Source organism: Urocitellus parryii, chromosome 4 (genome assembly GCF_045843805.1).
Source record: "Urocitellus parryii isolate mUroPar1 chromosome 4, mUroPar1.hap1, whole genome shotgun sequence".
Classification (NCBI taxonomy): Eukaryota; Metazoa; Chordata; class Mammalia; order Rodentia; family Sciuridae; genus Urocitellus; species Urocitellus parryii.
The window spans coordinates 18,460,525-18,604,703 of NC_135534.1; the positions used below are offsets into that span (position 1 = coordinate 18,460,525).

The 144,179-nt window shown below is 35.9% G+C and overlaps 8 protein-coding genes and 3 pseudogenes across 9 annotated transcripts in view; 10 read left to right on the forward strand and 1 right to left on the reverse strand.

Annotated features, from left to right (window-relative positions):
• LOC113177507 (olfactory receptor 4C15-like) overlaps positions 1–360 on the forward strand; it is a 939-nt gene extending 579 nt beyond the window's left edge. The window contains exon 1 of the mRNA XM_026382043.2: positions 1–360. This exon is cut by the window's left edge and continues 579 nt beyond it. Within this exon, the coding sequence (XP_026237828.2) occupies positions 1–360 (360 nt within the window).
• Positions 361–22,121: 21,761 nt separating this feature from the next.
• LOC113177512 (olfactory receptor 4C15-like) lies at positions 22,122–25,117 on the forward strand. 2 transcript variants are annotated; one of them, XM_077797449.1, is made up of 2 exons: positions 22,122–23,033; positions 25,094–25,117. In XM_077797449.1, the coding sequence occupies exons 1-2, from the start codon at positions 22,122–22,124 to the stop codon at positions 25,115–25,117; spliced, it is 936 nt and encodes a 311-aa protein (XP_077653575.1). The 2 variants fall into 2 exon arrangements, with proteins under 2 accessions (XP_077653575.1, XP_026237835.1); XM_026382050.2 differs by lacking the exon at positions 25,094–25,117 and having other exon boundaries at positions 22,122–23,057.
• A 10,495-nt stretch (positions 25,118–35,612) lies between these two features.
• Positions 35,613–36,551, forward strand: LOC113177513 (olfactory receptor 4C15-like). Its single transcript, XM_026382051.1, has one exon. It carries the CDS (start codon positions 35,616–35,618, stop codon positions 36,549–36,551), a length of 936 nt encoding a protein of 311 aa, XP_026237836.1. The 5' UTR covers positions 35,613–35,615.
• Positions 36,552–50,471: 13,920 nt separating this feature from the next.
• On the forward strand, positions 50,472–51,406 carry LOC113177510 (olfactory receptor 4C15-like; annotated as a pseudogene).
• Positions 51,407–71,900: 20,494 nt separating this feature from the next.
• On the forward strand, positions 71,901–72,836 carry LOC144254366 (olfactory receptor 4C15-like). Its single transcript, XM_077797450.1, has one exon. The coding sequence runs from the start codon at positions 71,901–71,903 to the stop codon at positions 72,834–72,836; it is 936 nt and encodes a 311-aa protein (XP_077653576.1).
• A 10,430-nt stretch (positions 72,837–83,266) lies between these two features.
• Positions 83,267–84,217, forward strand: LOC113177107 (olfactory receptor 4C15-like). The gene has a single exon (XM_026381638.2). It carries the CDS (start codon positions 83,267–83,269, stop codon positions 84,215–84,217), a length of 951 nt encoding a protein of 316 aa, XP_026237423.2.
• Positions 84,218–93,321: 9,104 nt separating this feature from the next.
• Positions 93,322–94,262, forward strand: LOC113177115 (olfactory receptor 4C15-like; annotated as a pseudogene).
• A 13,861-nt stretch (positions 94,263–108,123) lies between these two features.
• Positions 108,124–109,071, forward strand: LOC113177108 (olfactory receptor 4C15-like). The gene has a single exon (XM_026381639.2). It carries the CDS (start codon positions 108,136–108,138, stop codon positions 109,069–109,071), a length of 936 nt encoding a protein of 311 aa, XP_026237424.2. The 5' UTR covers positions 108,124–108,135.
• A 7,945-nt stretch (positions 109,072–117,016) lies between these two features.
• On the forward strand, positions 117,017–117,931 carry LOC113177109 (olfactory receptor 4C11-like). Its single transcript, XM_026381640.2, has one exon. It carries the CDS (start codon positions 117,017–117,019, stop codon positions 117,929–117,931), a length of 915 nt encoding a protein of 304 aa, XP_026237425.2.
• Positions 117,932–129,780: 11,849 nt separating this feature from the next.
• On the forward strand, positions 129,781–130,692 carry LOC113177122 (olfactory receptor 4C11-like). Its single transcript, XM_026381650.2, has one exon. The coding sequence runs from the start codon at positions 129,781–129,783 to the stop codon at positions 130,690–130,692; it is 912 nt and encodes a 303-aa protein (XP_026237435.2).
• Positions 130,693–132,012: 1,320 nt separating this feature from the next.
• Positions 132,013–132,903, reverse strand: LOC113177123 (large ribosomal subunit protein uL18 pseudogene; annotated as a pseudogene).
• Positions 132,904–144,179: the final 11,276 nt, after the last annotated feature.

The window sequence follows — 144,179 nt, forward strand, 5'->3', positions numbered from 1 at the left end:
ATCTTTGGACTTTTGGTAATTGCCAACAGTGGATCTATCCGCATGATAATTTTCTGTTTGTTGCTGGTCTCCTATGGCGTCATCTTATTCTCCCTGAGAACACACAGTGCTGAAGGGCGGAGGAAAGCTCTGTTCACCTGTGGATCTCACATTACAGTTGTGGTTTTATTCTTTGTCCCATGCATATTTATATATGCAAGACCTCCTTCTGCTTTCCCATTTGACAAAATGGTAGCCATATTTTACACCATCCTAACTCCCTTGCTCAATCCTTTGATTTATACTTTGAGGAATAAGGAAGTGAAAAATGCCATGAGGAAAGTGTGGAAGAGAGTGGTGGTGGTTTCCAATGAAAAATAAAATATTAGACTTTAGAAAAAAAAGTGTAAACTTAAAGAAATAAAAATGGTATTAGACCACAATATTATGGGCTGCTGATTATCTGTGAAGTAAATACCAATTCTATAGAAAGTACAATATTTTGGGGGTCAGAGATGATACTTTCACTTTCACATCAGTCGTCTACTCTGAGTTAGCAACTGAATATCCTGATATGTGAATTAAAGAGAAATACATTTTATTCTTATATAAACCTATTGATCCATAAAAAATAGATAGAAAAATGCCCATCAGACGCTTAGCCATTGATCCCATGCTTTAAAAACATATGTGGAAAGTCAACAAAATTTCTTAAACCTTCAGGATTCAAATGTACTCTATTTAAAGTGGACAACTTGTAAAATACTTATTATTATCATTACTTTCTGCAGAGCTGGTGATTAAATCAACAGCCTAGTAAACCCTCGTCAAGCACTCTACTATTGAACTATGGGCCCAGCTGGCAAAAGGACGTTTATTTCCCATTATCTTTTTCTTTTCTTTTTGTTTTTCATTTTTTCTTTTTAGAAGTAAGATTCATTTTGATATAAATCAAAGAGCATGGAATATAATTTACTCTAAGTCATTCCCCAGTATTTCCCCTTTCCCTTCCTTCCTCCCTCTTCCTGTTTCCTTCTCTTTCTCCTATTTACTTTTAGTTATTTTTTTCAAGTTAGTGTTTTGTGGATATTTTATGATGATGGTGCTCAACTGTGTGATATTCATCCATGTACATACGAAAGTTAGGTCAGATTCATTCCTCTGTTCTTCCCTTTTCCCAGCCATTCTCCCTCCCTTTCAGTACTTTGATGGAATTCTTTGCAACCTTTTCCCTCTCCCTCCTCTCTGTTTTTGCTTGTATTTTGGACTAGTGTCCACGTATCAGAGAAAATCCAACCTTTGCCTTGATGAGTCTGATTTATTTCACTTAGCATGATAGTCTCCAAGTTCTATTCATTTACCATCAAATGCCATAATATAATTCTGTCTTTCTTTATGGCTGAGGAATATTCAATCCTTGTGTAAATATACACATTTTCTTTATCTATTCATCTGTTGAACAGCACCTAGAATGATTCTGTAGCTTGGCTATTTTGCTGTCACATTGATGTGACTCTATCACTATAGTGTACTGATTTTAGATCTTTTGGATATATACCAAGGAATGAGATAGCTGGATCATGTAGTGCTTCCATTCCTAGATTTTGAGGAATCTAAATGCTGTTTTCCAGAGTGGTTGAACTAATTTGCAGTCCCACCCACAATGAATGTTTTTTTGCCACATTCTTAACAACATTTATTATTATTTGTATCTTTGATAATTGCCATTCTGACTGGAGTCAGATGATATCTTAATGTAGTTTTGCTTTGCATTTCCCTCATTGGTAGATATGTTGAACATTTTCATTACACATTTCTTGGCCAACTGTGTTTCTTCTTTTGAGAAATGTCTGTTTAGTTTCTTGGCACATTTATTAATTGAGTAGCTTTTTGGTGTCCAGTTTTATGGGATCTTGATATAGTCTGGATATGAATATCCTATCTGAGGAGCAGGCAGCAAAGATCTTCTCCCATTCTGTAGGCCCTCTCTTTATGCTTTTGTTTCTTTCATTGCTCAGAGATTTTAAATTTCATGCCATTGATCTAATGATTTTTTACTTTTATGTTTTGCACTTTAGGAAATCTTGTTAAGGAAGTCGGTTCTTTTTTCAACATGTTGAAATTATCTTCTAGTTGCTGCACAGTTTCGAGTCTAATTCCTAGGTCTTTGATCCACCAGATGAAAAAGTATTTGAGTTAGAGTGGTGAACTCTTTGACACTGGGGGAAAACATTTCAGGAAGGGTATAGAGAAGAGCAATAATAGGCCCTTCACTGTAGGAGTTCCTACATCACATGAATCTATCATTTAGCATGGGTCCATTACATTTACTGCAGAATTTGAGTCACTCCTTGAATTTCTTGACAGATAAAACCTGATTAATCCAGTGCTACCTATGAGCTCCTCTTGGGTTAGGTGACTTTCTTCTATCCATTGGCTTTGGAAGAGAAGGGGCAGAAGATTCCATGAGGAAGTTAGCAATGAGTATCTCTTGTTCAAGAAAAATCAAAGGAAATTTTTGAGTTACCACAATACCAAAAAAATAAAAAATAAAAAAATCAGGACCAGTTGTGCATATAGAGAGCTTACTCCTCCCATCACCAAAAAAGAGTAAGTCCAGATGCACCAGAGAGTAACAGGCTGTTTCAAAAGATTATGTTTAAATTTACTCAATGATTTTAGTTTTTGTAAGTAAGTGCACCCAAGTGAAAATAATTCTGTTTGATCAGTTGTTAATAAAGAGATCATTCAACTATAGACACATCTTATATGTCACTCACACAGTGAAGTTTATCTAATCTCAGATTGTCATGTGACTTCTGGAATACATAAGATTAGTGAGCAAAATGTTTCAGTTTCCCCTAGCCCGTTAACAGTAATAAATGTCTGTTGTGTAATGTCAACAAAAAATCTAAATCTTTCATTTCTTTCCTTAATCTCCATGTAAAATCCAAGGAGAAGAATGCAGATGTTATTTTTCTTTGTCAGAACAGACATGTCAAAAAATAGGTAAGATTAATTGGTTTCTCTTTGAAAAGCCCACAAGGGATTTCCATTAGCATTTAAACATCATCTGGACAAAGTGAATACACTGTAACCCACCAGCAATTGTACTACACACATTGTCATGAGAGTGGAATTGTCCTATGCTTTCCCTTTCTTCTCCACCATGTTTATTCTCATGGCAGGGGTGACTTCTTCATGTCTTTTCATTTCACCTAGGAATTCTCATCCACAAACAGTTCTAAGAAATAGTTTGAGAAATGAACATCTATTATCACTGGCTCAATTGCTTTATAATTCATAAATCTATGAATCCAAGATTTGAAATACTATAAATGAAATATTATTCTGTACATATTATGGTGACCACTACAGATTAATTACAGATTTATGTCTGATCCAACATTAACTTGAATTCAAACACATTTTGTCATTTTATCTCCTGACTTTTCATTTTATATTCCCATAAGGAGATCTTTCTTGACCCCCTCTTTCTTTCTCTCTCTTTCCACTTGCCCCACTAACACTTGTAAAGAAAACATAATATTCAGCAGAGAATTGAGAAAACACTGAGCCTGGCTTGGTGCCTCATGCCTGTAATCACAGCAGCTTGGATGGCTGAGGCAGGAGGATTACAAGTTCAAAGCCACCCTCAACAATTTAGAGAGAACTTGTCTCAAAATTTAAAAAAAAATGAAAACAAAAAAAAGAGAGAATTAAAGATGTGGCTCAGTGGTTAAGTGCCCCTGGATTCGGTTTCTAATACAACACACACACACACACACACACACACACACACACAGAGGAAAAAAAAATACTGAAAGATATCCATCACCAAATTTTCATCCTTAAAACTATAATGAATGGAATTCGTCAGAATTCTCTCAACAGTTGTCTTAGCTTTGCTTTCTGTTTTCTATGTTGATCTTGCTTAGACATGGTGAAATTTAGCCTAAATTTATCCCTATAATTTAGGTATTGTAACTGTTGTGCTAATTATATGTGGACTTACTGTATTTACTTCAGTTATTCTAAGACATGGTAGATAAACAATACCAATATAAAAATTGGAAATTGAAAAAACATATCTGTATATCTGAAAGAAAACAATGGAAAGTTCATTTAGAAATGAAATAAATAAATGATTCAGGGCAGGGATCCCAGCAGCCTGCAGCAGGGCCCGGAGAGCCAGGCCAACTGATTCGCGTGGCCTGCCCTGCGGCTACAGAAGGCGTGGCGCCTCAGTGAAGCCATTAATTGGCAAGCAGGGAGGTTAGGGAAGGCCATTAGGTGGAATCCCACCAGCCAAGCCCACACGGACCCTTGGGCCGAGCACGGGTTCTCAGAAGGGGAAGGAAGCGGTACAGTCCCATCCCCCACAGCGGACACCCCGCCGAGGCAGTCAGCGGCCAGCATCCGGGAAAGCTGAAGGATACACCGCCACTCTCCTTCAGAGTGCGACATCAAAACAGGTCGGTGTCATTCAGCTCACCCCACAGACAGCGGGAATTCGCATAAAATCTCTCCTAGGCTTGCCGGGAGAGGGAGTATCAAGCTGAGCCTCCATACAGGCCAGGGGGAAACCAGAGACACCTGACCTCCAACCCCTCCTCCCAGTAGCAGCCAAAAGGAAACCTGGCTAGCCAGCGCTGGGGGAGGGGCAAGCAGAAAAAATCAAAGTGATAGAGTGCCAGGGATCCCAGCAGCCTGCAGCAGGGCCCGGAGAGCCAGGCCAACTGATTCGCGTGGCCTGCCCTGTGGCTACAGAAGGCGTGGCGCCTTAGTGAAGCCATTAATTGGCAAGCAGGGAGGTTAGGGAAGGCCATTAGGTGGAATCCCACCAGCCAAGCCCACACGGACCCTTGGGCCGAGCACGGGTTCTCAGAAGGGGAAGGAAGCGGTACAGTCCCATCCCCCACAGCGGACACCCCGCCGAGGCAGTCAGCGGCCAGCATCCGGGAAAGCTGAAGGATACACCGCCACTCTCCTTCAGAGTGCGACATCAAAACAGGTCGGTGTCATTCAGCTCACCCCACAGACAGCGGGAATTCGCATAAAATCTCTCCTAGGCTTGCCGGGAGAGGGAGTATCAAGCTGAGCCTCCATACAGGCCAGGGGGAAACCAGAGACACCTGACCTCCAACCCCTCCTCCCAGTAGCAGCCAAAAGGAAACCTGGCTAGCCAGCGCTGGGGGAGGGGCAAGCAGAAAAAATCAAAGTGATAGAGTGCCAGGGATCCCAGCAGCCTGCAGCAGGGCCCGGAGAGCCAGGCCAACTGATTCGCGTGGCCTGCCCTGCGGCTACAGAAGGCGTGGCGCCTCAGTGAAGCCATTAATTGGCAAGCAGGGAGGTTAGGGAAGGCCATTAGGTGGAATCCCACCAGCCAAGCCCACACGGACCCTTGGGCCGAGCTCGGGTTCTCAGAAGGGGAAGGAAGCGGTACAGTCCCATCCCCCACAGCGGACACCCCGCCGAGGCAGTCAGCGGCCAGCATCCGGGAAAGCTGAAGGATACACCGCCACTCTCCTTCAGAGTGCGACATCAAAACAGGTCGGTGTCATTCAGCTCACCCCACAGACAGCGGGAATTCGCATAAAATCTCTCCTAGGCTTGCCGGGAGAGGGAGTATCAAGCTGAGACTCCATACAGGCCAGGGGGAATCCAGAGACACCTGACCTCCAACCCCTCCTCCCAGTAGCAGCCAAAAGGAAACCTGGCTAGCCAGCGCTGGGGGAGGGGCAAGCAGAAAAAATCAAAGTGATAGAGTGCCAGGGATCCCAGCAGCCTGCAGCAGGGCCCGGAGAGCCAGGCCAACTGATTCGCGTGGCCTGCCCTGCGGCTACAGAAGGCGTGGCGCCTCAGTGAAGCCATTAATTGGCAAGCAGGGAGGTTAGGGAAGGCCATTAGGTGGAATCCCACCAGCCAAGCCCACACGGACCCTTGGGCCGAGCACGGGTTCTCAGAAGGGGAAGGAAGCGGTACAGTCCCATCCCCCACAGCGGACACCCCGCCGAGGCAGTCAGCGGCCAGCATCCGGGAAAGCTGAAGGATACACCGCCACTCTCCTTCAGAGTGCGACATCAAAACAGGTCGGTGTCATTCAGCTCACCCCACAGACAGCGGGAATTCGCATAAAATCTCTCCTAGGCTTGCCGGGAGAGGGAGTATCAAGCTGAGCCTCCATACAGGCCAGGGGGAAACCAGAGACACCTGACCTCCAACCCCTCCTCCCAGTAGCAGCCAAAAGGAAACCTGGCTAGCCAGCGCTGGGGGAGGGGCAAGCAGAAAAAATCAAAGTGATAGAGTGCCAGGGATCCCAGCAGCCTGCAGCAGGGCCCGGAGAGCCAGGCCAACTGATTCGCGTGGCCTGCCCTGTGGCTACAGAAGGCGTGGCGCCTTAGTGAAGCCATTAATTGGCAAGCAGGGAGGTTAGGGAAGGCCATTAGGTGGAATCCCACCAGCCAAGCCCACACGGACCCTTGGGCCGAGCACGGGTTCTCAGAAGGGGAAGGAAGCGGTACAGTCCCATCCCCCACAGCGGACACCCCGCCGAGGCAGTCAGCGGCCAGCATCCGGGAAAGCTGAAGGATACACCGCCACTCTCCTTCAGAGTGCGACATCAAAACAGGTCGGTGTCATTCAGCTCACCCCACAGACAGCGGGAATTCGCATAAAATCTCTCCTAGGCTTGCCGGGAGAGGGAGTATCAAGCTGAGACTCCATACAGGCCAGGGGGAATCCAGAGACACCTGACCTCCAACCCCTCCTCCCAGTAGCAGCCAAAAGGAAACCTGGCTAGCCAGCGCTGGGGGAGGGGCAAGCAGAAAAAATCAAAGTGATAGAGTGCCAGGGATCCCAGCAGCCTGCAGCAGGGCCCGGAGAGCCAGGCCAACTGATTCGCGTGGCCTGCCCTGCGGCTACAGAAGGCGTGGCGCCTCAGTGAAGCCATTAATTGGCAAGCAGGGAGGTTAGGGAAGGCCATTAGGTGGAATCCCACCAGCCAAGCCCACACGGACCCTTGGGCCGAGCACGGGTTCTCAGAAGGGGAAGGAAGCGGTACAGTCCCATCCCCCACAGCGGACACCCCGCCGAGGCAGTCAGCGGCCAGCATCCGGGAAAGCTGAAGGATACACCGCCACTCTCCTTCAGAGTGCGACATCAAAACAGGTCGGTGTCATTCAGCTCACCCCACAGACAGCGGGAATTCGCATAAAATCTCTCCTAGGCTTGCCGGGAGAGGGAGTATCAAGCTGAGCCTCCATACAGGCCAGGGGGAAACCAGAGACACCTGACCTCCAACCCCTCCTCCCAGTAGCAGCCAAAAGGAAACCTGGCTAGCCAGCGCTGGGGGAGGGGCAAGCAGAAAAAATCAAAGTGATAGAGTGCCAGGGATCCCAGCAGCCTGCAGCAGGGCCCGGAGAGCCAGGCCAACTGATTCGCGTGGCCTGCCCTGTGGCTACAGAAGGCGTGGCGCCTTAGTGAAGCCATTAATTGGCAAGCAGGGAGGTTAGGGAAGGCCATTAGGTGGAATCCCACCAGCCAAGCCCACACGGACCCTTGGGCCGAGCACGGGTTCTCAGAAGGGGAAGGAAGCGGTACAGTCCCATCCCCCACAGCGGACACCCCGCCGAGGCAGTCAGCGGCCAGCATCCGGGAAAGCTGAAGGATACACCGCCACTCTCCTTCAGAGTGCGACATCAAAACAGGTCGGTGTCATTCAGCTCACCCCACAGACAGCGGGAATTCGCATAAAATCTCTCCTAGGCTTGCCGGGAGAGGGAGTATCAAGCTGAGCCTCCATACAGGCCAGGGGGAAACCAGAGACACCTGACCTCCAACCCCTCCTCCCAGTAGCAGCCAAAAGGAAACCTGGCTAGCCAGCGCTGGGGGAGGGGCAAGCAGAAAAAATCAAAGTGATAGAGTGCCAGGGATCCCAGCAGCCTGCAGCAGGGCCCGGAGAGCCAGGCCAACTGATTCGCGTGGCCTGCCCTGCGGCTACAGAAGGCGTGGCGCCTCAGTGAAGCCATTAATTGGCAAGCAGGGAGGTTAGGGAAGGCCATTAGGTGGAATCCCACCAGCCAAGCCCACACGGACCCTTGGGCCGAGCACGGGTTCTCAGAAGGGGAAGGAAGCGGTACAGTCCCATCCCCCACAGCGGACACTCCACCGAGGCAGTCAGCGGCCAGCATCCGGGAAAGCTGAAGGATACACCGCCACTCTCCTTCAGAGTGCAACATCAAAACAGCGGACACTCCATCCAGGCAGTCAGTGGACACCATCCGGGAAAGCTGAAGAATACACCACCACTCTCCAACAGCTTGCAACATCAAAACAGCCAGCAGCAGGACCCCGGAGATCCAGGCCAACTGATTCGCGCGGCCTGCCCTGCAGCTACAGAAGGCGTGGCGCCTCAGAGAAGCCATTAATTAGCAAGCAGGGAGGTTAGGGACTGCCATTAGGTGGAATCCCGCCAGCCAAGCCCACCGCCCACGCCCGGAACAGGCCCAGCGATCTGCCAGCATTGTAGTCACGATACCCCAATTGGAATAGGGACAGAGCAGAGCCGCTTTCCACTCCCGGAACAGGCCCAGAGAGCCGCCAGCGTGGTAGACACGTCACCCCAATTGGAGTAGGGGCACAGCCGCTGCCCGCACCTGCAAGGGAGACTTTTCAAGTATACAAGAGCAACATAAATAAATAGGGGGTAAATTTCAAAACACAACAGTTGCACCAAGCAGAAAGAAACGCGAGCAGTATGAAAAGACAAGGAAAGAAAGGTCCACAAGCAATGCAGGTCAACTCAACTTTAGAAGAGGTAATAGCTGCAACAGATGGAATATCAGATAAAGAGTTCAGGATATATATGCTTCAGATGATCTGGAGTCTCAAGGAAGACATGAGACAGCAAAATCAGACAATGAAAGATCACATTGACAAACAAATCCAGGAAGTAAAAGATCAATTTCACAGGGAGATAGAGGTAATAAAAAACAAACAAATTGAAATTCTAGAAATGCAGGAAACAATAAACCAACTTAAAAACTCAATTGAGAATACTACCAGCAGAGTAGATCACTTAGAAGAGAGAACATCAGACAATGAAGACAAAGTATTTCAACTGGAAAAGAACATAGACAGCTCAGCAAGTCTGCTAAGAAACCATGAGCAGAACATCCAAGAATTATGGGACAATATCAAAAGACCAAATTTAAGAGTCATTGGGATACAGGAAGGCACAGAGCTCCATTCCAAAGGAATAAACAGTCTATTCAGTGAAATAATACGAGAAAACTTCCCAGAATTGAAGATTGAGACAGAATCCCAAATCCTAGAAGCCTACAGGACGCCGAATGTGCAAAATCATAAGAGATCCACACCTAGACACATTATAATGAAGATGTCCAACATACAGAATAAGGAGAGAATTTTAAAAGCTGCAAGAGAAAGAAAGCAGATTACATTTAGGGGTAAACCAATCAGGATAACAGCTGATCTCTCAACACAGACTCTGAAAGCTAGAAGATCCTGGAATAACATATTTCAAACACTGAAAGACAATGGGCTCCAACCAAGAATCGTGTATCCAGCGAAATTAAGCTTCAGGTTAGAAGATGAAATTAAAACCTTCCACAATAAACAAAAGTTAAAAGAATTCGCAGCTAGAAAACCATCTCTTCAAAAAATCCTTGGCAAAACATTACAGGAAGAGGAAATGGAAAACAACATTGAAAACCAACAATGGGAGGTAGGACAGTAAAGGGGGGAAAGTAGTCAAAGAGGATAACAAATCAGGTTTAGTAACATCAATAAACAAATATGGATAGAAGAACAAACCATATCTCAATAATAACCCTAAATGTTAATGGCTTAAACTCACCAATCAAGAGACATAGGCTAGTAGAATGGATCAAAAAACAAGACCCAACAATATGCTGTCTACAGGAGACGCATCTGATAGGAAAAGATATTCATAGACTGAAGGTGAAAGGTTGGGAAAAATCATATCACTCATATGGACCGCGGAAACAAGCAGGAGTGTCCATACTCATATCTAATAAAATAGATTTCAAGCCAAAGCTAATCAAAAGGGATATAGAAGGACACTTCATACTGCTCAAGGGAACCATACACCAACAAGACATAACAATCATAAATATATATGCCCCAAATAATGGTGCAGCTGTATTCATCAAGCAAACTCTTCTCAAGTTCAAGAGTCTAATAGACCAACATACAATAATCATGGGAGACTTCAACACACCTCTCTCACCACTGGACAGATCTTCCAAACAAAAGTTAAATAAGGAAACTATAGAACTCAATAACACAATTAACAACCTAGACTTAATTGACATATACAGACTATACCACCCAACATCAAGTAGCTACACTTTTTTCTCAGCAGCACATGGAACCTTCTCAAAAATAGACCATATACTATGTCACAGGGCAACTCTTAGACAATACAAAGGGGTAGAGATAATACCATGCATCTTATCTGATCATAATGGAATGAAACTGAAAATCAATGATAAAAGAAGAAAGGAAAAAGCAAGCATCACCTGGAGAATGAACAATAGGTTGCTGAGTGATCAATGGGTTTTAGAAGACATCAAGGAGGAAATTAAAAAATTCCTAGAGTTAAATGAAAACACAGACACAACATATCGGAATCTATGGGACACATTGAAAGCAGTTCTAAGAGGAAAATTCATTGCTTGGAGTTCATTCCTCAAAAAAAGAAAAAACCAACAAATAAATGATCTCATACTTCATCTCAAAATCCTAGAAAAAGAAGAGCAAAACAACAGCAAAAGAAGTAGAAGGCAAGAAATAATTAAAATCAGAGCTGAAATTAATGAAATTGAAACAAAAGAAACAATTGAAAAAATTGACAAAACTAAAAGCTGGTTCTTTGAAAAAATAAATAAAATTGACAGACCCTTAGCCATGCTAACGAAGAGAAGAAGAGAGAGAACCCAAATTACTAGCATACGGGATGAAAAAGACAATATCACAACAGACACTTCAGAAATACAGAAGATAATCAGAAATTACTTTGAATCCTTATACTCCAATAAAATAGAAGATAGTGAAGGCATAGATAAATTCCTTGAGTCCTATGATCTGCCCAGATTGAGCCAGGAGGATATAGACAACCTAAACAGACCAATAACAATAGAGGAAATAGAAGAAACCATCAAAAGACTACCAACTAAGAAAAGCCCAGGACCGGATGGGTATACAGCAGAGTTTTACAAAACCTTTAAAGAGGAACTAACACCAATACTTTTCAAGCTATTTCAGGAAATAGAAAAAGAGGGAGAACTTCCAAATTCATTCTACGAGGCCAACATCACCTTGATTCCGAAACCAGACAAAGACACATCAAAGAAGGAAAACTACAGACCAATATCTCTAATGAACCTTGACGCAAAAATCCTCAATAAGATTCTGGCGAATCGGATTCAAATACATATCAAAAAAATTATACATCATGATCAAGTAGGATTCATCCCTGGGATGCAAGGCTGGTTTAATATACGGAAATCAATAAATGTTATTCACCACATCAATAGACTTAAAAATAAGAACCATATGATCATCTCAATAGATGCAGAAAAAGCATTTGACAAAGTTCAGCATCCCTTTATGTTCAAAACGCTAGAAAAATTAGGGATAACAGGATCATACCTCAACATTGTAAAAGCAATATATGATAAGCCACAGGCCAGCATCATTCTGAATGGAGAAAAATTGAAGGCATTCCCTCTAAGATCTGGTACAAGACAGGGATGCCCTCTCTCACCACTTCTGTTCAACATAGTCCTCGAAACACTGGCCAGAGCAATTAGACAGTCAAAAGAAATTAAAGGCATAAAAATAGGAAAAGAAGAACTTAAATTATCACTATTTGCAGATGATATGATTCTATACCTAGCAGACCCAAAAGGGTCTACAAAGAAGCTATTAGAGCTAATAAATGAATTCAGCAAAGTGGCAGGATATAAGATCAACACGCATAAATCAAAGGCGTTCCTGTATATGAGCAACAAATCCTCTGAAACGGAAATGAGGACAACTACTCCATTCACAATATCCCCCCAAAAAATAAAATACTTGGGAATCAACCTAACAAAAGAGGTGAAAGATTTATACAATGAAAATTACAGAACCCTAAAGAAAGACATAGAAGAAGACCTTAGAAGATGGAAAAACATACCCTGCTCATGGATAGGCAGAACTAACATCATCAAAATGGCGATATTACCAAAAGTTCTCTATAAGTTCAATGCAATGCCAATCAAAATCCCAACAGCATATCTTGTAGAAATAGATAAAAGAATCATGAAATTCATATGGAATAATAAAAGACCCAGAATAGCAAAAACAATACTAAGCAGGAAGTGTGAATCAGGCGGTATAGCTATACCAGACTTCAAACTATACTACAGAGCAATAGTAACAAAAACAGCATGGTACTGGTACCAAAACAGGCGGGTGGACCAATGGTACAGAATAGAGGACACAGCAACCAATCCACAAAACTACAACTATCTTATTTTTGATAAAGGGGCTAAAAGCATGCAATGGAGGAAGGATAGCATCTTCAACAAATGGTGCTGGGAAAATTGGAAATCCATTTGCCTCAAAATGAAGCTGAATCCCTATCTCTCGCCTTGCACAAAAGTTAACTCAAAATGGATCAAGGAGCTTGATATTAAATCTGAGACACGGCATCTGATAGAAGAAAAAGTTGGTTATGATCTACACGCTGTGGGATCGGGCTCCAAATTCCTCAATAGGACACCCATAGCGCTAGAGTTAACAAATAGAATCAACAAATGGGACTTACTCAAACTAAAAAGTTTTTTCTCAGCAAAAGAAACAATAAGAGAGATAAATAGGGAGCCTACATCCTGGGAACAAATCTTTACTCCACACACTTCAGATAGAGCCCTAATAACCAGAATATACAAAGAACTCAAAAATTAGACAATAAGATAACAAATAACCCAATCAATAAATGGGCCAAGGACCTGAACAGACACTTCTCAGAGGAGGACATACAATCAATCAACAAGTACATGAAAAAATGCTCACCATCGCTAGCAGTCAGAGAAATGCAAATCAAAACTACCCTAAGATACCATCTCACTCCAGTAAGACTGGCAGCCTTTAGGAAGTCAAACAACAATAAGTGCTGGAGAGGATGCGGGGAAAAGGGCACTCTTGTTCATTGCTGGTGGGACTGCAAATTGGTGCAGCCAATTTGGAAAGCAGTATGGAGATTTCTCGGAAAGCTGGGAATGGAACCACCATTTGACCCAGCTATTCCCCTTCTCGGTCTATTCCCTAAAGCCCTAACAAGAGCATGCTACAGGGACACTGCTACATCGATGTTCATAGCAGCTCAATTCACGATAGCAAGACTGTGGAACCAGCCTAGATGCCCTTCAATAGATGAATGGATAAAAAAAATGTGGCATTTATACACTATGGAGTATTACTCTGCATTAAAAAATGACAAAATTATAGAATTTGGAGGGAAATGGATGGCATTAGAGCAGATTATGCTAAGTGAAGCTAGTCAATCTTTAAAAAACAAATACCAAATGACTCCTTTGATATAAGTGGTGTAAACAAGGACAGGGTAGGGACGAAGAGCTTGAGAAGAATATTTACAGTAAACAGGGATGAGAGGTGGGAGGGAAAGGGAGTGAGAAGGGAAATTGCATGGAAATGGAAGGCGATCCTCAGGGTTATACAAAATGTCATATAAGAGGTAAGGAGGGGTAAGTCAAGAGAATACAAATGGAAGACATGATTTACAGTAGAAGGGGTAGAGAGAGAAAAGGGGAGGGGAGGGGAGGGGAGGGGAGGGGGGATAGTAGACAATAGGACAGACAGCAGAATACATCAGACACTAGAAAGGCAATATGTCAATCAATGGAAGGGTAACTGATGTGATACAGCAATTTGTATACGGGGTAAAAGCGGGAGTTCATAATCCACTTGAATCAAACCGTGTAATATGATGTATTAAGAACTATGTAATGTTATGAACGACCAATAAAAAAAAAAAAAAAAAAAATAAATGATTCAGGAACTAGATCATATCACATCATAATTTAGATAAAATTATGATTTTTCCCAAAGTCATACAATGATTCTCTCACAGAATCTTCTCATGCACTTTTGCCCTTCCTTGCACAATGGGCTTTTCCTTATCTCATCCCCTGGTCATCCTTTCTTTTCTTGTTTTTACTCAAAATTACCATTTTTCTTTGGCTGTGGATTCTCCCATCATTCTTTAACATTTCTATTTCTTCCTCCTATTATTTTCAAATTTACACATAAAATTATGATCTATTTGAATGATCCTGAAGAGTGCATCCATTGGGATGTCAGGACATATTCTTGGCATATGAGTTGTTTCCTTTGTCACCTATATTTCTTGGGTTTATGTTGGCTCCACCTATCAGTCAAAGACTGATGCAAAACTTAGTGTGTGCTGGGTGGAGTGTTAGAGATTTCCATGGAGTATGCATTCTGGGGTTCTGTTCTCGCTGAAATTTTGTTCCGTTTTTTGTTTTGTTTTGTTTTGTTTTTTATAGCTCTCTGCTAAATATATCCCCCATTTTAGCTTGAAGGACACAAGTAAAACAACATCAACTTGCCTGAGAAGATATCATAAAATCAAATGAATGAAAAATTTTGATGCAATAATGAAGAGGAATATAATTAGAACATTACATGATTCTATCTGTACACACACATGCACACACATTTAACTGTGGAAATTTTTCAGCAAGATCATTTTTTGACTGGGGTAATTAGGAACATTTTCTGAAGCAATGCTACTTTTTTACTTATAGCTATACTTTCTGCTTATTGCTACTTTACTTATTTTCTATATTCAAAAATGACAAGTGGAGATTTTAGCAGAAGATCACAACAAAAGAAAAGTTATTAGACACTGTGAGATAAGGAACATTGGAGAATGAGACTTTCCAGGTGTGTTGATGAGGAACAGAATGTGTTGGATATGACTGGAACATGGGAGGGCAGGTGGAAAGCAAGATGGTAACATGAGATTAGAGGCTTTGAAGGCCTTGGTGAATATCTCAACAACCAAAGAAATCATTACGTTATATTTATAAATCATAATATTTTTAAAGTGCCCACTTTATATATACATACATATCAGGGATTGAACCCAGGGCATTCAGCCACTGAGCCAAATCCCCCTTCCTATTTGGTATTTTATTTAGAGACAGGGTCTCACTGAGTTGCTTAACTCCTCACTTTTTTTTTTTTTTCTGAGTCTGGTTTTAAACTGGTGATCATCCTGCCTCAGCCTCCCAAGCCACAGGGATCACTGGCATGTGCCACCCTGTCCACGCCCACTTTCCTTTTAATGTGATAGGAGGAAAGAAGAAAGAGAGAATGAAAAGTGAAGAGTGAACTTTACTAATAAAAATATATTTCAAGTTTATGATTTTTGTATGACCTCTGGCTAGGAGGAAAATTTACTTTTCCAAGCTTTTCTGCTTTGATTCTGAAATTTGACTAACCAGTTATTTATATTGCTCTTCAGTTTGTCTCAGAAAATATTTTCTTTCTCATTTCCATTAATCTTTGATTTAATTTCTCAAATGTCCTAACTCCTCCGACTTTTATATTTGAGGACCACAAGTTTGTTTAAAACCATTGGGCCATATGTATTAAAGATGGTATGTATTTTTATTAATTTAATTTTTACATTTATTAAAGTTCTTGGGAGTGGTCATATCTAGATTCTTATTCACTACAAAACACCAGTGTGATCCATAGTGCTTATATAATTACAGTTACTCAGCAAAGGAATTTCATGTTTTAAAACATTTATAAAGACGTACAATAAATAAATAAAACAATGGAATTAGTATTTTTGAAAAATGAAAAGAGCCTCATGGAAAGCCAATACTAAATAATTTAATGAAAGCAATGACTTCATTTGCTCATACACATAACTAAATCATTTGTATGTTTTGCTGGTACTGAATTCTGTAACACTAAAAGGGTAGAATTTTTATTATTTCAGTTTCATGTGTGAATATCAAGGGACTTGTTAAGTGTCTGGGCAGTGGGTTGGGTTTGAGTCACAGCAATGTGCCTCACATTATGCATTGGTCTCTCACAAGGGTCTAACTCTGGATTCATTTACATTTCTAAGAACCATGATTGGAATCTGAATCTCTTTTATTACACTTCATTGTTGTACATCATTTATATTCTTCATTGGACAATCTATCCTCCCTGATGTTAGCAGTGTTTGGAGAGCAGGTCTTAGAGTGCATCTTTTTTGATGGTAGAGATATGGTGAAATGATAACATCAAGTCTAAGGAAATAAGACCCATTCTCAACTTTTTATCTTCAAGGTAAATCCAAACACTTAGAAACACATCAAATTGGCATATTTGTATGTGTGTGTAAGGAAAGGGGAGAATTTATAATACATGGGGTACTCTGAACAATGAACAAGGAATATAATTCCAAATTTGTGGATCATTATTCATACTCTTAATTTTTTCATTATCAATTTTTAATGAATACATGTACATATTTGTGGTAACAGTTTAATCAGAACAAGGTAATTGGCATTATCTGTCACCTCACACATTTATCTTTTCTTTAACTTGGAAAATTAAAAATCAACTCTACCAGATTTTTAGAAATATACAAAGAATTTATTTCAACCCTAATCACCCCACTGTGCTGTTCTTCCTATGCAGCACCACTCCACCAGTTAACTTTGCCCCATCCACCTTCCCACTCCACTTTTCCAGCCTCTACGAACCATGATTCTACCCTCTCCTTCTTTGAGACCTGCACTTTTAACTTCCACATATAAGTGACAACATGTGACATATAATGACATTTCTGTGTCTTACTTATTTTAACTGCATATTATTGTGCTAGCTCTTGGACAGTTTGTTTTGCTAAGAATATTCTCATTTATAATTTGCTTGTTAATGTTTGCCGCCACTCTGTGTTTTAGATTCAAGTGGTCTTTTCAGATGCTATAGAAAGAACACTGACATATTAACATGGTAGACACAAGTCTTGTGGGACAAGTCACAGATTCATGGAAATAGAATGTAACATTCACTATTCCCACAACAATACACTACTCAAAAGCACAGGGAAAAACATTAGGCCTAAAAAAGTGAGACTAAGCCACAGAATGGTGTCTTTAGTTGTAATTGTTTAATTGTTCCTATGTGCATTTGATGTCATAAGTAGCATTGGGTTCTTGCCTCAGAATTGTTCAGAAAAATCTAAGTGGCTAAGCTGTGAACTGCTCTAGTGCTTGCTGTTGTGGCTTTGTCTTACCTTGAAATTAGCTAAACCATTGAGAAAACAGAAAAGTAGGCCCAGGTATTCATCTGGAAGTACACCAGTAGAAACAAAGAATTTTTTTTTTCTAAAATTCTAGATACATATTATATGTGTGTATTTATAAATGTGTATATATGTATATATGTACATATATGTAGATATTTTTAAGAAATATAAGACTTACATGTATAACATCAGACATTTAAGAAAAGCATCATAGCAGTATTGACATTCAAAAAATTATCTGAAATTTGAGCTTATTTCTGATGATAAAAGTCCTGAATCAAAAATATGGCTGATTTAAAGAAATTATAGGGGAGTTAATACAAATAGAATCTTATTGTTTTAATTTGCAATAACAATATTTAGAAACAAATGTGAGTGATGTGCCCATATATGTACACATAAATGCATCTGCAAGTTACTGCTTGAGATATAATTTCAAAATACTATCTTTTTTGACAGGCTCACTTCTAATGTCTCTCTTAGTGTGGAATGTTATGTTGTATATGTTGAATGTTAATGAAGAAATTATATTTATTTCACAATGGTGCTAAAATTATTTGTACTGAAAAAATTAGTATGAAGAAAGCAGTGGAAAGTGTGCATAGTTGTACCAAGGTAAGCAAACTTCTCCAAGTCACCACCCCAGGACATGGGCCAGCCCACAGTTCATGCTCTTTTGGGTCTGAACAATCTCAGGTGCAGCTCTAGCATATTTGAGGATATGGTTACTGAGAAAGGGAAGACCACAGAATGTCCTAGGGTAAATACAGACACATTAAACTTCTACCTATAGGAGAGTGTGAATTTAAAACTGATATCAGTAAATGCATAAAGGGAGGAGATGAAAGCTTATAATAGGTTACAATTTTAATTTATTTTCTATTATAGTAATATGTTGCTTTCACCTTTTCAATTGACTGTTACTCAATTCTCACATCCTGTTTCTTAACTGTTCTCATGATGGAGAGACTTGTTCTGTGTTTGTTAATTATTTTCAATTATAAATGTTCTTACAATAGTAATCAGGTATTTGTTGCAAATTAAAATCTCAATCATTTTAAAATTTTTTCTGGATGGTAAAACTCTATTTCAAATACAATATAAATGGAAGGGATTATTAGTAATTATTTTCTGTTTCTAACACAATGTTACAAAATGTTTCATTATTTGCTTATATCATTAATTATTGTTCTATTCATTATATGATATTAATGCAATGGTCTTTTACATAGTTATCTTTCTTACTGAGTATTTTAACTATGTTTCTGTTTCATGAGATACTGCAGCATTTTCCATTATAAAATGAATCATGTCATTTCAATTTCTAGGGTTTGAGTAATTAGTAGAAAGGATACAGACACTTTTGTGATTCTGAAAATATCTACCAATATGTTTTTAAAAGGACGGTATGAATGAAGTTGTTTTATTACAATTTTAGTAGGGCTAGAACTTTAAAAAAATAGCCTGACTTCAAAAGACATTCTTGTGATGCAAACTTTAATTCCACTTTGTGTCTATTTCTGCTCCTTATAAACAGTGGCCTCGGAATTTCTTATACTCCATTTTACCTCCACTGTGCACAGCATGAAATATTGATTTTTGTTTGACCCTGTGGTCAGGCAGCCTGAGGCATAGTATAGAGTTAGGTTTATTGGTCCATCAGTATCACAGAATGAGACTAGAATTATAGATTTCTGGTAGCAGAAATTAATCACTATTTTTCTTTCTGTTTAAATGTTTATTTGGAGTAAATTTGGATTAACCAAAAAGTGGCATACATACAGAAAATACATGTAGAATAGTCAATTTCCCTTAATATGAGTACCAGACATTATTATGGGTACATTTGTCAATATATAAAATTAACATAGATACTTTAATCTAAGTAAACTCCAGATTTTAATCATATTTCACTACTTTCGCTATGATTTCCCCCTTGATATTATAGGATTCAATCCATGACAACAAATCTTTTTTAAGATAAAATGAGCTAAAGTTTTAAAATTCTAAACATTGTGCTCATAATCCAGGGGCACAACATAGTCTCCTTTGTCAGTTTTAATACTAACATTTGGAATTACTGTCATCAGGAAAAGAAGGGTTTGATATTGTTTATATCCAATGACATTTTAATTATGCAATGATATTGCTTTTAGACCACCCAAAAAAGGAACTGGAGAGATAGATTTGTGTAATTATTAGATTAATTTAGGACCCTTTCTTCAACTTCCCACTCCATTTGGTGTTCTTTCACAAAGAACAATCTGAAGAAGGCACGGAAACATGTGCTTCTGAGTCCACAATAACATATTCAGGGGCTACTAGGGAGACTCAAAAGTGTAGTGCATTTAAAAATATTATTTATTTACTGCTAATGACCACTGGCATTTTTATGTTTATAAACCATCTGATATCCAAAAGAAATTTATTGATAGACTTTCTTACTAAACCATAAGCAAAAGTAAAATCCAAGGCTTACAGAATTTTAAGTAATACAATCTTGGTCATAGAATAAATAGAGGAACAGGATTTGAACCCAGGTCTACACAAATCTTGTGTTGATGTTCTCACTCATTTCCTTTGTTTGTCTTTCTTGCTTTGGTCCTAGGCTATGATGAATGCTGCTGTAATTTATTCTTTATTCTGTAATCAGTGGTTTCCAACTGATTCAATGAGCTTTCAGAGTTTCTTTAATATTACTGTTATGCTGTAAATGGCTATGGACTCAAAGTACAGATGTTCATCAGAATAAACAGTGAATAAATTGGAAATGATTATTTTAAGGTAAGTGAACAAATAAATATTAATTTTCACAAATATATATTAGTTAATTCTAAAAAATAAATTATTTCTTACTCTTAATCAGAATCATGAAACTGTTCATTATTTATTCTTACCTAAAACTCATCATTCATTGAGTGTTCAATGCATCCTCATTTATAGACACACACATACACATACATACACACATACACACAAAAGAATGAATCAGAATCAATTTTCCTGTATTCTTGTATGTATACATCATAATAAACTCCACATTCATGTACATCCATAACAATGGAGTTCTAATTAGTACAAGACATATCCCATGCTTGTATAATTATATCAAAATGAATTTTACTATTATGTATCAGTAGAAAAAACAATAAAATTATATATATATATATATATATATGGGTGTATATGCATATATATGTACATATATACATGTAAAAATTTATATAGACACACATGCTATTTCACTGATATATTTCAGTTATATGTACAGGTGAGGACATATCATTCTATGAAAATCTGTCTGTGAATTCTGATTCAAGAGTTGAAGCAATTATCTGAATGCTTTGTGGAGGAGCTTTCTGCAAACAAGGTAGCTGGCTTCTTCAAGTGAGCACATATTAAGTGAAATTGGTAAGGGCTTGTCATCATAAGCAACATTTCCACATTTTTGAATTTGACCTCATGATTATCCTGGAAGATGAGTAGGTAAGCTATAAATGGACATCTCTGCCTGACAAGAAAGCCTCATCAATTTGAAATCTTTATCTTGAGATATACCTGATCAGAGTGGGTTTTGTTGTAGTAAGCACTGGCAAATGATTAACTAAGCTCTAGACTATGGCTGACAGCTGACATGTTCTTTCTTACCTAGGTGGTTGTTGCTGGTTTGCATGTTTAGGGGATTGACCATCCATTCTCATTTCACATTATTTGTTGGGTTTCCTTCATTAAGATGCCTCATTCAAACATCAAAAAAAGAATCAGACAAGGTTGACAATTGAAGAGAAACTATGAAAGTTAGCCTGTACTGAAATTCTTGCTGGAAAAGAAAAACCCCATTCCTTTTCTGTTGATTCAAGGGAAAGGACTTGTGTGTGGGGACAGAGGTGCTAGGTGACATGCCATATCAAGCATCTTTTGTTTGCTTTAACATACGTTTGTTAATCTTGCATTTCCCATTACTAAAATTGGTATGATAACATCTAACAAAGACTGGCTTCTAGACAGTGAGCCCTCAGCTGTGGATGGTCTTGAATACATCACTTAGGAATCAGGAAGACACTCAGGATTATGCATTATTAACTTGTTATGTGTATTATAGACCTGGACACTTTCCCATGAGTCCTCCTTTTATGAAAACAAAAAGAAGAAGAAGACATTAATTTTCAAAAGCCAATTCACTTTAGATTTTTAAAGAAATATTTTTGGAGAATAAGTCATTATTTCTGAGACCTACTTAAAGTTTATGTTTTTCTCCTTCCTTTTATAGATGAGACTGTTTCCAGATAATGGATGACCTGGTAGTTACCACTGTTGTATGACCAGGACAAGCATAGTTAGTAAATCACAGTCCTCCTTCTCTCATAGCTTGGGTTCAGTTTCAGAATGGCTATCGCCAATTCACCCATAAAGTTACTATTAAATGATTGAGATGGCACTTTTTATATAAACTACTCTTCTTTAACAACTGTGGGTGCTTTTCTTTCCCCTTATTAAACCTCTGGCATTTTGAAGTATTCACTAGTTCATCCCAGTCTTTATGTTTTTAGATCTCTGACTACTACCTTCAAACTTAACTATTTTTGTGATTTAAAAGATAATACCTCAATAAGCAGCACTCAAAATAACAAGCCTTCAACTTCTTGCTGATTATTATGTTATCAATTGGTCTGCAACAAAATTTTTTTTTATCACATATCCAGATTTACAGGAACAATGTTGTAATTTCACCCTTTCCTTGGAAACCATGCAAAACCAAAGCTTCATAACTGAATTTGTCTTCGTGGGGCTTTCACAGAATCCTACTATTGAGAGAATAGTATTTGTTGTGTTTTTGTTGGTCTACATTGCGACTATGGTAGGCAACATGCTGATTGTAGTGACCATCCTCTGTAGCCCTGCACTGCTGGGCTCCCCCATGTACTTCTTCTTGGCATTCCTGTCCTTGCAGGATGCAGGTTTCTCCTCTGCCATCACACCAAAAATGATTGCAGACTCCCTGTATAAGCAGAAAACCATCTCTTTTAAAGGATGCATGATTCAACTCTTTGCTGGACACTTCTTTGGTGGGGCAGAGATGATTACACTCACGGCCATGGCCTATGACCGCTATGTGGCCATTTGCAAGCCCTTGCACTATTCTTCCATCATGAACTGGAAGCTCTGTTGCATTTTAGTGGGGGTGACCTGGACAGGGGGCTTCTTGCATTCCATCATACAGATTCTCTTTACCTTCAATTTGCCCTTTTGTGGGCCTAATGTCATTGATCATTTCATGTGTAACTTGTACCCACTATTGAAGCTGGCCTGCACTGACACTCACTTCTTTAACCTTTTGGTGTTTGCCAACAGTGGATTAATCTGCATCATCAACTTCTCCTTATTGCTTGTCTCTTATGGTGTCATCTTGTTCTTCCTGAGAACACACAGTGCTGAGGGGCGGAGGAAAGCTCTGTCCACCTGTGGATCTCACATTACTGTTGTGGTTTTGTTATTTGTCCCCTGCATCTTTATATATGCACGGCCTTCATCTTCCTTCCCATTTGACAAAGAAGTAGAAATAGTTTACACCATCCTAACTCCCTTGCTCAATCCTTTAGTTTATACTTTAAGAAACAAGGAAGTGAAAAATGCCATGAGAAAAATGTGGAACAGATTGGTGGTGGTTTTTAAGGGAAAATAAATACAGTACTTTGGAGAGCAAATGAGCCTCAGGTCATCTGCTAATCCTGAGGTGTAGGCAAAAGCCAAGCTTGAGAAACATTCTGTGCCAAAGGTAAGGACATGATCAACCTTGACTCTGTGCTCTGGTTCTGAAAGTTATCTGATGTCTCAGGACAATGGGTCTCCTTGGTACCACAGGATAATCGCAGAATGTTCTTAAGACCATGCAACAGTGGGATAACTGCAAAAAAAAAAAAAAAAAAAAAAAAGAAAAAAAATGTTTCTAGCTCTGTATCTTCTTAGTGCACAAAGAAGCCTCTGACAACTCACAAACCTTGAACAATTGATAATCTCCCTATAGTTTAGCTCACTATTATGAGACCCTGTAAAGAATATCTGTGGAGAAAACCTGTGGAGAGGTAAACAAAAGACAGAAACACACACAAGGGGTACAAGCAGGCAGACAAAGGTGGCAGACAAAAGAAGTGTCTGCTCCTCTCTGCTGCTTTATTTATTAACTGCCCAAAGGGGGATGGGGTTGTGGCCAAGCAGTAGAGGGCTCACCTCACAGGTGTGAGACCCTGGGTTCGATTCTCAGCACCACATAAAAATAAATAAGTGAAATAAAGGTATTGTGTCCAACTGCAACTAAAAAAATAAACATAAAAAAACTCAAATGGTTACATATTACCCATTAGCATGACTACATTCTAAGTGGCATTCATTTAACCCTGAGTGCCAGCTAACTGAGATAAGGTCCAGGTTAGTACAAACACAGAGCCCACTTCCCCTGAGGACATTACTGTGTATTATGTGTTTTTGTACAGAAACTTCCTAGTTAGCAAGCATGTCACAATCACGAAGTTTGACCTCAATCCCAAACAAAGAACTCCTACAAGGCCCCATAAAACAAATTTGCAAAGCTAGTTCTTAGGTACTCTTCCTTCCTCAGAGTGCAATTTCCCACCAGGCCCCAGCTTTTAGTGAAAATATCTCTATGTCTTTGCCTCTGTGTTTTTATTCATTGCCCCTTCTTGAGAATTCCATGTTGATGCTGTGCAGGTCAAAGCACTGTACCAAACATATGATGTAAATAATAAAACAATATTTATTTAGACAAACTGTTTATCAGATGTCTTTCTAGAGATTACACAATTCTAAAGAGAAGGTATTCATGTGTCAGGAGTTACAATGGATGTTTTCAATTTGAGATCAACACTTCCTTCCGAGTTGACAACTCAATACTATTATATATAAGTGAAAGATAGTTCAATTTTATACTTTCTGAAATTTATGTCAAAAAAATGGAAAGTGTTTAACTCATCAGAATGATTTCCATTCCTATAAACCTTTGGGGTGAAAAACACCAAGACTGTGAAGAAAATATTAGAAATCAGGAAAAGAAACAGATTTTATGTGGAAAGATACAATTTTCTAATACTAGTATCAGTGATGCTGATGTAAAAATCAAGACTTCAGAAAATCAGAGAGAAGACCTTTGAAGTCACCTGCATCTTTTCATTTCATCTTAAAGGTCAGTCCATTAATGTCAGTTAGAATTTGGGTTATTTCTTCAATTTTGATAGATAGAATCAGATTGATCCTATCCTGCCTTGGGGATGATCTCCTTGGGTCAATGACTACCTTAGATCAATCTGCTCTGGGAGAATAATCGGGGCAATTCCACAGGGGGTTGGAAATGAGAGTCTCTTATTTTAGTAGAAACAAAGGCAACTACTGAGATGACCTACTACCAGCAACCCCAGGTCAAAACTTCAGTTGTAGTGAGCACACATTCCCCATCCCCCACAGAAGGAATAGAACTCAGGGGAACCAGCTATAAAAGCCGATATTCTAAAGTCTAATAATGACAGTTTACTTGGTAATTTTTAGTTTTCTGACTTAGTGTACCTAAATGCAAATAATTCTCTTGAATATTTATCAATAACAAGATCATTCAAATTTAGAAACAATATGTGGTCATTTCTATATGTTGTTCATCTCAGGCTGTCATGTGTCCTGGGGGATAAATTTATTTACAGTAACATGTTAAAGCTTATTGTGACAAATCAACACTGATGACATGCCAGCTGAGTATTGTGGGCAAATCATCTTTTTCTTTGTTTGTTTCCTCTCTTTAATCTTACCACCCCCAAAGTAGAAGGCTATATGCTATTTGTTTTCATTATTATGTAATTTCATGGACTGAAAAAGTCTATGAAAGATTGAATTGTGATCTAAAATGTCACTTTGACTATATGGATGTTCAACAGACCAAGACTGTGACAAGACTTAGACATGTGTTTCCCTTGCTTCACATCAGCCTGTCCTTAAAGCAGGGGTACCTTCTTCATGTCCTCTGCTGTCCAAGGTCCTGTTAGTTAAGGCCATTTATTCCTAAGAACAAGCTTAAGAAGAATGGATCTGCTAGATAGGCTGCATTGCTTTATGAACATTGGTGAACTGCTTTATGTGAAGCCAAGATTTGAAATGAAGCTATAAAGTATAACACTATACTGACCAGGTTGCCGACACCAATTCTTGCCTGATACATCATACACTTAAACTCAAACGTGTTTATAGTACTTTAATACTCAACATTTCATTGTGGACTCTGTAGTTAAATACAAGGTGAAAATCCACTAACATTCAGTAGAGGAATAAGTAACTATGAAAGGCATTTACTCAAATTTTGTCATTCCCACCAGTTTGATGAACAGAATAAATAAAAAAAATTTCTTAAAAATGAGTATTGCTTTAGCTCTCCATTTTGTTTTCTATGTAGATTAATTTAGGCATGATGAAGCACATCCCAGTGTTTTTACCTTTTAGGCAATGTAACTGTTGTAGTAACACTAAGTTAATCTGTTACAATGTCTGTAGCTATTCAAAGAGTTTTCAGCAGCACAGTGTGTTAGTGTAAAAAGTGTGAATCTAGAAAAATGTCTGGATATCTGAATGAAGAAAATACAGAACAAGATCTAATTTTAAAAATTATTCAGAAATGTCATTTTGTGAAATCATAAATCAGATATGCTCTTGACTTCCTTGTTCACTGTCTTACAATCGTTCTCCGTCCCAAACTACTCTGTCTTTACCATGAATCCTGGCTCACTCTTGTATTATAGGTATTACCTTCTCTGATTCCCAGATTATCTTTCTTTTGTGGCTCTAATAAAAAATGTCATTATTTTCCTTTTGGATCTGACTCCTCACCTTATTTGTTAAACATTTAAATGCCGCAGTCCGGCTGCTGTAAAATAACTGGGGAGTGACGAGCAATTTGTGAAGACTGATACAGCAGGAATGGGAGCCGTTTATTGTAGGACAGAAGGCGTATATATACATTACACATAGATTATCTTAATTAACATAAACTAGATACAGCAGTCAACCAATAAGGAATCTCCACAATTAATGGCTCACTGGCATTACTTCACAAACCACTCCCTCTAGCAAAATGCCAGGCACCATCTTGACTTGTTTACAGACCCTAACATTTAAATATTTTGTTCACTATTATTTTTTAAATTTGTGTATTGTCTTTGAGCCATCCTGAAGGTTGCATCTATTTTTATTAGTCAATAAATTTCATGAGCATGTTAGTAGTTTCCTCTCTGAATTGCCTATGGTTTCTTGAATTTATGTTGGCTCTGTCTTGAATTATGGTTGGACTTTGGGGCTTAGTGTGGCATTAGAGGTGGTGTAGTAGAGTCATTTTATGAAGTTTGAAAACTCAGATTCTCATCCTGGACCTCTGACTTCTCCATACAAAACTCTTATCACCTAGTTTAGACTGACTTGACAGAGCAGGTGTATTTTTAAATGTTATAAATAAAAGTTGTTAAAGCAAAAATGATGTAATGATACATTTAGAGATTATATCATTTCTCTCTCTCTCTCTCTCTCTCACACACACACACACACACACACACACACACACACACACTTGAACAGTGGAAGACTTTATCAGGTAAGTTACTTGCATGGGAAGGCATTTCTGAGGAGCTGGTATTTAAACTGGTGCTGTGTCCACAGTAGAAATTGTGAGTGCAGGTGAGAGCAGGGGAAGGGTTGATGGTATGAGACAGGGAGTGATCAGGGAATGTATTCATGAAGGGCAGCAGTTGTTGGCCTGAAACATGGATGAGCTCAAGCTCAGGAAAACAATTGGAAAGGGAGATGGTGGTACAGGCAGCTTTGAAAGTCATGGTGAGCATCTCAAACAGTGCATATGTAATCGGTAATAATTATTTGATTATGTTTAGGAATCATATTTTAACTGCCCTCTTTTACTTTCCAAGTGATAGAAAGGAAGTAAAAACCTGGGAGTTGTTGGAAAAAGCTATGAGAATTTGTATTACCTGACTTTTCTCATTCTCTACAGAAATAAAATAAACATCTCAATAAAAGCCTGTGAGGATCTATTTGAAGGATTGAAGGGTTGGCCATCATCACACTGGAATTTATGACATCTCAGCCTGAATTTTTGTTCTGTAAGTTCCAATCATTTTCACATGAAAACCAAGAGTACCTTACTCAAAGTGAAGGAGAATTTTGTCTGCCATTAAACTGTGTGAAATATTTTATATAATATATGAGAAACAAATACTGTGCAAATCTTCTTTCCTAAGTCTGATAATATGAAATGATCCTCTTGAACCTGAGGAAACATGTTTAGTGTTTCTAAACCCACAGATAACACTAAATATCAAGCTCTTCTGAGTCATGAATGAGAAACAAATGAGCAAGTCCAAAACCACTGAAAGATTGTACTTGAAAAGTCCTCACTCCAGTCTTTATTGTATGGGGACCACCATGAGTCAGCTTGTATATTTTGCCCTGAGTTACTAAAAGCAGGGAACAGAAGGATGGGTGTCTTCAGTGGGTGTCTGGCATCTGAAAAGGGGTAGGATTTTCACTATGGATAATTTCAAAGTCCAATCTTATGTAATCTAGGTAAAAAGAGAGAGAGATTAAAATTCAATTAAATAATTCTGAGTGATGTTTGTTTCTTTGGTGCTGACTTAACCTTCAAAAGCTGCTATCATATTTTTATGCCTCCAAAATTTATAATTGCTTAGTGAAAAGTTTATCCAAATTTCATAACCTTACTTTCATGACCTATCTGGATAACTTGGTTCCAGTTTTTGTTATTTTATTGTTGTTGTTGTTGCTGTTTGACTATGACATTGGAATCTGGCTAACTTAAAATTTCACATTCATCTTATTGTCCACAAAAGCATTTTTCTTATTTCCATTATAGCTTGGTTTCATTTTTCTCATCCCAAATGTCTCCCTCCTCTGATTTTTCATATCTCTAGTTATGAGCCTTTTCACAAACAAAGGCATATTTTATTGTTATTTTTATTTTATTTATATCATTGTTTAAGATGACATGCACTTTTAATTCATTTTGTTTTTCTCATATTTACTAAAGTTTTTTATCTGTCATTCATACCTTCTCATCTATGTGAAAAAAAAACTAGGACAATTTATGGTACCAATAACTTATGTCACTCAGCAAGGAAAATCTGTGTTTTAAAGTAGTTATAAGAGGCATCTGTATTATAGGAATATGAACAGTATACTTTGTGCATATTGAATTATCTAGCCTTTCTAGCATCCCTTAAAGACAAGTTTTTGGATCATTTATGTTCTACAGGGAAGGATCAAGGGACTGGATGAATATCAGATCCCTGGTGGGCAGTGGGGTATGGTTGGACAGGAGGCACTGTGGCTTCAAGCTCTATGCTGGTCAATGAAACAACATACTTCACAGTCTGGTTACATCTGTGTGTTTCAGAATCTAGTTGAGAACTTGCTTATCTGAATTGAAGTTTGTGTGGTTTTAAATTGTCTGACCACTCTCTCCTCCTTCTGATTAGAGCTTGTGACTGCAGGACTATGGACACATTCAACAAATATCACATTATGGAATTTAGAGATTAAGTCCATAGACTCTTGATGTGAGGGCCCTTTGGTGTCTCAATGAATCACATAAATTTGAAACTTTTTGTGGAGTATGAATAGACATAAAATTAGACATGATGCAGAATTTAGATATTGAAAAATTAGAAAATTGTTTATGAGGGTCCTCCTGAGGGAGCTTAAGAAGCTATGTCCAAGTTTTTTCAAAACATTATTTTAAATGCTATGTTCTTTGACATTAAATAGGTCTGCTATAATACCTTTCAAGTAAATAAAAAACAGAAAGTTTCTTCAATCTCTTCTTTAAATTTGTTTTTGTTTTTAAAATTACTGTTTTATAAGATCAGTTTCTGAGAGAAATGTAATATTTCAAATAATGCATCATCTTCATATATTTTATATGAAAATTTTTCTTAAATAAGTATTCCTTGCTATACTATGTTTTCCATAAGGACTGTTGGATGGTTGGTTTATCACAGAACTCTGTTTTTACATTTCCTATATGAACAAGCATTTGGTCTGAATCCTGCAAGAGACAGTATGTTCTGTTCCCAAATACCCAGCCTCTATTCCTGAGTATCATGGGAAATGAAAGCAACTACAAAGAGAAACCCAAGGGCAGGAAAAGAAGAAAACAGAGAGACAAACGAAACCTCTAATTGCTTGGAATAAAAGTTTTGCAAATACTTGATCAATTGAAAAACTACCCAAAATTGTGTCTTGGCACATCATGCTGATGAACAATTTCTCCCTGGGGGGGAACCAAACAGTATATGTACAGGTACATGACCAATGATGGAAGTCTCTAAAGTCTAGATGGAAATCCATGAGGAACTTTTAATCCTCTTTGTTGCTCTGTTCCTGAGATTGCCTAGAGGAGCACTGGGGACATTTGATGGCCAGAGAGGCTCTTCCTCTCTGTCTTAGGTGTTGAGCAAATACTTGCTATAAACATCACAGTCTGGGGAACAGGAGTGAAGATTTCTCCACAGAGAACAGGAGAGGCCATCACTAGAAATTTCAAGGACCTGACACATGGTGAGATTTATAGTTTAACTTTTTGAATTTTCATGGATGATTTCAAATTGTGATGCAGTGCTTAACATGGTGGGTCATGTGGGGGTGCTGAGTTCTGTGCACAGAAAATGTCTGTCAGCAACTGGGCACTTGGTATAACTGAGTGACCTTTACAACCTCAGAATTTTCATGTTCAATGAGGATTATAAGATTAGCAAGCTCAAGGGAGGTGGAAGTCAATAAAATAATACATGTGGAACAAACAGTACATTGTTGACGCAGAATACGTGTCCAATGAATAGCAACTCTTAGAGTGCATCTTTTTTGTTGGGAGAGATTTGGTGCAATAACATTAATTCTAATGAAATAAGATCCATTTTCAGATTTTTATTTTCAAGTCAAATCCAAACACTTAGAAACACATCAAATGCATATATATGTGTGTGTGTGTGTGTGTGTGTGTGTTTGTGTATATATATATATATATATATATATATATATATATATATATATTTGTGTGTGTGTGTGTGTGTGTGTGAGAGAGAGAGAGAGAGAGAAGTAGAGGAGAATTTCTACTTCATTGAATGCATAGTTGTGCAAAGGGAAGCACACTTCTCAAGGTGGCCACCCCAGGAGATGTGCAGAGCCCAATGTATATGAAAGATCTCTCCGAATATGTGATCTTTTCATGATGTTTAATTAATTTTTTGGTATTTACTTTTAATGGATACATGAAGATTGTACATATTTATGGGCAGATTTGATCAGATCAAGGTAATTGTTGTTACCTGTCACTGCAAACATTTATCATTTCTTTGACTTGGGAAAATACAAAATCATCTCCACCAACTTTTTTGAAATATATAATTACTTGGTTTCAACCCTGGTTGTACTAAAGTAGAAGTTATGATTCCCATTCAACAGCCCAACTGCACCAATTAACCATTTTCCTGGGGAGCCACTCTGAATGACCCAAGCCTTCCAGTCCTGAAACAGGAGACTCTGAGTAATCACTACATTTCCCAGTGACTTGGGTGTTGTCCAGCTCTGATAGTAAAGGCACATCTTCAGATGTAGGTGTCGCTCCTGGCGTTGAGTTACACTCACTTCTCCCTTGTAACCCTGCCCCTTCTGGCCTTTTTTGGGTAGAATTTTCTAAAGAACAAGAGTCCCCCCAGTAAAAACCCACTTCTGAATGTGCTTGCTCTCTCTCACCAGCCTCTTGTGACTTTCTCTTGCTCTCCCTTTTGGGAAGCCTGAGACTGAGATCAGAGAGACCATCCTGAAGCTTGTTGTAAAAGTAATTTGTTTCTATGTTTTATTTGGTGTTCCTGCAAATTCACAGGAACGACCGTGGCCCACGCAGGTCAGGGTGAACACATTCTCTCTCCCTTGACCCTACTTTTCCCAGCCTCTCAGAACCATGATTCTACTCCCTACTTCTTTGAGATCTGCTCATTTAACTTCCACATATAAGTGACCACAGGTCATTTATTTGCTAATGTTTGCACCATTTGTTATGCTCCAGTTCGGGACCCCCAAAAGACCACCAGAGACCAAGATCCATGTAAGCAGCAAAGAGGTGTTTATTGCAAGCTAGCTCGGTCCTCCATGTGCACACAGCAACTGGTGATGCTGAGAGGCCCCAAGCCCAGGGTTTGCAGCAGTTTTATACACTCTTTGGGGAAGGCAAGGACTTTACATACAACATAGCATCTCTTAGCAAATCATTCCATACTGAGAAAAATCATAAAACAACTCTGAACATTGATTAGCACATTCACTGGTGGGAACAAGTTGGGTAAGGGTGGTTGGTTAGAATAAGAGGGGGACTAGTTTGAACTGATTGATTTAAGCCACGAGGGGAGTACTTGCTGAACTACATGGATTCCCAACATGTTATTAACCACCATAAACTATTGGAAGAGTCATCTGGCATCCCAGGTATTTTCCCTGTCTCATGTTGATTGGTGGTTGTTAGGGGCTTGCTATGGGTCTTCACCTAGCCTGACTGGGTCAGGGACACCTGACTCACAGATCTCTCCTGTTATTTACAGACAAACAACTCAGCAGGGTGGGCATGTGCCTAGAAAGGCTCCGTGGGTTTTTCCAAGGACAAGGGTCACGCTGCCCGCTTCCTTGGACAGGCTTCGCTCTGAGGTAGAGGCTGGTTTCTCAAAAATGGAGTCACATCAGTTTCTCAAACTTACTTTTCACTAAACAGTAGGCTGTATTTGACTAATTTTTCTAATACTGTGTTTATTTCTGTCCTAGGATTCAATCCATTTAAACTATTGCCTCTAAGACCATTACCTTTCAAAAAAATTAAAATAAAAAGCCTTCCATTCCAAACCATTAACACACTATGTTCTCTAATGTCAATGTTCTGACAATAATTTAGGAAATTCCTTTATTTGATAAAATAAGAAGTTGGGTGTTTTATATTTAATGAGTATGTAAAAAATAAAATTGCATTATTTTAAAAACACCCTTAAAAAAGAAAGTGAAAGGACAACATTTATTTATTTACTAAATTAACATAGGGCCTGTCTTCCTTTTAACCTCCTGCTCCACTTGGTTTCCTTTGCACAATGAGTGTATCTGAAACAGGAATGGATGCATGTGGGGCCGAGGGCCACAGTGATGTATTCAATGTCTATCAAATATAGTAAATGTCTTCTACAGTTCAATAGGCTATTTCTTCTCTGCTACTTGACAAAGAATTTTTTTTTTCATTTTTAAATACACTTGAAGATGAGTAACACACTTATCAATCTTAGTCATCTTCGTGAGGCAGGCATTAGGAAGTAAGCATGCTATCATTTCTGCTCTGGGTCAGGGGCTGTGACAGCTTGTTCTCACCACACACCACCTTCCCCTGTGTACTTGACTGCATTAATGTTTCTACCTGTAGGGTCTAATCATATCCTCACAGGAGTTCTATTGATAGACATTCTAACTAAACTCACATGGAAGTGTGACCTAATGATTACAGAATTTTAAGTAACTTTTTGGAGTAATTGTCTGGATGATTCATGGAAATGCCTTCAGTAGAAAAAGCAATTGGCTTTTCATGTGAAAAACCAGCTTCTTACCTCAGAGCAAAGCCTGTTCAAGGAAGGGGGTGTGACCCTTGTCCTTGGAAAGACCCACAGAGAACTCCTAGGCACATCCTCACCCTGCTGAGTCGTTTATCTACAAATAACAGGAGAGATCTGCTGCACCAGGTATCCCTGGCAAGCTTGCAATAAACACCTCTTTGCTGCTTACATGGATCTTAGTCTCTAGTGGTCTTTTGGGGGTCATCAATTCCAGCATAACACATGGAGTACATAATAGCTATAATTAGTAAGACCTTATTATCATAAGGAACACTTTCAAGTTTCCAAATATGACTGTCAGCATGAACTTGGGAGATGGTGTAAGCAATATATGAATATATTGGAGAGTTTCATTGATTAGATCCATGATTAATAGAGTCTGAAGACACTGGACAATGGTGGTTGCCTATTTGCATATGTAAGTGATTAGCCATCACCTTCTGATTCCTCATTATTTCCTGTTTCTTGCATTAAGATTTCCATTCATTAATGAACAAAGAAACAGAGGCTTTAATGGTTCAGGCGGGTGGGAACTTTAGAAAGGTTAACCCAGCCCTAAAGTTCTTAATAGAAAAGCAAATCCCTACTCCTTTCCAGAGTGATCCAGTGGAAAGGGCTTGGTTGTCCAGATAGAAGTTCTTTGTAACATGCTTGAACTTCATCTCCTGAATCATGCATTTCCTGTCTAGGTGTCATGATTTAGAAGCTCATGTGTGAGACAAGGCAAGGGCAAGTAGGATCAGAGAAGAAATGATTGGGTTGTTAGAGCCTTAACCCAATCAATGACCCAATCCCCTGATAGGGATTAACTGAGTGGCAACTGAAGGGGTAGGGTATGGCTGGAGGAGGTGGGAATTGGGGCATGGCTTTGGTGTATGTATTTGTGTCTGGAAAGTGGACTCTCTATTTTCTGATCATGATGATGTAAGCTGCTCCCCTCCATCACACTCTTCTGCCATGATGTTCAGACTCACCTTGAGCCCTGAGAAATGGAGCCTCCCTTCCAGGTACTAAGACCTAGAAACCAAGGATCCTCAAATAAAATTTTCCTCCTCTATACTTGAGCTGGTCAGATGTCTTAGTCACAGCAGTGAAATAGCTTACTAAAATACAAGGAAATAAGGATACAAAGCCTAGAGTGTTCCCTGGGCAGTGAGTCTTGTGTGATCACTCTCCTGTGCTTATTTCACTTAGTTGCTATTACAACATTTGAAAGTAGTTGTTATTGTTTTTGGTGAAATTCTCTCTGAATGTCTAAATGAGGTAATTAAAAAGGAAAAACCTAAACATTTAGTGCAGTGGTGTGATGTGCTGTCACTTTGTACATTTTCATAGATCCTTCATTTTGATAAAGAAGAAAATGAATCATGAAAAGACCAAATTCAGTTTAGATTGTTAAAAAAAAAAAAAAAAAAACAACAACACATTTTTAAGGGTGGCCATGCTTTAAAACTACCGCTTACATTGCATATTATTTTTTCTTGTAGGCATGAGGCTCTCCAGATTAGGGCTTATTGGTCAACCCTGCCTCCTCCCATGTCAACAGCGGAAAGGAATAATACAGCTACAGTCTTCATCTCCTCATGATGATAACACTGCTGGTAACCTTGAGGAGTCCTGCTTCCCTGAATGCTGAAGTCTTACACCAGAGAAGCACACTGAGGCCAAGTGTGGAGTAGAGAGGGGCTTTATTTAAAGGATAGTAGAATAGACTTCTCCCTGAGGAAGAAGGGGATCTGAAAGGTGGAATCCTTGGGATGAGGAAGTCCCGTCCCTTTTATATCTAATGTTTTCTTTATCCTTCTACATTCCTGCTCTTTATATCTTGCTTATTTTCCTTTATCCTGCTTGTGAAGAGTTATCCAGGTGGGAAGGCCAAAAGGTGGGAAACTGGTGGGCCTATGGAGGCAAGAAGGGGCCTTGGGTTCAGTAATTAGCATTTCCCTATTTGCTGGGAGTTGCTTAATTAACATTTTTTTAGGGTGGGCAAAGGCTTTGGAATATTAACATTTCAATCTCCCTGGATTCATATTGGACACCATTTTCTTTATTAGATTTGAATCTATTATCTCTATTAGACCCCATATCAGACCCCATTTACTTAGCTACACTAACTACTTATCTTTAAATTAGGCTTCAATGGGGGTGAGGTAAAGAATACTTCCCAATGATTCACTGAGAGAAATTACAAGTAAATCATCAAAGCTGTCTTTTGAAATTAAAAACTATTCTTCTTCTCTACCATAAGTGGATGGTTCCATTCATCTTTATAGAACCTCTAACAATTCAAAAGTAGTGATTACTCTATCCTCACCTTAGTTCTCCTAATCTTGAGCTCCTATCATCAATAAATGTTAAAATTTGTGGTTGTAGTGAAAAAAAAAAAAAGAAACACTAAAGACATAGTGTGTTTGTGTGCACTGAAATAATTTGTGACTCTAAAACTATAAACTGGTCTGAAGCAGATTTCTATCATAATTGTAAACTTCAATAGTAACAGTTACATGTTTGTTCTTTTCTTGGAAATTATGCACAACCAAAGTTTTATAACTGAATTTGTCCTCCTGGGACTTTCACAGAATCCTACTGTTCAGAAAACAGTATTTGCTGTGTTTTTGTTGGTCTACCTTGCAACTATTGTAGGAAACATGCTGATAATATTGACCATCCTCTGTAGCCCTGCACTGCTGGGGTCCCCCATGTACTTCTTTTTGGCATTTCTGTCCTTCTTGGAGGCCTGTTTATCCTCTGCTATCACACCAAAAATGATTGCAGACTCCTTGTATGAGAGGAAAACCATCTCTTATAAAGGATGCATGATTCAACTTTTTGCTGAGCACTTCTTCGGTGGGGTAGAGATGATTATCCTCACAGCCATGGCCTATGACCGCTATGTGGCCATTTGCAAGCCTCTGCACTACTCTTCCATCATGAACTGGAGACTCTGTGGCATTCTGGTGGGGGTGTCCTGGACAGGGGGCTTCTTGCATTCCATTATAGTGATTCTCTTTACTTTCCAGCTGCCCTTTTGTGGCCCTAATGTCATTGATCATTTCATGTGCAACTTGTACCCATTACTGAAGCTGGCCTGCACTGACACTCACATGCTGGGCCTTTTGATGATTGGCACTAGTGGATTTATGTGCATTATAATCTTCTGCTTATTGCTGATCTCCTACGGTGTCATCTTGTTCTCCCTGAGAACACATAGTGCTGAAGGGCGGAGGAAAGCTCTGTCCACCTGTGGATCTCACATTGCTGTTATGGTTTTGTTCTTTGTCCCATGCATATTTATAAATGCCCGGCCTCCTTCTGTCTTTCCTTTTGACAAACTGGTGGAAACATTTTATACCATGTTAACCCCCTTGATCAATCCTTTGATTTATACTTTTAGAAATAAAGAAGTAAAAAATGCATTAAGGAAAATGTGGAAGAGATTGGTGTTAGTTTCTCATGAAAAGTAAGATATTAGACTCAAAAACAGTATAGAGAATTAAGCAATCTTTATGGGATTCTCAGTACCTGTTATGAGGTAACACACTTCTGTAGAAAAAGAAATACATTTTGTCTCTCAAAAATTATTTTTTCATTTTTATAGCAGGTGTCTACTCTGAGTTGGCAAGTCAGTGTCCTGATATGCAAATTAAAGTGGATTGATTCTTATTTTTACCTCCAATATAGTAGTAGTAGTAATCATCATCATCATCATCATCATCATAATAATAATAATAAATGGAGCAAAATCACTTTTCAGAATATTCGACATTAACTTTATGCTTTACAAAACTTGGGGAGGCAAAAGAAACACATCCTTGACATAAGTATCTGAAGCTCCCTCAAATTACTTCAAGTGAAAAAAAAGAAAAAAAGATTTAGGAGGGTGACCTCAGTGATTTGGAATAAAAACAAGTTGAATTCAGGAAGGGCACAGAGAAGAGCAATAACAGAACCTCTGCTGCAGGTTCTGCATCACATGACTCCATCACTGAAGGTAGGTTAATTACCATTTCTACAGAATTGGTGTAGCCTCTGGGATTTCTTGACTGATAAAGTCTGAGTGGCCCTATACTGCCTACTGGGAGGTCCTCCTAGGCAACAATCAGGCTCAAGAGGAGAGGAGGCAGATTCCATGGGGAAGTCAGCCATGAGTATCTCCTATTCTAGCACAATCAAAGGGAATTATTGAGATGTCACGTTATCAGCAAAGCCTAGAGCAGGGGCAGATAAGAAGAGTTGATTTCTCCCACTTCCAAAGAAGGTATAAATCTAGAGGCACCAGAAAGTAAAAGGAAGTTTTAAAAAATTATATCTCAATTTACTTGATGATTTGAAATCTTGTGAGTTTGTGCTGCCATTTGAAAATGATTGTATCTAAGCAATTATAAATAAAGATATTATTCAAATAAGACACATCTTATCTGTTATTCCTGATGAGCCCAGCCTAATTTTATTTTAAGATTGGGAGCCATCTCATCACAAAGTCATGAAAAGTTAATTTCTATTCTACTATCAATTACTGAGATTTCTAAACTTATTTGGAATTCCTACCCATGCTCTGAACTCACCCATGCCTGGCTCTCCTTGACCAGACAACAACCCTCTCTGACACCTCACCAGCACCCCATAAATTCTGATGTTGGGATTTGAGTTTACTCCATACCTTAAAATATCATTCCATGTAGATCACTACTCCGCTATCTGCCCTTGGTGTTTTAGACCAAATCTTAATGCCAAGATAGCTTACCCCAAAGAGCAATGAAATCCTTCATATATTTTTCCATTAACTGATATCACTGGGTCAATTAATTTATGGATCTGTAAATTCAGTATTTGAAACTTCTGACTAGGTGTGTCACAAAGGCTTAGGCATGTCAGTGCACCCGTCCTTCACTGTTCGCTTTCTTCTCCATCAGTTGTCTCTTCTCATAGCAGGTGTGTCTTCCTGCCCTTTCCTTTCACACAGTTCTCTTCATTAAGTACTTCATGTATCTCTAGGATCCAGCTTGAAAAACAAGAAACTGATATCATTGGGTCAATTAATTTATGGATCTATAAATTCAATATTTGAAATAGCGCAAAATAAAACCTTATTCAAGACAGATCATAGTGACCACTACAGATTCATATCTGATGCATACTGCACTTTAATACAAATACATTTTATTTTATTTTTTAACTCCTAAACTCCTACTGTATCCTTAGGTAATGATACCCAAGAGTAAAGAAGACACAATATTCAGTCAAAAAATAAGCAAATACTGAAAGACATCTGCCGGGCATTGTTTTATTCTGACCAGTCTGCTTGTAACTGTGGTCCCTTCACCTTCTGAATGTAGCCCTCATTGCTCTAAGGCATAATTTTTTTAAGTTTTTTTTCTCTGTTCTCCCCTCTCCTGCTCCCTAACAAGATTAGGGAGACAGTGCTATCTTTTCTTCCCCTAATTAACTGCCCTTGAACATGCCCACAACAGAAATGAGATGCCTGCTGAGAATCTGGGAAGTGAATATCTCCTAAATTAACAAGTGAATCCTAACCTGCCATCTGGGAGCCCTGGGACCCCCTATCAGAGCCCACCTGGAATGTAACCCTTGAAGGGTTCCTTTAAAACCTCCTCTTTCCTCCTCATCCAGAAAGTCACATCCTTTGGACAGGAGTACCCTGTGTTTCTCCTTTGCTAGCAAAGCAATAAACCTTTTTCCTTTTTCTCAAAACTGTGTCCTCATTATTAAATTGTTATTGATTGGCATTGGGAATAGGGACCTGGCTTTCAGCTATATGCTTTCCAGAATTTTGCAGAATCCTGGCTACAATAGTTGTTTTTACATTGCATTTTCAATATTCATTTTTGCCTAGCCATGGTGACACTGATTCCAATGTATTTCTCTTTGGCTTTATAACTGTTGTGTTAATGACGATTGGCTTATGTCATTAATTTAGTAAGAAATACCAATGTTAATATAGAATGTGGGAATCTGTGCATTTGGATATCTGAAATAAGTTATTGGAGAGCTGGTTTGCAACTTAATTGATTCAAGAATTTTATTTTTTAATCAGATAAAAATGACCACTCTACTTCAAATCTTTTGATGGTTCTTCCTCCCCACTCTTATCTATTTTTTGCTGTGGATCTCTCTGATGTTTGGACTGGATTTTTCCTTACCTCTTCCCCTGCTATTCTTCCTTTTTTGCTGTTGCTCAAAATGACATTTTCCTTTTGAATTTGACTTTTCTCACCTCTCTCTAATCTTTCTGCCTTCCTCAGTATAAAATTTTAAATACATATGTCCTATGCTGTTCTTCTGGGTGGAGGTCAAGATTGTAGTGTAGAACCTCATAGCACTCAGCTCTTCCACGATGCAAACCTGAAACAGCTGCAGAGAAGCAGCTCAGCCAGGTGGGTGACTGAGGGGATGAGTGAGGTTCAGTACTGGACAGGGAGATAGTCAGAGATTTTGGTTACTTGAACAGAGTGAGAAAAGACACACTGGCACCAGTCCTGTCCTAGCAGATCTGAAACAATAAAGAGGAGCATGGTGACAAAAAGGGAAAGAGAAAAAGATACAGAGAACAATATTGGTATAGAAACACTTGCAGGACAGCAAGTCAGTCTGAACTTAGGTGATCTGGGAGCTGGATAGCAAGCTGGTGTGTAACAAGTGCACTTCAAATGGAGAGCTGCTGTGAGAAGCCAACTTGTGGGGTCATGTCTGAGTTTGCAGCTTTCAAAAACATAAAATCCCTACATATTCATTTTTCTCTGAAGATTACAGGAAACATTGCTATACTGTTCCACCAGCATCTACTTTGTGGCACACTATGGCACTGGTTGAATGTCACTGAAGCAAGCTGTTATAATGTGGATGTGAGATGTCCACACCCCAACTCTTGTGATTAATTCAGAAATGAGAAACAGTTGGATTGTGAGAGCTGAAACAATCAGTCCATCCTAGTCTGAATGACTGGGTGGTAGCTGTAGGCAGGTGGGGTAGACCTAGAGGAGTTGGGTCATTGGGGTGTTCCTTGGAAGTTTGCATCTCCCCTTGGGTCCTTCCCCGATGCTCTTGGTTTTCTTGCTGCCATGAGGGGAAGAGTTTTTCCTCTATTAGGCCTTTGCCACATGATGTGCTGCCTCACCTGGGCCCTGAACAAGATCATTGGCCATCTCTGGACTGAGAGCTTTGAAACTCTCTGCTCCAAATGAATTCTTCCTCCTATAAGTTGTTCTTATCTGCAAAAGATGACTAAAACATGAGCTCTCTGAACAATGTATGCACTGAGATGGCTGTGAGGAAAGGCCACCAAAGGCCACCTACTAGTTGGCAGCTGGACCATAGCCTAGGCTACCCTTGGAGCCAAGGTCCTCTTTCATCTGGACATGTTGTGCTTCTCCATGAGAACTGTGGATTATGTGGTGGAGAAAGAGGCAGGTTTAATAGAGCTGCCACTCATGCTAGGAAGGGAGCTACTGAAAAGTGAAAGAAAAGTGATGCAGGAGGCATTAATGTTTATAGTAGCTCATTCACTGTAGCAAAACAATGCAACCAACCTAAGTGTCCTTTATAGATGATGGATGAAGAAATGTGGTATGTAAACAAAATAAAATATTGCTCACCCATAAAGAAGAATGAAAATATGGCTTTTGCTGGTAAATGAAGGGAATTGGAGTCTATCATGCTTAGTGAAATAAGCCAGTCCCCCTGAATGTTCCCTTGGATATGTGGATGATAACTCACAATAAGGAGGGTGGAGGGAAGAATAGAAGTTAACTGGATTAGAAAAAAAGTGAATTAAGGGAAATGAAGCAGGAAACAGGAAAGCCAATGGAATAAATCAGGCATAACTTTTCTGTGTTCATATATGAATACATGATCAGCAAAAGATAATATACAAGTTAAACTCCATTTATGTGTATGTCAAAATATACTCTACTGTCATATATATCTAAAAAGAACAATTTTTTTAAAAAAAGAAATAAAACAAAAGAGGATTTAAAGGTTTAAGGGTAAACCAGGCATTGTGGTACATGCTTCTAATCTCAGAAGCTTGAGAAGCTCAGTCAGGAGGATCATGGCTTAAAGCCAACCTCAGTAACTTAGTGAGACGCTTTCTGAAAATAAAAGATTTTATAATATTGGGTATTTGGCTCAGTGGTTAAGTGCCCTTTGGTTCAATCTCTGGCACCAAAAATATATATACATATAAAATGAAAGGTATGAAAATATATATGAAAAATGTTGGGTAGATGTCTTTCATTGCCTAAGATATGGCAAGATCTAGTTAATGAAAGATTTTGAAGCAATAATGAAGGATATACTTAAAATATTACATGATTTGATCAATGTGCATGTGTGTGTATTGATCCATCTCTCATTGATTTGCATCATTTTATATTCTTTATTGGACCATTGTTCCTCTCAGATGTTAGCAGTGTTTGTAGAGCAGAGAAGTGGACAATGTCAAAGGACTTCACATTTCAGGAGTGCACTAATTATGGCCAATTTCAATGGAAGAAACAGAAGAAACAGTGCTCCATATTTGTGCTATTAATCTCCAATCAATTTAACATAATGCTGAAAGGAATCTTTGCTCCCATTTTCTTTTGTACTCTAGTCATTATCAGATTTGTTTGTGTCTGTAACTGTTATTAAGTATCTTTGAGAGAGTCATCAGAAGTCAGTGAACATATGCAGCTAAATAAGTAATGCTGATTGATGAGTAAATAGATCCTGAATTATCAGATACATCATGTCAACATGAACAAGCTCTACAAAGAACAGTAAAAGATGACTCCTGTACCTTGTATGTAGTCTTTTGAACAACCTGACTTTATAAACAGGCTACCTGTGACTGACTGGCTATAGATGAGCCACTGATTTGAGAGATAATTTGAAAATATGAAATGTGAAAATTATGAAAAAATATGAAAAAATTTCATAATTGTGAATGACTGGCTATAGATGAGCCACTGACTTGAGAGATAATTTTTGATGAATTAATATTTCAGTACTTCTCCCACAAAGACAATCAAGTTTTCACAAATATTGGTAAGCTAGCTCCATATTTATATAGATATTTGCCTGTATTTGAATAGCAGCCTTGTTAAAAAAAATCTGTGAGTACAAATGGAGATGAGAAATCTCTGGTTATCAAAACCTACATTAAAGCTTTAGTTTATAAACTTTTGCAATAAACTGAATTAAGTAATAGGGTATTCAGAACAAAGAAAAAAAATTGCCCAGGAGGTCACATGTTTAGTTTGATTCTGTCACTATGACCAAAAGATCTGATAAGACAATTGAGAGAAGACATTTGTTCTGGTTCATGGTTACAGAAGTTTATGCTATTTTATTTTATTTATTTTATTTTTTTGGTGGTGTTGGGGATTGAACCCAGGGCCTTGTGTATGTGAGACAAGCACTCTACCAACTGAGTTATATCCCCAGCCCCAGAGGTTTATTCTATTAAGCCTGAGATGAAGCAGAATGTCATGGTGGAGGAGCATGGCAGAGGAAAGCAGCTCAGGATGTAGCAATCAAGAAGCAGAAAGAGAGAACTCAACAGGGACAAATTAGAAACCCCAAAGTTATATTTCCAGTGACTTATTTCCTCCAGTCACACAGACCTGCCTATAGGTTTCACTAGGTTAATCAATTCATGAACTAATCCGCTGATTAGTTTTCATCTCTCATGATCTAATGGTTTTATGTCTGAAAGTGCTTGCATCATCTCACCCATGAACTTTTCGGGGACCAGTCAGATCTAAACCATAACACTATCTCTTTGGAAGCTTAGTAGAAGTTCTGAGATTTAACAATGATGAAGATGGGACTTTTGATCAGTTGGAACTTGTATATTGTTGGTAAAATTCTGGAAAGCTAAATTGCTAGTTCCTCTCTGGTATCTTTCATTATCTTGGATAAAACTCCTTCTGTCACTCTTTCACTAATTCCTGATTCAAATTTAATGGGAAATCACCTCACTGTTTTCACATTGTACAAAATAATAATTTAGTTATGCTAACTGTTCTACTTCATCTGTACAGTATTACTTACATATTATTGCACACTTTCTCCAATAGAATCAAATAAATAAAAATGAAAGATTAAAAAAATCAGGACAGAGAATAAGAAGTTGCTAAGAAAGGTATTAAATGAGAACCAGGGTTGCAGAACATACTGATAGAGCTTAATTGCTGAATGATATTTTTAAACTATCATGTCAGGTGATTATTTTGTGTCAGGTGACACATGTAAATTTTTAATTAACATAAAATAACCTCTTAATTCCATAGACTATGGAAGTGATAGTCTTTTGGGGTCTCAACTTTTCTCATAAATCACTTAAATTTTACACATTTTGTGGATTGTTAATAAACATAAAATTAGATAGCATTCAATGTTTCAATAGTGAAAAAGTAGAAAATTGTTGGTGAGGATCCTCCTGAAGGGGCTTGAGGAGCTATGCCCACGTTTTTCCCAAAACTTTATTTTAAATGCTATGTATCTTTACATTAATTATATCTGCCATACCAGTTTTCAAATAAGAGAAAAAAGATACTTCTATATCCTCTCTTAATTTGTTTTTATATATAAAATTTATGCTTTATAAGATCAGTTTCTGAAAGGAAAAATAGTAACATTTCAAATAATGTATATTTCATCACATATGTTATATAAAATATTTTTCTTTAGTAAGCACTACTTGCTACTGTCATCTGAGAGCAGTACATGGTTTCCACATGAACTGTGAGTGAATGGTTTATCAGAGAACTCTGTTTTTATATTTACTAAATGCACAAGTATTTGGCCTGAATCCTGAAAGAAACAGTATATTCTACACCTAAATACCCAGTACTCTATTCCTGAGTTATGATGGGAAAAGCATCTTCAGATAGAAACCCAAGAGCAGTAAGATGAGAAAACAGAAAAAAAAAAAAAAAAAAAAAAACTGTAATTGCTTGGGACAAAAGTTTTTCAAATATTTGAGCTAGTCAAAAACCACACAAAATTGTACCTTGGCACATCATGCTGATGGAAAATTTCCAAGCCCTGGGGAAAAACAAGCAGTAAGGAAGCTTCTTTAAAGTCCAGATAAAAATACAGGAGGAAATTATTGCTTCTCTCTTTTCTTGTATTTCTGAGACCATGGTGAAGATAACTCTTGACCATGAGTGAGGATGTTTTCTACCTTGACTCTCAAAGGGGCTTTTCCTCTTTCTCTTAGATTTAGAGCAAATAATGGACATAGATATTACAGTTTGGGTTCAACTGAGTCAACTTTTCTCCATGGAGAATAGGAGATAGCCATCACCGGAATTTTCATGGAACTGACACATGGTGAGACTTATAGTTTAACATTTTGGATTTTCATGGATGATTTTAAATTGTGATGCAGTGCTTAAAATTGTAGGTGTTGTGGTGGTGCCAAGTTCAGTACACAGGGTGCCTCTGTCAGCAACCATGCACTTGATATAACTGCATAATCTTTATGACCTGTGACTTCTCATGTTTAATGAGGATTATAACATCAGCAAGGTCAAGAGATGTGGAATTAAATGAAATAATACATGTGGACAACATAGTTCATAGCTGACACAAAATAAGTGCTCCATGAGCAGCAGGTCTTAGAGTGCATCTTTAGTGGTGGTAGAGATTTGATGGAATGATAACATCAAGTCCAAGAAAATAAGACTCATTTTTAACTTTTTATCTTCAAAGTAAATTCAAACACTTAGAAACACATCAAATGCATATTTGTATGTGTGTGTGAGGAAAAGGGAGAATTTATAATGTACTCCAAACAATGAACATGGAATATTATTCCAAATATATAGATGATTATTCATACTTCTTATTTTTTTCATTATCAATTCTTAATGGACACTTGTACATATTTATGGGAACAGCTTGATCAGATCAAGGTAATTGGCATAATTGTCACTGCAAATATTTGTCTTTTATTAAACTTGGAAAATTAAAAATCATCTCTACCAGCTTTAGAAATACATAATGAATTGGTTTCAACCCTGGTCACTGCACTAAGCTGTTCTTCCTATGCAGCCCACCACTCTATCAATTAATCTTGCCCTATCCACCTTCCCACTCCACTCCACTTTTCCCAGACTCTAGGTACCATGCTTCTACCCTCTCCTTTATTGAGACCTGCACTTGTAACTTCCACATATAAGTGACAATAGGTGGCGACTGTCTTTTCTTGTCCTAATTATTTCAAGTACATATTATTGTGCTAGCTCTTGGACAGTTTGTCTTGCTAAGAATATTCTCATTTATCATTTGTTTGTAAATGTTTGCACCACTCTGTGTTTTAGACTAAAGTGGTATTTTCAGATGCCATAGAAAGAACACTGACATATTATTAAGGTAGACACAAATCTAGCAGGATGAGTCACAGATTCATTGAGATAGAAGGTAACATTCACTATTTCTACAACAACACACTCCTAAAAAGCACAGGGAAAAACATTAAGCCTAAAAAAGATTGACTAAGCCACAGAATGGTGTCTTTAGTTGTAATTGTTTAATTGTTCCTACATGCATTTGATGCCATAAGTAGCATTGAGTTGTTGCCTCAGAATTGTTCAGAAAAATCCAAATGCCTAAGCTCTGAACTGCTTTAGTGCTTGATCTTATGGCTTTGTCTGTACCTTGAAAAGAGCTAAACCATTGAGACAACAGAAAAGAAGGCTCAGGTATACATCTGGAGGTGCATAAATGAAAACATTTTTTTCTCAAATTCTAGATGCATATTGAGTGTATGTACATATATGTAAACATCCTTCTGAAATGTTTGTTTTACATGTATAAGATTAGACATTTGGGAAAAGCATCAGAACAACATTAATATTCAAAAAAGTATCAAAAATCTGACATAATATATGCTGAGTAATAATACTAAATTAAAAGTATACTTGACTTAAAGTAATTACAACAAAACCAGAATTTTATTGTTTTAATTTGCAATAACAATATTTAGAAATAGTGTATGCAAATGTGACTGATATGCACATATATGTTCACATAAATGCATCTGAAAATTACTGCTTGAGACAAGATTCCTAAACAGTATTTATTTTGATAGCCTTACTTCTAATCCCTCTTTTAGGTTTGAATTTTATCTGTATGTTTGAAAGTTAATAAAAAAATTGTATTTCTTTCACAATGGTGCCAAAATTGTTTGTGCTGATAAAATTAGTAGGAAGAAAAAAGTGGACAGGTTGAATAGTTGTGCAAAGGGAAGCAAACTTCTTCAAGTCACCACTCCAAGACATGGTCCAGTGCCTACATTTCATGCTGTTTTGGACTGAACAATCTCAGGTGCAGCTCTAGCATATTTGAGGATATGGTTACTGAGAAAGGGAAAACCACAGAATGTTCTAGGACAAATGCAGACACATTAAACTTCTACGTGTAGGAGAATGTGAATTTAAAACTGATATCAGTAAATGTATAAAGTGCAGGGAGGAAAATTTAAAGTAGGTTATAATTATAATTAAGTTTTCCTGTTATTAAAGTGTTTTGCCTCCATCTTTTCAAAGGGATATTCCTCAATCCTCACATATTTTTTCTTAACTCTTCTGATGATGGAGAGACTTGTTCTGTGTGTTGATTATTCTCTATTATATTTTCACAATAGTAAACAGGTATTTGTTGCAAATTAAAATCTCAATCATTTTAAAATTTTCTATTCTGAATGATAAAACTATATTCAAAATATCAATATAAATGTGGGATTATTAATAATGATTTTCTGTTTCTAATTTAATATATTGCAAAATGTTTGATTATTATCTTATATCATTAATTATTGCTCTGTTCACTATATCATGTGATATTATTGCAGTGATCTGATTTATAGAGTAATCTTTCTCACTACGAATTTAAGTGTTTTTTTTTTTTTTTTCTGTTTCATGTGATACCACAGCATTTTCCATTGTAAAATATACCATGCCATTTCACTTCATAATAAATTTTTAGGGTTTGGGTAATTAGTAGAAAGAATACAAACATGGTTTTGATTCTGGAAATACCTACCACTATGTTTTTTAAAGGATGGCATAAATGAAGTTGTTTTATTACAATTTTAGTAGAGCTAGAACTTTAAAAAATAGCATGACTTCAAAAGACATTCTTATGATGGAAACTTTAACTTCACTTTGTGTGTATTTGCTCCTTAAAAACAATGGTATCATAATATATATATATATATATATATATATATATATATATATATATATATATTACCAACACTGTGCACATCATGTCACATTGCTTTCTATTTGACCTTATGGTCAGGCAGCTTGAGGCACAGGGCTTAATTTATTCATCCATCAGTATTTTTCTTTCCATTTAAATTTTTATTTGGAGTAATTTTAGATTAACCAAAAAGTGGCATAAATACAGAAAAAAATATGTAGGACAGTCAATTTTTTCATTAATATTATTACCATACATTATTATGGCTACATCTGTCAATGTATAAAATGAACATAGATGCATTATTCTAAGTAAACACCATATTTTATTCATATTTCACTATGTTTGCCACAATTGTTCCTTTGATATTGTAGGATTGAATTCATGACAATGACGCTTTTTTAAAATAACAAGAATTATAAGTTTTAAAATTCTAAACTTGTGATCACAATATATGAGGCACCACATAATCTTCATTGTCATTTTTACTACTACTATTTGGGATCAATATCATCAGAAAAAGAAGGGATTGATTTTTTGACATCCAAAAACACTTCAATTATGCAATGATATTGCTTTTAGACCACCCAGGAAAAGGAAGTAGAGAGATAAGATTTATGTAATTATTAGATTAATTTGGACCCTGTATTCGACTTCCCATTCCACTTGCTTCATTATGAAGCAATCTGAAGAAGGCATGGGTACAGGTGGGTCTGAGACCACAATAACATATTCAAGGACATTCAAAAGTGTAGTGCATTTTTAAATACTATTTATTCACTGCTAATGACATCAGTATTTTTATATTTATGACCCATCTGATATCCACAAGAAACCTATTGACAGACATTGTTATTAAACCATTAGCAGAAGCATAACCTGAGGTTTATAGAATTTTAAGGATTTTAAGTAACATAATCCATGACATAGAAAAATAGAGGGATCTGAATTTGAAATCAGGTCTACACAAGTCTGGTATTTATGTTCTAAATAATTTCCTTTATGTCTCTTTCCTGCTTTAGTCCTAGGGTAAAATGAACTTTGCTGGGTGATGTATTGCTATTCTTTATTCTGTAATCAGTGGTTTCCAACAGATCCAATGAGCTTTCAGATTTTCTCTTGTATTAATGTTTTCTTGTAAATGGCTAAGGATTTCAAAGTACAGACGTTGGTCATGAATAACCTGTGAACTAATTGGAAATGATCATTTAAAGGTAAGTGAACAAATAAATATTAACTTACAGAAATATATTAGCTAACTGTAAAAATTTAAAGTTGTTTTCCTTACTGAAAATGGGAGTCATGAAACAGTTTATTTTTTATTCTTATATAAAACCCATCATTCTTTGAATTTTCAACTCATCCATTTTTATAAATTAAAGACACACACACAGAGTGATATGAATTCAAATTAATTTTCCTATGTTCTTGTATGTATACATCATAATGAATCCCACCATCATGTACATCCATAATAATGGGGTACTAATTATAATAAGACATATTCCACGCTTGCATAATTCTGTCAAAATGAATTCTACTGTCATGTATCTGCATAAAAAAACCAATAAAATTAAATAAATATGTATACACACATATATACATATATATGTACAAATGTATGTGGAAAAATTTATATGGACACATACATATGCTATTTTAGTAATCATTTGGCTTTACATACAAGCAAGGACCATAATTCTCTGAAGCTATGTCTGTCTGTGAATTGTGATCCAAGGGTTCAAGTATTATTTGTATGAATAATGGAGGAGGTTTCTTCAGATAAGGAAGCTGGTTTCCTTAAGTGAGCACATATAATAACTACAATTGGTAAGAGTATGTCATGCTAAACAATATTTCCACATTTTGAATTTGACCTTACAATAATCCTGGAAGATGAGTAGGTAAGCTATAAATGAACATCTCTACCTGACAAGAAAGCCTCATCAATTTGAAACCTTTATCTTGAGATATACCTGATCAGAGTGGGTCTTGATGTAGTAAGCATTGGCAAATTATTAACTAAGCCTCTAGAGTACGGCTGACAGCTAACATGTTCTCTTCCTTACCTAGGTACTTGTTGCTGCTTTGCATGTTTAGGGAATTGACCATACATTCTCATTCCTCATCATTTGTTAGGTTTCCTTCATCAAGGTGCCTCATTCAAACATGAACAAAGAATCAGAGGCTTCAAGGTCAACGACTGAAGAGAAATTCTAAAAGAAGCAGCCTGCCCTGAAGTCCTTGCTGGAAAAGAAAAATCCCCATTTTTTTCCTGTTGACCCAGACAAAAGGACTTGGGCGAGGGGACAGAGGTGTTTGGTGTAACATTCCATATCATGCATCCGTTGTTTGCTTGAACATAAGGTGGTTAATCTTGGGTTTCCCATTAGTAAAATTGGGATGTTAACACCTAACAAAGACTGGCACTTAGACAGTGAGCTCTTAGCTGTGGCTGTTTTTGAATACATCGCTTACAGATTAGGAGGACACTCAAGTATAGGCATCATTAATTTCTTACATGTATTATAGAGCTGGACACTTTCACATGAATTCTCCTTTCATAAAAAATAGAAATAATTCTCTTAAAGGCCAATTCACTTCAGATTTTTAAATAAATATTGGAGGAGTAGTCATTATTTTTGAGACCTGCTTAAAGTGCATATTTTTCTCCTCCTTTTTACAAATGAGACTGTTTCCAGATAATGGATGACCTAGTAGTAACCAGTGTTGTATGACCAGACAAGCACAGTTAATAAATCACAGTCTTCCTTCTCTTATATCTTGGGTTTGGTTTCAAAATGGCTCTCAGTAATTCACACTGGAAATCACTATTAAATGATCAAGATGTCACTTGTTATAAAAATTCTTCTACTTTAACATCTGTGGATGCTTTCCTTTCCCCTTATTAGCCCAGGTCATTTTGAATAATTCACTAGTTCATCCCAATCTTTATTTATTCCAATATCTATTACCTTCAAACATATCTCATTTGTCTTTATGAAAATAAGAGCTCAAAAATTGGAACTCATAAAAACAATACAGTATTCATGGGTGCCATCAAATTGTTGGTGATTGTAATATTATGAACTGATCTGAAGTAAATTGTTTTTATCATACTTGTAGATTTACATAATCACTGTTGTACTTTTACCCTTTCCTTTGAAATCATGCAAAACCAAAGCTTTGTAACTGAATTCGTCTTTGCCGGGCTCTCACAGAATCCTACTGTTCAAAAAAAAATTTTGTTGTATTTTTGTTGGTCTACATTGCAACTATTGCAGGCAACATGCTGATTGTAGTGACCATCCTCTGTAGCCCTTCATTGCTGGGCTGCCCCATGTACTTCTTCTTGGCTGTCCTATCATTACAGGATGCATGCTTCTCCTCTTCCATCACACCAAAAATGATTGCAGACTCCCTATATAAGCAGAAAACCATTTCTTATAAAGGATGCATGATTCAACTTTTTGCTGAACATTTATTTGGTGGGGCAGAGATGATTATCCTCACAGCAATGGCCTACGACCGCTATGTGGCCATTTGCAAGCCCTTGCACTACTCTGCCATCATGAACTGGAGACTCTGTGGCATCCTGGTGGGGGTGTCCTGGACAGGGGGCTTCCTGCATTCCATCATACAGATTCTCTTTACTTTCCAGCTGCCCTTCTGTGGGCCTAATATCATTGATCATTTCATGTGTGAGTTGTACCCATTGTTGAAGCTGGCCTGTACTGATACTTACATTTTTGACCTTTTGGTGATCACCAATAGTGGGTTAATCTGCATCATCAACTTTTGCTTGTTGCTGGTCTCCTATGGCGTCATCTTGTTCTCCCTGAGAAACCACAGTGCTGAGGGGCGAAGGAAAGCTCTGTCCACCTGTGGATCTCACATTACTGTTGTGATTTTGTTATTTGTCCCATGTATATTTATATATGCATGACCTTCATCTTCCTTTCCCTTTGACAAAGAAGTAGAGATAGTTTACACCATTCTGACTCCCTTGCTCAATCCTTTGGTTTATACGTTGAGGAATAAGGAAGTAAAAAACGCCATGAAGAAAGTATGGAAGAGATTGGTGGTGGTTTTTAAGGGAAAATAAAATACAGAACTATGGAAAGCAGATGAGCCCCTGGTGATCAGCTGACCCTGCAATGTCAGTAAAAAGCCAAGCCAGGGAAACATTCTTTGCCAAAGGTAAGAATGTTATCAGCTTTGGCTCTTTGGCTCTGTCACTAACAGGTATCAGATGTCACAGAACAATGGGTGTCTTTGGAACTACAGGATCATAGCAGAATGTTTTTAGCTCTGCAAAGAATTTTTATAGCTCTATAACTTTTAGTGTACAAAAAAGCCTCTGACAATTTACAAGCCTGGAACAATTTACAATGTTCCTATAGTTTAACTTCCTGATTCTGAGACCCTGTATAGTGAACTTGAGGAACTAGTTCTGGATCATTGTACCTCCATCAGAGCACAGCATCCAACCTGGCCCCAGCTTTTCGTGATGATATCTCTGTTTCTTCTTTGTCTCTGTGTTTTTCTTCAACTCCAATTACCCCTACTGAAGAATCATTTGTTGATGCTCTGCAGGTCATGGTGCAATAGCGAAATATAATGTAAAGAGTAAAACAGTTACTATTTATTTAGACAAAAAAATTGATCATATGTCCTTCTATGGAAGGACATTACATAATTTTAAGGAGAAGAGATTCATGTGCTGGGAGTTAAAATTAATATTTGCAATTTGAGATCACCCCTTCCCCCTCAGTTGGCAACTCCACACTCTTATTACATGTAAATTGAAGATAATTCAAATTTATACTTTTTGAAATGTATTTTTAAAAATGAAAGGGATTTACCCCATCAGAATGATTTCCACTCATATAAAGCATTGGAAAACATAGTAGAAGAAAATATTAGAAATCAATAAAAGAAACATAAGTTTTGATGTGGAAAGATACAATTTTCTGATACTAGAATCAATGATTTGAAGTAAAATGTCAAGACTTAGGAAAATCAGAGTGAAGAGTTTTCAAGTCACCTGCATCTTTCCACTTCATCTTAAAGGTGGGTACATTCAAGTCTGTTATAATTTGAGTTATGTCTTGACTTTTGAGAGCTAGAATCTGATTGGTCCAATCCTACCTATTGGAGTGGTCCCCATGGGTCAGGTGACCACTTTATATCAATCAGCTGTGGGAAAGTAGGTGGGGCAATTCCAGGGTGGTTCAGCAATGAGAGTCTCCTATTGTAGTTCAAGCAAACATAGCTCCTGAGATACCACAATATTAGCGATTCCAGGTTGAAGCTATAGGGTAGTGAGCCCACTTTCCCCAAACTCCAACATAAGGAATGGAATCCAGAGAAACAAAGGAAACAATTTTTTAAACAGCATTAATTGTAGTTTACTTGGTGATTTTCATTTGATTGACTTAGTGTAACTAAGTACAAATAATTAATTTGGGTATTTATTAATAAAGAGCTCATTCAAATTTAGAAACCCATTTGGTGGTCATTTCTAAGTTTTGTTAGTCACAGGTTGTCAAATGTCATGGGGGATAAATTTACTTCTAGTCAAATATTAAAGTTTCCCTTGGAAAGTCAACACAGATGACATGCCAGTTGACTATTCCAAGGTTCTTGTATATAGTTCATTTATCCCTAAGCAATAGGTCATGGAGTGTGGATCTACTAGATTATCTTCATTGCTTTATGAACTTGTGAAACCAAGATTGGAAATGAAGCTACAAATAAAACAGTATTCTGGCCGGATTTCACTGATCAACACCAGTTCATGTCTGACACGTAATATTCACAAATTCAAACTTTTTTTGTAATTTAATCTAATCCATTTTAATTTAATTTATCTTAATTAATATTTTTTCTTTCATTGTGGACTGTCTAAATATAAAAGGAGACCCAGAACAGCTAAATCAGTCCTTACCAGAAAGAGTGAAACAGGTAGCATCACTATACTAGATGTTAAACTATACTACAGAGTAATAGTAACAAAATAGCATGATATTGGCACCAAAATAGACCAATGGTACAGAATAGAGGACACAGCGACTAACTCACAAAATTATAGTTATATTAGATAGAGGCACCAAAAACATGCATTGGAGAAAAGATAGCTTCTTCAACAAATGTTGTTGGGAAAACTGGAAATCCATATGCAACAAAATGAAATTAAATCCCTTTCTCTCACCATTCACAAAACTCAACTCAAAGTGAATCAAAGACCTAGGAATTAAACCAGAGACTCTGCATCTATTAAAAGAAAAATTAGGACCTAATCTCCATCATGTGTGATTAGGCCCCAACTTCCTTAATAAGACTCCTATAATGCAAGAATTAAAAACAAGAATAAATAAATGGGATGGATTCAAACTTAAAAAGTTTCTTCTTGGCAAAAGAAACAAACTGTGAGGTGAATAGAGAGCCTACATCTTGGGAGAAAATCTTTACCCCTCACACATCAGATAGAGCACTAATCTCTAAGGTATATAAAGAACTGAAAAAGCTAAGCCACCAAAAAACCAAATAACCCAATCAACAAATGGCCCAAGGACCTGAACAGACACTGCTCAGATTATAAGTACAATCAATCAACAAATACATGAAAAAATGTTCATCATCACTAGCAATTAGAGAAATGCAAATCAAAATGACTCTAAGATTTCATCTCACTCCGGTCAGAATGGCAGCTATTATGAAGACAAATAACAATAAGTGTTGGTGAGGATGTGGGAAAAAGTTCCACTCATACACTGCTGGTGGGACTGAAAATTGGTGCAGCCATTCTGGAAAGCAGTATGGAAATTCCTTGGAAAACTGGGAATCAAACCACCATTTGACACAGCTATCCTTCTCCTTGGTCTATACCCAAAGGACTTAAAAACAGCATACTACAGGGACACAGCCACATCAATGTTTATAGCAGCAAAATACACAATAGCTAAACTCTGGAACCAACCCAGATGCCCTTCAGTAGAGGAATGGATTAAAACAATGTGGTATATGTACATAATGGAATATCACTCAGCAATTAAAGAGAAAAATCATGGCATTTGCAGGTAAATGGATGGAGTTGGATAAGATAATACTAAGTGAAGTTAGCCAGTCCCTAAAAGACAAATGCCAAATGTTTTCTCTTATATAAGGTGACTGACTCATAGTGGAGTAGGGAGGGGGAGCATAGGAGGAATAGATGAACTCTAGAGAGGGCAGAGGGTGGGAGGGGAAGAGAAGGGGCAGGGAGTTACCAATGATGGTGGAATGTGATGGAAATCATTATCCAAAGTACATGTATGAAGACGTGAATTGGTGTGAACATACTTTAATATACAAACAGAGATATGAAAAATTGTTCTCTATATGTATAATAAGAATTGTAATCCATTCCACTATCAGGTATTTAAAAAATAAAATCAACTACAAATGAAAAAAAAAAAAAAGAAAAAAGAAATACCACTTGTTCAGTAGAGGAATGAACATTATGAAAGGCATATACCCAACATTTGTGATTCCCACTAATTTGGAAAACAGAATTATTCAATGTTATGCTGAAAAGCACTGTTGCTTTAACTTTCCATTTTCTTTTCTATGTAGATTAGTTTAGACATGATGATGTTTTTAGCTTTTATGCAATATAACTGTTGTGCTATACTAAGTTCATGTGTTACAGTTTTTGTAGTTATTCAAAGAGTTTTCAGAAATATTATGTTAATATAAAAAGTGTGATGGAGTAAAATATCTCTAGATATCTCAAAGATGACAGTACAGAAGAAGATTGCAACTTTAAAAATTATTCAGAAATAACATTTTGTGGAATCACAACTCAGATATGTTCTTGTCTTTGTTTACCATCTTACAATAGTTCTCGTTCCCAAACTACTCTGTCTCTACCATGGAACATGGCTCACTTTTACACTGTGGGCTTCACCATGTCTGATTCCCAGAGTACCTTTCTTCTCTGCCTCTTAGAGACATGCTATTGTTTTTCCTTTGGCTCTGAATCCTCCCCTATCACTTAATCATTTAAATATTTTCCTCATTATTATTTTTCAACTATACATGTACAGTGTTGAGCCATTCTAGAGATTGCATGTTTTTCTTCTTAGTCAAGAAACTTTGTGAAATTGCTAGTGGTTTGCTCTGGTAATCTGATATGAAGCAAAACTTTCTTTCACATAATTGCAAATGTTAATAGGGAATTTCAATAAATGTTTATTTTACCATTCCCTTGAAAATGATGAAAAATCAAACTTTCATAACTGAACTCATTCTTTAGGGCTTTCACAGAATTCTGCTGTTGTATTTTTGTTGGTCTACATTACAACTATTGGAGGCAACATGCTGATTATAGTGACCATCCTCTGTATCCCTGCACTATAGAGCTCCTCAATGTACTTCTTGTCAGTCCTGTCCTTCCTGGATGCATGCTGCTCTTCAGCTGTAAGAATAAAAATGGTTGTGCATTTACTGTATGAGAGGAAAACCATCTTTTATGAAGAATGCATGATGGAAGTGTTTGCTGAAATCATCTTTCCTGAGATGGAGTTGATTATCCTCATGGCCATGGCCTATGACTGCTATGTGGCCATTTGCAAGCCCTTGCACTACTCTTCCATCATGAACTGGAGGCTCCGTGGCATTCTAGTGAGTGTGGACTGGAGAGGGGACTTCTTGTATTCCATGATGCAGATTCTCTTTACTTTTTAGCTGCCCTTATGTGGCCTCAATATTATTGATCATTTTATGTAACATGTACACACTACTGGAACTGGCCTGCACTGACACACATCATTGCTGACTGCCAACAGTGAATCTCTGCATGACAATTTTCTCCTTATTTCTTGTCTCCCATGCTGTCATCTTGCACTCTATGAGTACCATCATTTCTGAAGGGTGGTGGATAACTCTGTCCACCTGTGGATCTCACATTGCGGTTGTGGTTTTGTTCTTTGTTTAATGCATATTTAATATGCAAGACCGCCTTCTGCCTTCCCCTTTGACAAAATTGTGGTGATATTTTACATCATGCTCACATCCTTCCTAAATCCTTTGATTTGTATTTGGAGGAATAAGAAAGTGAAAAATGCAATGAGAAAAGTGGGGAAGATATTGGAGATAGTTTCCAGTGGAATTAAAATATTAGACTTTAGAAAAAAGTATAAAAAGTAAAGAAATAAAAATGATATTAGACCCAAACATTATGGGCTATTAATTATCTATGAAGTGAAACATCAATTCTATACAAACTGCAATATTCTTGGGGTCAGAGATGGAATGTTCACCTTCACATCAGTCATGTACTCTGAGTTGGCAATTCAATATGTGTGTGTGTGTGTGTGTGTGTGTGTGTGTGTGTGTGTGTGTGTTATTGGGGGGGTTCTGGGAAGTGAACTCAAGGGCACACAGTAACTTTCCCAGCCCTATTTTATATTTTATTTAGAGACAAGTCTCACTGACTGGCTTAGCTACTCACTTTTGCTGAGGCTGACTTTGTTTTTAAGACCCTCCTGCCTCAGCCTTCCTAGCTGCTGGAATTATAGGCATGCACCACTATGCCTGGTCTCGTTTTCCTTAATAAGAAGGAAAGAAGAAAGAGAGAAGGGAAAAAAAGAGTGAATTTTGCCAAAAACAATATATCCCAATCCTATAAGTTGGATTTTATGGCTTCTGGCTAGGAGGAAAACTTGCTTGTCCAAGCTTTTCTACACTGATGTTGAAATTTGGCTAATGAGTTATTTATATTGATCTTCAGTTTGTTTCAGAAAGCATTTTCTTTCTCATTTCCATTAATCTTTGATTTTATTTCTCTACTGTCAAATGCCCTCACTCCTCTGATTTTCCTATCTCAGAATCATAAATTTGCTCAAAAGCAAAGATCTATTTAATTCCTATTTTCTCTCCTTCTGGGCCACATGTATTAAAAGACAATATGTACTTTTATTATTTTAATTTTTAAATTTATTAAAATTATAGGGAGTGGTCATATATAGAGTCTTCTTCACCATAAAACACCAGTGGGGTCTGTAGTGCTTATATAATTTCAGTTATTCAGCAAAGGAACTTCATGTTTTAAAGCATTTATGCAGCTTTACTGTAGGTAAATTAATAAATGGATTTTCAACAATGAAAAGAGCCTCATGGAAAGCCAATACTAAACAATATAATGAAAACAATCATTTCATTTGCTCATACACATAACTAAATCATCGGTATTTTTGTTGGTATTGAACTATATAACCTTTAAAGCAACCCTAAAATAGTAGAATTTTTATTATTTCTGTGTCACATGTGAATATCAAGGAATATGTTAATTTCTAACCACTGTTGGACAATGGGTGGGGTTTGAGACTAGGCAGTATGAACTCACACAATGCACTGGTCTCTCACAAGGGTCTAACTCTAGATTCATTTGCATATCTAAGAATGAAGATTGGAATATGAATCTCTTTGATTATATTTTATTGATTTATATCATTTTATATTCTTCATTGAATGATCTATCCTCCCTGACGTTAGCAGTGTTTGGAGAGCAGGGAAGTGGACAATGTCAAAGGACTTCATGTTTCAGGAGTGCAGTGATTATGGCCAATTTCAATGGAAGACACAGTTAGAAGATGCATTCCTCTATATTTGTGCTATAAAACTCCAGTCAATTTGACATAATGTTGAAAGGAATCTTTGCTCCCATTTTCTTTTGTACTTTACTCATTATCAGATGTTTTTGTGTCTGTAACTGTCATTAAGTATCCTTGAGAGAGTCATCAGAAGTCAGTGAACATATGCAGCTAAATAAGTAACACTGATTGATGAGTAAATGTCTCTGAATTATCAGAGACATCATATCAACATGAACAAGCTCTACAAAGAAGAGCAAAAAATGACTCCTGTACCTGGTATGTAGTCTTTCAAACATGTTAACAATATAAACAGGCTACCTGTGACTGACTGGCTATAGATGAGGCACTGATTTGAGAGATAATTTTTGATCAATTAATATTTCAGTACTTCTCCCGCAAAGACAATCAAGTTTTCCCAAAGATTGATAAGACAGCTCCAAACTTTATATAGATATTAGCCTGTATTTGAATAAAAGCCTTATTTAAAAATGTGTGAATACAAATGGAGGTCTAGATCTCTTGTATCAAAATCTACATAAAGCTTTGGTTTATGAAGTTTTGCTATAAACAGAATAAAGTAATAGGGTATTCAGAACACAGAAAAAATTGCCCAGGAGGCCACATATTTTGTTTGATTCTGTCACTATGACCAAAAGACCTAACAAGACAACTTAGAAGAGAAGAAGTTTGTTCTGGTTCATGGTTACAGAGGTTTATTCTATAAGCCTGAGATGAAGCAGAATATCATGGTGTAGGAACATGGCAGAGGAAAGCAGCTCAGGACATGGCAACCAGGAAGAAGAACTCAACAGGGACAAATTAGAAACCCCAAAGTTATATTTCCAGTGACCTATTTCCTCCAGTCACACCTACCTGCCTATAGTTTTCACCTGGTTAATCTATCAGTGAACTAATCCACTGATTAGTTTCCATCTCTCATGATCTAATGACTGTATGTCTGAAAATTCTTGCATTGTCTCACCCATGAACTTTTGGGGGACCACTCATATCTAAACCATAACAGCATCTTTTTGGAAAATTGCCAGAAGTTCTGATATTTAACAATGATAATGATGGAACATTTGATCAGTGGGAACTTGTACATTGTTGGTAAAATTTTGGAAAGCTAAATTGCTAGTTTCTCTCCCAGTACCTTACATCTCCTTGGCTAAGACTCTCACTGTCTCTCTTTTTCTAATTTCTGATTCAAATTTGATGGGAAATCACCACCTTGTTTTCACATTTGCAAAATAACAGTTTAGTTATATTAACTGTTCTACTTCATCTGCACAATATTACTTATATGTTATTGCACATTTTATCTAAGAGAAGCAAATAAATAATAATGAAAGATTAAACAAATCAGGATGGAGGATAAGAAGTTGCTAAGAATGATATTATATGAGAACCAGGATTGCAGAACATACTGATAGAGTTTAATTGCTGAATGTCAGGTGATTATTCTGTGTCAGATGACACATGTAAATTTTTAATTAAGAGAAAATAACCTTCTCTTAAATCCATAGACTATGGAAGTGATGGTCCTTTAGGGTCTCAACTTTTCTCATGAATCACTTAAAATTTACACATTTTGTGGAGTGTGTAATTAATCATAAAAATAGTTATAATGCAATAGTTTCTCTTCCTATCCAGTGACACAGAAACCACTCTACCAATTAACCATGCCCTATCTGTCTTCCCATTCCACTTTCCCCAACCTCTAAGAACCAAAATTTTATACTGTTTCTTTGAGACCTACTTTTTTAGTGTCTCTGTGTAACTGACATCTTTCTATGTGACTTATTTCAAGTGCATATTATTGTACTAACTCTCAGAGAGTATGTTTTTCTGAGATTATTCTCATTTATCATTTGCTTGCTAATGTTTGTACCACTCTAATGTTTTATATTAAAGTGGTTTTATCAAATGCTTTAGAAATAATATCAGTATATTAATGTGGTAAACGTCTAAGTTTTGCAGGACAATTCACAAATTCATTGATACAGAATGTAACATGCACTATGTCCACAACAACACACTACTAAAAAGCTCAGGGAAATGCATTAAGGCTAAAAAAGAATGACTAAGCCACAGAAAGGAGTCATTGGATTTTATTTCTGTTTAATTGTTCCTATGTGCATTTGATATCATAAATAGCATAAGCTTCTTGTCTCAGATTTGTTCAGAAAAATATAAGTGGCTAGGCTTTGAACTGCTTTAATATTTGCTATTGTGGGCTTTGTACCTTAAATTGAGCTAAACCATTAATACAACAGAAGTCTCAGGTATTCATTTGGAGCACACCAATGAAAACTCAGAAAATATTTTCTTAAATTCTAGAAGCATATTGTGTGTGTGTATACACACATATTTGTATATGTAGATATCCTTCTGAAATTTATTTTATACATATGTAAAATTAGACATTTAGCAAAAGCATCATAGAAATATCAAGGTTCAAAAAATATATGAAATCTGAGGGAATTTATTGCTGAAAATTGGTCTGAATCAAAAATAGTTGATTTAAATAAGTACAGAGAAAGTAAAGCAAATAGAACTTTATTGTTTTAATTTGCAATAACAATATTTAGAAACAATGTATGCAAATATAACTGATGTGACTGATATGCACATATATGTGCACATACATACATCTGAAAGTTACTGCCTGAGATATGATCATAAAATATTGAGAGCTTTACTTCTAAGCCCTATTCAGGTTTGAAATTTTTGTATATGTTTGAAAGTTAACCAAGAAACTGTATCTCTTTACAATGGTGCTAAAATTATGCTATAAAATTAATAGGAAGTATAAAGAGGTCAGTGTGCATAATTGTGCAAAGGGAAGAAAATTCTTCAAGGTCACCATCCCAGGAAATGGTCCCATGCTCCCAGTACCTGCTGTGAATGGGCCTGAACAATCTCAGTTACAGTTTTATCATATTTGAGGATATGGTAACTACAAAGGGAAGACCACAGAATGTTCTAGGACAAATACAGATACATTAAAATTTTACCTGTAGGAGAATGTTAATATAAAACTGATATCAGTAAATGCATAAAGGGTGGGGAAGGTTGGCCTATAGTAGGGGCATTAATGAAATTGTTACAGTGGGTCACAATTTTAATTTAAGATTCCTATTTATGCTAGTGTTTTTCGTCCACCTTTGCAAATGAATGTTCCTTAATCCTTATATCTTCTCTCTGAATTGTTCAGTTTATGGAGTGTTTTGAGCTTTTGTAAATTATGTTCAATTATAAATATCATCACAATAGTAAGCAGTTATTTATTTTATAAATTAAAGTCTCATTTAAAAATTTTCTCTTCTGGAGGGTAAAATTATATTTTATATGTCAACATAAATGAGGGAGGTACTAGTAAACATTTCCTGTTTCACCCTTTACTTATTGCAAAATGTTTCACTACCAATTTCCTTATATCATTGAGTATTGTTTCATCCATTATATCATATGATATAAGTGCATGTTCTGATTTACAGAGTAATCTTTCTGATTGAATATTTTAGGTAGGTTTCTGTTTCATATAATACTGCAACATTTTCCATTATAAAATGTCCCCATGTCATTTCACCTTCATGATACATTTTTAGATGTTGGGTAATTAGTAGAAAGGATATAAACATGGTTATGATTCTGGATGTATCTACCAATATGTTTTTAAAGTGATGACATGAATGAAGTTGTTTTATTATAATTTTAGTAGGGCTAGAACTTTAAAAAATAGCATAACTTCAAAAGACATTCTTGTGATGCAAACTTTAACTTCACCTTTTGTACCTGCTCCTTATAAACAGTGGCATCAGAATTTCTTATATTCCATTTTACCTCCACTGTGCACAGCATGAAATATTGTTTTCTGTTTGACCCTATTTTCAGGCAGCTTGAGGCACAGCACAGGGCTGTTTATTGGTTCATCAGTATCACACAATGAGGCTAGAATTGTAGAACTCTGGTAGCAGAGATTGATTATTATTTTTCTTTCTGTTTAAATGTTTATTTGGAGTAATTTTAGTTTAACCAAAAAGTGGCATAAATAGAAAATACATGGAGAATAGTCAACTTCCCTTGATATTAGAACCTTACCTTAGTATGGGTACATTTGTCAATGTATAAAATGAACATAGCTACATTATTCTAAGTAAACACCAGATTTTATTCATATTTCACTACTTTTGCTACTATTTTCCCTTTGATATAGTAGGATTCAATCCATGACAACTCTTATTTAAGATAACATGAGTTAAATGTTTTAAAATTCTAAACATTGTAATCATAATTCATGAGGCACAACATAGTCTCCTTTGTCAGTTTTTAATACTACTTTTTGGAATTACTGTCATCAGGAAAAGAAGGGATTGATATTGTTTATATCTCAAAACATTTTAATTATGCAATAATATTGCTTTTAGATCACCCAGAAAAAGGAAGTGAGAGATAATATTTATGTAATTATTAGATTAATTTAGGACCCCATCTTCAACTTCCCACTCGATTTGATTCACAATGAAGCAATCTAGTGAAGGCACAGGTAGAGGTGGGTCTGAGTCCATGAGACTTATTCAGGAGCTGCTAGAACATTCGAAAGTATAGTATATTTAAAATACTATTTATTCACTGGTGATGATCATCAGTATTTTTATGTTTATGACCCATATGATTTCCATGAGAAACCTATTGATTGATATTCTTATTTAACATTAAGCAGAAATATAACCTGAGGTTTACAGAATTTTAAGGATTTTAAGTAACCTGATCCTTGTCATAGAAAAATATAGAGATGAGGATTTGAACCCAGGTCTACACAAGTCTGGTGTTTATGTTCTCACTCACTTCCTTTGTTTTTCTTTCCTGCTTTGGTCCTAGGCTATGGTGAATATATTGCTACTTTTTATTCCATAATCAGTGGTTGACATATTGCTGGATGATGCATTGCTACTTTTTATTCTGTAATCAGGGTTTCCAACTGATCTAATGAGCTTTCAGTTTCTTTAATATTAATGTGTTTTCTTGTAAATAGCTATGGAGTTCAAAGTACAGACATTGGCCAGGAATAACCTGTGAACAAATTGGAAATGATTATTTCAAGGTAAGGGAACAAATACATATTAATTTACAGAAATATATATTACTTAATTATAAAAGTTTTAAGTTGTCTCTGCTTATTGTAAATGGAAGTCATGAAACTCAGTATACTTTTATACCCACATAAAACCCATTATTTAGTGACTTTTCAGTTCATACACATACATACACACAGAGTGGAATGAAACCTAATTAATTTTCCTATATTCTTAAATGAATACATCATAATGAATTCTACCATCAGGCACTCTCATAAGAATGGGGTCATAATTAGTATAAGTCATATTCCATGCTTGTGTAATTCTAGCAAATTAATTTCACTGTCATGTATCAGTAAAAAGAACCAATAAAATTGCATATGTATGTATATATGAACACATATATTTCATAAAATTTATATGGACACACACATATGCTGTTTCACTAATCATTTGGTTTAACATATAGGTGAAGACACAGCATTCTCTGAAGCTGTGTGTGTCTGTGAACTGTGATGTCAAGATTTCAAGTAATTTTCTGGCTGCTTTGTGGAGGAGTTTTCTGCAGGCAAGGCATCTGACTTTGTTAAGTGAGCACATAATAACTACCATTGGTAAGGTTCATCATCATAACCAACATTTCCACACTTTCATATTTGACCCTCATTATAACCCTGGGAGATGAGCAGGTAAGCTATAAATGAATATTTTTGCCTAATAAGAAAGTCTCATCGATTTGAAATATTTATCTTGAGTTTTATTGGATCAGAGTGAATCATGTCATAGTAAGATTAACAAATGATTAAGCCTCTCAGCTAACATGTTCTCTTCCTTATCTATGTGGTTGTTGCTGAGATGCATGTTGAGGGAATTGGCCATAGATTCTCATTTCACATCATTTGTTGGATTTCCTTCATCATGATGACTCATTCAAACATGAACAAAGAATCAGAGGCTTTACATTTTACATGGGGACAGTTACATTGCCTAAAAGCTAAAAACATTGGAATGTGCTTCATCATGCCTAAGATAATCTGCAAAAAAAAAAAAAAAAAAAAAAAAAAAAAAAAAACCAAAATAGAAAGCTAAAACAAGAGTCAGTTTTAAGAGAATTTTTATTTATTCTGTTCATCAGACAAGTAGGAATGAAAACTGCTGGGTGACACACAGAACGTCTGTCCCCACACTCAAGTCCTTTCCCTGGAATCAACAGGACAAGGATGGGGATTTTTTCTTTTCTAGCAAGGTGCTAAGCAACTTGATGAGATTCTGTCTTTCAATAAAATACAAAATAGAGCTGGGGATGTGGCCCAGTGGTTGAGTGCCTCTGAGTTCAGTATCTCATTGACCACCACCCCCCCCCAAAAAAAAAAAAAGGTTTTGTTTTCTCTCTTCCTCCCTCCTCCCAGGTCACACACTGTCTTGGGGATTTATTAATTCTGTATTCTTCTTATAACAGTTTCTGTAGTTACTTAAAGAGTTTTCAGAAATACATTTTGTTAATATAAGAAGTGTGAATATTAGAAAAATGTGTCTGACTATCTGAAAGAAGAAAACAAAGAATAAGATTCTAATTTTAAAATTATTCACAAATGACATCTTGTGAAATCTTAAGTCAGATACGTTGTTCAACATCTTGCAATTTTTCTCCTTCCCAAACTACTCTGTGGCTACCATGAATCATTGCTCTCTCTTGTACTATAGGGCTGATTCACAGATTATCTTTCTTCTGTGGTTCTTAGTTAAAATGCCATTATTTTCTCTCTGGCTCTGACTTCTTTCCTTATGCTCTAAACATTTAAATATTTTCCTCACTATTATTTCTCAAATATGCATATAAACTGAGATTCTCTTTGAGTCATCCTGAAGATTGCATCCATATTTCTTAGTCAATAAATTATGTGAACATGTTAGCAGTTTTCTATCTTAATTGTCTATTGTTTCTTGAATTTATGTTGGCTCTACCTGGTTGGTTGGAGTGTGAGGCTTTGTGTGGCATGTGAGGTGGTATGTTAGAGAGTCATTTCATGGAGTTTGAATTCTCAGGTTCTCATCCTGGATCTCTGATATTTCCCTATAAAACTATATCACCCATTTTAGCCTTAGCTGTGCAGGCAGTTATAATATATTATAAAATCTTGTTAATAAAAGCTATTGTAGCAAATATGAATGAATGATACCTTTAGGGATTATATGGCTCATTTCATACACATTTTGATAGTGGAAAGCTTGATCAAATATGTTACTTGTTTGGTGCAATCTGGGAAGGCTTTTCTGAAGACCTGGTATTTAAAGTGGTACTATGTCAACAGTATAAATGGACAGTGGAGGTGAGAACAGAGGAAGGGTTGATGGTGTGAGCTGGGCAATGATCAGGGAATGTATTCCAGAGGGACATCAGTTGTTAGCCTGGAACATGGATGAGGTCAAGCCTAGGAGGACAACTGGAAAGGAAGATTTGGGTACATGCATCTTTGTAAATCATGCTGAGCATTTCAACTAGTGCATCTGAAAACTGTAGTAATTATTTAATTATGTTTATGAATCATACTTCAATTACCCTCTTTTAATTTTCAAGTGACAGAAAGGAAGACCAAAGCTGGGAGTGGTTGGAATAAGTGAGGAGAATTGGTAATAACTGAATGTTCTCTTTCTTTACAGAAATGAAACAAGCATCTCAATAAAACTTGTGAGGATTTATTTCAAGGATTCTAGGATTGACCATTATCATACTGGGACTTATGAAATGTCATTCTGAATATTTAGTCTGTAAGTCCCAATAATTTTCACAATGAAAATCAAGAGTATGTCTGCTGCAGTCTAGCTGGGCACAAAATCAGGAGCCACTCAAGCAGGAACAAACTTTATTTCTGAAACTCCCACCAATGCCATGCACACTCCTGGGCCACACTACACCAACAGGAAATCCCTCCTCTGGAATTCCCTCCTACTGCTCTTCCCCAACCAATGGGGACTCTCCCAGAGTCCCTTGAGCGCTCCAAAGTAGCAGGCCTAGGCAGACAGCAGGGGTCTAATCTCCAATTGAATACAGATCTTAACATAATCATTATCATCTCAATGGCTTGCTGGGGTCACCTTTCAACCAAAAATGCCATGTGTCATTCCTACTTGGCTATGGCTCTCAGCATATGTCACCCAAAGGGAGAGAGATTTTTGTCTCTCTCCCTTTGGGTGACATATGTTGTGTGCAACATTTTATATAGAAATTATGAGTAACAAATACTGTGCAAAATGTGTTTGCTATGTTTGGTAACATAAAATGATCCTCTTAAACCTGGGTAAAGATGTTTAGGGTTTTGTTGTTGTTGTTGTTTGTTTTTATATACTCACAGATAATATTTGAGAGTAAGTTGTTCTGAGCCTTCAATGAGAAACAAATTGGCATGTCCCAAACCACTGATTGATGGTACTTGAGAAGTTCTGCATGCCAGTCTTTATTATATGGAGACCACAATGAGTCAGCTTAAATATTTTAGATTGAGTTACTAAATGCAGGGAGCAGAAAGATTGATGTCTTCAGTGGGTGTCTGAAATCTGGAAAGGGATAGGCTCTTCATTATGGATGATTTCTAGGTCCAATTGTATATAACTTAGGTTAAAAAATGTTAAAATTCAATTAAATAATTCTGAGTGACATTTGTTCTTTGGTGCTAACTTAATCTTAAAAAACTGCTGTCATGTTTTTATGGCTCCAAATTTTATACTTGCTTAATGAAAATTTATGCAATTTTCATAGTCTTGTTTTCATTGACTACTGGGACAACTTTTTTTCCACGTTTTGTTATTTTTTTTTGTTTTTATGTTTGTTTGACTGTGACATTGGAATCTGGCTAGCTAGAAATTTCACATTGAACATTTTGCCCCCCAAAAAGAGTTTTCCTTCTTATTTTCTTTATAGCTTGGTTTCATTTATCTCATCCCAAATGTCCTCACTCCTCAGATTTTCATCTCTCTAGATACCAGACTTTTCTACAACCACAGACCTATTTTATTTTTATTTATATCAATATTCAATATTCCATACACTTTAAATTTATTTTTTTTATATTTACTAAAGTTATTTTGATCTGTACTTCAGACCTATAATAGCTTAAAAATAAATGAAAAGAGAAAAGTTCCTTCAATCTCTTCTTTAAATTTGTTTTTGTTATTAAAATTATAGTTATAAGACCAGTTTCTGAAAAAAAAGGAACATTTCAAAGAATTTGTACCTCTTCACATATTTTATATGAAATATTGTCGGGAACTAGAAGGAAATTCTCCTTCAAAGATTAGCCTGAGGGCTGGAGATGTGGCTCAAGCTGTAGCGTGCTTGCCTGGCATGCCTGCGGCCCGGGTTCGATCCTCAGCACCACATACCAACAAAGATGTTGTGTCCGCCGAGAACTAAAAAATAAATATTAAAAATTCTCTCTCTCTCTCTCTCTCTCTCTCTCTCTCTCTCTCTCTCTCTCTCTCTCCTCTCTCTCACTCTCTCTTTAAAAAAAAAAAAAACAAAAAAAACAAAAACGAAGATTAGCCTGACAGCCCCCTGGGAGACATCCTGCCTGGAAGGCATCCTGCAGCTACCTATCTCCCTGGAACATCCTTCGGTTATCAGGATCATCAGACATTTTGCAGCTGGCAGTTTTACCACCCACATCCAGCAATTGCGGAGACCTTCCCCATCTCCAGCATATGAATACCCACCTACATCCAGCAATTGTTGATTAGAGAGCTTCCCCATTCCCCAGCATATAAATACCCCTGTGTGAACAATAAAAGTTTGCAGCTTGATCAGAACTTTTGTCTTTCTGTCACCTTTCGTGTCTCTTGTCCCTTCATTCCTCCCCATCTAGGTTTGCTGCCCACCTTGATGTGTCCTGCCGGATGGGACAAAATATTATTCTTTAGTAAGTACTCCTTGCTGAAGTACATGTTTTCCATATTGAGTGATGGATGGATGTCTTATCACAGAACTCTGTTTTTTATATTTACTTGATGCACAAGCATTTATTCTGACTCCTGCAAGAGACAGTATATTCTGAGCCAGTGCTCTATTCCTCAGTGAGATGGGAAATGACAGCATCTGCAGATAAAATCCCAAGAGTAGTAAGACAAGAAAACAGAAAAACAAACAAAACCTCTAATTGCTTGGGGCGAGTTTTGTCAGTACTTGAGCAGGTGAAAAATCACACAAAATTGTGTCTTGGCACAACATGCTCATAAATAATTTGCCCCTGGGGGGAACCAAACAGTAACTCTACAGGCGCATGACCTATGATGGAAGCCTCTTTAAAATCCAGATGGAAATCCAGGAGGAACATTTGCTTCTCTTTGTTTGTTTGTTTGTTTGTCTTTTATTCCTAAGACTGCTCTGGAGTAGCAGTGGGGACATTTGACTGTCAGAGAGGCTCTTCCTCTCTAGTTTTTTATGTGGAGAACAGATTGGATATTGATATCACTGTTTGGGGCACATGAGTGAACTAATTTTCCTCCATAGAGAACAGGAGAGGCCATCACTAGAATTTTAAGGGAATTGACACATGGTGAGATTTATAGTTTAACTTTTTGGATTTTCATGTATGATTTCAAATTGTGTTTCACTGCTAAAATTGTGGGTCATGGGGGGTCCTGAGCTCTGTGCACAGAGTAGTCTAGCACCAATTGTGCACTTGGTATAACTGCGTGACCTTTATGACCTCAGGATTCTCATGTTGAAGGAGGGATGTAAGATTACCAAGCTCAAGAGATGTGGAAGTCAACAATACATGTGGAGCAGACAGTACAGAGTTGACACAGAATAACTGTCCAGTGAGCAGCAGCTCCCAGAGTGAACAGTTTTGGGGGAAGAGATTTGGTGCCAATGATAAGATCAAGTCTCATGAAATGTGACCCATTTTCAGCTTTTAGTCTTCAAGGCAAATCCAAACACTTAGAAATGTGTACTTATTTTATGAGCATAAGTAGAAGTATTTCCATTTCACTGAATTCAATGCCCAATGAATGTGGAATATCACCCCATATAAGTATAACTTTTCATTAGTTATAATTTATTTCCTCATTGTATATTTTAATGGACACATGGTGATTGTATATATTTATGGGAACAGTGTGATCAGATCAAGGTAATTGGCATTCCCTGTCACCACAACACTTAATTTTTTGGACTTGCATCTTGAGGCACAGGGCTTTGTTTAATAGCATATTGCTATTAGAAAATGGGGCTGGAATTATAGAAGTTAATAGGAGAAATTTATCACTGCTTTTCTATTAACTTTTTATGTGAAATAATTTTAGATTAACCAAAAATTTGTATCGAAACAGAAAATTCCTGTAGAATACTCAATTTCCCTTAATATTATTACCTTACATTATTATGGGCATACTTGTCAATGTCTGAATTGAGCATCAGCACATTTTTATACGTAAACACCAGATTTTGTTCGTATTTCACTAATGTTAACACTATTGTCATTTAGATATACCAGGATTCAATCCAAGAATATATTTTTTTTTAATTTAAGATAATTAACATTTCATGATTTAAAATTCTAAACCTTGTGATTGTGAACCATGGAGCAGAACATATTCTCCATGTCAGATTTTAACACTAATATTAAGAATTACTTTCATTTGGGAAAGAAGGGATTGTTTCATTTATATTCAACAATATTTTAGTCATGCAGTGGTGTTGCTCTTAGACCACCCAGAAAACAGAAGTAGAGAGATAAGATGTCTATAATTATTAGAGGACTTCTGGGCCCTGTCTTCAATTCCCACTCCATTTAGTTCTCATTGCACAATGAAGCAATCAAGGAGGCGTAGATGCAATTGTGTCTGAGTCCACAATAACATAGTCAGGGGCTACTAGGGGACATTCAAAAGTGCAGTGCATTTTAAAATATTATTGCTTTGCTGCTAATAAATGTCAGTGTTTTTATGTTTTTGAGTTTATCTGATTTCCACAAGAAATTTATTGATAGACATTAAGCCCATTATCAGAAAAATTATAATCAGAGCCTTACAGAACTGTAAGGATTTTAAGTAACCTGATCCATGCCATAGAACAAACAGAAGGAACTGGATTTAAACCCAGATTCACACAATCTTGCACAGAATTTCTCACTTGTTTCCTTGCTTTGTCTTTCCTGATTTGGTCTTAGGCTAAGATGGACACTCTAGAGGATGTATTGCTATTTTTTTTTTTTATTATGCAACAATGGTTTCCAACTGATCCAATGAGCTTTCAGAGTTTCTTTTATTGTTTTCTTTTAAGGGACTCTGAAGTTAAAAATGCCGACATTGGTCAGGAAAGACCTGTGAACCTAACAAAAATGATGGTTTCAAAGTAAGTGAACAAATAAATATTAATTTACACAAATTAATATATTAGTTATGTAAAAGTTTTGAATCATTTCTGTTTATTCTCAATGGGAGTCACAAAACTCATTTTCATGGTTTTTATACACCTGGCTAGTTTACCCAAATCCTTCTCTTTAAAAAAAAAATGAATTAATTCATTTAAAGGTCAATTCAGTTAACTTTATTCCCCCTTTTCTAATCAAGTGAACTTCTGGGAGGGGAAATGGGAATATAAAATACAGTAGAATGAATCAGACATAACTTTCCTATGTTCATATATGTCATGTACAACCTCATAATTTACAACTACAGAAGACGATATTAATTAGGATAAGTTAGACTCTATATATGCATGTCAAAATATACTGTTCTGTCATATATATCTGAAAGAAGAAATTTTTAAAAAACTTAATAAATATAAAATAAATAACAATACTAAAATTTGCAAGTTCACTTCATATTTTTATTATTTGTTCTAATTAGTTATACATGACAATGTTATACATGACATGCATGTTGACACATTGTATACAATGGAGCATAACTTCTCATTCCTCTGGCTGTACATGGTGCTGAGTCACACCGGTAGTGTAATAAATACATGTATGTAGAGTAATATGTTTGTCTCATTCTACCATCCTTCCAATTCCCACTTCAGATTATTAAAGAAAAATTAAAGGAATAGTCATCATTTTTGAGTGCTTCCTAAGGTGCATATTTCATTTCTTTTTATATAAAAAAACTGTCACAGGTAATAATTAGCATTCTGCTCTCCACTGTTTATGCCCATTGGTTAATAAATCACAGTTATTAACAGGTATGGTTAGTAAATCACAGTTCTTCTATTGTTTCTGAATTGTTCTCAATCATTTACCCTGTAAGTCACTGTTAAATTATCAGTGTCACTTGAAATAAAAACTATTCTGTTTCTTTAACATATGTGTATGCTTTGCTTTCCTGTTATTAAAACTAGGTCATTTTGAAATATTCCAGAATTCATCCCTCCTTCAATTTTATCTGACCTCTGAAAATGACCTTCAACAAATTCCTTAGTTTTGTTCTCAGTGATAATAATTAAATAAACAGTATTCATAATAATAATATAAAAGGGATAAGTAGCCTGGCATGAGGCCAATCTCCTGTAATCACAGAGGCTTGAGAGGCTAACAATTTTAAAGCTGGCCTCACCAACTTAGCAAGGCCTTAAGAAACTTATCGATATTCTATCTCAAAATAAAAAATAAAAAAGAGCTGAGAATGTGTCTCAGTCTTTAAGCACCACAGGCTTCCATTCCTGGTACAAAACAAAAACAAAACAACAACAACAACAAAAAATCCTAAATTGTTTATATATATATATATATATATATATATATATATATATATATATATATATATATATATATATATATATATATCAGCTTCATGGTGTGACTCTTAGAAATTAGTCTGATGCTCTTTTATTGTATTTGCAGATTTCTATCATCAGTTTTATAATCATTTTAGAGAAATCATGACAAACCAAAGCTTCATAACTGAATTTGTCCTCCTGGGGCTTTCACAGAATCCTACTGTTCAGAAAATAGTATTCATTGTGTTTTTGTTGGTCTACATTGCAACTGTTGGGGGCAACATGCTGATTGTAGTGACCATCCTCTGTAGCCCTGCACTGCTGGGCTCCCCCATGTACTTCTTCTTGGCTGTCCTGTCCTTCCTGGATGCCTGCTTCTCCTCTGTCATCACACCAAAAATGATTGCAGACTCCCTGTACAAGAGGAAAACCATCTCCTACACAGGATGCATGATTCAACTTTTTGCTGAACACTTCTTTTCTGGGGCAGAGATGATTATCCTCACAGCCATGGCCTACGACCACTATGTCGCCATTTGCAATCCCTTGCACTATTCTTCCATCATGAACTGGAGGCTCTGTGGCATTCTGGTGGGGGTGTCCTGGACAGGGGGCTTCTTGCATGCCATCATACAGATTCTCTTTACTTTCCAGTTGCCTTTCTGTGGACCTAATGTCATTGATCATTTCATGTGTGACTTGTACCCATTACTGGAGCTGGCCTGCACTGACACTCATGTGCAAGGCCTTCTGGTGATCGCCAACAGTGGGTTAATCTGCATCATCAACTTCTCCTTGTTGCTGGTCTCCTATTGTGTCATCTTGTTCTCCCTGAAAACACACAGTTCTGAAGGGCGGAGGAAAGCTCTGTCCACCTGTGGATCTCACATTACTGTTGTGGTTTTGTTATTTGTCCCATGCATATTTATATATGCAAGACCTCTTTCTGCCTTCTCTTTTGATAAAGAAGTGGAAATATTTTACACTATCTTGACTCCCTTACTTAATCCTTTGGTGTATACGTTGAGGAACAAAGAAGTGAAAACAGCCATGAAGAAATTGTGGAATAGACTCTTGGTGGTTTTTCAGAAGAAATAGTATATTACAGTATAAAAAACATAATGCACGGCTGGGGATGTGGCTCAAGCAGTAGGGAGCTCGCCTGGCATGTGCCTCGGTGCTGGGTTCCATCCTCAGTACCACATAAAAATAAAATAAAGATGTTGTGTCCACCAAAAACTGAAAAATAAATATTAAAAAATTCTCTCTCTCTCTCTTTCATAAAAAAATATAATGCAGAGTGAAAAAAACTTAGTATTTATTTAGACAAACACTTTGTCTGGCATGTGCCTCATATGGAAAGAGATTACATAATTCGGAGGAGAAATTACACTATGTGGATTAGTGAAAACTTAATTGAAAATCACACTTTTGACTTGGAATTGCCACTCAATATTCTCATATGTAAATTGAAGATAGTTCAATTTTATACTTTCTTACATTTATTAAAATTGGAAGGAATTTAACATATAACAATGATTTCCATTCATATTATGCATTGAAAAACAAAACTTTATAGAAAAAATACTTGAAATTAGAAATTTCAAGTGAAAAGAATGTTCTCTCTGATGCAGAAATCAGTGATTCTGATATAAAACATCAGGAGTTAGGAAAACCAGAGAGTAGAGCTTTCAAGTCACCTGTACCATTTCACTTCATCTTAAAGGTGGGCTCACTACCATCTCCTAGAGTTGGGGTCACTTGTTGAATTTGAGAGAGAGAATCTGATCAGTCCAATCCTGCCTATGAGGGTGGTACCCTTGGTCATGTGACCACCTGATATCAAGGTGTACAGGAGAGTATGTGGGGCATTTTCACAGATGAGTCAGCAATGAGAGTCTCTCACTGTAGTACAAATAAAGGCAGCTCCTGAGACAGGGCACTACTAGCAACCTCAGGTCCAAGCTATATGTGTAGTGAGCAAATTTTCCCCATGCCCTCACAGAGCCATGGATCATGGCTCACTCTTATACTGTGGGTTTTGACCTCAGATTCCCTGATTATCTTTCTTCTTTGCCTCTTAGTAAAAATGTCATTATTTTCCCTTTGGTTCTTTATTCTGTTTTTTTTTTTTTTTTTTTAAAGAGAGAGTGAGAGAGGGGGGAGAGAGAGAGAGAGAGAGAGAGAGAGAATTTTTAATATTTATTTTCTAGTTCTCGACAGACACAACATCTTTGTTGGTATGTGGTGCTGAGGATCGAACCCGGGCCGCACGCGTACCAGGCGAGTGTGCTACCGCTTGAGCCACATCCCCAGGCCCTTCCCTTTGGTTCTAACTCCTCTCCTTATCCTCTATTCATTTAAATATTTTCCTTACTGTTATCTTTCAAATAGATATACACAATGATGGTGTCTTTGAGCTATCCAGAAGATTACATCCATTTTTATTAGTCAAGAAATTTTTGTGAACAGGTTAAAATTTTCCTCAGTAAATTTTCTATGGTTTCTTGGATTTATGTTGCCTCCAACTGGATAATTGGAGTATTAGGCTTTGTGTGGCATGTAGGGTGGTGATTTAGAGAGTTATTTCATGAAATTTGAAATCTCAGATTCTCATCCTGGATCTCTGCTCCTACAAAATTCTATCACCAAGTTTAGTCTGATCTGGGTAATGCAGGTATAATACATATAAAATATTTGAAATAAAAGATGATAAAGCAAAAATGGGAGAAGATTATACTTTAAAATTATATGACTGAATTCAAAACACATGCATGCATGCACACCTATTTCAAGAGTGGAAGGCATTAGTGAGTAACATGTTTGCCTGGTGCAATCTGGAAAAACTTCTGAGGACATGGTATTTAAACTGGTGCCATGTCCACAGTAGAAATGGACATTGTGATGCGGGGAGGATGGCGGAGGCAAGGCTGATGGTGAGTTATGGAGTGATCAGGGAATGTATTCAGGAGGGAAAGCAGTTGTTAGACTGGAAAGTTTATGAGCTTAAGCCCTAGGAGTATAACTGAAAAGGGAGATGGCAGTACAGGCAGCTTTGAAAGTCATGGTGAGCATCTCAATCTGAGAACTGCAGCAACTATTTTATTTTTTTATCCATCATTTTCAACTGCCCACGTTTATTTTTCAAGTGGTAGAAAGGAAGTAAAAAGAGTGATTGGAAAAAGTGAGAATTGATAATACCTGAATTTTCTCCTTCTTCAAAGAAAAAAATAATCATCTCAATAAAAGCCTGTGAGGATCTAATTAAAGGATTTTAGGACTGACCATTATCATAACTGGAATTATGAAATCTCAGCATGAATATTTGGTCAGTAAGTTCCAATGATTTTCACAATGAAAACCAACATTATCTCACCCAAAGTGAGAGAGATTTTGTTTTCCATTTAATGTATGCAACATTTAATATAGAATTGATAAGTAAAAAAATAGTATGCAAAACTTGTTTTCTACGTTTGAAAATGTAAAATGATCCTCTTAAAGCTAAGGAAAATGTTTAGTCCTTTTACGCCTGCAGATAACACTTGATAGTAACTTTTCTGAGTCTTCAATGAGAAACAACTTGGAAAGTCCAAAGCCACAGATCAATGGTACTTTTTAAGCATGAGGCAGCTTAAATATTTTGGACTGAGTTACTAAATGCAGGGAACAAAAAAAGATGGCTGTCTTCAGTAGGTGTCTGGCATCTGAAAAGGAGTAGGTTTTTTATTATGTATAAATCAACAATTCTAGTTATAGGTAACTTAGGTTTTAAAAAAATCAATTAAATAATTCTGGGTGACTTCTCTTCTTTGGTACTGACTTAACCTTGAAAAACTTCTATCATGTTTTTAATGGCTCCAAAATTTATCCTTGCTTAAAAAAAAGTTATTCAAATTTCATAATCTTGCTTTTGTGGCCTCCTACAAAAAGGATAACTTGTTCCAGGTCTTATTATTGTTTTCATTGTATGACTATAACATTGAAATTTGGATAACTGAAAATTGCAAATTGAATTCCCCCCCCTCAAAAAAAGAGTTTTCCTTCTAATTTTCATTATAGCTTTGTTTATTTTTTTGTCATTAAAATGCCTTCACTCCTCTGATTTTCATCTGTAGATACCAATATTTTCCACAACCCAAAACCTATTTCACTTTTATTTTATATTTACACCAATCTTCAAGATGCTGTACACATTAAGTTTATTTATTTTTTGTAATTACTAAAGTTATTTTGATCTATCATTTTTACCTCTGATCATTGTGAAAAAAAACTGGGATGATCTATAGTACTAACTTAATTTTTTATGTCACTCAGCAAAGGAACTTCATGTTTTAAAGCAGTTGTATAAATATATTCATTATAAGTGAGTGAACAATTGAAATTCACATTTTTCAACAGTGAAATTTACCTCTTGGAAAGCTAGTGCTAATGATCATAATGAATGTAATAGCCCCAATTGCACACAGTGCACAGCCACATCTTGTATATGCTTTGCACATATTGAATTATGTAGACTTCCTAGCATCCCTTCAAGGTAGTTTTTAGAATCATTTTTGTTCTACAAGTGAAAATCAAAGGATTTGTTGAATAAAAATCTCTGGTGGGCAGTGGGATATGTTTTGATCAGATGCAGTGTGGCATCAAACTCCATGTTGATCACTGAGATAACACACTTCTCAGTCTGGTTTTGTCTGTGTGTATCAGAATCTAGTTGAGAACCTCATGATCTAAATTGAAGTTTTTGTGGTTTTAAATTGCCTGACCACTCTCTCTTCCTGTTGATTGCAGTGTGTGGCTGCCAGGTTGTGGACACAGTCTACAAATACCATATTATGGAATGTAGGGATTAAGTCCACAGACTGTGGAATTAATGGTCCTTTTGGATTTCAACATTTCTTATAAATCACTTAAATTATGCACTTTTTTGCAGTGTGTGAAGAGAGATAAAATTGGATAGAATGAAATATTTAAATACTACAATAAGAGCAAATTTTCTGTGAGGATCCACCTGAAGCAATTTAAACATCTGTGTTCAAGTTTTCACCAAAACATCAATTTAAATGCTGTGTTCCTTTATATTAGTTACATCTGCCACACCATCTTCCAAGGAAATTTAAAAAGGAAAGTTCCTTAAATCTTCTTTGTAAATTTTGGTTTATTATTATTATTTTAGAAGATCAGTTTATGAAAGAAAACTAACAATCAAATAATGCATACCTCTTCACATATTTTATATGAAATATTTTTATTTTATAAATACTCTTTGCTATAGTTAGGTTTTCTATATAGAGTGATGGATGGATGGATGGTTTATCATAGAATTTTGTGTTTATATTTACTAGATGCCCAGGCATTTGACCTGAATACTGCAAGAGACAGTATGTTCTTTGCCCAAGTACCCAGGGCTCTATTCCTGTGTATCATGGGAAATAAAAGCATCTTCAGATAGAAATCCAAGGTCAGTAAGGCAGGAAAACAGAAAACACAACCTTTAATTGCTCGGGGAAAAAAGTTTTGCAGATACATGAGCAAGTTAAAAAAAAAAAAAAACACAAAATTGTGTTTTGGCACACCATTCTGATGGAAAATTTCTCCTTGGGGAAATCCAAAGAGTAATTCTACAAGTTCATGACCTATGAGGGAAGATTCTTTAAAGTCTAGATGGAAATCCAAGAGGAAATGTTGCTCATTTCTTTTTCTCTCTTTTACTTTGTTTATGAGACTACTTGGAGGAGCAGTGGGGTCATTCTCTACCTTGACTGTCACAGGGGCTTTTCCTCTTTCTTAGGTGTAAAGACTTGGCTACGGACATCATGTTTTGCAGCTCAGTGAGCAAACATTTCTCCATAGAGTTGGCCATCTCTAGAATTATAAAAAAGAACTGACACATGGTGAGATTTATGATTTGGATTTCATGAATGTTTGCAAATTATGATGCAGTGCTTGCAATTGTGCTTGATGTGGTAGTGCTTAGATCAGGGTACAGGATCAAATTGTCATCATGGCACAGGATCAAACTGTCAATTTGTTATATTGATAACACCAACTCTAATGAAATAAGACTCATTTTCAGGCATTTATCTTCAATATAAATTCAAACACTTAGAAACACATCAAATGCATATTTTTGAGTGGGTGTACTGGGGGAGTATTTCTATTTCATTGAGTGCACTTCAAAAGGATATGGAATATTTCTCCAAATATGTAGATCTTTACTCATACTTACTATTTTTTTTCATTATCTATTTTAATGGACACATAACGATTGAACATATTTATGGGAACAGTTTGATTAGAGCAAAGTAATCAGCATTACTGTCACCTCAAATATATATTATGTTTTTGACTTAGGAAAACACAAAATCATCACTACCAGTTTTTTAGAAATAGAGTCAATTGGTTTCAACACTGGTTATCCTAAAGTAGGAGCTCTTCTGCCTATTTTAGGACACCACTGCACCAATTAATCATCAGCTCTCCTCCCACCCCACTTTTCTCAGCCTTTAGGAACCACGGTTCTAATGTTGACTTCTGTGAGATCTGCTCATTTAGCTTTCACTTAAAAGTAACAACAGGTCAGTTGTCTGCTAATATTTGCATTATTGTAATGTTTTATATTAAAAATTGGTCTTTTCAGACATTTTAGAAAGAGTACTGACATATTAACATAGTGAACATAATTCTTACAATTAAAGCCACAGGAGAATAAATATAGAATGTAACATTCACTATTTCCACAACATACTACTAAAAGGCCGTGGGAAAAACATTAAGCCTAAAAAAGAATGACTAAGTCACAGAATGGAGTCTTTGGGTTTAATTGTTTAATTGTTCCTATGTGCATTCAATGTTATAAGTAGCTATAGTTTTTTGCCTCAGAATTGTTCAGAAAAATCTAAGGGACTAAGCTTTGAACTGTACTGCTTGCCACTGTAGCTTATCGTTACGTTAAATTGTGCTAAACCACTGAGATAACAGAAAAGGAAGCAAGGTAGCTCAGACATCCATTTGGAAGCACACCAGTGGAAACACATAATTGTTTTCTCAAATTATACAAGCATGTCATATATATAAATTATATATATATATATATATATAAAATCTGTATCTACATCCCTCTCTCTCTCTCTCTCTCTCTCTCTCTCTCTCTATATATATATATATATATATATATATATATATAGAAATATATATGTCATAAATATAAATGATTACACATTTAGGTTAAGCTAAAGATTAGCATTCAGGGACAAAAAAAAGGCTATGAATTCTGAGAGAATTTATCTATTATTGTTGATTAACATCCTGGATCAAAAACATGGTTAAAAAAAACCTATAAGTAAACAGCACAAAGGACAATAGAGTAGAGGTAAGGGAAGGGAGGACAAAGGAGAGGAGGTATAGGGGAAGCACTGGGGACAGATAAAGCAAAGTATATCCCATGCTTTTTATGTTTATATCAAATGAATCATATTATTGCCTGAAACTAGAAAGAATTGATGAAATATGGTTGATTTAAAGAAATTACAGGCAGGGTAATCACAAATAGTACTTTACTCTTTCAATGTGCAATAACAATATTTAGAAACCATCAGGACAAATGCAGTCACATTCAACTTCTACCTGTAGGAGACTGTGAATTTAAATCTGTCATCAGTAAATGCATAGGGATTGGGGAGGGCTGGGCCTGTGGCAGGGCCATTAATGGAGACCTTACAATGGGTTGCAATTTTAATTTAAGATTCATTATTTTGGTAGTGTGTTGCTTCCATCTTTGCAAATGAATTTCCCTCAAATCTCACATCCTCTTTCTGAACCATTCCTATAATGGAGAGTCTTGTATTTGTTAATTATGTTCAATTATAAATATTCTTATAATTGTATCCAGATATTTATTGCAGATTAAGGTTTTCTCACTGTAATATTTTATTTTCTGGTTTGTAATATTCTATTTAAAATATCAATACAAATGGGGGAGTAATTATTACATTTTGTTTCTTTCTTAACTTGCTGCAAAATCTTTTACCTTTATTTATTTATATTATTAATTATATCATTAAACAGACATCTTTCTCATTGAGCTGTATTTATGTTTCCTTATGATACTATGGCATTTTACATGATAAAATGTCCCTCTGTCATTTCACTTTCATGATATATTTTTAGGATTTAGAAAATTTGTAGAAAGAATAAAAATACATTTATGATTTTGTAAATGATTCTGGAAGTTTTTGTCAATTTTTTTTCAAAACCATTACATTTAAAAGGTATTTTTATTATAATAGATATTTTGTGATTCATTCAGTCCTTTACTTCCCTTGGTGTATGTTTGTGCTGTTTAAAAATTATGACTTAAGTGTTTCTTATACTCTTTTTGACTTCTACTTGAACTTCATATTTATAATTACTCTGTATTCTACACTGTGTTCAGGCAGGTTGAGGCACAAGGCTTTGTTAAATGGCACATTGCTGTTAGACAATGAGGCTGGATTTGTAGATTTTTGATAGGAGAAACTGATCACTACCCTTTTTTCTACTAAATTTTATTTGGAGTAATTTTGGCTCAAACAAATGTTGCAAAATACAGAAAATTTATATAGAATACTCAATTTCCCTTAATATTATTACCTTGCATTATTATGGGCATACTTGCCAATGTATGAATTGAGCATAGGCACATTTTTATAAGTAAACACCAGATTTTGTTCATATTTCACTAATGTTACCACTATTGTCATTTAGATATACCAGGATTCAATCCAAGATAATATTTTTTATTTAAGATAATCAACATTTCATGATTTAAAATTCTAACCCTTGTGATTGTGAACCATGGAGCAGAACATATTCTCCATGTCAGATTTTTAACACTAATATTAAGAATTACTTTCATTTGGGAAAGAAGGGATTGTTTCATTTATATTCAACAATATTTTAGACATGCAGTGGTATTGCTCTTAGACCACCCTTAAAACAGAAGTAGAGAGATAAGGTGTCTATAATTATTAGAGGACTTCTGGGCCCTGTCTTCAATTCCCACTCCATTTAGTTATTGTGGCAATCAAGGAGGCATAGATGCAGTTGGGTCAATGTCAATAAAAAACATAGTCTGGGGTTACTAAGGACATTCAAAAGTGCCATGCATTTTAAAATATTATTTCTTCACTGCTAATTAACATCAGTGTTTTTATTTTTTGAATTTGTCCTATTTCCACAAGAAATTTATTGGTAGACATTAAGTCCATTACTAGAAAAAGTACAATCAGAGCCTTACAAAACTGTAAGGATTTTAAGTAAATTTTAAGGATCTGGATTTTAACCCAGATTCATGCAATCTTGCACAGAATTTCTCACTTGTTTCCTTTCTTTGTCTTTCCTGATTTGGTCTTAAGCTTAGGTGAACGCTGCTAGAGGATGTATTGCTTTTCTTTATTATGCAGCAAATGGTTTCCAATTGATCCAATGAACTTTCAGAGTTTCTTTTTTATTATTGTTTTCTTTTAAGGGACTATGAAGTTAAAAATGCAGACATTGGTCGGGAAAGACCTGTGAATCCAATGAAAATGATGGTTTTAAAGTAAGTGAACAAATAGGTATTAATTTACACAAATATTAATTATGTAAAAGTTTTAAATCATTCTGCTTATTCTCAATGGGAGTCACAAAACTCATTTTCATCGTTTTTATGCACCTGGCTATTTTCCCCAAATCCTCCTCTTTAAAAAAATGAATTAATTCACTTAAAGGCCAATTCAGTTAACTTTATTCCCCCTTTTCTAATCGAATCTACTTCTGGGAGGGGAAATGGATAGGAAAGGCAGCAGAGTACAACAGACACTAGTATGGCAGTATGTAAAAACGTGGATGTGTAACCGATGAGATTCTGGAATCTGTATACGGGGTAAAAATGGGAATTCATAACCCACTTGAATCAAATGTATGAAATATCATATGTCAATAGCTTTGTAATGTTTTGAACAACTATTAATAAAAAATGAATCAGACATAACTTTCTTATGTTCATATATGAATCATGTACAACCACATAATTACAACCACAAAATTGGATCCTAATTAGAATAAGTTAGACTCCATGTGTGCATGTCAAAATACACTGTACTGCCATGTACATCTGAAAGAACAATTAAAAAAAAACTTAATAAGTATAAAATAAATAACAATAACATTTTTAGTAAAAATGTCAAATTCAATTCATATTTTTGTTATTTGTTCTAATTAGTCATACATGACAGTAGAATGCATATTGGCACATAGTATACAATGGAGCATAACTTCTCATTCCTCTGGCTATACATTGTGCTGAGTCATACCAGTAGTGTAATAATACATGTATGATGTATGAAGACTTGAATTGGATGTCAACATACTTTACATAAAACAGAAATACAAAAATTGTGGTATTCATGTGTATTACGAATTGTAATGCAAAAAAAAAAATAGTGTTAGATTAGGTAGAGGGAAGTGAAAGGAAGGGAAGGCAGGGGATGTGGGGATAAGAAAGATAGTAGAATGAAACATGTATGAAAATGTATGTATGTGACTGTAGGACCAATATGATTCTACAATATATATATATATATACTCAGAAAAATGAGAAATTATATCCCATCTATGTATATCAAAGCATATAAGTACATTCTACTGTCATATATAACTAATTAAAACAAATTAGAAAATAATAATAATAATACATGTATGTAGAGTAGTAATGTCTGTCTCATTCTACTGTCCTTCCCATTCCCACTTCATATTTGTAAAGAAAAAATGAAGGAATAGTCATCATTCTTGAGTGCCTCTTAAGGTGCATATTTTTCTATTTCTTTATATAAGTAAAACTGTCTCAGGTCATAATTAGCAATCTGCTCTCCACTATTTCACGCCCATTGCAGGCATGGTTAATAAATCAAAGTCCTTACATAGTTTCTTAATGATTCTAAATCATTTACCCTGGAAGTCACTGTTAAATTATCAGCGTCACATGAAATAAAAACTGTTCTGCTTCTTTAACATATGGGTATGCTTTGCTTCCCCCTTATTAAAACTAGGTTATTTTGAAATATTCAAGAATTCATCCATGCTTCAATTTTATCTAACCTCTGAAAACTATCTTCAACACATTTCTCAGTTTTGTACTCAGTGATAATAATTAAATAAGCAGTATTCATAATAATAATAATAATATAGGCATAAATAGCCTGGTATGTGGACACATTCCTTTAATCACAGAGGCTTGAGAGGCTAACAATTTCAAAGCTGGCCTCACCAATTTAGCAAGGCTCTAAGCAACTTAGTGAGACTCTGTCTCAAAATAAAAAATAAAAAAGAGAATGTGTCTCAGTGGTTAAGCAGCACAGGCTTCCATTCCTGGTACCAAGAAAAATCAATAAAAACAAAATTGTCATAAGTATATATCAGCTTCATGGTGTGACTCTTAGAAATTAGTCTGATGCTCTTTTATTGTATTTGCAGATTTCTATCATCAGTTTTATAATCATTTTAGAGAAATCATGACAAACCAAAGCTTCATAACTGAATTTGTCCTCCTGGGGCTTTCACAGAATCCTACTGTTCAGAAAATAGTATTCATTGTGTTTTTGTTGGTCTACATTGCGACTGTTGGGGGCAACATGCTGATTGTAGTGACCATCCTCTGTAGCCCTGCACTGCTGGGCTCCCCCATGTACTTCTTCTTGGCTGTCCTGTCCTTCCTGGATGCCTGCTTCTCCTCTGTCATCACACCAAAAATGATTGCAGACTCCCTGTACAAGAGGAAAACCATCTCCTATACAGGATGCATGATTCAACTTTTTGCTGAACACTTATTTGCTGGGGCAGAGATGATTATCCTCACAGTCATGGCCTATGACCGCTATGTGGCCATTTGCAAGCCCTTGCACTATTCTTCCATCATGAACTGGAGGCTCTGTGGCATTCTGGTGGGAGTATCCTGGACAGGGGGCTTCTTCCATGCCATCATACAGATTCTCTTTACTTTCCAGCTTCCCTTCTGTGGGCCTAATGTCATTGATCATTTCTTATGTGACCTATACCCATTACTGAAGCTGGCCTGCACTGACACTCATGTGCAAGGCCTTCTGGTGATCGCCAACAGTGGACTAATCTGCATCATCAACTTCTCCTTGCTGCTGGTCTCCTATGGTATCATCTTGTTCTCCCTGAAAACACACAGTTCTGAAGGGCGGAGGAAAGCTCTGTCCACCTGTGGATCTCACATTACTGTTGTGGTTTTGTTATTTGTCCCATGCATATTTATATATGCAAGACCTCCTTCTGCGTTCTCTTTTGATAAAGAAGTGGAAATATTTTACACCATCCTGACTCCCTTACTCAATCCTTTGGTGTATACATTGAGGAACAAAGAAGTGAAAACAGCCATGAGGAGATTATGGAATAGACTGTTGGTGGTTTTGCAGAAGAAATGGTGTATTGTAGTATAAAAAAATATAATGCAGAGTGTAAAAATCTTAGTGCTTATTTAGACAAACACTTTGTCTGGCATGTGCCTCATATGGAAAGAGATTACATAATTCTGAGGAAAAATTACACTAAGTGGAGCAGTGAAAACATATACTTTAATTGAAGGTCATACTTTGACTTGGAGTTGCCTTTCAATATTCTCATACATAAATAAAAGACAGTTCAATTTTATGCTTTCTTATATTTATTAAAATTGGAAGGGAATCAGCATATAATGATGATTTCTATTCATATTACACATTAGAAAATAAAACTCTGTAGAAAAAAAATATTTGAAATTAGGAATTTCAAGTGAAAAGAATGTTCTCTCTGATGTAGAAATACTGGATGATTGGAATACGGGGCTTTGTGTGGCATGTAGGGTGGTGTTTTAGAGAGTTATTTCATGATATGTAGGGTGGTGTTTTAGAGAGTTATTTCATGAAATTTGAAACCTCAGGTTCTCATCCTGGATCTCTGCCCCTACAAAATTCTATCACCCAAATTAGTCTGAGCTGTGTAGAGCATTTATAATATATTATAAAATATTTTAAATAAAAGATGTTGAAGCAAAAATCAAAGAAGATTATACTTAAAAGTTATATATTAAATTCAACACACATGCATGCATGCACACCCATTTCAATAGTGGAAGGCATTAGTGAATAATTTCTTTTCCTGGTGCAATCTGGGAAGTTTTCTGTGGACATATTGTTTAAACTGCTGCTAGGTCTACAGTAGAAATGGACATTGTAGTGGGGGGAGGATGGCAGAGGCAAAGTTGATGGTGAGTTATGGAGTAATCAGGGAATGTATTCAGGAGGGACAGCAGTTGTTAGACTGGAAAGTTTATGAGCTTAAGCCCTAGGAGGACAATTGGAAAGGCAGATGGCAGTACAGGCAGCTTTGAAAGTCATGGTGAGCATCTCAATCTGAGAACTGCAACAACTATTTTATTATTTTTATTCATCATTTTTAACTGCCCACTTTTACTTTTCAAGTGATAGAAAGGAAGTAAAAAGATAGGAGTGATTGGAAAACGTGAGAATTGGTAATACCTGAATTTTCTCCTTCTTCAAAGAAAAATAATAATCATCTCAATAAAAGCCTGTGAGGATCTACTTAACGGATTTTAGGATTGACCATTATCATAACTGGAATTATGAAATCTCAGCATGAATATTTGGTCAGTACGTTCCAATGATTTTCACAATGATAACAAAGGTTATCTCACCCAAAGTGAGAGATATTGTGTTTGCCATTAACTGTATGCAACATTTAATATAGAATTGATAAGTAAAAAAAATAGTATGCAAAACTTGTTTTCTATGTTTGAAAACATAAAAAAGATCCTCCTAAAGCTAAGGAAAGATGTTTAGTCTTTTTACACCCGCAGATAACACTTGATAGTAACTTTGCTGAGTCTTCAATGAGAAACAACTTGACAACTCCAAAGCCATGGATCAATGGTACTTTGGAAGCACTTCATGCCAGCATTTATTTTATGGGGACAACCATGAGGCAGCTTAAATATTTTGGATTGAGTTACTAAATGCAGGGAACAAAAAAAGATGGCTGTCTTCAGTAGGTGTCTGGTATCTGAAAAGGAGTAGGTTCTTTATTATGTATAACCACCAATTCTAGTTGTGGGTAACTTAGGTTAAAAAAAAAATCAAATAATTCTGGGTGACTTTTCTTCTTTGGTACTGACTTATCCTTGAAAAGCTGCGAACATGTTTTTATGGCTCCAACATTTATCCTTGCTAAAAGAAAAGTTACCCAAATTTCATAACCTTGCTTTTATGGCCTCCTACTAAGAGGATAACTTGTTCCAGGTTTTATTATTGTTTTCATTGTATGACTATAACATTGAAATTTGGATAACTGAAAATTGCAAATTGAATTTTTTGCCCCCCAAAAGAGTTTTTCTTCTTATTTACATCATAGCTTTGTTTCTTTTTTGTCATTACATATGCTTTCACTCGTCATATTTTCATCTGTATATACCAGTATTTTCCACAACCCAAAACGTATTTAACTTTTATTTTATATTTACACCAATCTTCAAGATGCTGTACACATTAAATTTATTTTATTTTTTGTGATTACTAAACTTATATTGATCTATCATTTGTACCTTTGATCATTGTGAAAAAAAAAAAACTAGGATGATCTATGGTACTAACTTAATTATGTCACTCAGCAAAGAAACTTGATGTTTTAAGGCAGTTGTGCAAATATCTTCATTATAAGTGAGGGAACAATTGAAATTCACATTTTTGAACAGTAAAATTTAGCTCTTGGAAAGCCAGTGCTAATGATCATGATGAATGTAATTGCCCCAATTGCACACAGTGCACAGCCACATCTTGTATATGCTTTGCACATATTGAAATATCTAGACTTCCTAGCATCCCTTCAAGGTAGTTTTTAGAATCATTTTTGTTCTACAAGTGAAAATCAAAGGATTTGTTGAATGAAAATCTCTGGTGGGCAGTGGGATATGTTTTGATCAGATGCAGTGTGGCATCAAACTCCATGTTGATCACTGAGATAACACACTTCTCAGTCTGGTTTTGTCTGTGTGTATCAGAATCTAGTTGAGAACCTCATGATCTAAATTGAAGTTTTTGTGGTTTTAAATTGCCTGACCACTCTCTCTTCCTGTTGATTGCAGTGTGTGAATGCAGGGTTGGGGACACAGTCTACAAATACCACATTATAGAATGTAGTGATTAAGTCCACAGACTGTAGAATTAATGGTCCTTATGGATTTAAATATTTCTTAAAAATCACTTAAATCATGCACTTTTTTGTGGTGTGTGAGGAGACATAAAATTAGATAGAATGAAAAATTTAAATTCTGCAATAAGAGCAAATTGTTGGTGAGGATCCACCTGAAGCAATTTAAACATCTGTGTTCGAGTTTTCCCCAAACATCATTTTAAATGCTGTGTTCCTTTATATTAGTTACATCTGCCACACCATCTTCCAAGGAAATTAAAAAAGGAAAGTTCCTTAAATCTTCTTTGATTTTTTAAATTATTATTTTTATAAGATCAGTTCATGAGAGAAAACTAACAATCAAATAATGCATACCTCTTCACATATTTTATATGAAATATTTTTTGTTTTATAAATACTCTTTGCTATAGTTAGGTTTTCCATATAGAGTGATGGATGGATGGTTTATCATAGAATTTTGTGTTTATATTTACTAGATGCCCAGGCATTTGACCTGAATACTGCAAGAGACAGTATGTTCTTTGCCCAAGTACCCAGTGCTCTATTCCTGAGTATCATGGGAAATAAAAGCATCTTCAGATAGAAATCCAAGGTCAGTAAGACAGGAAAACAGGAAACACAACCTTTAATTGCTCAGGACAAAAGTTTTGCAGATACATGAGCAAGTTAAAAAAAAATAACCCACAAAATTGTGTTTTGGCACATCATGCAGATGGAAAATTTCTCCTTGGGGAAATCCAAAGAGTAATTCTACAAGTTCATGACCTATGAGGGAAGATTCTTTAAAATCTAGATGGAAATTCAGGAGGAAATGTTGTTCATTTCTTTTTCTATCTTTTACTTTGTTTATGAGACCACTCAGAGGAGCAGTGGGGACATTCTCTACCTTGACTGTCACAGGAGCTCTTTCTCTTTCTTAGGTATAAAGACTTGGATATGGACATCATGTTTTGCAGCTCACTGAGCAAATGTTTCTCCATAGAGTTCGCCATCACTAGAATTTTTAAAAAGAACTGACACACGGTAAGATTTAAGATTTTGATTTTCATGGATGTTTGTAAATTAAGGTGCAGTGCTTACAATTGTGCTTGATGTGGTAGTGCTTAGAGCAGGGCACAGGATCAATATGTCAATTACTGTGCACTTGGTATAACTGCATGACCTTTAGGACTTCAGGCATGTTGAATGAAGATTATATGATTAGGAAGGTCAAGGGATGTTGAAGTCAATAAGTAATACAATCGGAGCACACAGTACATAGTTGACACAGAATAAATGTACAATGAACAGTGGTTCTTGGAGTGCATCTTTTTTTTTTTTTTGGAGGGAGAGATTTGTTATATTGCTAAAACCAACTCTGATGAAATAAGACCCATTTTCAGGCATTTATCTGCAATATAAATTCAAACACTTAGAAACACATCTAACGCATATTTTTGAGTGGGTGTAGTGGGGGAGAATTTCTATTTCATTGAGTGCACTACAAAAGGATATGAAATATTTCTCCAAATATGTGGATCTTTACTCATACTTATTAACTTTTTTCTTTCTTTATTTTAATGGACACATAAGGATTGTACATATTTATGGGAACAGTTTGATTAGAGCAAAGTAATCAGCATTGCCTGTCACCTCAAATATGTATTACGTTTTTGACTTAGGAAAACACAAAATCATCACTACCAGTTTTTTAGAAATACACAGTCAATTGGTTTCAACACTGGTTATCCTAAAATAGGAGCTCTTCTGCCTATTTTAGGACACCTCTCCACCAATTAATCATCAGCTCTCCTCCCACCCCACTTTTCCCAACCTTTAGGAACCAGGGTTCTTCTCTTTAGTTCTGTGAGATCTGCTCATTTAGCTTTCACTTAAAAGTAACAACAGGTCATTTGCCTGCTAATGTTTGCATTATTGTAATGTTTTAGAATAAAAAGTAGTCTTTTCAGACATTTTAGAAAAAGTACTGACATATTAATCTAGTAAAGATAATTCTTGCAGTTACAGTCACAGGTCATAGATATAGAATGTAACATTCATTATTTCCACAACACACTACTAAAAAGCCCAGGGATAAATATTAAGCCTAAAAAAGAGTGACTAAGCCACAGAATGGAGTCTTTAGGACTAATTGTTTAATTGTTCCTATGTGCATTCTATATTTTAAGTAGCATTAGTTTTTTGCATCAGAATTGTTCAGAAAAATCTAAGTGGCTAAGCTCTGAACTGTAGCACTTGCCACTGTGGATTGTCTCTACCTTAAATTGTGCTAAACCACTGAGACAACAGAAAAGGAAGCAAGGTAGCTCAGGCATCCATTTGGAAGCACACCAGTGGTTATATTATATTGTTGTATTGTATCCAGATATTTATTACAGAATTTTTTTCTCAAATTACAGAAGCATGTCATGTATGTGTGTGTGTGTGTGCATGTGTGTGTGTGTGTGTATATATATATATATATATATATGATCTGTATCTACATCTCTTTATATATATATATATATATATATATATATATATGAAATATATGTCATAAGTATAAATGATTAAACATTTAGGTTAAGCTAAAGAGCAACATTGAGGGACAAAAAAAGGCTATGAATTCTGAGGGTATTTATCTTTTATTGTTGATTAACATCCTGGGTCAAAAATATGGTTAAAAAAACCTGTAAGTAAACAGCACAAAGAACAATAGAGTAGAGGTAAGGGAAGGGAGGACAAAAGAGAGGAGGGAGAGGGGAAGCACTGGGGACAGATATAGCAAAGTATATCCCATGCTTTTTATGTTTATATCAAATGAACCATATTATTGCCTGAAAATAAAAAGAATTGATGAAATATGGTTGATTTAAAGAAATTATGGGCAGGGTAACTACAAATAGTACTTTATTCTTTCAATGTGCAATAACAATATTTAGAAACCATCAGGACAAATGCAGTCACATTCAACTTCTACCTGTAGGAGACTGTGAATTTAAATCTGTCATCAGTAAATGCATAGGGATTGGGGAGGGCTGGGCCTGTGGCAGGGCCATTAATGGAGACCTTACAATGGGTTGCAATTTTAATTTAAGATTCATTTTTTTGGTAGTGTGTTGCTTCCATCTTTGCAAATGAATTTCCCTCAAATCTCACATCCTCTTTCTGAACCATTCCTATAATGGAGAGTCTTGTGTTTGTTAATTATGTTCAATTATAAATATTCTTATAATTGTATCCAGATATTTATTGCAGATTAAGGTTTTCTCACTGTAATATTTTATTCTCTGGCTTGTAAAATTCTATTTAAAATATTAATACAAGTGAAGGAGTGGTTATTATGTTTTTGTTTCTTTCTTAACTTGCTGCAAAATCTTTTACCTTTATTTATTTATATTATTAATTATATCATTAAATAGACATCTTTCTCATTGAGCTATATTTATGTTTCCTATGACACTATGGCATTTTACATGTTAAAATGTCCCTCTGTCATTTAAGTATCATAATATTTTTTAGGGTTTAGAAAATTTGTAGAAAGAATAAAAACACATTTATGATTCTGGAAATGATTCTGGAAGTTTTTGTGAATTTTTTTTCAAAACCATTACATTTAAAAAGTATTTTTATTACAATCAATATTTTTGTGATTCATTCAGTCCTTTACTTCCCTTGGTGTATGTTTGTGCTGCTTAAATATTATGACATAAGTGTTTCTTATACTCTTTTTGACTTCTACTGTGAACTTCATATTTATAATTCCTCTGCATTTGACACTGTGGTCAGGCAGCTTGAGGCACAGGGCTTTGTTAAATGGCACATTGCTGTTAGACAATGAGGCTGGAATTGTAGATTTTTGATAGGAGAAACTGATCACTGCCTTTTTTCCTACTAAATTTTATTTGGAGTAATTTTGGATCAACCAAAAAGTTACAAAAATACAGAAAATTTATATAGAATATAAATTTCCCCTTAATATTATTACCTTACTTTATTATGGGTGCATTTGTCATTGTATGACATGAATATAAATGCATTTTTATAAGTAAACACCAGATTTAGTTCATATTTCACTAATTTTGCCACTATTGTCATTTAGATACCCCAGGATTCAATCTAAGACAATATATTTTATTTAAGATAAGTAACATTTAATGATTTAAAATTCTAAACCTTGTAATTGTGAACCATGGAGCAGAGCATATTCTCCATGTTAGATTTTTAACACTAATATTAAGAATTACTTTCATTTGGGAAAGAAGGGATTGTTTCATTTACATTAAACAACATTTTATTCATGCAATGGTTTTGCTCTTAGACCACTCAGAACACAGAAGTGTAGAGATAAGATGTCTGTAATTATTAGATGACTTTAGGGTCCTGTCTTCAACTTCCCACTCCATTGGTTCCTATTGCACAATGAAGCAATCTAAAGAAGGCATGGATACAGGTGGGTCTGAGTCCACAATAATATAGTCAGGGGTTACTGGAGACATTTAAAAGTACAGTACATTTAAAAATATTATTTCTTCAGTGCTAATGAACATGAATGTTTTTATGTATATGACTTTATCTGATTTACACAAGAAACCTATTTGTAGACATTAAACCCTTAAGTACCAGAGGTACAACTAGAATCTTACAGAATTTTAAGGATTTTAAGTAACCTGATCCATGCTATAGAATAAACAGAAGGATCTGGATTTGAACCCATATCCACTGATGTTCTCATTCATTTTCTTTCTTTGACTTTCTTGCTTTGGTGCTAGGCTAAGTTGAACACTGCTGAATGATGTATTGCTATTCTTTATTCTGTAATAAGTGTTTTCTACCTGATCCAATGAACTTACAGATGCTCTTTTATGTTGTTGCTTTCTTTTAAGTGACTATGAAGTTCAAACTGCAGACATTGGTCAGGAAAGACCTGAGAACTCAATGGAAATGATTGTTTTAAAGTATGTGAACAAATAAGTATTAATTTACATAAATATATATATTATGTAAAAATTTTAAATTTTTTCTGGGAGTCATAGAAATCATTTTTTATTCTCACATGAACCCATTATATTTCTATTAACCTTTTTAAAATACATATATATGTAGAAAATTTAATATGGACACACACATATGCTATTTCACTGATTCATTTTGATTATACATACAGGTGAGGACATATCATTCTTTGAAGCTCTGTCTGTCTGTGGACTATGATATCAATAGTTCAAGTAACTATGTGGATGCTTCATGGAAGAGCATTCTGCAAACAAGGCAGCTGGTTTCTTTAAGTGAGTATATAATAACTACAATTGGTTAGTTTGTAACCCATTTGTAACCTTATGATGGTCATCATAAGCAACATTTCCACCCTTTCAAATTTGACCCTCATGATAACCCTTGGAGATGAGCAGGTAAGCTATAAATGAACATCTCCATCTGACAATAAGAAAGTCTCAACAATTTGAAACATTCATCTTGAGTTATACTTGATCAGAGTAGGTCATGTAAGCATTGGCAAATGATTGATTAAGCCTCTAGACTATGGCTGACAGCTAACCTGTTCTCTTCCTTAGCTATGTGGTTGCTGCTGGTTTGCATGTTTAGACGATCAGATGTAGACTCTCATTCCTCATGATTTGTTGGATTTCCTTTATCAAGGTGCTTCATTGAAACATGAACAAAGAATCAGAGGCTTTAAGCTTTACACGTGGATAGAAATTCTAGAAAGATCAGCCTGCATTGAAGTCTCTGATAGAAAATACAAATCCCATCATTTCCTTGTTGATCCAGTGGAAATGCCTGGGATGTGAGGGCAGAAGTGCTGTGTGTGACATCCCATGTCAAGCATCTTCTGTTTGCTTGAACTTACATTCTTTAAACTTGAGTTTCCCATTAGTAAAATTAAGATAATTACACTTAAACCAGATTAGCTCCTAGACAGTGAGCCCTGAGCTATGGCTGGCCTTGATTACTTGATGTTGTTCTTAGTGATAATATCTCCATAGGTAGTACTCATAGGATAATAAAAGTTTCATGAGGACTATAGCATCTGGGCATACTCCTCTAATTTCAGAAGCTCAAGAGGCTCAGCCAGGTGGGTCATAATTTCAAGGCTGGCCTCACCAACTTAGCAAGGCCCTAAGCAACTTAGTGAGACTCTGTCTCAAAATAAAAAATGAAAAAGAGCTGGGAGTGTGTCTCAGTGGTTAGCAACACAGGCTTCTATTCCTGGTACCAAAAATTCAAAACAAAAAACAAAACTGTCATAAGTACATATCAGCTTTTTGATTTTACTTTTAAAAACTAGTCTGATGTGTTTTTTTTTTTTTTTATACTTGCAGATTTCTATCGTCAGTTTTACTCTATTTCAAGAGAAATAATGACAAACCAAAGCTTTATAACTGAATTTGTACTCCTGGGGCTTTCACAGAATCCTACTGTTCAGAAAATGGTATTCGTTGTGTTTTTGTTGGTCTACATTGCAACTATGGGGGCAACATGCTGATTGTAGTGACCATCCTCTGTAGCCCTGCACTGCTGGGCTCCCCCATGTACTTCTTCTTAGCATTCCTGTCCTTCCTGGATGCTTGCTTTTCCTCTGTCATCACACCAAAAATGATAGCAGACTCCCTGTACAAGAGGAAAACCATCTCCTATACAGGATGCATGATTCAACTTTTTGCTGAACACTTCCTTGGTGGAGCAGAGATGATTATCCTCACAGCCATGGCCTATGACCGCTATGTGGCCATTTGCAAGCCCTTGCACTACTCTACCATCATGAACTGGAGACTCTGTGGCATTCTGGTGGGGGTGTCCTGGACAGGAGGCTTCTTACATTCCATCATACAGATTCTCTTTACTTTCCAGCTTCCCTTCTGTGGGCCTAACATCATTGATCATTTCATGTGTGACCTGTACCCATTACTGAAGCTGGCCTGCACTGACAATCATGTCCTAGGTCTTCTGGTGTTTGCCAATATTGGGTTACTCTGCATCATCAACCTCTCCTTATTGCTTGTTTCCTATGGTGTCATCTTGTTCTCCCTGAGAACACACAGTGCTGAGGGGCAGAGGAAAGCTCTGTCCACCTGTGGATCTCACATTGCTGTTGTGGTTTTGTTATTTGTCCCATGCATATTTATATATGCAAGAACTCCTTCTGCCTTCTCTTTTGATAAAGAAGTGGAAATATTTTACACCATCCTGACTCCATTGCTGAATCCTTTGATTTATACTATGAGAAATAAGGAAGTGAAAAATGCCATGAGGAAATTATTGAAGGCTGTTGTTGATTTATGATAAAAAATAATATATTACAGTTAAAAATATAAAATATAAAAACTTAGTATTTATTTAGATAAACACTCAAATACTTTTTTTCATGTTTCTTATATAAAAAGAAATCACATGATTTTAAGGGGAAATTGTACTGTGTGGGGAAGTTAAAACGTTTTCAATTGGAGATCAGACTTTTACTAGGTGTTGCCTACTTAATACTCTCATATGTAACTCAAAGATAGTTCAATTTTATACTTTCTTATGTCGATTAAAACTGTGATTTAAATTGTGAGAATTTTTTCATAAGCTTTGAAGGAAAATAATCTTTGTGAAAGAGAATATTAGAAATTAGGAACATTTCAAGTAAAAAGAACAATTTCTCTGAGCTGAAATCAGTGATTCTGTTGTAAAACATCAGGAGTTAGCAAACAGAAAAAAATTGAGAAAGAAAAGTTCTCAAGGCACCCACATCATTTCAATTCTTCTTTTTTTTAATCATATCTCTGTTTGTATATAAGACATGTTGACACAAATTCATTAAGTATTTATGCTTTTTTTAAAACTACTTATGATTGTTATTTTATCTCTTTATGTAATATTATTTGTCTTCAATTTGGTATGCTTTTATTTTTGTATCTATATACACATGTATATATATATATATATATATATATATATACATATATCTTTGTATGTTTATATCTATATCTACTTTCAATATTCATTTTTTGCTGTTGCTAATATTAATAATAATAATAAATGTTTTTTAAAATTTTTTATTTTTAGTTGTTCAAAACATTACAAAGCTCTTGACATATCATATTTCATACATTTGATTCAACTTTTACCATCTGCTACAGTTGAGTCTCTTCTTGAACTTGAGAGATAGAATCTGATTGGTCCAATCCTGCCTATGGGGTGATCCCCTTGGCTCAGGTGGACACCTCATACCAATCAGCTATGGTACAGAAGTTGGAACAATTCCTCACAGAAGTGAGCAATGAGGGTCTTTTATTCTATTACAATCAGAAGCAAATCCTGAGACACCACACTACTATCTGTACTAGTTTAAAGTTAAAGGTATAAGGAGCACACTTTTCTCATGGCCCTGCAGAGGGAATAGAACCCAGAAGAATGAGCTATAAAAGCAGATTGCTGCCATATATAACAAATTAGAATAAAAAATAACTAAGTAAGTAAGTAAGTAAATAAATAAATAAAATACTACTTAAAGGTTAATGATAAGCCTAAGGAAATTACCACACATTATTTGTAAATGTTAGTTTAAAATTATTATGTCTGTTTCACATAACTGTATATTTAGATTTGTGACAGCATGTACCCTTTAAAAATAAAATGCAAAATATGTTAAAAAGAAAGCAGATTTTCAAAAAAAATATTTAATTACAGTTTAGTTGGTGATTTTTATTTCCCTGATTTTTATTTCCCTGATACCAAAGTGCAAGTAGTTCATTTTAGCAATAATCAATAAGAATATCATGCAAATTTATAAACACATTTACTGTCATTACTATATCTGTTAGACTCTGATTGTCAAGTGCCACATGCAGTGAAGTTATTGAGAATTAAATATTTTATTTTTTCCCTAGCCAAAAAAAAAAAAAAATCACTGATAACATGCAGAGAGTACTGTTGGCAAAAAAAAAAAAAAAAAAAAAACCCACTAAATTGTCTTTATTTTACTCTATTTAATCTTATAGGCCATCACTAAAGTATAAGAGTATATGATGTTACTTTATTCCTCATGATAGACATGCAAAAAATACATGTGATTTCATTTATCACTCATGGAAAAAAAAAAAGTCCACGAAAGATTAAACTGTGAATCTGCAATCTCTCCTGGACAATGTGGGTGCCCTGCAGCAGACCAAGAGTGTGACAAGGCTCAGAAATGACAGCATGCTTCTCCTTTGCCTTTCCCTTTCTTCACATCTGCCGATCTTAAAAGAAGGGGTAGCTTCTTCTTGTCCTCTCCCTTCCAAGGTCCTCATATTTCAGTTTATTTGTCTCTAAGAATTAGCTCAAGAAATGTGGATTTGCTAGATTAGTTCCATTGCCTTTTGAATCTGTAAAGCCAAGATTTCAAATGTAGCTATAGGGTAAAGCACTATTCTGGCCAATGGATCAGTACCAATTCATGTCTGCTCCATCATATGCTCAAATTCAAACAAGGTTTTTTTTTTTTTTTTTTAATCATTATTCTAATGCCTAACATATTATTGTGGACTCCATAGATTTATACAAGGAGAAAAATCCACTAATATTCAGCAGGGGGAAAAACAAATACTGAAAGACATCTACCAAACTCTTTTCATTTCCACTAGTTCATTGAACAACATAATTCAAAATTCTTCCCCAAACAATTGTTGCTTTGACTTTCCATTTTGTTTTCTATATTGATTAGCTTAGGCTTGGTGAAGCTCATTCCAATGCTGAAAAGCTTTTAATCCATCTAATTGTTTGCTGATTATAATTTAACCGGTTAAGGTTTCTGTAGTTATTCAAAGAGTTTTCAGAAACACATTATGTTAATTTAAATGTTGTGAATTTAGAAAAAATGTCTCTGGACATGTGAAAGCAGACAATACATGTAGAACACGATCCTATTTTTTTAAAAATTTGCTCTAATTAATTATACATGACAGTATGTGCACTTTGACACAATATACATAAATGGAGTATAATTTCTCTTTCTTCTGGTTGTCCATGATGTAGAATCACACTCGTTGTATGGTCATATATGTCCATAGGATATTAAAGCCTGACTCATTCTACTATTCTTTCTTCAAAGATCATAATTTTAAAAACTTTTCAGAAATGACATTTTGTGGAATGATTAGCCAGATACATTCTTGACTTTGTCCAATGTCTTGCAGTGGATTTCCCTCTTAAACTACTCTTTGCCTACTATGTGCATCATTACTCACTCTGGCACTTTTGAGTGTTACCTGATTCCCTTATTCTCTTTCTTCTCTGGCCTTTTGTAAAAATGTAATTCTTCTCCCTTTGGCTCTGACTCCTCCCCTTATACTGTAATCATTTAAATTTTTTTATCACTATCATTTTTCAAATATGCATATAAACTTAACATTCTCTTTGAGCCATGCTGAAGATTGTGTCCAATAGTGCAGTCAGAACATAAGAACAGACTAGTGTTTTTTTTGTTGTTGTTGTTGTTGTTTGCTTTGTTTTTCTCCTCTGTTTCTGATTTCTTGATTTTATATTGGCTCCACCTAGATGATTGGAGCATGGGGCTTTGTGTGGCATGTGGGGTGGTGTATTAGAGAATCATTTCATGGAATTTGAATATACAGGTTCTCATCCTGGATCTCTGATGTTCCCTACAAAACTCTGCCAATTCAGTTTAGCCTTAGCTGTGCACCATGGTTTTAATGTATTGTGAAATATTTTAAATAAAAATTGTTAAAGTAAAAATGAGAGCATGATGTCTTCAAGATTATATGATTTGACAAATATGTGCATGTTTTAATAGGTTAGCTTTGAACTCATGATTCTCCTGCCTCAGCCTTCCTAGCCACTGGGATTACAGGTGTATACTACTATTCCTGGCCTGAATCACCATATTTTTAAATATGTGTGTGTGTGTGTGTGTGTGTGTGTGTGTGTAGGTGCTTATCCACTGAGCCCTATCTTAAGCCTTTTTTTTTTTTTTTTTGAGACAGGGTCTTTCTAAGTTGCTTAAGGCCTCATTAAGTTACTGAGGCTAGCTTTGAATCTGTGATTCTCCTGCCTTAGCCTCCCAAGCCCTTGGGATTAGAGGCATGCACCACTGTGCCCAGTTTACTTTTTAAAAAAAATGACAGAAATGAAGCAAAACATTAAGAGAGGTTCGAAAAAGTAATGAGAATACATAATACCTGAAAGTTTTACCTGTTTAGAGAAATAAAATAACTATCTCAATGATGCTCTGTGAAGACCTACTGAAAGCATTCTAGGATTGGCAACTATCATATTGGAATTTGTGACATTTTAACCTGAATATCTAGTCTTTATGGTCTATTGATTTTCACAATAAAATAACATGGATATTTCAGCTGAGGGAAAATGTTTAGTTTCCATATACACCACAGAGAATACTTGAGAGTAAACTCTTTTGAGTCTTTGATAAGAAATAAATTGGCATTGAGGGATCATGTTTGGATGCCCTGCACACCAGTCTTTATTTTATGAGGACCATCATGAGTCTACTTGTATTTTGCACTGAATTACTAAGTGCAGAAAACAGAAAGATGGAAATCTTCAGTGGGCCTCTTTCTTATGAAAGTGAATAAGCTCTTTGTTAAAGATAACCTTCAAGTCCAATTGTGTGTAATTTAAGTTGTAAAGGAAAATAAAATTCAGTTAAGTAATTTGGACTATTGTTTGTTCTCAGATGACTTAATCAAAACTTTATCATGTTTTTATGCCTCCAAATTTTAATGAAAACATAAAAATTTCATAACTTTGCTTTCATGGACTATAGTTAAGAGGACAACTTATTTCCAAGTTTTCCTTCTATAACCTTGGAGTCTGCCTAACTAGAGTTTTCTTGTTTATCTACCTGTCCAAGAAAGCATTTTAATTTTTTATTTCTTCTCATTTCAATCTTATAAATGCCATGTACTTTTAATTAAGTTTTAAATATTTACTAAAGTTATTTGAAGCTGTCTTTCATAGCTTCTGAACATTGTGAAAAATTACCAATATAACTTATGTCACTCATCAAAGGATGTTTGTGTTTTAAAACCCTTTGTTTGTTTGTTTGTTTTGATACCAGGGCTGTGGCACCCAACCACTGAGCCACATCCCCAGCCCTATCTTGTATTTATTTAGAGACAGAGTCTCACTGGGTTGCTTAGTGCCTCACTGTTGGTGAAGCTGGCTATGAATTCACAATCCTCCTGCCTCAGCCTCTGCTGCTGGATTACAGGAATGTTCCACCACACTCGGCTTAAAACATGTAACTGTATTATTGTCAAGTAAATTGTTGAAATTGACGTTTTTGAAAAATAAAAATTAACCCTAAGAAAGCCAGTCCTAATAATCATAATGAATGTAGTTACTCCAATTGTACATAGTACACAGCCACATCTTCTGTATGATTTGCACATATTGAATTATCCAGCCTTCCTAGCATACCTTAAAGGTAGTTTCTAGAATCATTTATGTTCTGTAGGTAAAGATCAAGGGCCTGGTTGAATGTCAGATCCTTATTGGGCAGTGGGATGTGGTTTGACAGAAGGTAGCTTCAGACTACATACTGATCACTGAGATAACAAACTTCTCAATCTGAGTTTATTTGTATATCTTAGCATCTAGTTGGAAACATGATTATCTAAATTAAAGTTTGCATGGTTTTAAATTATCTGACCCCTCTCTTTCTGCTAGTTGCAGTGTGTGGCTGCAAGGCTGTGGACACATTCAATAAAAATTACATTATGGCAGGCAGTGATTAAAGCCTAAGGAATTCAAAGAATAATGTGGTCAGAATGTGTAGTTTTATCCTTGTACTAAAACATTATAAAAGTCCAATTTGGCATGAACAAGAAAGGACTCATTGTTCACATTTTTTTCCATACTCTGGTCATTGTATTTATGTCTGTGATCATTATAAAGAAAGTATATGTGAGAGAGTCCCTGGGGGACAGTAATCTTGGTAGCCCAATAAATGATGGGATGTGTAGGGATTCTGACTGTGGAAATATACAGGGAAGCATTCTTCTGGTGAGCAAACTCCTGGGAGCAGCAGGCATTCTGTTTCCCACCCTTAGAATGCCCTGCAGTTTCTTCTAGGAGCTAGTAAGATAACTAATACATGTACAATGTCTAGCTGTTGTGGCAATGCTCTTCATGAGGAGGCTCTGAGCTAGAGTCTTATCAGCCTTGAACTTGTATCAGGCACATAACTCCTGGGAATAAAGAAACTATCTTGTTAGATAACCACAATGTTTCACTGAGCCTAAACCTGTCCATATAACAGTAACTTTATACAATCCACTTTCTTGAAAGCTACACAAAGCTCCTAACATTGCACATTCCAACTTAGTATGTAACTGAGGAATAAGCTGCATAATGTTGCTGTCTGCAGCCTGCCTAGTGATGCAATGAACAATATGTAATAATGATGCCAGTGACCTAAAGTAAAAGTAAATCTTGGCAGCTTGGCCTCTCTGCCATTCTGTCATCTTTCCTGCCTCTACATCTTTTCTCTGTGTCTCTTTTTATTTTTCTTATAGGGATGTCTTGAGTGTGACGAAAATTGGAGTTTAAGAATGGTAGTACAGGGGCTTCAGAGGCATTATTTCAACATAAACAGATTCTGCAGAGAAAAAGAAGAGATGATTTCTGGACATGATGGAGACATGCCAGCTCAGTAGGAAGAGTCTTCACATTCTCTGATTCATACCTCCTGTTTGCTCACTGTTGTAAATCTTTATCCATAAATCACTACATCTGAAAATGTTTCAAGAATTTCAAAAAAAAAACAAACATTTTTTAGCCCAATTATTTATTATTTTTCACACCCTGCTGATTATACAAGGATTATTCTTGTAAGAACATTTGTCTGATCCTGCACATCACAAAAGAGGTCTTGATTTTACCATCAATCACTTTTTAATGAATTTATAGCCACCCACTCATTTCCCTTGTAATGACAAAACATCTTTTCACAGAAATTGATTGGAAAGTTTTAAAATATGTGTGGATATGGGCCTGTGTTTGAAAAGTGGCCTTGGTAATTAAAAAAAAAATGTCCTAAGAAGTAGGGGGAACTGAGCCTACCCAATCTCAGAACATAGTTTATTACTTACATTTTGCTATAAAAATAAGTCATAAAAATTCTTAAAAACAAACAAGAAATTGTCCAAAAATTAAATGATTTGTCTCTGGGAACATTTTGAAATTTTTTTTTGAAATTTAATCCTGAAGATGGAATTTTAAAATGATAAATAAATAGAAGAAAGACCAGTAGAACAGAGGAAGGGGTTCAGGAGGAAAAGAAGAGCGGAAGGAAAGGGTCAGTACTGGAGTTGAAAATGAGCAAACTAGATTATATGCATTTATGATTAAGTCAAAATTAACTCCACTATTACATCCGACTACAGTGCACTAACAACAACAGAAACAAGAAAAAAGAGTGGCAAAAATTATCTAATTAATAAATTATATTTACCATGAATATAAAATGTGTGGGAAAGAAGAGAATATTCGCTAAACTGTGGAAGGGCAGATCTCTACTGCACACCTCATTTCATTCACATTTTTTATGATTGTGGCTCCCTCTGTCTCTGTTTCTTTTCTGAGTCAAACTAAAAAAAAAAAAAAAGTCACCTTATTTTTCACAACTACGTAAATGATATTTATTATTCCATCTGCACCATTCTATCTTTGTGATCTTGTTTCCATAGTGTCCAACTCTATTCTTCTAACAGAAACAAAGACGAAAAGATTAAGCAAAGCAGGATGAAGATTAAAGAGGAGGTTGTAGTATAGTTTGGAGCCCAGATGTGTTGGCAGCATCTTATTACTGACTGGCATTTTTGAAATATCACCCTGACCAGGAATGTGATCCATGTCAGGTAGTTCTTCTGTGAAGTTACTCACATGTAGAATTCCAATTAAAAAAGAATAACACTTGTTTCTTAATAGTATAAACTATTGACACTGGTGCTTCTGAGCCCTAACTTTTTTTTTTCATAAGTCATTTTGATTTTTTTTTTCCTTTGGGGAGGAACAGAAATAAAAATAGTAGCAAATGGTTTGTTGTGGGTCCTCCTAAAGGATCCTCAGAAGCTGCTTCTGAGTTTTCCCTCAAGCATTGGTCTCCATGCTGTATTCCGTTACATCTCACAGATCTGCCTTATCATCTTTCAAAAGAAAAGAGGAAAAAAAATTCCTTTAATCTGTAGAAATTGGATTTTTAGTTCTGAAGTCATGGATCAGTTTTTAAGAAAAAAAAATTCAGTGAATGAATATCATTTGGGTACTTCTTTGTAAAATGCTTTTCTCTCCTTGTATCTTAGTCCACAAACAGTATGCATTTTCTTTGTGGACTGATGAAAGTATTTCTTATCATAGAACTCAATTTTTATACTTAGTAATATAAGAGTACTTTGCCTAATACTGCACAGAAATACTTTATTCCATCTCTTATACACTGTACTCTATTCCTGAATAACATAGGAAATGAAAACATCTTTCATTAACCCAAGAGAAATTAAAAAAAATAAAAAGAAGGAAAAAAATTCCTATTATGCAGGGACATAAAAGTTTTATAAATGCTTGAGTGAGTGAAAAGCCACACAAAAGTGTGTTGTTAATCAGGCTAATAGAAAAATTCCAAGCCCTGGGGAGACTGAGAAGCAATTCCAAAGGTTCTCGCCCTCTCAGGAAACCTATTTAAATTCCAGTCAGAAGCCAAGGCAGAAACTTTACTTCATTTTACTTTTTTTCTAAGACCTTGTTGAAGGCAGCACTTGAACAGCACTGGAAACATTCTCCACCTCGATGGCCAAAGATGCTCTTCCTCTCTTAGATATAGAATGAAGAGTTGGAAAAAAGAACATCACGTTCTGGCCATTACCAGAATGTTTAAGGAACTGTGCATGGTGAGATTTCTAATTCACACTTCTGAATTTCTAAAAAGGATTTTCAATGGTGATATAGTGCATCAAAGTGCAGGTTATATTCTCATGGTTAATGCCATGCACTGCCCTTTTGCTTAATAACTGTGTACACCTGAGTTAGCTGCATAACCTTTCTGGCCCCCAGATTCCTCATCTTTAGTGGGGATTGTATCAAGGTGAACGGATGCATCAGGGGATGAAACAATGCAGGTGGAGCTGAGAGGACAGCACTTGGCATCTGAAAGGACCCAGTACATAGCAGTTGTTACAGAATTCAAACCTTTTTCTTATTTTTCATCCTTTCCTTCACTTTAGGAACTCTTATTGCTTCATGTCTAAAGAAATCCATACTCAGCTATTTATCTTTGAGTAAAAACTAATGATTCAGGAATTCAAATGAATATTTTCCTTCTATTTCTCCAATTATATCTTATTTGTTCCTTCTAAATACATCCTCATTTATCCTCTAACCCCCATAATAATGCTTTAGATTATAAGGTGAATTTTATGAATTTGTATTAAAGTACAATAGTAGGAGCTTGGTAAATTTAAGTACTATTGTGCCAATCATAGATACTGATAGAGAATAAAAAATTTACTATTGCTACAACCGCAAACTAACAAATGGCAAAGGGAAGGACATTAAAAATAAAAAACAGGGACTCATAAGACAGAATGAAAGCTTCTGATTTCACTATGTAATTTGCTAAGTGTGCTTGATGTCATAGATTGCATTGGGCTCCTGCTGCAGAATTATTCAGGAAAGCTCAAGTGACTGATGTATAGAACTGCTTCAGGAATAAGTGTCATAGCTTGGTCTCACCCTTACCATTAGCTAAATCACTAAGACAAAAGAAAAGAAGGAAGTTCAGGCATCTGTTAAGAAGAAAACCAGCAGAGAATGGATATTTTTTCACCCACATTAATTATAAATGTTGAGAGATCTAAGGAAATCGGCACAACTATACTAAGGGCAGAAGAAAGGACCAGCTATCTGAAAATAATGTATATCTTAGATAGCCAGGAAAGGGAGTATGTTTAATCAGACAGGAAATGCTTAATCAGGCAGGACAAGAGATATATCTTTAATTGGTGAAGAAGAATCCTAGATCAAATATATGCTAAATTTAAGGAATTTTTTAAAAAGATAATTATAGATAGAATTTTTATTTATTTTTAAATTAGTAACATAATTATTTAATAAAATATATGAAAATGTGACTGATATGTACATCTATGTGCATGTAACTTATCTGAAATTTATTCCTTGAAGTACAATTACAAAAATACTGCCTGTAATGACATCCTAATTATAGATCTCTGTTACATTTTTCAAACATATGTATGTATATGTAAATAATAAAATTTAAAACATAAATTATATTATTTGCAGAAAGTTGGTGTGAGAATTAGTTTTGCTGCTAAGTAATTAGTTTTGTTAGAAAGAAAAAAAGTGAGTAGTGTGGATAGTGGGGCACAGAGAGGCCAACATCCCAAGGTCACTGCCCAAGGAGGTGGATACTAGCCACCAGTCATGATTTGAGGGACCCCTGAGCAATCTCAAGAACAGTGCCAGCATATTTAAGAGTATGGTGTCAAGGAAGGAGAGAACAAGGAGTGTTCTAGGAGAAATATGGACAGTGTAATCTGTTACCTACATCATAATATAGAATTAAATTTTATATTGAAGAATATATATAGGTTAGAGAGGGTTGGGTCCATGATGTGGTCATTTTTGGAAAGTTTTCAATAGTTTAAAATTTTAATATAAGATGCTATGGTATGTTAGCCTAATAGTTCCACCTGTGCATATAAATTAACAATGAAACTCATATTTTATTTCTGAACTTTAAGGAAAATTGATGTCGCAGTTTTTAATCTTGATGCTTAATTCTAAATATTCCTACAATAGTAACAAAACATATTTTCCAAATAAAATATCTTTCATTGTTATGTGTTCCCTTCTAAATTATAAAATTATATTATAATTAGGATGTCATTACAGGCAGTATTTTTGTAATTGTACTTCAAGGAATAAATTATATTTAAAATATTTATAAATAATCAGTGTTTGCTTTTCGTCTGCATTTCTCACTTATAAAATGCTTTATATTTTTTTCATGTTATTAATGTTTTATTGATAGTATCAAGTTATGATAAGTTGTAATAATTTTATTTATATGAATATCTTAATTGCTGAATATTTTATATTTCTTAATTGCCAATCAATATTAACACTGTATAAATTTCCAATGTAAAATTTTTACATCTCTTTTCATTAATAGAATAAGTTTATATGTCTGTGGTTACTAGTATAAGCAATACAAACATGCTGAAGAAGGAGGATTACAAGTTTGAGGGAAGCCTTTAGCAACTTATTGAGACTCTAAGCAACATAGCGAGACAGTCGAAAAATAAAAAGGGGTGAGGATGTGGCTCAGTGGTTAAGTGCCCCAGGTTCAATCCCTGGTACCACTTAATAATAATAATAATAATAGTAATAATACAAAACTTTATCTACATTTAAAGAATTTTCCACTACTATCCATAGTAGGACTCAGTCCAGAAAAGCACAGTACATTTAAGACATTACCTTTTAATGATCTAAAATCACAAAATTTGTGGTAAAAAAAAAAAAAAAAAAAAAAAAAAAAAAAACATGAGCACACTATACTCTTTGTTGTTGAAGTTTTAGCACTAATTTTGGAAATTCTGTACTTGAAAAAAGAAAGTGTTGGTTTGTTTGTATCTGATGAATCTTTAACCCCAAAATGGTATTTTTTCTTAAAACACTTCCAGGTAAAGATGATGAGACAATGAATAAATAAGAGTTCCTTAATTATCCGACTAACATAGGGACCTGTCTTCCTTTTAACTTTTCACTCAGTTTGGATTTCTTTTTACAGGAAACAGGAATGGAACCAGGTAGGTCTCAGGGTCACAGTAATGCATTCAAGGAAAGCTAAAGACATTTAAAGTTGTTGTGTGTTTAAAAAGTATCATTTCTTCACTGCAAACAACAATCAAATATTTGACCTTTGCAAATCAACAAGAGGAAAAGCACTGGTTAGCCTTGGAGGTGAGTCAGGAGTCAGGAGCAAAGGTTGTCATTTGTGCTCTGTGTCCCTGGCTGTGGCAGGGCATTCTGGCCCCTCCCTACTATCTGCATTTCTGATTACATTGATGTTTCTAGTGGATGGCCTCATTGGACTCTCACAAAAACCAGGTGAGTAGCCCTTCCTATTAAACTCATTCACAGAGCATAAACTCGAGGCTTTTAGATTTTTTGAGAGCTATAATTAACCTAGTCTCAGAAAGTTTGGAAGCCAGGTCTTCATGAGTTTGGCTAAACTGACCCCTGTTAAATTACATATTGATCCTCTAGGGCTGTTGTCTGAGTCAGTGACCTTGTAGGGTTTACTTTATACTCTCATTTCCTTGGTGATAAGATGTGAGCGGTGAACACAGAGCTCACAATGGAAACAGAGCTCATGTTGCAGACCTCAGTGAGGAATAAATTGAAATCACAGTGATAGTGGCTGCTGTCAAACTAGCAGACAACATACGCTAAAGCACACACTTGTGCATGTTAGCTTTATTAATATTCCAATTTCTTTCTGTTGGCTCTAAGGGGAAGTCATACATATAGGCCCATTTTTCATTCTTGAATAAACACAATTATGGTTTTATTCCCGTATTTTAACAACAAAAAATACATATGTAAATATTCACAGACACAAATGCTATTTGTGATTCTGTCATATGCACAGGTGAGAATACAGTCACCTTTTGAAGCTGTGTCAACCAGAAGCAAATGATTTCAAGAGTTGGGAGTATTTATCTGGAGAATCATGGAAAAGCTTCCTATGGGTAAAAACACTTGGTTTTCAAGTAAGAACATTTTATCATTTATATTTATATGTTACCAAATTTTATCATCATTATAATCCTTGGAGATGAGTGCATAAGCTGCTTATGAACATTTCTATGTTATAATAAAGTCATATAAATTTGAAACCATGTGTTTTGAAGGATTATATCTGCTCAGATAGGGTCACATTGTAATAAATAATGAATACATAAAAATAAAGTCTCAAGGCTGTGAATTTTATTCACCCAGTTATTCCTTTCCTCACCTACATGTTGCCAATATGCATTTGTAGGTGGTTGGACAAGTGCCTGCTGAAGCTTCATGATGCGTTCTGATTCCTTCTTAAGATTCTTCATTCAAACATGATCAAAGGAATAATATGCTTTAAACTTCAAGGTGGACCAAAACCGTAGAGAGACCATGGCTTCCCTGAACTTACTGCTGGAAAAGAAAACATCCTAGTCCTTTCTCTGCTCATCTTCTGGGAGAGAACTGAATTTTGGAGCTAGAGATTCAGTGTTAAAACTGTAAGTCAAGCATCTGTCTTTTGCTTCAAATTAAGCTTTAAATACATATTCCTTTACAATAAATAGGGATAATAAAACCTCACACAGATTGTGGGTCCTAAGCATTGCTTTCCCTGTACTCTTCCATTTATTCGGCATAAAATAGACATTATTTTTGTTAACCTTTGTTCACATTTTTAAGTGATAAATGGCAAGTAAAATCTCAAAACTTTGTATTCATTCATGCATCAAGTATAGTAGAGCTATGCACTTTATTATACATATTTCTGTTTTATAAAGAATGAATCATCTCATTCACAGGACCAATTCTTTCCAATGATTCTAAGAAATTTTTGAGGAGCATCCATGGTGGTCAGGAACCACCTCAACTCCCTCTTATTTCTTCTTCTAATGGTAGAGGAAGGATGAAGCAGTCCTCTAATCGAGCATGGCAGGCTACTCATCCCTGCCTCATTCAATGCCTATGGAAGGTGTGATTAATAAATAATAGTGTTTCTTTGTTTGCAACTTGAGTGTGGCTTCAGAATGCCTTTCAACAATACACTAGGCAGCTCCTACACAATGGTTAAAGCTGGATTTTGACAAACTAATTTCTCCACCATGTTGAAAATCTGGTTTTCGTAAAGTGTACAAGAATTTATCTATACCTCAATTTTGCCTGATCTACAACAGCCTTCAATAAATATCTAATAATATGTTTTCAGTGATAACAAAAGCACTGGAGATAAGTCCACCTAATGTTGTAGCAACTAGTTGATGACTATATTACAAATAGCTTGAATCAATTTTTTATCCAAAATATATGTTTACATGGTCACAGTTTTACCTTCACCTTTTCCTTGGAAATCATGCGAAACCAGAGCACTGTAACTGAGTTTGTCCTCCTGGGCCTTTCGAATAATCCAAGAATTCAGAAAATAGTATTTGTTGTGTTTTTGTTGGTCTACATTGCAACTGTTGGAGGCAACATGCTGATTGTAGTGACCATCCTCTGTAGCCCTGCACTGCTGGGCTCCCCCATGTACTTCTTCTTGGCATTCCTGTCCTTCCTGGATGCCTGCTTCTCCTCTGTCATCACTCCTAAGATGGTTGTGGACTCCCTTTATGAGAGAAAAACCATCTCCTATACAGGATGCATGATTCAACTTTTTGCTGAGCACTTCCTTGCTGGAGCAGAGGTAATTGTTCTCACAGCCATGGCCTATGACCGCTATGTGGCCATTTGCAAGCCCTTGCACTACTCTTCCATCATGAACTGGAGACTCTGTGGCATTCTGGTGGGGATGGCCTGGACAGGGGGCTTCTTGCATTCCATCATACAGATTCTCTTTACTTTCCAGTTGCCTTTCTGTGGACCTAACATCATTGATCATTTCATGTGTGACCTGTACCCATTACTGGAGCTGGCCTGCACTGACACTCATGTCCTAGGCCTTCTGGTGATCGCCAACAGTGGGTTAATCTGCATCATCAACTTCTTCTTGTTACTTGTATCCTATGGCGTCATCTTGTTCTCCCTGAGAACACACAGTGCTGAGGGGCGGAGGAAAGCTCTATCCACCTGTGGATCTCACGTTACTGTTGTGGTTTTGTTCTTTGTCCCATGCATATTTATATATGCACGGCCTCCATCTGCCTTCCCCTATGACAAAATGGTAGCCATATTTTACACCATCCTAACTCCCTTGCTTAATCCTTTGATTTACACTTTCAGGAATAAGGAAGTAAAAAATTCCATGAGGAAAGTGTGGAAGAGACTGGTAGTTGTTTTTGATGAAAGGTAGACATTAAACACTTGGAAAATTAAATTTCTGACCTAATAAGTAAATTTTGTTTTTCTGATTGAAACTTTATAGGATTTCCTTTGTATAGAAATATGGTAATACACATTTATAGAAAAACCTTCATGTAGGGGTCAGAAAATGATCTTTACTTTTACATCAGGTATCAGATCTGAGCTGGCAACTTGATATTTCACATATAAGTTAAAAATAATTGAATTGTATGCTTCCTTATATGTAAGTCAAAAATAGTTGAATTGTATGTTTCCTTAGAATCTAATAATAAAAGAAATAAAGAATGAAAAGAGAAATTACTTACTGATTGCTCTCCATTCACTCTACTTGCAAAATCTTTGCAGAGGAAAGACAAAAATATTCTGCATAATATTAGCAGAAATTTACTCACACTATTTCATGGTATAAAAGATTGATGACAATGATCTTAGTGACTGTTGAAGGACTCAAGTCAAGCAGAGAGTAGAGATTCATAAAACTTCTACTGAAGGATTTCCTGTGTCATGTAACTAACATTCAGTGTGGGATGAAAATTTTGAGTCCCTTCTTGTATTTCCTGGGAGATAGGATTAGATTGGTCCAGTTCTGCCTATGGATAGCTCCTCTCAGATATGAGACAACCACCAATCAGGTGTTGTATGGGGACATTGGGCACACTCCATATGGGAGTCAGCAATCAGTATTTCTTATTTGAGTACAATCCAAGGAAACTCTTGAAACACCACTATACCAGCAATGCCTTCCTAAAGATGTGTAGATAGGGCTGTGACTTCCTCCCCTTGCAGAAGAAATAGTAGCCAGAGGCACCAGAGATTAAAACATCAATTTTTAAAAAAGGATCACATTTCAATTTGTATGTTTTTAATTTTCTTGACTTTGACTACCAAGTGAAAATAATTCTATTGGTGTAATTATCAATAAAGAGATAATTTAAATGTAGATAAATAAGTCATTATTATTGCTAAAGTTTAGTAATCTCAGGTTACCATGTAGCTTCTGGAAAAAAACCTGTGTACTGACATATTTCAGTTTCTCCTAATAATAGTTATGGCTTTAGATCTCCATGGTGTCTTCTATGTATATTTGCTTAGGTATGATGACACTCATCTCAGTGATCTTGTTGGGCAACCACTAAGTTGGCCCCTTATAGTTACCAGAATTAGTCAAAGAATTTTCAGGAATACACTGCCAATATAAAAAGTGGAAATTTAAGAAAATATTTCTGGATATTTGAAAAAACAAGAGTGGGTTTCTACCTTTAAACAGGAAATGATTCAGGAAAGATGCTGTATTAACTCATAGGTAATATGAAAACATGATTTTACTCATAATCTCACAGTTGTTCTCCATTTCCTTAGAGGAAAAGGTGGAGTCTTGCCAGTGACCTCCCAGATTCTACAATTTGTGTCACTGTGACCTCCGTGATTGCTTCTTTCTCACGCCCTCCCTCCCTATGGGCTCTTTTTCTTACAGTGAACACACAGGGTCATCTCCTAGCTCACAGCCTTTACACATATTTCTTGATTTGGACCCTTCTTCCATCCGTGTGTTGGCTTATTCTATTCTCATTGTCTCTGCATCTCACATTGCCTACATCTTAAAAAGCAGAACTCTGCACTGTGGCTTTCATTAAGCCCCCTTGTCACTACCTCTCTGTTCTTTGAGAGCTGTATCACTCTCTCACCCTCCATATAATTTGTGTACTTGTATTTTTGTTTGTCTCCTTTCATAGACTGTAAGCTACGAGGTAGAGGATTTTTTTTTTCTCTTAGGTTCACTGAGGCATCTCTGTTTTACTAAACATGCATTGACTGCATGAATGGATGATATATCTTAGTAAAGTTTAAATCCATATCTAATATGAAATTAATGAAATGTTTGCAAAGTGAATACAGACATTGCTGGCATTATCCTGCAGATGTTGATTAAAACTACAGTTCACCCTTTGACATAGTTTAGAAGGGGATATTTCAAATAAATTATATTTTTAGTTATTTCCTCTATCTATGTTAAATTATTTTCTATAATATTTTTTCATTCTCCATTCATCACTTTAAAAACAAAAGTTTTTCTCAGTGATCTTTAGCTATTTCGGATCTCAGTAAAATAATATATCCCTTCAAATTTCCATTTTATTGATTAGGTTTGATCTGAATAATTTCTTTATTATTCATTGGGACACTAACTTTAGTAAGATATTAAGTGAACGAATTTTAAAGTAAGGTCCTAATTCACTCTGAGATTTTACTTGAGATACACATGGATCAAAAGACAAAAGAATGCTGGGCATGGTGGCACACACCTGTAATCTCAGTGGCTTGGGAATCTGAGGAAGGAGGCCAAGTTCAAGGCCAGTCTCAGCAATTTAGTGAGATGTTGTTTAAAAATAAAACTTGGAATAAAAAAATGGCTAGGGGTGTGGCTCAGTGGTAGATAGACACACCTGGGTTTAATCCCTAGTACCTAATAATAATAATAATAATACAAAAGAGTACAAACATTAGTTGTCATCTATTCTGATTTGCATAGTTTTCATGACTGAATGACCAGAGTTCACTGCCCTCAGTCAAACCTTGGGTACCCTGGTTTGGCTTTATGTGGAGTTGTTAGGTATCTCAACCTTTCTGTCCACAAGAAATATTTAAAGAATCTTCACAGAATTCACTCAGAGGTTGAAGGGACTTGGTGAGATCATTGACCCAGGCTCTTGCCTAGTTGACTTTTGTTTTACAGGACAAGAAATCTTATGCCATTACTATAGATACGTTATTAAAATAATAATAATTTTTTCAAAAGCTTTAGACTCATAGTTGAGATATTTAGATTCTAAGCATGTTTTGTGACTAATAGGTTTTGTCACCTTGAGTGAGTCTTCTCTCACTTTTTCACCTCAATTCCTCATGTTGAAGAAGGATTAATAAGAACACAATAATTTATTCTGCACTTTTTCTGAGTCGGGGATTACTACTTTTATGTTATATCTTTAAGTCTTTATAAAATTACATAGTGGTAAAATGATAAAATTATAAATTTGTCTTCATACTTCCATTAAACTGGTGGAGAACTGTGGTCTAAAAGCTTTAAGTGACACAACAAAAACTGTTCTCAAAATTCTTCTAGCCTGTTTGAAATTTAAAATAAATAAATAAATAAATAAATAAAAAAACAGGGCCAGGTTGGCAGTATCATTTTCCCTAAGATGTTTCTCTCAGACACTTGCTTGCTAGTTAGTGCTTAGAAAAACAAGATAAAATGAGAAGTGTTTTGCAATCTGTCTCCTGCTTCTTTCTACCACCCTCACTCTGGATCTCTGATGTAAACTTCATCATAGGCATCTCAAAGGCAATGACATAACTGGCAGGACACTAAGTAGCAAATCCTGGTCTCCATCCATCTTAGGAAAGTAATTTCATAATGTTCCAATTTTAATAGTTTATGATTACATTCACATGCAAAGGCATAGCTTTCTTCCTTGTGTAGAAGAGAAAATATCTTTAGAAATAAAAGAAAAATACATAAGAAAAGTATTCAATAAAAAATATTCATCCTTTTTTTCTCTATATACTAGTTTAAAACATAGATGAGATGACAAATGGGGTAAATAAATATTATTATTAGTTGACCTTTACAAAAGATCAAATTGGAAATTGAAAATATTAATATAGTTAATTAAACTTAGTGGATGTGGTGGGGCCAGGGTTCATGTCCACCAACACCCAACTGGCTTCAATGCATTTCATGTTTCCAAAAGAGACTAACTTAAGCCGATCATAAAAAAAGCAAACAAGGTTTTCTCAGTTGCAATTCATATCTAGTTGAAATTTAGCTACTTTTCTACAGTGCCTGCCTTGTCAATGAGGTAACTCACTGACATCCTTTGGGACTCCATAGGAGTAGGGCTTTCTTAAAGCTCCTGAGGATAAAAGCCTCACACATTTAAAACCTTTGTGGAATTACTATAAATATCCAGTGCAATAAAAAGAAATGTGTTTACTTACACTTTTACCAAAGATAAACTGGTAAAAAATAGCTGGTTTCAGAGGGTTTCTCAGAGCACAGGGGTAGTTTCTTTCATACTGTTTTCAAGAGACAAATTAAGAAACTTCCGCTAAGTTTTACAACTTTCTTCATTGCTCCAGTGTTTTCATCTGACACAGTGCTTTTTCCACATCCCATAACCTCTATGGTAGAAAGCTGTACCCAGGCTTCATGTGATTCAGCTTCCTGTAAATGAAAGGTGAAGTTCTTTGGAAAGCATCTGTTTGCTTAACAGAAAAAAAGGTAAGGATTTTAATCTATCTGAAATACTCTCTTCACATTGCCTTCTCAAGGCTGTCAGGAATGCTGTGTCTTCTATGAAAGGTACAACTTCTAGGGAGTATTTTCCCAAACAAGAGTGATGCTTTTCCAGGGTTCTTAAAAACCTTCCTAGCTTCAGCAGGAACATAGACTTCTTCAGCAGGAACATAGATTTCTTCAGCAACTCTCTGCTCACAGAGGGTGGAATTATATAGCACCATAACATTGAGCCCAGCATGGCAGAACTTCTGATCTTGGGATCATCTCACTTGAAGAGTTTAATGTCAGTGGTGTGGTTTCTGGAACAAAGTATGTAATAGGACTCCACTCTCCATAAACTTGGAGTTTCAGGACACTTGATCATCCTTGTTCAAAATGGACCACACCTTATCTCCCTGGTTTGGGGTCAAGTGGGTAGGAGAGAAAGAGGTTGAGCTTTATGGTAAAATTTTGGGTCACAAACCCCTTTTACCTCCCCTCTCCAGATCTTCTTTCTCCTACCTTACAAGTCTGCAGCTATCTGTTCACTATCAGTCTCCTGTCTCCTACTCTAATTTATTGAGTCTATGCCCTTTTGCCTTTCAATATCATTCATTAGCTATCTAATTTGTATTTTGATATTTTTTTCATCATGAATTTGCAGAACTTGACTTTGGGATCAAGTCAGAAAAATTTTTTAAAAATCAACTGGAATCTTCTGACAGCTCAAGTTTTCTCTTTTTTGAGGATACAATTACATGAATACTTGGGATTTGCTGTTTTATATGACAGGTAAGGTGGGTGGGAAAGTGAATAGCTATTTAGTAGCAGCATTTCATTCTTGTTTTGCCTCAATAAAACTCTATGGGTTACAGGTCAAATTTCATACCCAGAAAATAACAAGGCTAATAGACATACTTTTCTTGCAAGAAAATGTTCATGTCAAAGGAAATAACATAAGTGAACCTCTGTTTAAGCTATAAGCTAATGAAGCAAGGAAAATAGGTAATATGAGGTATTTTATTCACATCAACACAAAGTGAATAGTAATATCAAAGCAAAGGGAATAGAGGTAGATGTTTATTTCTAGACAAAAATAAAGAAGGGTCTTGTGTCCAGATATGATTTAAACTTGTTAATGGGTAGAAATAAAAATTTAAAATTAAAGAAGAGTAAATGGTATGCTCCACGACTGTGGTAATACCCCAAAGGTATTATCAGAGAGGAAGGATAGTTCAGGAGTTTTATGAAATAATGACTGGTTTCAATAAAAAAAAAAAAAAACCTGAGGCAGTATTGATCTGAGCTTATGCACATAGCCTGTCAAAGTGCTGCCTTCCAAATCTTTTTTTTTTTTCCTCTTATTTAACATAAACCAAAATAGCATGGCCTGGACAGCGTGGTTGTCCATCATTTCCCCAGGACTTTCTAACAGCCTTTGTATTGAATGAGAACATAGATTTTTAAGACAAAGCTTTACCACTATTTCTAATGTTTGAAATTTTACTAACCAATTAACTCATTCTCTAAGGCTAATTAGACTTGGGGAAGGGATATTTGAAAGAATTTCATAAAGCTGTGTGTAATTTTTATGTAATTATTTATCTTATCTGGAAGTGTATAATCCCTCCATCATGATGGCAAAGTGCTTGAGAACATCTTTCCATGCCCTACTATAGTGGCTGCAGATCTGAGGGGGTCTGGTGACAGATGTGATAGTGCTCTTTAATTCATTGATAGACCGGCAATTAATCACACACAGTTAGACAATCTCAGAATTCATACTAAATTAAGTGCTAGGACTATTATGAGACAGAATAAAGATGATAACTCCCAAAGTGAGATAACTTGTTAAATCATAAAGGGGAAAATTCATAGATTCAATGGTATAACATTCAAAACAGAAAAGAGCTCAAAGCAAGATATCAAAAACAACTTTAAAAGACATACATAATTCAGACATATGAAATATAAGAAATGAAAATATACAAAAATATCATACTGTCCTCAGTAAACAAATAAATGTTTATTCTAATTTTTATTCTATTAGCCAACCAAATAAGACAATGCTTAATTTTAGAATTTTATTTTAAAAAATGCTATTTTGCTACAGTTTTAGAAACTATGGTAAATAATGATCCAATGTGTTCATAAAAGGGATATTTAACCAAATACACACACACACACACACACACACATACCTATATACATATACACATATAACTATAAAAAATCTAGGAGAATACATAAGGAATGGTATGTTACCTCTGGAGAGTAAGATGGAAAATTATGAATTTTGTAATTCAATGTAAACTTTGGATATTTTATTGTGAAAATACTCCTATATCATGATGAAAATATTTCTAATAAATATTAATACAACAAAATTGGAAAGGAATTAGACAATGATTATCAGTAATTATGAAAATTTATACATTTTATACCTCAGAAGTTTGTAATATATATTGATGAAATTATTAAAAATAAAGTATATAAATAAGAAGAGATTTGGGCAAATGTTTATATATGAGAGTTAAAATATAAAAACAATATTAAAATTAAATAGTAAAATGTATGTTGTGAAATTTCAAATGTTAATTTATAATCAAAAAAAGGGATAATTGTATTGTGAATACTCTGTGAAAACTAGAAAATAAATTATAGGATGATTTAAATTGTATAAATATGTGTGCATTTAAAGGAGGATAGAGCAAAATACTGGGGATTATTCATATAGTGAAATTTTGCAATATAACTTTAGAATTATGATTTGGAAGAAACAAAAATGGTCAAATGCAAAAAAATTCTGATAAATATGTTAGGAAAATTCATTTATAAGTAAAGTCCTTATTCAGGTTCTAGGCAGAGTGGCACATCAAATTTACAGGGTGAGACTCAATATCACATATCCAACATGTGTAGTGTGTTGTTTTAAATATATAGTAACTTTTCTTAATAATTTCAACCTTAATGATTTATTCATATATCATATTCTCATATGTGTGCTGACTGAAAATGAAACTAAAATTAGGACTGGGGTAACTCAAAAGTTGAAGAAATAATTTCATATGAAAATATAATTTGGTCAAGACATTGAAGAGGAAAAATGGGCAAAAACTGAGGTCCATATCAAAAAACATGTTTTCTCAAGAGGACATCTCCAATGTACACTTTGATATTATATATAGATAACAGTTTCAGTAATTGAGATGCATTTCCAATATTTACATATATGTATCATATGCATTTGTGTACAAATATGTGTCCATTAAAATCTTTATAATTTTTATAGAAATGAAAATTTCAAGATATTAAGATGACACAAGTAAGGTGCTACTACATAGTCATTAGCTCTCAGACACTGGCAGAGAGCGCAATCACTTGTAGGTTTTCTTCTCTCCCCCCAAATATTCTTTGTCCCATCTAAGAAGAGCTTGCATCAATGCCTATGGTTAAAGTAAGGGATTCAATTTAAAAAAAAATTCCTACTCTTTATAATACATAAAAAAATGGGAGAATCACTGTATTATGTTGTTTGAAACGACAAAGTTCTCATTGAGTACAGTTCACGACTACTGCCAAATTATCATTTTATCAATTTTATTTGCAGGATAAATCATTTCTCAGCTGTGTCCTTTCTCTACTCACTTTACCCATGGAGCTGAATCACAGTGTGAATGAGTTCATTTTATTTGGGTTAACACAGGATATTCTAAAGGAGAAAATAGTGTTTGTGGTCTTCTTGTTTCTCTATCTTGCAACTCTGTTGGCAAACTCACTCATTTTGATAACCATTCGGTTCAGCCGGACACTGGGGAGTCCCATGTACTTCTTCCTTTTCTACTTATCCTTGGCTGATTCCTGCTTTTCAACAAGCACAGCCCCCAGATTGATTATCAATGCTATATCTGGGAACAAAGTCATCTCTTACAAGGAATGCATGACACAGATCTTTGTTGTTCACTTTTTTGGCTGCATGGCAACCTTGGTTCTCATCCTCATGGCCTTTGATCGTTATGTGGCCATTTGTAAGCCCCTGCGATACACAATCATCATGAATCAACAGGTCTGTGGTGCATTGGTGATTCTGGCCTGGGTTGGTTCTTGTATTCATTCTTCAGCACAGATTTTCCTGGCTTTGAAGTTACCCTTTTGTGGTCCCAATGTGATTGATCACTATTTCTGTGATTTGCAACCTTTGTTGAAACTTTCCTGTATGGACACTTATGTCATCAATCTACTCATAGTGTTTAATAGTGGGGCCATATGCATGGTGAGTTTCATAATCCTTCTTATCTCCTACACTTTCATTTTACACTCTCTGAGTAATAAGAGTGCCGAAGGAAGAAGGAAAGCCCTCTCTACGTGCACCTCCCACATCATTGTGATCATCTTATTCTTTGTTCCATGTATATTCACATACACTCGCCCTCCAATCACATTTCCAATGGACAAGATGGTGGCTGTCTTCTATACAATTGGGACACCCTTTCTCAATCCTCTGATTTACACTCTGAGGAATGCAGAAGTCAAAAATGCCATCAGAAAGTTATGGTTCAACAAACTCTGACTCGAGGCAGCAAAAAATGGAAGACTCTTTTCTAATTCTACGATAACTTAAGTAAAATTGCAGCAATAGAGAAGAATAAAATCCTCATCCCAATGTTATTGTATAATTCTATTCCAGTAGGATGTTTGGCAAAATAGGCAGAATGAGTATGTATCCATTTTTTTTTAGGACAATATCACTTAAAATGACAGACTACCAAGTACAGCCATATTTGAGGTGCACCAGCCCTCTGACTTTTGCTCTCTGAATTGATTCCCCTGCCCCTTTGAAGTTTTATAAGCCAGATCTTGCTGTTTCTATAATTTTATTTCTTTAATGCACTATTGTAATTGGGATTTTTGTTCTTTATTTTCTTTCTGGACATCTATTTTTAACATTCTCTTTTTTGGGGAAATCAGATCTGGTACTCTTAAATCTGTGTCATATATTATCTGGCTTAACAATCAATAACCAAAGTTACTCCAAGAAATGTATGTTCCCCAAGGATCATAAGTATTATGTAGTTAATACCTATTTGATACTTCATTATTTTTGTAATAAACTTTTAAAAATGGTCTTTTATTCCTCCCATGAAGATACATAGGATGACAACTTGTTCTATTCAAATAAGATTAAAACTGGTTATAAGGCACATTGAGTATTGAACCATGATTTCGATGTATTTATGGTGAATTTTTTATTACTAATCTTCACTGCCCATATTTTTTGGTTGACGAATTGAGAATCTTTTGTAAAATTTTGAGTCATAAAAACTACCACTATCACAAATTAGGTATAATTATAAAAAGAGTTACAGTAAAGAAAAACAGCTGGTGTCATTATTATTAATCCAAAGAGTAAAGATGTCCACTTTAAAATACCACACAAAGTACATTGTGGGAACACAATTTGGATTAGTTCTGAGGTACAGTCCTAGTGCAAGAAAAATGTTTCCTTTTGGTCAGTCTGACTGGCAGACATGTCATTTCAGACTGAACATTTCAGACTGTTTACTGAAGCCCATAGCCAATAATGCCTGTTGGTCAAATTCTGCTGGTATGAAGTCAGTTTCATATAGTATTTGGGCTTCCTATGGACATTCATCTAGAGAGAGAAGGATAGTTACCAATGGCCAGAATAAACATTTGGTGCATTAATTTACATATTTTGTAGTTTCTCATTCAATAAACATTTTGGTTCAGATACTTTCAACTGGGTTTAGACAAAAAGAATCAGTTCAATCAGGTCTGGACAATAAAAGGCCATTTTGGGGAGCCAGAATGAAAATAAGTGCTTTCCTATAAATCTGAGAACTGTTCCCTAAACTGCAGCAGATGAACCTACACAGTACTCCTTTGGGATTCTTCCCATGAATCATGACATGCTTCCTCATGGATTTTCAAACTCCATTAATAGAAGTTTGGAAGATTTACATATTATTTGCTGGAAAACCTCAAAGTCCAAATTTTATAGACAGCAGGCAGCAATTTTCTGGATTATGACACTGACTATGAGCAAACCGCTTGCCTTGCCAAGGTTTAGTTTTATGATAAAAATAGGAGGGAAGCTTAGGAGTTAAAAACAGGAGAAAGAAGACGTAGTAATTGAAATGACACAACAGAGGAGGTTTCCTGATATTTGGATAAGCTGCTTTTAGCACAAACATTTGTGGGATGATTGGGAAGCTCCTCCTTCCTGGATTAATTAAGATTAGCTGAGATTCTTCTGAACCTGTGTTGAAGGCAACAACACCTCAGAGAAGCATTTTCATCCTGTACATTAAAGTTCCCACATTTAAAATGAGGGTTCTTAAGGCTTCATGCACTAACTCTGTGTTGATGGCTCTCATCTGAATGTCACATTTCTGTGACATCTTCCTCCGTAGAATTATTAGTGCCTTCACAGCTGCTGGCTAACTTTTCCTGCCTCACTCTTGCTCCATCCACAGTTTTCCCCAGGAAATCTGTTCTTTCTGTTGCCAAAGCATTGAAGTAAAAAATAAATAGATGAAATGAAGTTCTAACAGTTGACACCAAATGTCTTAGAAAGAAATAGTTGACCTTCAATATATATCCAGGGTGTGGTATATTTTCTTACCAACTCTCCTACACCCTGATAAAAGTAAGCTCCCATCGGCTCTACCTAGATCTCTGCTAATTTCCATAAGGATTTTTAAATTTTGATTTCATGTTTTGAGTTGATTGAGTTGATAATTTCAAAATATATAAAAGCATGCTTTGGGTCATTTGACGAATACCTCATACCCAGGTATAATCACATAATTTGAGTGCCTGACATGACATTGTTACAGGGTATAAAACACTGTTACTTTGTGATTTGAGGGCAAATGATGAACAGGGTTTACAAAACAAAATTATATTAACTTAGCATTACTTAATTTAAATGACATTTGTTTTCTTAATTTTAAACAATTTACTGTTGTAATTATTTTTAATTTTTACATTTTTTAAGAGTTATAAGCATATAGCACTTATAATTATTTTCATGTTTCCACATGTATTATTACAATCATTTGTGCGAATCATTTAAGTTAGACCTGGGGTTTATAAGAAGTTCTTTTTTTCCCTAGAATTCTACATGTTACTCAAAAGGAAGAAAATATGATCCCTACAAAATAAAAGTATATGCAATAGAAAAAATAATTTGATTAATAAAAATGTGTACGCAGACAGAAAAATATAAATGATAGATAAGACTTATGTCTTCATGTGATGACCTGGACAGTAGAAAGCTCTCTGGCCTAGTGTGTAGTAACTATCCATAGCCCCATAATCACTGGGTGGAAACAAGGTCATCCTTATTAATTGTTCTTTTTATTATGTATTGTTATATATTATGTATGTAACAATACAAATATGTGTACATATTTATGAGATACAATGTGATAATTTATTTATGTATTATGTATACATTGGGTAGTGATCAAGTTTGTATAATTAGCATATTTATCACTTTTACCATTTCTCTGTGGTGAGCACATTCAAATTAAACTCTTCTAAGTATTTTGAAATACACGATGTTTTATTGTTAATTATGTTCACCTGCTATGCCATAGAACACCAAAACTTATTCTTATCAAAAAATAACATTTCCCAATGATCCACCTCTGCCTGTCTCCATGCACTCCCCATTCTCTGGGAACCCCTATTCTCTCAATTTCTAGGGTTCTCTTTCCACCCATAAATATTTAGATGGTAATTTACTTTTCTGTTATTATTGCAAGAAATTTCCATGATTCTCTACCTTGCTGGCTTCAATAAAGTAAGCTACCAGGCTGTAAACTATTATTCAGTGTATCACACAGCAGGAAACTAAGACCTGTCTCTGGGTCAATATCCAGTGAGGAAATCCGGCCTTCATGTCAGTCTCCAGAGAGGAACCGAGTTCTGCAAACAGGCACACACAGGCTTTGGAATAGACCTTGTCCAGCTGAATCTTAAGATGAGAGAGACCACAGCACTGTTTGAATCTTGGTTATACTGTCATGAAAGACCCCTGACAGATCCAGGTAAGTCATGCTCAAACTCCTGACCTATAGAAACTGAAAAAATAAGTGTGAGTTATTTTAAGCTACTAAATTTGTGGTCATTTTTTGCACAATATTAAGTAACTAACACTGTGAGCAGTTAGTCCTGTTCTCCAATTGAATTTTCCCTGGAAAGTATTAAACATGTGTTCTGTCTTCTAATGTGGGCCCTTTTTATCTGGTTACAGTGAGCAAGAGCATGAGAAATTGTTCACAATTGGGCTATTTATTTATTTATTTTCCCATCCCTCCTTAATCCCCATTAATCCCCTTCCTGTACTCCAATAATACAATGAGGTATTTATTTAAAAGAACTGATTGTTACTGTCCAATTCTGAAGACCAGAGTTATTTTATAGTAGTGCAACAAGAATGAATCTCTGAATTCTGAAGATTAAGCAATGTCTTATATTGCCTTAACTTTTCTTTCCATATATCCTTTTTGAAGAGTTTTAAACTCTAACATTTTGAATTCTCATTGTTAATACAAATCCATGTTCTTAAGGGAAAAGTAATTTAAAATGTCACAGAAAGAATGCCATCTTTGCATGCGAAAGACCATATCAGTAATCCAGGTACCCTCCCAGGAGTAGAGTTATTATATAAAGAAGAAAAAGGCCTCATGTATATTTTTGAGTTCCATAAATACTTAGAGTAAGGATAAACTTCTATTAAAGAGACATACAATGATATCATGCTTTAAAAAATAAGAAGTTGAGCTGGTGTTGTAGCTCAGTGGTAGAGTGCTTGTCTCACATGCATGAGGCCCTGGGTTTAATCCTCAGCACCACATAAAGATAAATAAATAAAAATAAAGATAATGTGTCCATCTATAACTAAAAAAATTTTTTTAAATAGGAAATTATTCTTTTTATGTAACAATCCCATGTAAATAGTCCAACTTGGCAAAGCATTTCCTCTTCTTAATTTACAGATCCAGATATCTCTCAGTCTGTTGCTTGATCACCTGTGAAGCTGTAACTTCACTTTCAAAATGTGATCATTGCTGGAACCACTATCATTTCCTGGGAGCTCATTAAAAATGCAGAATCCCAAGCTTCAGCCTTGAACTGATGAAGTATTTGAGTTTAACCTGAAGTGTTTGAGGTATACGTTGCAGATTAAGAAGCACTGCCACAGAGCACTGCATTTGTGACACCATCTGTCCAGAAGGGGAGATAAATCCAAGAACACACATCCAACATTTTAGATTTCAGCCTGGAAGTTAACACGTATCTCTTCTGCTTATATCCAATTCACAAAACCTCAGCCACAGAGCTACACCTACGTGTAAAGCAGGGCTGGTGAATGTAGACTCTCCTTTGGTGGCCATGAATGCTGGTACTCTTCTGTTACTGAAAATGAAAAAAAAAATATTTTAGTGGACAGTCATAGGCACCTGGCACCAGGAGCATCCAATAAACATTTGTGTTCAAAAATCAAATTCATTTGGTTGAAACATTATTTTTAAGTGTCATTCTAGGAAGCATTGAAAAAAATCCCATATTCATTGGTTAACATTCTAGTGGATAATGCTTTTTGTAAAAGCCTAATAGCAAGTCCAGAAATTTCTATGAGTTCCCAGGATTTGAAGAAATTACATTAATATTTCTCCAACAAGAGATAAATGTTAATTAAACTATCATTTTAGGAGAATATTTTAAATTCATGTTTTAAGTCTCCTACATAACTACAGATTCCTGCTTTTAAAATAATAGCTCTCATTCCTTAAGAGCCCCTTTCATTACAACTTCTAGATCTCAGGTCAGCAATGGACAGAATCCCCTAACTTTCCAATCTCTTTGTGAACATTTGCTTTCTTGCCTCCCTGTTTCTCCTGGCCACCTGCCTCTCCTTAAGTGAGGGATGTTTTCTCTCCACAGGTCTCATGCCAACATCTTAGAGGTGAGATTTTGTGATTGCTTTTAATCACCACTTCTAGCTCACATCTCTTCTCTAGTTACTTTTTCATCTCACTCTGATTATCCCAAACTCTACTCTCCCTTAGAAAAGTCATCAAGTGCTTCTAGGGCCATCGCACCTTGAAGGTGCTGGTCTCTGCTCACCTTGGCTCAACATGATCCTGCTATGTATCATGGTGATTTTAATATCACAGAGAAGATCCTTCCCATGTATTGGCTCCTAAGTTGACCAACTGATCATGTTCCTTTCAAGAATCTTGTCCTTTGATCTACCTCAGTTTCTTACTTTCAGAGTCATAACCAAGACCATGACATAACCATCAAATTCCATACCCATTAATTTTCAACCACATCTCAGTCATTTTCTGCTCCTTTGCACTAGTGCCTCTATTTGTATTCTTTAAGCTCATCACAACACACAAGTCATTGTTGCTACCACTGCCAACTTTTCATGTTTCTGCCTGAGTGACCTTGAATGGTCATTTTCTGTCCCAGTTATTTCCCTTACAGATGTCTGCATACTTTGCTTCCTTCTTTTGGTTGATCAAACAAATGTGTTTCCCTAATTATGAATATTTTATCTTAAACAAATGCAAATTCTCCAGGTTTGGTGGCACACACCTGAAATTCCAGTGGCTAGGGAGGCTGAAGCAGGAGGATTGCAAGTTTTGAACCAGCCTCAGCAACAATGAGGCAATAAGCAACTCAGTAAGACCCTGTCTCTAAATAAAATACAAAAAAAGTTTGGGAATATGGCTCATGGTTAAGTGCTCCTGAGTTCAATCCCTGGTACCAAAAACAACAACAACAAAAAAATGCAAATTCATTCTGTTTCTCCTATTTTATTATTTATTTCAATTATTTTGTTATGTATTTACATAACACATCACCATAGATCATCATTTACACAATTTATTTTTTGTGTTTATTATGTAGAAAACAGAATATGATTTATAAAAAATGTAGGGATTTCTTTCTTTCTCTTTCTTTCTTTCTTTCTTTCTTTCTTTCTTTCTTTCTTTTGTTCTTTCTTTCTTTCTTCCTTGCTTTCTTTTTTTCTTTTTTAATCTTTACTATTAAATTCCCAGTCCCTAAAAGAGTGCCTGGCACACAGTAAATGGTTGACAAGTACTTGTTAAATTGTTAATAATATAATATATGAGTGAGCTTTTGCAATTGGTAGAGAAATAACTTGTGGCTTAGTTTGAACAAGTAGAAAATCTACACACAATGGGTAAGATCACCTGTATGGGGTACTGGCAACCTGCTAAGGAAAGCAAAACTGGAGGGAAAGGCTCTAGAGAGACAACATTTTCAATAAAGTGAGTTTAATTCTGCAACAAAAAACAAGTGAGTTCTTTTACTCTTGGGAGCAGTTGCTGATTCTGGGCCTAAACAAAAGGTGAAGAATCTGGGATTTGCACTGGTGCAGGGCTACTTCCAGAGGAAAGGTATGTGACAGGGACTCTAGGAACTTGGGGAGGGAATTTGGAGAGACTGAAATTTTCTTGCCTCCCATTGGGTCCAGGTTTTAGGGCAGTCACTGTTCTCTGGTTCTGTCTCCTGAGAGGAGTAAAGTTCCAGGGACATATTTTCTCCAATGATGAAAAGATCCAATATTTCCAGATAAAACAGTGTCTCAAGCTTAGTTGCAAAATAAGAAGGGGGCACAGTGAAGGGAGCAGTGGTGTATTACCCAATACTTGTGAACTACTTTATTTGCAGAGTCTGACATCAGGATAAGGTAGGTTTGCACACAAATCATATGCAGTCAGTTTGCATTGATGCTAATGACACTAAGTGTCCTGATGGAGAGGATACTAGTGTTGGCTATTTTATCTATCATCTCCCTTTATTAATGCTTTCTTTTAGAGGGAGTGAGGTGCAAAATAGTTTGATGAGAGGAGGAGAGGGAAGCAAGACTCTTCAGTGAAATCCTAGGAGAAAATATTCTTTATCTTTACCATGCTTCTTTGCTTATCCTTGCATATAGGATTTCCCCTATCACATCCTCTGAAAATTCTTTCTTTAATTATTGTTCACAGTACCTTTTTCCCCCTTTGGATTGACTCCTCATATCCTTTGCTTAACTTTCTATCCCTTCCTCACTATTATTTTTCAAATGCATGTTCAAAATGCTGATTTTTGAAGATTGAGTCCATTGGAAAGGACATATCCAGAGTATATGGGTGGTTTCCTTCATTTCCTGTGTATGGTTTTGGGGGTTTATTTTGGCTCCACCTGGATGGTTGAAGTATGATACTTTGCATGGAAATGGCAATGCAGTATTAAGGACAGATTCCACGGAGCACAAAGTCTTGGATTCTGGACCTGGATTTTCTCTGCCTGAAAATTTTGCTCAATTCTATCTCTAGCATAGACCAAAGTACACTCAGCACAACGAGGCAACTCATCTTACAAAATGAACAAAGGATATTGAGGTTAAAAAATACCAAAGTGTATATTTAGGAAATATACATCTCAATTAACACACACACACACACACACTCACACACACATGGGAATGGAGAATGGAGGTTAGAGCAGAGGAAATGTCATCTGACTGTAAGGTATGGAATATTCAGGGAATGAGGCTATTTAGGTTTATACATGAAGGGCAGAAAGTGTCAGGTGTGCCTGGATCTTGGATGAGCAGAACACTGGGAGGACAAGTGGACAGTAAGATGGGAGCACTGGGAAAGGGTATTGAAAGCCAAGGTGAGTGTATCAACCATTACAGTGGAAACTATAGTAGTGCTTTTATTTGTATTTATCAATCATTGTATTTCTAAAGTGCCCACTCTTTCTTTCCAAGTAATAGAAAGGAAGCTAAAAGAGAAAGAGATGGGTGAAATGAGGAGAGGAAGGAATACCAAATTTGGGTCCTTCTTCCCATTTAGAGACATAGAATAGGATCTCAATGAATTCCTGGAAGATCTACTTAAAGGATTCTAGAATTGGCCATTGATAATATTGACATGCATGTAGTCTAGGACTAAAATTCTAAAATATAATAATTCTTGCAATGGAAACTTATGTTATCCAAAGCTTGATATTATTTTTATTCCACTAAATTATGTGAAACATTTTATTTAGAATTTAATGAGTGCTAAATATTGTACAAAAGGAATGATGTTCTGTTTTGGAAGCATAAAAATTGTTCTGTTAAAGCTGAAGAGGATGTTTAATGTTGTTATTCTTCACAGGCAATGGTTGAAAGTGGGCACCTCTGATCTGCCTCTAGGAAAGCAATCAAAAAATCTTAAGCCTCTGGCAGGTTGTATTTGAAAAGCCCTCGGGCTGTCTTTAAATTATGGGGACCATGGTAAATAAATCTGTGTCTTGCACTGAGTTTCTAAATGCAGGGAATAGAAAACCAGATGTCTTCAGTGGACCTGTAGCATCTTGAAGGAGGTAGAGACTTTAGGACAGATGAGCTCTATGTCACAATTGTACAAACTTTAGCAATAACAACTAATGGTTGAATCCAGGTAAATTACTTGGAGTAATTTTTATTCTTAAGTGATGAATTCATCTTACAAAAATCTGATCTTACATATTTTATGGCTCCAAGTTTTATACTTTGCCAATGAAAAGATGTCCAAACATTACAATCTGGCTTTCAGGGTACTTTGCTGGGGGAAAATTTACTTTTCCAAACTTTTCTGTGATGTATTTGGAGTCAGACTAACTAGAAATCATACATTGATCTATTTGCTATAGGAAGCATTTTGCTTCTAATTTCCATTAAAATGTGGCTTCATGTCTCTCATCCTAAATGTTCTCTCTCCTCTGATTTTTGTATGTTTGGATCCAAACTCTTTTTACAACTAAAGCCTGATTTTATTTTCTCTCTCTCATCCAAGGCCCGGTACATTAAAAATATGAAGTACTTTTATTCATTTCATTTTTTATATTTATTAAAGATATTTGGAACAGTCATTCCTACCTTCTGACCACAGTGAGAAAACAGATATGATCCCTTATATAGGCATAATTTCAGACACTCAACAAAAGAACTTCATGGTTTTTAAAAATATTTATTTTTTAGTTATAGTTGAACACAATACCTTTATTTCCTTTATTTTTATGTGGTGCTGAGGATAGATCCCAGGGCCTTGCAGGTGCTAGGTGAGTGCTCTACTGCTGAGCCACAACTCCAGCCCCAACAAATTCATGTTTTTAAACTGTTGTACAGCTATATTGTGAATAAATGAACAGTTGGGATTGCTTATGAACATTGGGCAATATATCCTGGAAAACCAGGAGTAATGGTCATAATGAGACTACTCCAATGGAACATAGTCCACAGCACATCTCCTGTATGGTGGCAAAAGCTATCGAAGCAATGCTAAAAGGTGGACTATCTTATTATGTATGTTTTACATGTCTATATCAAGGGATTTTCTGAGGGTGTCACATCACTGTTGGGCAGTGGCTGGGGCTTCAAATTAGGCAGTGTGGATTCAGATCAAGCCAGGCCACCAAACTAAAACACATCTAATTCTGGTTTTCAATGGTTTCATCTCAGAGAATCAGGTTGGGAATTTGATTTTCTTCAATGAAAGTTACAGCTCATGTTATTCCATAATTTTAAATTCTATACTAATGAATCCATTCTATAGGTGTTCGTATTCTCTAAAGATGGTTTGTACTGTTTTAAAAATCAATCAAATACAGTCACCCAAAATTAATGATCCTATCCATATTTGTCTTAAAGCTCAGATAAGTTGTTAAAAAAGTGACCATTTTTTTTCTGATAATTTCTCAGTATTTGAAGCAAAATAGAATTATGAAATCATAGTAGAAAATAAATATAATTTTTAAAATGTTTTTAAACACTGGAATAATTAAGATTGAAAAAATCGACAGATTGAATAAAAAGGAAGCAAAGTCACAGAAAAAAAAAGAAATATACATAGAAGAAAAGCCAAACCTTGCTTTTCATCTAAAAATATAGTGATGATTTGGGGAGATTAATATGCATCCTACTAAAATACCAAGTTTGCTAAAGAGATTTGACTCCCCAAAAATGATATATGATGAGAAGGGCAGTATTTTCAGGAAAAAATCTACAAAAAATGTAACCATGGTTGATAATATGTGAATACGATAAGATTCAATTTTATAAACATCATATATTTTATATCTTAAAAGACAATTTTGGCATAATAATAAAGTAACATCATAACTTTTCTTTTGCAAATGCCTCAATTTTTCTAGAAAAATTATCAAGACTGATATACTGGTCATACTTGTATATGAGAAAAAAATAGAGAGCTAAACATATAAAACAATGTCTATAGTACTTCAGGATTTACTTATAGGAAATAAGGGTGATTATTTCTAGAGATTAGAAAAGCAGACTCAAATAATCTAAAGAGCAGTCTTGATTTTTCTCTTACATTATGAATGTTACATCATGATCATGAATTATTCTATAACAATTATACAGTTAATAATGGCACACAAAATATTGAAAATAATTTTGAATAGTTGTTAATAACATTGGTAACCTCTTAAATTTGAGTAATAATATTGCACTTGGGAAATCATTCTAAAGTTAATTGTAGAATCATTATGAGAGTAAAACTTGGAAATGTCATAAATATCTCAATGAGCAAATGATCAAATACATGTAAAGATTGATATGCTATCCCACAAATAAATTAGCAATTAATCTACGAAAAATAAATCAAGATGGGTTATTAAACAATTATAAGTCTAAATAATAATATAAAATGGCATGATATTATTTCAATAATATAAACTATACGTATAGAGTGAGAGATCACAGACACCAAAATGAGTGAACTAAACTGAGAGCATTCTTATCAAGTGGGATTTTCCAACAATATTAATGCCTACTTGTATTGGAATAGTGTTGTTGATTTTTTTTCAAATGTCACAATATAGAGATAAAGTGCATTAATACAATATATATATATATATATATATATATATATATATATGTGATCATGTGTGCAGATGTGTAGGCATAGCACTATTAAGTTCTTCTGAAAGCTCAAAAATCATAGAACAACTGCTTACAATTCATTTTGATGCACAAGAAATAGGTTTCTAAGAATTTAAGTGACCTACCCAAGGAAAGAATAAGTTCTGCAATTGTCAGTCTAGGTAAGAATAAAATATTTGAAGGATATATATACTTTTTTATTCCACAAAACCAAAAGCTTTGGTTCAATCCAGTGGGTTTCTGAGTCAACAGATAAATGTTACAGAGATCTGGGCATCAGCTTACAAAGAGACATAGGCTGTTGCAGATAGCACAATATTAAACAGAACTAAGAATTCAGAAGTAAGACCACAGTCTCCTCAAGATGTAATTTCTTTCTTTTGTAGATTAAACATTTGTCAACTGCATGCTGCACTGACAGGGTGATGCATAACGACAGCGTGACTGAATTCATTTTATTTGGCCTGACACAAGACCCTGGCAAGCAGAAGGCAATATTTGGGATCTTCTTGATTCTTTACCTCATGACCCTGTTGGGGAACTTTCTCATTGTGGTGACCATTAAAACAAGCCAGACCCTTGGGAGTCCCATGTACTATTTCCTCTTCTACTTATCTTTTGCAGATGCTTGCTTCTCTACAACCACAGCCCCCCGACTGATTGTGGATTCCCTTTCTCAGAAGAAGACCATTTCCTACAATGAGTGCATGACTCAAGTTTTTGCAGCCCATTTCTTTGGCTGCATGGAGATATTTGTGCTCATCCTCATGGCCTTTGATCGCTATGTGGCCATTTGTAAGCCCCTGCGATACTCAACCATCATGAGGCAGCGGGTCTGTCATGCATTAGTGATTCTGGCCTGGGTGGGATCTTGCATGCATTCTTCAGCACAGATTTCTCTGGCTTTGAGATTGCCCTTCTGTGGCCCCAATGTGATTGATCACTATTTCTGTGATATGCAACCTTTGTTGAAACTTGCCTGCATGGACACATATGTCATCAATCTGCTCATAGTGTTTAACAGTGGGGCCATATGCATGGTGAGTTTCACAGTCTTATTTATCTCCTATACTGTCATCCTGTACTCTCTGAGAAACCACAGTGCAGAAGGAAGGCGGAAAGCTCTTTCCACATGCACCTCCCACTTTATTGTTGTGGTCATATTTTTTGGTCCATGTATATTTATATACACTCGTCCTCCAACCACATTTCCAGTGGACAAGATGGTGGCTGCATTTTATACAATTGGGACACCTTTACTGAATCCTTTGATCTATACACTAAGGAATGCAGAAGTGAAAAATGCCATGAAAAAATTATGGTGTAGCAAAGTATGACTTAAATTGATAAATGTTATGTGTATTGTAATGCATACATCCTCTCAGTTTAGTTTTTGTTGCATGGCCTGAAAAGATGGTCTAGTGTTTCCTAACTTTGGATTTTAGTTTTATGGGGAATGTTTAACACCACTATTTTCCTTTGAAAATAATTCTATCTATACATAGAATGTACGCTAACCACTCCCCACTTCATAATTTCACAGACACTTGAGCTATCAGTACCTGAACTTATGAGTTTACTTACACTGGAACCAAGTAATACCTGGAATTGATACAGGTTAATAGAAGAAAATGTTATGTACTTTGTTATGTGCATGAGCTGCATCCACCAAACACAAAATGTCACAACACTGTGCCAACAATTCCAAATACTTATTTACAGAAGAGGCAGAGTAAGTATCAACATTCAAAAAGGATATCATCAAAGCTGTCAGAGCTATTCACAAGTGACACATTTGTTTACACTCACTTCAGATGAGTATTCACAATTCTCCTTATTTTGTGGCTTATGATTTTTTTTAAAGCATTGGAATTTCATTCTATGGAGTTTAAAGTGTAATTGGATCTTATGTAAGCAAGGCATAATGGAAATAAAAATTTGATTCTTGTCTCTTCTTACTTTTTCAAACTCACTACAGTGGAGAGTTTTTTTTTTTTTAATCTGCCTGAATGAAAACTCACAAAACTTTCTTCTTACTTTTTTCTTCTCATTGTTGTATAATACAGAACCCAATTTCCCCTCAATGTGAGGCAAGGACAAAAAGTAAAATCCCCAGTGCATGACATTAACCAAACTGTCAAAAATCCCTCCACTCTTCAAAATCAGCTGAAGTCAGGGATCCTAAAGCAGAAAAGTAAGGCAGCACAGTCTGGGGGATAAGGAAGAAAAATCCTACTTGACTTTGTATCTTAACAAACTGGCTCACTGTCTCTGAAACTGACAGATATTGAAAGATTTATATTTTTCTTCCCTTTGGGACCTTTTCACAAGCTTCTTCAAGATTATCTCTGACTTTTCTAATTGTAGAAACCTTGATGTAGGAGGAAAATGTCCATTTCTTAGGATCATCAGTGATGTCTTTTCTGCTCTTCAAACAGCCAGTGGCTATCTTCAAAATGCTCTGCCCCTCCAAGTGACCCTACTGGAATGGTGACCTTACTGCAAGTCCTCATTACATCTCCCCTTAGCCATACCTTGGGAGATGTCCAAATTGCATTGTTTTTCTTCTTGTATTTTTTTTTGGGGGGGGGGGGTTGTTAAATAAGTTTATTATCTTTATCTGAAAAAAATACAGGAAAAGAAAAAACTTGTTTGGTTTAGCTCTCAGCAGCCTATTCCTGAGCTCTGAGGAAGCTTGCCTTCTTTTGTGCTACAAATGTAATCTTTCTTCTGGGCAAGGGACATTTTAGGACAGTTCCACTTCTTCTTTTAAACTTCTCTTGGGCTTCTTCTCATAGACTGGATTCTCTCATATAGCAGAATGAGCTTTCTTATACATCTCCTCCATCATGCTGGGGGTAACATTGTTCTTTATATACTGAGAGAATTGTTTTTTATTAGCATCTTCATCTTCTTCCATTAGATAACACACATAATCTGCAAAGTTCTGACCCATGATGCACTTCTGATGTACTTCAGTATTGAACTCCTGCCTTTCAGAATCGTAACCAGGGAATCATTTGGAACTATGAGAAATAGACAAGCCCTTACCCACAGACCCCTTCAGGGCACCAAAAACTTTATTGCCAGTTGTAGTTCTATCAAGGCCTACATCCAAATAGCAGGTGAAGGCACCAAGTTGACCATTAATGCTTTCCACATTATATTCATCTCCAGTCACCTCCACTGACCTTCATAGATCTGGTCCATGCCAAACTTATTGAGAAGCCTGCAGCCAGCAGCAGGCCAGTTCAATATGCTGCAGCATAATTTGTTAGGCCAATTTTCACACCATATTTTGATAGTTCATGTGCATATACTGCCTGGGCTATCATATCCCCTTCCATATGGGCATAAACAATCTGGAAAATAATATCTCTGTTAGTTACACAAATTGTCATTCTGTATTTGTGTGTATTGTACTTATTTTTGTCCTGGATCACCAAGCGTTTTCAAGCATAGGAATCAGTTTTGCCCTCTCCTCTTCTAAATTTCACTTGATATTTCTTAAAGTAGTCCTTATTCTTGACAACTTTAACAAGCCCCATCCTGAGAAACAGAGACCCAGTTCCACAGTTCCATGCAGACCTCCAGCTTTCATTTCTTAAAGACTGATAGCTTTAATTTAAAAAATCTCTCAGAATAGTGCAAACATAAATCAACCAAAATTTGATCTATTTCATGTCTCAACTCAAGCATAAACTCTGGTTCATAATGCTAAGTCATTTATTTGGAGAATAATGATTCCTTGTAGATAATGTCCACAAGTATTGAAGGCAAATCATTGGTATGTTTAAATGCCAATCAATATGTATGTACTCAGCCAATTAATATAATTAAACCAATTAATAATTGCCATATTTTTCTGAGGGTAATTTTCTATAGTATAATTCTATTCAACAACTAAAGTCTATATATTAAGGATTTCACCAAATAATAAAGATAATTCTGAGAGATTAGTTTTCACAGCCATTTAAAAGTGAAGCACGTTTGAAGATTCTCAGGTCATCTGCAGTACAACCTAAGATCTTATAACACACATGATTCGTTCACATGAAGTAAACTTATTCAGAGAGTCCATGAACTCCGTGAAATTATTGACACATCTTGCTCCTAACTGTGGAAACAAGCTGCTTGGGATATAAATGAAGGAAGAGTCACCCAATTATGTGATCCTGGTTAAATTGGTAGAATTAGAGTTTCTACTGTTTTCATACAAAGGTTTAAAGTAGAAGATTTAAGAACCTATGAGTCTAATACAGAGGTAACCCTTTCAGGTTTACCAAAGGAATTACACTGTCTCTAATTAAGAACAGTCACTAAGGAGGTAGCCAATCACTTCAGGATTCAAAAAATACTGTTTGGTTATTCTCCTTTCTTTCCTTCCTTCCTTCCTTCTCTCCTCCTTTTTTTTTTATTTTTTAAATTTAAGCTTATCAACACAGTAGCACACTATGTATCTCTCACTCTCCAGGTCTCTCCCAATATAGATCTCTTCCTCTTCCTCCCCCTATAGCTAGCAGTTCAGTGAAAACAGAATAGGGTTGGCTACTCTCTCTACCTGTTCCACCTGAAGGCCATGTACAGCAGAATCTCAGGCACTACCTAGACCTGTTACAGAGGAAGGGCAGGTAGTCATCTCTGTACCCAGCCTGCCTGGGCACAGTCTCTAAGAATAGATCCCCTCCACCATCCCTGACCCTGAGTTTCTATTCCTCCTCTACTCTTTTCTGTGTGACTATAGCAAGGAATCTTTAGGTCTTGAGTCAGGAGCCAGGAGCAGGTACTTTTAATGATGATTTTAGAATTAGAATTTGATTAGTGTTTTTAAAGATGTGGGTGCCCTGTGATGTCCTAGTGGTGGATTGAACTTCAGTGCTCTTATGCAAAATGTACAAATATCATGCAGATTAAGTCAGTTGGTTCAAATGCCAGGAGAACACTAGCTAGGAAAGGAGAAAGAACCAGACTATTTTGACAAAAAACTAGTTAATTCCTTCCCTTATGAGATGAAGATCTTGAGCTTCAGAGTGACATCCTTAAAGGGAGTTGGACTTATGTTCTCTCACTTGAACTATGTAATGTTGGTAGAGTTAATCACCTTTTGGAACTCTAGTCTACTTATGTGCCTATATCTACATCTGTACCTCTGTATAAACATAACTAAAAGGCCTATTTAAGCTAGAGCCTGCTCAAAAAAATTCTATTTCTTTCCCTTTTTCCATCTCATTTAATGATTTGAAAAGGTCACTGGATATTCTAGGTTATAGGACTAGCAAAGCTTCTCTAGATCAGATTGCAAAGTTTAGACATTCTAAGGGTTTGTAGTGCTTCACCTCTTACCACTTTAGTGATGGGAATTAAAGTAAAAAAATGTTTCTAAACCATAAAATAGACATGAGTGAGTCTGGCAAAATAAAGCATTTCTCACTAACTATTAGACTGTAACATAGATAATGAAGTCCTCCTATGAAGTATCTGTACCTCTCTTTAATCTCTTTTTGGCCTTTGCATTTGCTTAGTTTTTTCAAATAGATGGCCTATTGGAAACACTGCTAGGGAGCAGGTGTACTTACTCTGTGCCAGGGGTGCAACACATTCCCCAAGCCATAGGCAGTCTATCAATAGTCTCAAGTACCTTTGAGTTTTCCTGCCTTCCCTTCCAAACCTTGGCAAACACTCATTGCACTAAAGTCCTTAAGAGGCTCTCTTCTTTCCTTCCTCCCTTTTTCATTAGTAATCTGAGTAAAGTACTAAGGAGCAAGCAAAACTCCCAAAAGCAAAACAGAAGGGCAGGAACAACTTTTGCATTTGAACAAGCTCTTCCATGTGTGGCTTATGAACACAGAGGTCCGTCAATGTCAAGGGCATTGGTTGCAGATGGGAGCCAACCCATCTGGAGCTGGAGGGGGGGGCTAAACCTCTGGGGGATCTGAGCTCAATCTCCTGCTACTGCTTTCCACTTAGCAGGAGATTCCAGTCCACTTTAGCCCCTCCTCCTCCTGGGTCAATAAAGCTGGAGGGATGCACCTCACCCCTGCTGTGAGGGACAGTTCCAATAGAAGGGGGCAGAGGGGGAGGCAGATGGGAATTCTGCTCTAGGACAGGAAGAACACTTCTTCAGGGCCAAGGCTGAGTCTGAAACCACAAACATTAAGCAGATTATGGATAGGAATCAAGATATCAAAGGCTTTATTTTACCTAAAGGCAGGGGAGTCACCAGGGAAGCCAGGTAGTTCCTGGTGTTATGATGAACTCTGTCCTCACAGCAGATCAATGCAGGACATTCATCTCTTTTTACAGTGAACCTGTGTTCAGAGTTACATTGCCAATTTCTGTGCTAGGCCCTATAGAAAACATATAGAGATAAATGTGGCCTGTGGCCTCAAAGAGCCAACAGCTTAGTAGGTCATTGGAGATACAGAAAAAAACTTTGAAATATTATTTTATATATAAATCTATATTAAATATATAGAGAAGAAGAAGTGTGGTGGGGGAAGGGGGAGCAAAGGAACAAAAAACATATTATTATAATGCAGTATCAAGTCAAGGTTAGAGGTAGAAAAACAGCAGGATGACATGATCACTGGATAGGATTAGATAATCTAGCCAGAGATCAGGGAAAGCTTGTTGGAGAAGATAGAGTCTAGGAGCTCTTAGAACAGTACCTGACATACAGTGCTCTCTCAAATGTTTTTTGAATCAGCATGTTAGCTTTCCATTGCTATGACAAAATACCTGAGAAAATAAAAATTAGGAAAGGTTTATTTGGCTCACAGTTTTAGAGGTTTCAGTCCATGGTCACTTGGCTCTGCTGCTTTGAGCCTGTGGCAGCACAGTACATTATGGTAGGAGCATGTGCTCATAGAAAAAATAAAGAGAGGGACAAGGGGCCAAGGTTTCAATATCCCTTTCCAGGTTGATATCTCCAATTTCCTAATCTCCTTTGACCATGCCTTTCTTTCTGAAGGTCTACCACCTCCCATAGTGCCACAGGCAGGTGACCAAGCCATTAAAACACAGACCTTCAGGAGACAATCAAGATTCAAATTCTAACAGCATATTCCAGCAACTCAGAGAAAAATATGAGTCAGTCCTTTAGGAGAGTGAGGGAATAAATCGACTATGGGCCTAGAGTGTGATGCTTGGAGAGCTTCTAGAGTTCACTCTGAGATTCAGGTCATGAATTTAAAGTGAGATCCTGGAAGAAGCACAAGTTGATAAAACCTTCCCACAATCCATTATCGTTTTTTGAGGACAAGGGGAAATCTATGAAATCTTCTGTGATCAGGTTAAAAAAAGCTTTATTAGTTGGAAGGAGCAGTGACCAGGCTGACTGTTTGCCTTTTGCGCCACCCTGTGGGCAAATCGCATCATGGCAAGTTGATGAGGTGGTAGAGCTGCAGAACCCAGCAGGGAATGGGGCGTGTGTCTATTCCTGTAACTATTCATGAAATCAAATTGTTCTCAAGGCTGATCTGTACCTGAACCTTCATCATCAAATTGGAATAGCTTCAGTGTCCACAGCTGTGACAATTTTCACATGTAAAAAATTATATATATATATATATCATCTCTTAAAAATAGCTTTTCCTTTTTCTTTGTCTCCTTGTTTTTCTCTGGAAGATCCGAACACTGTTGGTCTTTGGTCAGGAGGTCTGCAGATGATCTATTTTTCACTATTTCCATGTGGATTTTAAAACATCTTAAATTTGGAGGTAATCTAGGTATGGGGGGTGGGGGCTGTTGCTGCTCTGGGAATAGACTTGAATATCATTTGTTCTTAGTTTTATCCAAAATATTTGTTTCTAGCTGTTTTTACAACTAGTAGAAATCTACTGAATCTTCTCTGTCATTCCAAATGTGGGTCCAGTCAGTTTTCATGGAGCAGATTGCTGGAGTCACTTACACTCTGGGACCCCAGAAGGCCCATTAGCTTCTGCTCTGTGAGAGACAGTTTCTAGTCTCAGAGAACAGAGCAGTTACCTAAGCCGATAGAGATCTGCCAAAGCAAAATTCTATAGTATGACTCTAATCCTTAAAACCAACTACCTTTTTTCCCCTGATGTTTCTTTTTGATAAATTTCTGATATTTCTCATATCCCATGAGGCCTTAAAATTTACAACAAAGTCAGTTTTTTAGCTTATTTATTATATTTACACCTCCATTTACTGTTGGTATCTTTTATTCCATCCAGTAGATTCAGTTTTTCTTCTGGATTGATTTTTCTTCTCACTAAAGGAACTTGTTGATATTTTTGTGGCAAAATCTGGTATTGATACATTCCTGGACCTTTGCATATGGCAAAGTCTTTTTACTTCACCTTTGTTTTGAAAGATATTTTTGCTGTTAATTCTAGGTTGATGATTTTTAGTACTTTTAAAAAATATTTACTCTGCACATTTGAGATGTACAACAGGATGCTTTGTTAATCATTGTAAAATGGTTAGTATAATCAAGCAAATTTACATCCATAATTTCACGTAATTATGCCTCCTCTTTTTTATCAAAAACATCCAAAATTTTTTCTCTTTACAAAACTCCTGAATATAATGAGATATTATAAAATCTGGTCCTCATGTCACAGTAGCTCTCTGTACTTGTTCTTCTTACATCTCTGCAACTTTGTATACTTTCTCCTTCAGGGCCCCATTTCCTCCAGGCATATTCACACACCTGGTACATTTTATTCTCTATCTTTGTACATTCAACATTTTTTCCTCTTAATTTCCGCACATGAGATCATGTAGTAGTAGTAGTAGTAGTAGTAGTAGTAGTAGTAGAGTGTGTGTGTGTGTGTGATATGTTGTTCCACTGTACTCTCATGTATGTGTTTTTTTCTGGTAAGAAGTCTGCTTAATTCATATCTTTCTTCCTTGGTACATATGGTGTCTTTATTTTTTAATGCTTTTCAAATTTTGTCTTTATCATCACGTTTGACCAATTTATTTCACTATCTCTTTTAGTGTAGTTCTCATTATTGGTCTTTTTTTGGCCTAGGATTTGTTAGATTCTTGGATACGTAGATTGATAGTTGTCATCAAACTTGGGAAAAAAAAATTAGCCATTCTTTCTCTTTTTGTTTTCAGGTATGCAAGATATGGAACTTTACTCTTCTATCATTCACCTTAACTTCTATATTGAATCTGTCCCATCCACCAAAACTTTAATCTTAGGTAATTTGATGTCCCCTCTCTTTCTCCTAGATTATGTCGAAGTTTTTATTTATTGGTTCTTTCCAGTTACATAGGACAATATAATCCATTTTGAACATGAACACATCTGATTCTAGTTTGGACCTGTTCCTGTAGATGTACATGATGGCAGGATTCACTGTGTTGTTTTCAAAAGTTCTTTATGGCTGAGAAATACTCCATTGTGTACATCTACCACCTTTCCTTTATCCATTCATCTGTTGAAGGACACCTAGGTTGGTTCCATAGCTTAGCTATTTTGAATTGAGCTGCTATAAACATGAGATTTCATCTCTAGTTAAAATGGCAATTTTCAAGAATACAAGTAGCCATTGTTTTTTTTTAAATATATTCTTTATCCCTTCTCTCATCCTATTCTTGAAAACTCCACTACTCATGTGTTAGAATATTTAAAGTTTTCCCACAGCCTTCTCTTCTAACCTCTTTGTTCTTCAGTTTAGAGGGTTACTACTGCTGTCTTCATGGTCACCATTTTTTTTTTTTTTCTGCTGCAGTAATCAACCTTTGCAGTGTCTGATTATCTCTCTGTGGTCCGGCACGTTTTTCATCTCAGTTGTATTTTTACTCATTAGTATTTCAACTTTAGTCCATTTTGCATTTTCTGTATCCCCACATACCATCCTCAGTGGAAATGCAAATATTTAACATAGTTATCACAACCTCTTTAATGTTCCTGTTTGCCAGTTCTATAATCCTTATCATCATTGTTTGGTTTGCTTGGTTGATTTTTAGATTGTATATTCTTGCTTCTTTACATACTTGTTAGTTTTTTTAAGATCTCAGGTCTGATGAATTTTGCCCTGTTTGCTTGCTGGACAGTTTTCAAATCCCTATAAATGTTCTTAAGCTCTATTAAGCAGCGCTAGAACAGTATTTATTTTAGGGTTACTTATTTTCTTGCAGCTAGGCAGGCATGTCTCAGTGCTCTACCTGCTGCACTGTGAGTTATAAGGTTTTCTATCCTGGTGGGTTGGAAACCCAGGCTGGTCCAGGTCCTTTGTGAGCTCCAGCATTGTTCCATTTCATGTCACTAATCCTGCCTTGTGTTCAAAGACATCAACACCCAACTCTCCACAAGTCAACTTATGCATTAAAATTTCTCCAGTAAAATGACCAAACATATGCTTTTTAACTAGATAAAATTTTTCAAAATGAAAAATATATTTGCAAAACATGATCAAGCAACTTTGGACAAAAAAAAATGTGGACAGGTCTTTCTGTTATATTAAAAAAAAAGATACAATGATTACCAACATATGGTATTAGCTCTCTGATGATAGACATAACAGTGAAACTGAACACAAACCACTAAAACAGAAAAAGTAGGTATTGTATTTAGGAATAAAGTTCAGATGGTACCTCAAATTGCTGTAAGAATATATTATTCAAAAAGTTTGTTGGAATGGTGTATTGTTATCCAGAAAAATATTCTTCATACCGTGGCAAATAAAAAATAGATACAAATATAAATGGAAAATTTGTACAAATGTATTAGAGGAGATCATTGCAAATTCAGTTTACAACCTTGCGGTAGAGAAGGTTTCACTAATAGTAGTAACTCAGTGACTTCTGGGACTGTTTCATTACAGAAAAGGGAAAGTTAAGGACTGAGGACAGATGCAAAGAAAAACAACATAGCAAAGTGAAAATTTCTTTAAATTTTGATGAAAGGAAGGACCTCTGCTTTATATTTTGGCACTTTCTTTTCGTCATAGGAGTTTTCATAAGACATGAAGGATCATGTTAGTATTCCTCATGTTTTTAGAGGAGCTCAACCTCCTATGATCCAATGTGTTTAATAATTTCATTGTTCAGAGTAACTTTTCCTCTTTGAAACTTTAGGATAGAATGTATCATATTTTAGGATGGGTTGCAAAACTGAGATGCAGAAGTGGGCATTTGTGCCAGCTGCTGGTCCCAGCAGGGGTTCCAATAATTTTATTGAGTTTAAAAGGGAAAGAAAATGTTTCTAAAAATTTTTAATCAAGGGAAATAATAGTGGCTAGAATAAATAAAAATATTTATATAAATTTTATTTGTAGCAGTCATAAAAATCAACAAAATTGATCCTTAATAATTTTTTTTTTAATTCACTTGTGTTGAGAATCCTTCAAGCACAATTTGGAAGTTCCCATCTTTGGGAAGTGATGAATTTTAAAAACAGAATATCCACTCTTTCATCTAAAAATATCAACAACAAGAAAATACTCAAAGTATATATTAAAAAATACATGGTGAATTGTATTTTTTAATAAATTCAACAAAATAAATAATACGACAACTCTGAAGACAAAATGGTTTTGGTTTATGTCTACATAACCAGTCGAATTTATTTCCTTTGACAGGTTGGATGATGAAGGAGTATCCATCCAGAGTCCTCTTCAGACTGACAGTGTGTTTTACTATATGTTCCTGCGACCTAACGAGGGACACTGATCCCGTGTTCTCAGAGGGTAAGTGTCCACACAATGTGCTCCACAGACTGACTCCAGACACACTGTGTTGGGTCACCATATACCTTTGATATTACAGTTATCTCCCTATGTACTCAGACATGCAAGCACCTATCCCAGCTATTACACAGCAAGAACAGAAAAAAAAAAAAGTCTTGACGACTTTTCATTTCAAAATTGCTGAAAAGCCTAGATCAATTTATATTGCAGCATCCTCTGCTGCAAAATAATCCAAAGAGATAACTTTGAAAATGTTACTGTGTAAGAACTTGTACTTCAAGCATCCACAAATCCCAGGAATGAAGAGCTTATTTTCTAGCTTCCCAGTGACTGTGCATTTTTATGTTGATCCAGTGCATGGTTTGGATATGGTGTGAGTTTGTCCCTCAAAGGTACATCTGCTAGAAACTAGGTCCTCACTGTGGAGGTATTGGAAGGTGGTGAAGCCTTGAAGAGATAATGCTTGGAGCAAGGTAATTAGGTTTTGGTGATGCCACCATTACAAAGTATAATGCTGATCTTGAAGAGTGAGTTAGATCACGTGAGAATGAGTTATTAGGAAGAGAACAAGCCTGATATATGAATCTTTTTATTTTCTTGTTTCATTACATAATCTCTTCTGCATAGGCTTCTGCCATTGTGATGCTATCTGTCATAAGGCCCTTACCAAAGCCCAAAGAAATAAAGCCACCCAATCTTGGACTTTTGGCTTCCAAAAATAGAAGCTAAATTAACCTCTTTATTGTATAAAATACCTAGTATCAGATATATTGTTATAGCATCAAGTATCATATTTCTTTTTTTTAGAGAGAGAGAGAATTTTTTTAATATTTATTTTTTTAGTTCTAGGTGGACACAACATCTCTATTTTAATTTTATGTGGTGTTGAGGACCGAACCCAGTGCCCTGTGCATGCCAGGCGAGTGCACTACTGTTTGAGCCACATCCCCAGCCCCAAGTATCATAATTAAACTTTTCTTTCTCCTCTTCATCTTCCCTGTTTTATTCTGAAAACATTTCTTCAACATTTCATTAGAATAATTTTTCTAGATTCCTTCTGATGGTCAGCATTCTTTATATATGTTCAAACCAAGAAAAAAAATTGAGATATTATTCCAATTAAAAAAATATGTAAACTTTAGGGGATTGGTGTGTGTGACATTTGGGTATATGTGCATGCTCTTTGTCTCTCCACTTTGCATTATTTTGATGAAATACCTGAGATAACTAACTTAAAAGGAGAGTTTTATTTTGGCTTACAGTTTTAGAGGTTTCAGTCAATATTTTCTTGGTTCTCTTGCTTTGGGCCTGTGGTGACATGGTAAGTCATGGTGGGAACATGTGCTGGAGGAGGTCTGATCATTTTGTGGCATCTGGAAAGCAAAAGGAAAGAAAGAGAGAGAGGAATGTGTTTAAGTCCCAACACTGCATTGAACGGTGCATATAGTTGTCTTACTGCCGAGCAGAGATAACAATAATAACTCTCATGTAGGCGTTTATCTCTTTGGCCTGTCAAATATTGAGGTCAAAGTGATTCATTGGAAAAAACAGTTGAACTTGTACTTCAGAACATCTCTATTTAAAATCCTTCATCCAATAATTAAATTTGAGAAAAAAATGTTTACTTATTACAAAGGTGCTCTCTGAGGTCATGCGTATAAACAATGGAAAATCCCAAGGGACATGTAAGTCTTAAGTGAGGATAAAGGTGTGAGAAGATAAAAGTCATCTCAAGAAGACACTCTTGCAAAGGCAGAGAATTGACATGAATTTATGGTCAGGGAAAATGGAAAGCAATGTCCTAGTGACAGTTCTTGAAGAGCCCAGACACTGGAGGCAGAAACGTCATGCTAGACATCACTGATGTAATGACTTCAGAGAATCTTTTCCTGGGTTGAGGGAATTGGAGTCTGCTAGTAGGAGCCCTTTTCAATAGTTCAGTAGTCGGATTCAGCTCCAAAGCTTCTTGCCAAAAACTGTTGGCTGCTAGAAGTTATCACTGGGGAATTGATAAACAACAATGCCCATTAGTGTAGAAATGGTTCTGGCAGCAAATATTCTGAATAATTAGAGCATTGCATCAGCTTTGGAGACCAAGGGACTGTGTTGGAAGGAGCTATTGACCACAGCTTCCAGTATCCCTCAGGGAATGCTCCTTTCCCTTCCCAGCTTCTCAAGCCAGCAGCCAAAGCTGGAGTTTCAAGGGATCTGTAAGCGGGTCTGATCTAAAGAATGGATCATTGTCATGCCCTCAGAATAGCTCATATCCCTAAGAAATTACACCCTAGAGAAACACTTGACATATGCCTGCAAGCCTCTATATATCAGTAAATTAATCATTTTGGTCTTTTAAATTATGAAATAGGATGAAGATAAATCTTTGATTAGAAAACCACTTTGAATATTCACTTTAAGTCATTTCTTATGAACAAAAATATCTGCATACAGAGTCCTCCATTAGAAGGTAGCAGGTAAGACTCAAGGTTCTGAAAGTTCATCTATTTTTTTTTTTTAGTTGTATAACAAATCAATAAAAGAGTAAGGACAAAACATCTCATTATCATTTTCCAGATGGGAGATCTAATTCTATTTGGCTAGAATTTTGATTCTAAGTTTTGCTCAGTAAAGAAAGAACACTAAGGTCTCAAATGATTTTCTAATATTTTTCACTGTTACATTTCATTGTATGGAAGAAGTGGAAGGAAATTTCTTGTAAATATGCATGTAAGTAATAGAATAATTATAAACCCTAAGTCTAACTTTCTAGGTTGTATATTTCAGTGTATTTAAAAGATAAATGTAAGTCTTTATGACACAAATAAAGGACATCAGTTTATTTTAGTGTTCAAATATTTTCTGCCAAATATATGACAGAACAAACAACATTTAGAAACTGACATTAGAAATAAAAGCTCAAGTTTTGGAGGATTACTGCTTTGCCCATATATCTAACTAAAACAACAAAATAAAGAGGATTCTTCATATTAGCCCTCTTCTCATGGTGCAGATGTTACTAAATTGTCTCACAAATCTTTCTCTCTCTCTCTCTCTCTCTCTCTCTCTCTCTCTCTCTCTCTCTCTCTCTCTCCCCCCCCCCCATTTAGTACATAGATTACATTTCATAAATTGTGGAAATAGTATATTATCTTGGAAAG

Excerpts from the sequence above, each read along its gene's own strand:
- LOC113177109 (XM_026381640.2), top strand. The coding sequence starts at position 117,017 with ATGGAGCTGAATCACAGTGTGAATGAGTTCATTTTATTTGGGTTAACA.
- LOC113177108 (XM_026381639.2), top strand. The coding sequence starts at position 108,136 with ATGCGAAACCAGAGCACTGTAACTGAGTTTGTCCTCCTGGGCCTTTCG.
- LOC144254366 (XM_077797450.1), top strand. The coding sequence starts at position 71,901 with ATGACAAACCAAAGCTTCATAACTGAATTTGTCCTCCTGGGGCTTTCA.
- LOC113177122 (XM_026381650.2), top strand. The coding sequence starts at position 129,781 with ATGCATAACGACAGCGTGACTGAATTCATTTTATTTGGCCTGACACAA.
- LOC113177513 (XM_026382051.1), top strand. The coding sequence starts at position 35,616 with ATGCACAACCAAAGTTTTATAACTGAATTTGTCCTCCTGGGACTTTCA.
- LOC113177107 (XM_026381638.2), top strand. The coding sequence starts at position 83,267 with ATGACAAACCAAAGCTTCATAACTGAATTTGTCCTCCTGGGGCTTTCA.
- LOC113177512 (XM_077797449.1), top strand. The coding sequence starts at position 22,122 with ATGCAAAACCAAAGCTTCATAACTGAATTTGTCTTCGTGGGGCTTTCA. Across the intron at positions 23,034-25,093 it reads GAAAAATGTGGAACAGATTG|CTTATTGTGACAAATCAACA; the intron begins GTGGTGGTTTTT and ends AACATGTTAAAG.